This window comes from Meles meles, chromosome 16 (genome assembly GCF_922984935.1).
Source record: "Meles meles chromosome 16, mMelMel3.1 paternal haplotype, whole genome shotgun sequence".
Classification (NCBI taxonomy): domain Eukaryota; kingdom Metazoa; phylum Chordata; class Mammalia; order Carnivora; family Mustelidae; genus Meles; species Meles meles.
The window spans coordinates 31203353-31347531 of record NC_060081.1 but is presented as its reverse complement, the minus strand read 5'-3'; the positions used below and the strand labels follow the sequence as shown (position 1 = coordinate 31347531).

The 144179-nt window shown below is 47.1% G+C and overlaps 1 protein-coding gene and 2 pseudogenes across 1 annotated transcript; 2 read left to right on the top strand and 1 right to left on the bottom strand.

The window, feature by feature from the left end:
- The first annotated feature begins 43865 nt into the window (after positions 1-43865).
- Positions 43866-46203, top strand: LOC123927172 (annotated as a pseudogene).
- Positions 46204-49212: 3009 nt separating this feature from the next.
- Positions 49213-73575, top strand: LOC123926570 (annotated as a pseudogene).
- A 2789-nt stretch (positions 73576-76364) lies between these two features.
- Positions 76365-108324, bottom strand: LOC123926569. Its single transcript, XM_045980527.1, is given in 14 exon segments — positions 76365-77046; positions 77119-77766; positions 77887-82689; positions 82801-82875; positions 83377-84320; positions 84474-85824; positions 86074-89907; positions 90454-90716; positions 90931-91413; positions 92470-94305; positions 94832-94927; positions 95140-95194; positions 95818-95896; positions 108181-108324. Coding segments are annotated over 14 exon segments (15219 nt in total). The 3' UTR covers positions 76365-76438.
- Positions 108325-144179: the final 35855 nt, after the last annotated feature.

Below are 144179 nucleotides of genomic sequence, written 5' to 3'. Positions count from 1 at the left end.
GCAATATTTCCTTTACTGTATGGCTTTTTCCTACTCTCTGTCCCCATGCTGCACCGATGACTTGCACTGCTGTGAAGACAGAAATGGCGCTCCTTCCTTCCTTCCTCTGATAATTTTGAAATGTGTGAGTTTCTGCCCCAGAGTTTCTAGTTTTCTCAAACTGAAGGGGGCTATTTAGTTTGGTTATTTCACAATGGCCTTTACTATTTTCTTATTAACCGGGCAAATATCCAAGGACTCCAACTCCTCACTGGGGTCTTTTGCAAGGTTTCAGTCACAGGGCTGGACAGGAGAGTGACGGGGCTCACAAAGAAGCCAAGCACAAGGAGAGATTTGAAGGCTGGAGTCACCTCTAGCTGTCTGCAAGAAAGCCATAGGGCAAGGTTTGCCTTTTTAGTTTGACCAAGGAGAGAAACAACAGCCATTTTGTAGAGCAGTTGTTCAACCCTTGCTTTTCCACGCACTTTGCTTCAAAACTCTTTAAAAGGGTACTTTAAGGAAGGACATTGGGATGCAGTTGAGGAGAAGAAAATCGGAGGTTTAGAATGAGAGAAAAAGCCTCTTCCTGCACCTAGGACCTCAAAGGAGGGCATTCCATTTTGGCAGATCGAGTGATTGTGAAGAAGACTTGAGCGAGAAGGGAAGTGGGAGGATGACGAAGGGTGTGTGTTCTGTCTGTAAAGACGTGTTCTCCAGAAGAGCTCTGTCTTCTTGCTTTGCCCAAGACCTATGATGTGGGCATCCTGGTGTCTCCTCAAGCCAGACCCCCTCCCTCCTGGGCATGGCTGGGTATTGTACGGCTCGGAGTGATTCATCGTCTGATGGAGCACTTGAGAAGGGACCCCTCCCCCTGCCGGGTCAGAGCGGTGAATTCAGCACCCCATCTACAGCAGCCAGTTTAGGGTGTCGGAAGGGAAAAGCCCTCAGAATTAGTCACAACCTTTAAAGAGTTACTTGCTTGCAGATTTTAAATGCCATATCATTGTTTCCAGGCTCATTTTATGAATATAAAGAGTATTAGTGAGTTTAAGAAGATGAGTTAATTAAGAAATCGTAATTCCCAGAAAGCCTCTTTGACATAATTTAAAATCCCAGGTAAGTGTAATCCATCATTTAAACCTGAAATTGAAGGGGCGACTGGAAAATACTGTGCAACAACACAATATAAGTCATCCCAGCAAGAGGGTCCAGAGGTGTGGAAGGAGAATGAGCAAGGGAGGGACAGACATCTGGGGTACAGCAGGTGGTTAGAGGAGGAGAGTCGCTCTGGCCCAGAGATCTCAGAAACGCACGGCTGCCATCCAGGAGATGTTCACAGACGAGTCCCTCACCCCAGGGCCTTCCAGCGCCGGCAGCGGCCGATGCCCCTGTTTACCATGTAATGAAGCCGCCATTTGGGGGAGTAAAGCAAGGTTAGGTGCCGTCTGTTGGGGTATTGCCAAAGGGGTTGGTCCGTGGCATGGCGTTTTGAATTTCCCAGATCTGGTCCTGTGAGAACTGGTATTAAAATGCACTCATCATAAAACCATCGCTGGACCAATCCTTGAGAGTACGCCCTAAAATGAAGCATGGTTGTGGCCCATTTTGGTTATGTTTGCTGCCCCTTCCTTGTAGAGCCATGCACAGTGAGTCTGAATTATCCTGTCTTGTGCTGGGCCCAGTGAGGTCCACGCCAACCAGAGCGCCATGATCAAGTGTAGACTGTGAACTCTTGAGGTGTTTCCTTGTGTCTTCCATGGCACAGACGGTTTTCCACAGCGCGGCAGCGGCAAGTGGCCACAGCCCTATGAGGTCCCGAGAGGAGGCGTTCGAGAAAACCCCAGGTCCGGCCGTCCCTCCTCCTGAGAGGGAGGGTCCCCCGCTGTGCATTAGTGCCCTTCCTGATCTGGGTGACGAAGGGGAAGCCCCGGGCACGTGCGCTCCATCCAGCAGCTGGTGTTGCCGGTGCCTCCAGGAATCTTCCCACATTTCGCAGGAGGAAACGTTACTGGTGGCGGTGTTGCCCTTGGCTGTGATGCATAGAGAGGTGGGACGGTGTTTGGCACCAAATGCAGCCCATCGCTGGGTCCCGTGGATGTCAGTTGTTGTTTTATTGAATTTTCACTTCAGCTGAGTGAACTCAGGGCAGAAAGAGATGACTCCAGTGACAAAGAAAACAGTCTTAGGGCTTAACCGTGACCCAGTCGGGGAGCTGGGAAATAGCCAAAACGTGGCATTACCGTTGTTTGCTGAACAGCCAGGAGAAGGCTTCCCGCGTGTCCATGTGCACATATTTACTTAACATGAACTCAGGTTGAGGAAGGAGCTCGGATCGTGTGTCCCGGCAGCCTCGGGAACTGGCAGACAAGTACACTGGCAAGTACATCACCTGTACGAAGCTTGCCCCCCACAGTGGAAAGCACCATTGTTGGTTAATTGCTGTGTGCTATTAATAGACGCTGAATAATGGGAAGGGACTTGTGGAGGTCTCGTGAACCCGTCTGCTGGCTACGTTTTCATGACCATGTTTGGTGCAGGACATCTTCAAGGCGCACAGTGGAAGCTTGTGTGGTGCCCAGACCAAGTGTGCAGGGCTCAGGCCCGCCCACCTCCCCCGAGCAGGCTGCGGGATAAGTGTTTCCCAAGGACTAGGGGCGCCTTTTCTGGCCTGGGCTCTAGGGGATGGCGGGGTGCGTACTGAAGCCTGATTGTTTAATCCAAGGGCCTAGGGCTCGTAAAATTGTTTAAAATGCACAGGCTGTCGTGCATGAGGCCCATCGGCTGAGTTGACATTGTGCCGGATTATGGATGACAGCCAGCTCCGTGCCTCGGGTCTGAAGGCCAGTGTGCTCCAGCTTCCCGCGAGAGCGCAGGTTATAACGATCAGACATTAGGAATCAGACCATTTGCTCTGCCTTGGTTGGAAGCCAGATGCAGAAGGTGATGACCCCATACGGCCACCCCTCTGGTCATCTCTGGACTTGACAGTGCTTCCCCCAGACCCCCGGGCCTGGGGGCACCTGGTTAGGAAAGGCAGATGGATTCGCGTGTGAAGGATCCCTGTTCTACAGTTCTGCCTGGCAATCCGGGTTGGACACAGAGGAGGCATCTTAAGTGAAATTTACGCAGTTGTACAGTGAGCCTTTATTTATTTTTTTTAAGGACTCAAAGAATCCTAAATATTTGAAATCAGGCAGCCATGGCCTGATGCTGTCCAGTCTGCGTTCTCTCTGACCCTCACAGATGACCACGTTAGTCACTAAGTAGATGGACCGTGAGGAGTCGACCTCCGCTTTCTGCGGGTGCCCATGTGTGCCGGTTTGTGAGATCGCCTCAGAGGTGGGCGCCCTCGCAGCAGCCGCCCCTGCAGAGTGAGCATTTGTTTGTTTGTCTGGGATGCGTTGTGTTCCCGAGGACTGTTTTCACCTGGCAGGTGTCACGCGGAAGAGTCGGTGATACCTTTCTAGGCCAGAACACGAGATGCTGAAGGCCTGTGAATTAAGGTCAAAGAAACTCCAGGTTAGTCATTGTTGCCAAAAAGAAATTTTCATTCCGATGATATCAAGAGGTTGTCTGGGAGCCAAGAACATAAAAAGAACAATATTTAACTAGAACTCTTAGATAGTTACGTGGGAAAATACACGTGCAGACGTGTGCTTGTGTGTGTGCGTGTGCGTGCGTGTGCGTGTGTGTGCGTGTGCGTGTGTGTGAGATCTTGCAGCAAGAGTTTGTGTAATTATTCCCGTGTCCCTGCGTCCTGCACCCCCATTCCGGCATAAAAACCTTCCACCGTCTGCCATCGGTCAGCATCAGGAGGTTATGGTTGCAGGAGCAGATGACCCCAGACCCTCAGTGCTTGTGACAAGGGGGGCATCTTGCTCACAAATGTGCTGCGGGCGGCCTCCATGTCATCTCTGTTCTGGCATCTTGGCTCAAACTGTTAGTCGCTCTTCTGGTGGCTGTGCCTTTCAAAGATCCCTTTATTTAAGATTTATTTGAGAGAGAGAGAGTGTTTGTGTACGCATGTGCGAGCAGGGGGAGGGGCAGAGACACTCTAGCCGACTCCTTGCTGAGCACAGAGCCCAATGCAGGGCCTGACCTCACAGCCCCGAGATCATGACCTGAGCCGAGACCAAGAGGCAGACACTCAGCTGGACTCAGCCGCCCAGGCGTCCTGTCAAAGGAGTGAATTTTGATGTGTCCTTCCTAGACTTTCTGCTCCAAGAGGGCACGGGCCGTTGCATGTGTCTCACATGGCAGAGTGCCGGTCGCTGCGACAGCAGTCAGTCCCATCAGCTGGAGGAACAGGAGGCTAACCTCTGTAGGGGCACAGCTGCGAGAGGCTCCCTGAAATCCAGACTTAGATGTAAAGGATTTTCCCCATGTGAGGAGTGAAGAGAGCACGCCGCCGGCTTCTGGACAGAGCTGTGGTGGTGTGACAGACCCCAGCGGTCCCGGGACTCCCTGCCAGTTCTCCAAGAGCGGTGGTGCAGGGGGAGGGAGCGCCCAGTGGAGGGAGAGGAGCTCATGCTGGCCTCCCAGCAGCGCTAGGACGGGCCTTGGTTGCTCTGTGTATTTCCATGGTCCTCAGTCTCCGTGAAGGTCCTCGCCCCAAGGCTTCCCTCCCTCCGGGATCGCAGTGAGGGAGAATCCTGTTGATTATGCCCCCAGTTCACACATTTTCCCTGGAACTGCTTTAGCATTGGGAATGGCTTAGCTAGTCTTTCAGGTTTTCCATATTTGTTTGTCTTTCTTCTTCTGTCTACATCCCAAAAAGATTCGAGGTAATTTAGAGTAAAACACGGATGTACATTAAGGTTGCTAAAATGGAAAGAGAGCAGCAACTTGGGGGCATTTCATGTCTGTTCCTTTCTTGTGAATGTCCTCCAGTATTCTTGGGTTTAGCTTTGCCATTTTTTCCCGGTGACAAGGTAGCCAGGGGCCAAACAGCCAACTCATAAAGAAGGAAGTGGTGCTTTTCCCTCTTGCTTATTAATTTATGAAGTTCTATACATTCTGACATTTCTTTTTTTAAAAAATATTTTATTTATTTATTTGACACAGAGAGAGAGAGACATCACAAGTAGAGCAGCAGGCAGAGAGAGAGGAGGAAGCAGGCTCCCCGCGGAGCAGAGAGCCCGATGGGGGGCTCGATCCCAGGACCCTGGGATCATGACCTGAGCCGAAGGCAGCAGCTTAACCCACTGAGCCACCCAGGAGCCCCCATTCTGACATTTCTTAGATTAAGTTTTCATTTTGCCACTTTGGGCTGAATCCTTGTTTCCTGGTGTCCTGTATTTGGCATTAATATTTTTATTTCTTGGTGATCTCTGTAATGCTAACACAAATTCGTAGACACATACTCAGGGTAAGGCTTTCCTGCATCTAGAATTGGTGATATGAGGTCAGGGTCAAAATCAGCAGCACTACAGGAGGGTGAGTCACTGAATCTCGAGGTGAGGGCACACTGCCTTGAAGCAGGCTGGTTTGCCAGTAGAGCTGGGGACCTGCATGAGTCCTGATGCTCCATCCTGTTGGGTGGCAAGTGAGACTGTCTGAGGAGCCTGGGGTAGAGCCCCTCACGTACCGTGACGCTGGGTGCAGAGACGCTCTCTCTGTTGTCTTCAGTCTGGGCTTTGCCTTGGTGAATGTTCAAATTCCCCTAAGACTTAACATTCTCCCGATGAGAAACCTGAGTAGATGTGTACGTGCGTTTTGTGCCAGCCTTCCTTGTCTCCCTTCTTACTGACCTGTCAGAGGACGCCTGCCTCTGTCCGCGGGATGGTTTTCCCCCGGGGAAGCGGACAACGGACAGCATGCCATTCTCTTCTTTCTTCCCTTACCCAGAGTAGCTTTGAAGCCTCCTGATACCACGTAGCACGTATTACTCTGCCGAAACCCAGACCCTCCAGTGTTTACGTGCATTGTTATCCCCGTGATTCCCTAGTCATGTTTCACGGGGGATAAAATGTTTCACTGAACCGTCAGGGTTTGTTTCTACACAGCGGAGTGTAGTGGGAGCTGAGAGAAGCCGGTGTCGATGCAGAAGCCCTACCCGTGGGAGGACCTGGGCGCCGGGTCTGGAACAGCGTCGGGCGTCCTCACTGGGACGCTGCTGCTGATTTATGTGTCTCCTCTGACTGAGAGCCCACTCTGCCCGGTTGACTTTCACCTTTAACTACAATTACAAGAAGAGTTGGAGTCATCCGTACACTTGGGGGTCAAGTGGGGAGCAAGAAAGACGGCGGTCGGGGTGTCCACCATTGGTGTCTCCTGAGGAGGGGGTCCTGCCCTTCACAGTGACTTCTGTGTGTAGCAAAGGCGGGTACCACGGTGGTGAAGAAAGACCCGGGACCCAAAAGGGGAGCTGTGCAAGGTACCTGTTTCCTCGGGGTCACGCTTATGCACGCTCTGCTCTTCCGTCCAGCAAATGTTTATCGAGCCCCTGCTTCGACCCAGTGCTTTCCTGGGCATTTATGCTCATATTCTCTTCTCATGGAGTCACATTCTAGGAGGAGAGGCAAAACCCTCAAGTAAATACATGGGCAAGATGATTTCATGCAGGGGAGCGCGATCCAGAGAGGAAAGCAGGGTGGTGTGATGGGGACTGTTTGCTGCTTTGACTGTGAGCTCAGGACAGGTCCTAGGGGTTGAGGAGGTTGGGTTCAGGCCCTGAGTCTGAGCATTTCTGGCAGAGAGAGCAGCACAGGCAGAGGGACTGAAACGAGGATGCACCAGACGTCCTCAACGGACAAGCAGTCCTCGTGGCTGGGCATGGTGAATCAGAGGAAGGAGGCTGTTTGCAGATAGAGAGGTCCGCAGGAATCTGGGTTCAATTCTTACTGGGAAGGCTTTGGAAGGTCTTAAGCAGGAGCACACCATCGATTGGGATTTCTGAGAACCCCCGTGCTGCCCTCAGAGAATGGGTTATAGGAACAGGAGTGGAGCAGGCTTGCCTGTTCCATCTTGCCCAGGTGGGAGGCCATGGGGAACTGCATCAGGAGAGGATGTAAGTCCCATTCTTTCCGTAGTCAGGTGGCCGGCCAGTCTGTCCCCCTCATCTCCATCACACAGCCCAGACGGTGTCACTCACCAGCTTTTCTTGTTCTCCAAGAGATCAAGAGATTGGCACAGGCAATCAATAAACCATGTACCACATTGGCTCACACTTTTGTTTCCATATCAGGAGTTATGTTTTCCTTATGTTTCATCTCCAGGATCCCACTTAGGTCCTGACCTCACAGTAGAAACCCAGAGCACCCCAACTCTGGCTATTGGAGCCAAGCCAGCCCCAAAACTTCATCCCCTGCACGGCACTGATCCCCTCCCTTGGATGCCCCACTCTTGACCCAGAAGCACGTTCACTGGGCACCTCTCCTGGGTGCCGATGTAGTTTGGGGCTGATGGCTTGCCTGTTTCTAGCAGAACACATGTGATCAGGTGAGCAGCCTCTCTTTCACATGGTTCTAAATATTCTTACTTGGATTTTGCTTAAAGAAAAAAAAAAACAAAACCAAACTATCAACACATTTTTCCCTTTTCATACTTCACCAAAGAGGAAAAAAGGTAGCAGGATAAACTCCCACGATTTTTCCTGTGGTGACTCAGCACAAATATGACAGATCACAGAAGGGATCCTTACAGGCAGCTGTCAGTGTCATCTGAAATGAATTAGAGCTTCCCCCTTCCCTGCAATACCGAGCTCTGAGAGAGACACGGGAGGTTGCTCCCACTGCTCACAGACCTGGAGGTCCACCGCTCAGCTCTGCTGGGGGTCACGGGTGCTTCTAGGGCAAACTGAACCCGGCTTGGGTGTTGGGGAAACATCAGCCCACCTCGCTTTGCTCAGCACAGTCGTGTGTGTTGTGCAAACAGGCTGCATTTTCTTGGTCTCAAACAGGCCGTTGGTCTCTTGGGCGGCAGCTGATTTGGCCGAGCAGGAGTTGGGACCTCGACGTCTGGGGTGTGCAAACGAGGGCGTTCACATTGTAGGATGGCTGGGTTACCAGTAGTCATCCCGTAATTCGAGATAACCCACCACATGACTAAAGAGACATCTGGAAACCCATGCGTGTGCTTACGGAAAACTCTCCTCCGGGTACCGCTGGTCCGTGTTTGTATGATGGCTTCCCTTTGGGCTGTTTTCCCGCCATTGTGGTAAATATTTCTGCATTTGAAGCGAGTGACTCAGGAGAGAGCAGAAAACCTGTTGTTATTGCCAATAATTCTCTTTTGCAAAATGTAGGAAGATTGAATTCTGTCAAGACGCTCTCCAGCTTTAAAACCGAACTTCCAGGGAGAACATCATTTTTGTTCTCTTTCACTTCCTGTGTTTAAATCATCCAGAATCCATTCCCACTTCATGGTGTCCTCTGGCTCAGTCTCTCCAAATGCCTTGGAGACTGGCTGTGTGAGTGGCGTGGATGAGTGTGGGAAGAGGCTTCAGTAGGCACTGAGGACCTGTCATTTCGGAGGTGACTCCCCAGGGTTTAAAATAAGCGATTGTGTGATAGAGAGTAACTGCTCTCATCCCTGGTATGAAAGAAAAAACCAGTTGGACTTTTTAATGTAATTGATATAGGATCTTAAAAACTCCTGTTTTTTTCTTTTACTGTATGTTTTCAAACTGCGTTTTGGGGGAAAGGGCAACAGAGATGCCCCACCTGCTTCCGCCTCCCTGGGACGACTTGGCCCCAGTCCTTTCTTAGCCACCCAGGCCTCGGTGAATGGGGAGGCGGGGAGGAGGGAGGGCCACACCTTATCAGTCTTCCCACCCGGGTTTTTTTTTGTGCTATGTGGGCCCAGCACCCAGGATTATGTGCATGGAAAGTCCCACTCTGATAGTGTGCCCCTCCATGCTCCACATGGACCGAATGTCCAGAACTGGGCTGGGTCCTGGAGGGACAAGCCATTGTCATCACGGATAGGTACAGGGGAGACTGCTGCTCCCACAGACAGCACCCCACCAGCCCCCGACCAGGAGCTATTTGGTAAGAGGCGGGGTTGGTGTTTCCAGGGACGAGGGACGGAACCCACACGCATCCCGTCTGTTCTCGGGGCAGGGCTGCGGCCGGCTCCCACCGCGGGTGGGCTATACTGGTCTACCATGGCAGTTCTCATCCTGAGCGCTGGCTAATGCTTGATATGAATTGAATCACAGGGAAGAAACACCCATTTGAGGTGTGAGCCAGTTGATTTACACAGTAGGTGAGGAGAAATCCCTCTGGGCCGTGTGGAGGTTGAGTGGAGCAGTTTCCTGTGGTGTCCCAGCTCTCCGCTGGCCGTGCCAGGACCCGCGGCGTTGACTGGGGGCTGGGCTGGGGGCCGGCCCAGAGCAGGGTGCAGACACCTCCACTGGGGGCTCGTGCGTAAGTAACTGTGCTCTCCAGAGCCCCATTCCAGGGCAGCCTCTTGTCCCACAGTGAATAGGGAGCCCTGTCTTGGGGAATAACACAATGATCTTCATAACAGCTCCATGGGGAAAGCATTGCAGGTTGGATTGGGCTGTGAGACCTTCCGGGATAAAGCATGTGCTAAAGAGGGGGACCACTCCCTCAGGGCACTTGTAGGGGATGCAGCACGCACAGAGCAGACAGGGCCCTTGCCAGGTCCCGGGGGACATCCCCAGTGCTGGGAGCCGCCCTGACCACCGCCCAGCCCCATTTGGGGACCATGACCTAAGAGAGGAGGGGAGCCTGCCCCGCTGGGAGGAGACCTCTGTCCTGAGACAGCCACACACTGTCCTCTCCCTGTCCACAGTCAGCAGAGCCCTAGCCCAGGCCAGACCACTGCCCTTGGCCTCTGCTGAGCTGCTCCCTTCACGTGGCCTCCAGACAGGCTCTGTCTCGAGCCATGAAACCCGTGGTCCTCATAAGACATGTGAAACTGGGGACCTGCCTATTGCTGTCCTTTATTTTCTGGAAATAAGTATGGAAGAAAACACTGTAGAGACTGGGGAGTGAGTCAGGAGGACAGAGAACATGCTCCATGCCGAGGTGGGCCTGGCACAGGCCATGTTCCCACAAGAGACACCGTGCTTGGACGGGGCTGTGCCTGCCGGCTGGCCCCCATGGCCACTGTGGCGGCGGCTCTGCTGGGGGAGGGGATCCAGGTGCCAATGCAGGTAAGTGTGTCCGCTCCCTCTGTCCATGAGGCAGCCTCACGGCAGGATGGCAGGAACGTGTGTTTCCGACACGGGAGGGGCCGGGCCACACACGGGCGGAGTCCGAGCCCCGGGTGTCCTGTCTGCCCATCGCCACCGTCGCCGTGCCCTGTCCAGCCACACTGCACCGCCTCGGCCTCTGGTCGTCCCCCAGAGCACGGGGCCACATATCCGTGCTGTGGAGTCACACGCAGGTGCTTTAGACTCCGGAGAAGCAGACAGATGCCGAGCAGGGCTGTCAGGAGATTCTGGACATTCTTAGAAATGACATGCCCATTTCATCAAATGCGTGATGAAAATTCCTTTAAAAAGAAATAACCCACAGTTTAAACGAGACCTGAGAAGAGTGTAGATCAGCGCTTTGTGGCCTGAGTCCAGCGACACCTCCCTGGCTGGCGTCAGAGCCCAGGACGTGTCCTTTCAGGGTCTCCCGTCCCGGAATGACAACACGCGGCCCCCCATGGAAGTAAGACATCCCGCACATTCCATGATCCCCTCTCTCTCTCCCACACTGTAAGTCACCATCAGAAGTCCCGTCAAACAAATCCTGAGGGTCCCATCGACCCCCGGCCCCCTTGGCACCTTTCCATGTGTTTGCGTGGATACGTGATCCGAGGTCAATATTTTAGCACAGATGGGATTGATTATACATATATTTTTGCAACTTGCTTTTTAAACCTCCTGTGACTTGGAGCATATGCATTATCAGAACGTACAGGTGCACTCACTTGAGAAAAACCGCATAAGGTCCTCCAGACTGGGTGTTGGGCTAGTTTGTTTAACTCATATCGATGACATGTAGGTTGTTGCCTTTGTCATCCCTTGCTACAACTGATGCCTTTCCACACCCTGCTGAACTCATAAATTGCCTTGGAAAACAGACTTCACTCATTTAAATGCCCCCCGAGACTGTGCTCCTTCTAGGCAGTCTTTCCAGTACTTGCTTTTTTCAGCCCTTTGAATTTCTGACCATCTGGTAATTAGAGCATATTTTTAAAATCTTTACTTCCCTGATAACTAATAATATTGAAAGTGTCGTGTTTTATGTGGGCTATTTGTACCTCTGCATAGATGAATGTATTTTGGGGGGTGGTTTGGCTTTTTTATTGATTCCTAGGAGCTCTTTATATATGCTAGACATTAATTCCTTATTTTCTGCACATGCTACATTCTCTTCCTGGCAGTCTGTAGCCCGAGGCTTTTTTCTGCTCTTCTGAGTTCTTTCGAATAGCTCAGCCAGTAACCTCACACCTTATGAATGTGTGAAATGCTGAGAACAAGAAATGGGGCCTGTTTTCCACTCAGGCACGCGGGTCAGAAGACCCTGGAAACTTCCGCCAACTTCCAAGCACAACATGTCGTGGAGATGACCTTGTTCTCACTGTGTCCTGCTGGGCTGCTGGGGCTGGAAGGAGGCCCCCGGGGCCCTGGCTACATTTTCTTGCTTTCCCACCACTTCAGGGATGGAGCACTGCCTTTCCTTGCCAACGCTGACTCTCTTGGCCCCCCTGCTTCTTAACCTGCCCGAGTGCATCTTGCCCACCGTGGTGCAGGTCCGGACTTTGTCCTGATAGCTCACGGTTTCTGCAGCAGGTGATGTCAGACTTGCTTCCTCCAGCCCTGGAGGCAAAGCTTGGTCAGCAGGGAGGGTCTCACGGTTGTGGATGTAGGTCGGGGCTGCGAAGGCACCCAGGCCTGGACCACGGACTCGCTGGGTCTCTCCAAAGCTGCCATCATTTCCTCCTGCCTTACAACTAATTTGGGCCGCTCTGGTGGCAAGCCAAGTCATCGCAGGTTGCATAAGGCCTGCAGCCCTGGCCTGTACATTCCTTTGTCCACCGTGAACTGACCTTCATGTATGAGAGCCCCACAGACTGGCCTTCGTAGGAAGCCGGGTTTTATTCCTGAGCGGTGAGCATGGACGCCTTTGCAATCAGCCTCGCCTCCTCCTGCTCAGGCTCATTTCTCCATATTTTCTCTCCTCTTCTTTCCTCGCCTTGTTTTCTCTGTGATTTGCCTGCAAGGGGGGAAAATTTGTCCCAGTTCCTTCCTGTGAACAGTGGCCCTGAGCACGGGCCCCTGGGACAGGCCACGGTAGGAACCTCTGAGAAAGAAAAGTGTGTTTGAGCTCAGCTGGTGTGATGAACCTTTGAGGGCAACAGAGAAGAGTGATTATCTCACACCCTCAGCCCCGCCTGCTGTCGAGAGGCTTATTTTCACGCTGGAAGACGTGGTTTTCCGGCTTCACCATGTGGGGAGTGAACTGTTCTCGGCAAGAGCGGTCACTCGGAAGAGCATGCAATGCTGGGTTTCTCCTGGGGTTCATCGTGCCCTCAGGGGCATTTGGCAATGTCTGGGGATAGCCTGGGTGGTCGTGGCTGGGCAGGATGTCGCTAGCAGCAAGCCTGCAGAAGCCAGGGGGGTGGTGAACATCTTTGGAGCCCGGCACAGCCCCCAGCCGAGGCCCCAGTGTCGGCAGGACCTGGGCTGCTCTCCAGGCGGTGCTGGGTGTGGGAGAGCATGCTTTGCGAGAGGACGCCCTGTGCGACTGGGGGTAGGGGGTCACATAGCTGTCCTTCAAGTTCCAGCCTTCCCTCTTCCTAGCACCACCATCCTTCAGAACACATCCTCTCAGAGGAGAAATGGGGGCTTTCTGACCCTCCTGGCCCCAGGCCCCACATGTGACCTGTCACAGGCCCTGGCCTGGACCTTCATTTCTGGCCTGGCTACAAGTGGGGGCCGCCAGCACGGCTGGTCCAGGCCAGCTCGCCACCATGACTTCGTTCCACACTGGCACTGGGCTTTCCTGGCCTCTCTCAACCCATCGCTCCAGTTTGCACACCACACTCCTTGCCTCAGTGAAGCTGGCCGCAGGTGCGCTGGACGTAGGTGAGGACGGGTGTTGGCTGCCAGAACACTTGCTGGCTGCCCACCTCTGGCTCCCGTACCTAAGGGGTTCCTGTTAATTAGGCATCATTGGCCACACTGGGAGCTGCGCGATAACATTTTATAGGCCATTTTCTCATAAAGAAAAGCAAAGCCGATGTAATTCTTGCTGGCTTTGGGGTTTTGGCTTCACACTCAGCACATCTGATGCAGCCACCCTGGGAATCAAAATCCTCCAATCACTGGCCGTATCATGGAGTAACAACGAAAATGCTACATTTTAGTTCTTTGAGCAAAGACCCTCAAATCCTTTAATGTCCAGGCAATAAACATCGAACCATCTTCCCTGAAGGCCTGCAGACCCTGAACTGAGCTCTGAGTCAGGAGATCCCCAGCAAAGGTTTGGAAAGGCTGCAGTGGGGGCGACACTCAGTTCTGCCTTTGCCAACATAAGAAGTGTGCATGTGGATGGAAGCATGCTGTGGTCAGCCCTCCCGGGGGCTGTCCTTGCCCTCGGGGCTCAGGAGGGACTTGAGCAGGACCATGGAGGGGTGTGGTGGCGTGCACCTTGGTCATCGTCTTACAGAGACTTCTGGATCTAAGATAAATGCCAAAAAATGAAGCAGAATTAAACATGCATACAGAATGGGGATGACAGGGCCCACCCTGAGCCCTTGCCCGGGCTTTACTGACACTGGGCCATTGTTCACACTCCAGCCCTCTGGTCTGTTTCAAGAGCAGAAACGTGGAGACTGATGGAGACATGCCCATGGAGAACACTGAGGAATGCCGATAGCTAAGATGATGGAGAAGCCCATAGACGCATACGTGTGCATGTGAGCACACACATGGTCTGCACAAGTGTTTGATGTATCTCTCTGGGCATTATAGGTGTGCGTATGCATCTGTCTGTCTTCCACCTCTGTCTATCCATCCAACCATCCATCCATCCATCCTACCATCCATCTACCCATCTGTCCATCCAACCATCCAGCCAGCCAGCCAACCATCCATCTACCTATCTGTCCATCCAACCATCCAGCCAGCCAGCCAACCATCCATCTATGCATCTGTCCATCCAAGCATCCATCCATCTGACCAACCATCCATCTACACATCTGTCCATCCAACCATCCATCCATCTAGCCAATGATCCATCTACGCATCTGTCCATCCAACCATCCATCTATCCATCCTACCATCCATCTACGCATCTGTCCATCCAACCATCCGTCTATCCATCCTACCATCCATCTACACATCTGTCCATCCAACCATCCAACCAGCCAGCCAACAATCCATCTACGCATCTGTCCATCCAAGCATCCATCCATCCAACCAACCATCCATCTACACATCTGTCCATCCAACCATCCAGCCAACCAACCATCTACATATCTGTCGATCCAACCATCCACCTATCCATCATATTATCCATCTACACATCTGTCCATCTAACTATCCAGCCAGCCAGCCAACCATCCATCCATGAATGTGTCAGTATACACAGACACGCACACAGACACAGACACACAGCAGTCATAAGAACTGAAAAGGAAATTTGGGAAATCCCCTCTGTTCTTCACAGCCCCTAAGGACATTGGCATCTATGGAACAAGATGCCAATGGATTGTTCTGGAAATGATTGGGCTGTCAGGAGAGCATCCTGGTGTTTTAGAAATAAAGAAGCTTATGCACTTGCTACAAGTTTGTTTCCGAAATGGGTATAAATTTTTTTTTCCTCGAATTTTTGTGCTTGAAGAATTTGTCTTTGTTTGCCTAGACACACTGCTGAGGGTTATTGCTGAAATGGTTAAAAAAAAAAAAAAGATAATGAAATGGTAAAAAAAAAAAAAAAAAAAAAAAAAAGCAATGGTATCCATAGAGCATCCGCTGTGTGCCCAGTGGTGAGTGAGGACTTCTGCATGCATTCTCACACTGGGGCCATCACTGTCCCCAGCTGGGGACCCATCGATGTAGAGGGTCTAGCACTTTTCCCAGGGCTCTGCAGGCGGCAGGAGAAACTCCAGCGGGGCCAGCATGGGGCCGCAGGGAGGGGCTGGAGAGAGCGGTGGCCAGGGTCTCCGGCTGCTTCTCTCTCCTTCTGTTGGCCACTTATTCCCAATAATTACCATTTATCCCTATTCCTCGTGAGCCAGGCAGGGGGCCGTACCCAGGAGTTCATGATCGAGGGCACTGGGATGCAAAACAGGGCATTGGTGAACATGGTGAGGGAGGTCAAGGCAGGAATCATTGGAGAAGAAAGAGGTCATCTAGGGAAGGTTTCGGAAGTCAGGGACAAAGATGTTCCTTAGGGCCTGGATGTAGACCAGATATGAGTCTGTGGATCATGAGAGCTTCTACACTTACATGCACGCACACTTGTCTGTTGACAAACAGCCAGAATGATCAAAGGCGTATCAGCCCACCTTGGGAAGATGGCTCTGATCAGTCCAGGCTATGTGCACGTGAACCGATGCTCCCAGCCTGCTGCCCAGGAGAAATGTAGGCCGGCTGCTCCCATCTCGGCAAAGGAGGAGCTGGGGGGATGTCATGGGAGATCTCAGATCCCGGGGAAAGAGGCTCTGCTTGAATGGCTCAGGCTGGAGGCTCTGGGAACATGGGCAGCATCAGATGGTGTCTGAGGGTTTGGGATGGTTCAGGAGGCAGCAACGTTGAGATGGGAAGCTCTGCCTGGAAGCTGGAGGGAGGAGTCGCTTGTCCTGCTGATAAATGAGAGACAGGAGACCTCTGAGCACTTGGGTCTCCATCTGAGTGGAGCATGGGGCTCGCCTGTGCTCTGGAGACCCTTCTAGACCCTTCTAGGTTGTCCCTGCCATGCGTGTGAATGCCTTCCTTTGCCAAGACATGTGCTCACGTCACCTTATGAGTGGGTTGGGGCGGGGAGGAGAGGAAGAAATCATCCCTTAGTTCCCGTGACAATGTGTGTTGGAAAGAGAATTATAAGCCCGGGAAAACAGGCAGATGAGAGAAGCAGCTGGCTCTTTGGTGACAGCGTGCACATCGTGGAGATGTGGGGCCTTCCAGGGGCGGGTGCACATGACCCAATGATCACAGCACGTGAGTCAGACACGCTGCTTGGCCCTTGTCCTTCTAATCAGCACAGCATCTGTCATTCCGAGGAGGAGAACGCTCCCATCATGGTTCGGTTTCGGGTGATGGTGTGTGCAGGAGGCCAGCGCTGGTTGCTCCCACAGAAGGACATCTGCTAAGCAGCAGGTGACCGAGCCAGCACAGCACAGGGCGCAAGGACAGGAGCCAGCATCCAAGATGGGGAAATGGTGCAGGTGCGAGGTCAAGGCACAGGGATTTCCCTCCGTCCTTCTTCCATGGGCTGAGGGACCCAGCACCCAGTGCTCTGGGCCAGCAACTTAGGGCGTAAAGAGGGGACACCATGACGTGTCCCCAGTGGTGCCTGCCCTCAGGAAGTTCATCCCGGCTTCTGGCTGCCCCGCCCAACCCAGGCACCATGCCAGGCGTGGAGGATTCCTGCACGGCCTGGGAGCAGAGCCCCACTTGCCCGGAGGCCACAGTCTGCAGGGTGTAGAGAGGAGACCAGGTGTCAGTGTCTCACCAGCAGTGGTGGCTCCGAGCCCGGTAGGCAGATGTTGGCGAAGCAAGTCAGAGGACTGCTGGGCGTCCTTCAGCCAACAGGGTCCATGGGGTCCTTCCCAGGAGGAGACATCTGGGCTGAGTTCTGAGTGGCAAGAAGGAGCCAGGCAGGGAGAAGGGTGGCTTGCTCCAGAGCACAGACCATGGAGGGCCTGATGGGGACGCGTCTGGGGTGCCAGACACGTGAGCCATGGGAAGGTTTGGGGACGGCACAAGGAAAGCTGCCAGCAGAGAAGGGGATCCTGGCTAGGATGGGGCCGCAGAGGTGGAGGGAAGGGTCCAGCCTGGGTCTGAAGAGTGGAATGCAGGGGCTGAGGTTGGCAGGGTGTCCGGAACAATTCTGGGATCAGGAGGTCATGTTGGCCACAGACACAATCAGCAGCCACACAGGAAGAAGCCACAAAGAACACGCACCGCTAGCCCATCGGCGGACCCCGATGGCCTCGCTCCTCACCTTTCAAACTGTGAGCGGGAGGCTCTAATTACCTCTCGCAACACATGTCCTTTTGGGCACACAGTAGATACGTGGCCCGGGTGAGTGGGTGAGTGGCTGGGGGCTCTGGTGGTCTCATGGGGGGCAGGGCTGGGGGCTCTGGTGGTCTCGTGGGGGCACGGCTGGGGACTTTCATGGTCTTATAGGGGGTACAGGGCTGGGGGCTCTGGTGGTCTCATGGGGGTACAGGGCTGGGTGCTCTGGTGGTCTCATAGAGGGTGAGGCCCCAGTTCCTTCCAACCGCAATACTCTGCCCCTCCCAGGATGAAACACCTGTGCCTCAAGTCTTTCCTGGGGTCCCAGGCAGCCACTGCTCAAGTGGGTCTGACCTGCATCCTTGAACTGACCATTTCCACACCCCGCCACCGGCTCACTCATTCATTATCTCACTTACTCATTCATTCATCAGACAGCTCGCTGAGCGTCTGGTGTTTGCCAAGTGCTGAACTGGGTGATGGGACTGCACCGGCCAATGTGACAGATGTGCCTCTCCCCCGTGGGGTTCCAGTCTCGGAGAAGTGTCGGAGATCCTCCTCTCGCACACACCCGCACACACGTATGCAGAGATAAGATTCTGACAAATGCTGTGAGGAGGTCCTGGGTCCTGGGCCCACAGGCAGTAGATCAGGGGTTTCTGGCCCAGCCGGGGTGGCCACAGAGGGCCTCCTGAGGCCCAGAGAGCTGGGGATGAAGGGCAAGCGGAGCCCGAGGGCAGAGGAGCTCATTATGGGAGCTGGAGGATGGTATGGCTGGGGCTCAGGGCATGGCAGAGCGAGCAGAGGCCCCCATGTGAGTGTCTGTGGGGCGTGGATAAGGGCAGACCTGCAAACCGTGACTTCTGAGTCACCGTGGCTGGCATTTCCCTCTGTCTTCACCATGAGCAACTCCACAGACCAGATACCATCACGAGCAGGGCCTGGGAAGGAAGGGGTTCGGACTGTCCTCCCTCTGCCGGCTTCTGACCAGGACCCTCCACCTCCGAAGAGGCGTGTCACAGGAAGCCACGCGGAAGCTCCCGCAGACCCAGCCTGTGGCAGCAGGGCGTGGTGGCAGGGTCCCCGAGGCTGTTCCCGTCAACTCCGCTGATGCTCCCAAGTGGCCTCCCTGAGGACCCTCCCCCCCCCATCTTGAGGCCCGTGGTGACAGTGGTGCCCCTGGAGCTCCAGGTGCTTCATGGCCTGGTGTCTGGGAAGCTCGTGTGGTGGTGTCCACATCAGGGCAAGGTGCCCCGATGTACCCCCTAAAGGACTTCCCCGGGGGCTTGGGGCCCGCCCTGTCCCCACTTCCCGGCTCGTGTGGTCATCTGTGTGGGGTGCGTGCTATCCATGAACATGGGCACGGACAGAAGAAGTGTTGCTCATTGAAGATCCCAGGATGGAGACTTGGCCTGAGAACGTTGAAGGAGGGAAGCATCTCTGGTTCAGTCCCAGGCCACAGGGAGGCTGTTTCCATAAGAGATAATGAGGAGCAGGGGAGGTCCTGTGACCCCCCCCCAGTGGTTCTCAAGGTGTGGCCTGTGACCACCATCCTTAGCACTGCCTGTTAGAAACTCGGACTCTTGGATGGACCTGCTGAGTCAGGAACGCGTGGGGTGGGGACAAGAAGTGGGGTTTCAACAAGCCCCTCGGAGGATTCTGATGCCCATGAAGGGTGAGGAGCTGCTGCCCGTGATTGACCGTGACCTCATACCGGACCTGCCTCATCCTCGCCCTCCCCCGGGGTGCTCGGTCACTTGTCCTCCAGGGCTGCAGCCCACGCAGATCAGGGGACAGGCTGGCAGCCTTTCTCCTTTGATTTCTTGTGTTCTGTATTTTCATTTTAGTTTTTTTTTCTGAGATAGTTTCTGAACAATGTATGAAATACTAATACAAACACATGTTTTATGAAATAGAAAAATGAGCTCCCAACGTCAAGCTAGAAGCTTTCCTGCCCAGTGGAAGCCCCTGGGGGTCCCGCCCCAGCAGACCCACCTGCCCCTCGGAGGCAGAGTTTTTCATTTCCTGTAATACAGGGTTTTGTTTCACTTGTTGATGGAGCTTTAGAGAAATGGAAAATCATGCACCATGCCCTCTGAACTGGCTTTCTCCCCCGGGTGCTGAGAACCCGCCCAGACTCCAGCTAACCATGTCAACTCCGGAGCCAGATGTTGGGTTCCAGACCCAGCCCTGCCTCCCGGATCTGGAGCAAGTCCACTAAACCTTGCGAGCCTGAGCTTCCTCACCATGAAATGTGCTTTCCTGGTGCGTTTCCAAAGCGCGGGGGCAGTAATGTGCAGCTAGCTGTGGCATGGCTCTTTGCAGAGGTCATGGGACATGTTCACGGTCTGCTCAGAGCTGCGGTGTCTGCCTGGTCCCTTGTGCAGGGGATTCCGATCTGTGAATGTGGCACCATTTGTGCACCTGCTCTGGGTTGACCCTGATTTGTTTCCAGTTTTCTCCTTTTAGGAATGGCACCTCTGTGAACGTGCTCATCCCGTGTTCCTGGTGCCGAGGTGTAAGGCGCTTAGAGCTTCCCAAGTTTCTGGAGCCACATGAAGTTGCTGGTGTGTAGCGTAGGACCGCTCGCTTCACCATTTGTGGAAAACACACTGTGCTCCTTTGAGGGGATTGGGGATGTGGGCATTCCCACCAGCGATGTATGAAAATTCCTGCGGCCTCAAATAGTTTTCAGAGGTTTGAGGCAGGTTTTTAAAAAGGCTTTTACCGTGCCATTGTGATTTTATTTCCATTTCCAACATTCTTAATGAGGTTGAACATCTTTCGTATGTTTGCTTACCATTCTTCTTTTATTTCTGTTGTTAAAGTTTAGTTTAGGTCTTTTACCATTTTCCTGTTATGTTGTCGTTCTCTCACTGAGGTGTAAAAGTTACTTATGAGCTCCTGATACTGATTCTTTCCTACATTTACATGTGGCAGATCTTTTCTCCCAGCTGGCCTCTTGTCCAGCTTTCTTCGTACTGTCTTTGGTGAACACAGGTTCCTAACTGAGTGCTGGGAGGTTACTCATTGTTTTCCATGTGTATTGATTTTTTATGTGTCTCACCTAAGAAATGCTTCCTTAAGCAAAGGTTGCATAAGTCCTCTGCCAGATTTGCTTCTAAAATTCTTCTGCAAGTTCACGGTTAAGCCATTCAATCTTTGGGAACTGATTTTGTAAAGGATGTGGGATAGAAATATAATTTCACTTCATTTATTCTACATAGAAATGAATGGCATCCTTCGGAGGGTTGGGTGAGTATAATACTGTCTACTGATTTCCAATGCTAGTTCTTCACGTAGAAATCTTTTGTGTGTTCAGAAATGTCATCGCTCATGAGACTGCATGTTCCATCCATTCTAGAGTGTTGAAATGCAGTGGACACTTGTAAATTTATCTTGTACCTAGCAATATATTCAGTTTCTACTTTCTAATAAATTGTAGATTCTCTGGGATTCATCCATGTAGATAATCATGTCATCTGTGAGTAACATCATTTTAAATTATTTCTTTGTAGCTGGGATTCTTCTTTCTTGTTAATCATTGTTAAGTAGATATGTTAACAGCAGATAACTGCCTTGTTCCTGATTTTAAAGGCAGTGGCTCTAATGAGTTGTCACTAAGTACAATGTTTGCTGTAGATTTAAAAGATATCCTTTATGAGTTTATGGGGCGCCTGGGTGGCTCAGTGGATTAAGCAGCTGCCTTCGGCTCAGGTCATGATCTCAGGGTCCTGGGATTGAGCCCCGCATCAGGCTCTCTGCTCCGCAGGGAGCCCGCTTCCTCCTCTCTCTCTGCCTGCCTCTCTGTCTACTTGTGATCTCTCTCTCTCTGTCAAATAAATAAATAAAATCTTAAAAAAAAAGATATCCTTTATGAGTTTAGAAAGTTCTGTCATTCTACGTTTGCTGACTTTGCATTGCATTTTTCTTCTTCTGCTAAGACAACCTTATAACGTTTCTCTCCAGTTTGTTCACATTGGAAGTTGCATGAGTAAACAAACTTGCACTCCTGAGTAGATTTTGCTGGGTCATGAGAGACGATCTTTTTATGCCCTGCTGGATTTAATTTACCAGTTTTTATAATTAGTAACTTTTATTTCTTCGGAGGTAAGATCACCTGTGATTTTCCTTCTACTTTTCTGGCTCAATTCTGGCATTAAGTTTACACTCGCTTCATGAAACTATGTGGGAGAGTGGTCCTTCCTTTTCTGCTCTCTGGGAGAAAGTCACAAAATTAAAATCTTGTCTTGACTGAATTTTCTTAAAATCATCCATATCACATATCACATCCATATCACAGGGTAAGCTTCGATTTCTTTCCCTGGATATCCCACTACTTGGGGTGTGATTTCAACACCTCAGTAATGCCCTTCTACCCTGTGACAGGAGCCCCCGTCCCAGTGCAGAAATGGTCTATACTTGTGAGGCATTCACAACATCTAGGATGTGTATGTGGCAAGGCGAGGGCTTCTGACTCAGGAACTACCTGGGGCTCCGTCTTCTGGGATCAGCAGGAGTTCAGCCGCTGGTCCACTCGGACCTGCAACTCACTTACCAGCTGTGAGCAAGTATAGGTTTCAATTTTTTTTTTTTTTGGCCATTTTCAATACTGTTAAACCCTGTTAAAACCTGTAATGATCCAAGAAGATATTCTCATGTACCTTTTTTATTATTTTTTTTTTAATTTTCTTTCAGCATAACAGTATTCATTGTTTTTGCACCACACCCAGTCCTCATGTACCTTATTTGAGCTAAAGTCTCCTTAATTTTTCCTTTCTTTCCAGCAACTCAGGTAAATCCATGATGCTGAGCCCCAGATACCGAGCAATTAGACCCTGGGAACTGCAGTCAGCTCTTAACTGTCCCCTATTTCTCCTTGATTTCTCTCTCTCTTTCTCTTTTCAGTTTGAGGCTTTCTTTAATAACAGGAAAACACGCACACACATCCTTTTTTACCACCTTAACGACATTGAAGTGTACCATTCACGAGCGCTGGGTGTATGCACTGTTGTGTGCTCCACCTTCAGAACGGTTTCATGCTGCGAATGGAGCTCTACCCATGCAACACTCCCTGCTTCTCCCTCCCCGCCCCCAGCCCCCGGAAACCACCATTTCTATGTTCTACGTCTATAAATTTGACTAATCCGATGCCTCGTATAAGTGGAATTGTGTAATATTTGCCTTTTGTGACTGGCTTACTTCACGTAACAGTGTTCTCGAGGTCCGTCCTTTTCTAAAGTGGAAAAATGTTCCATTGTGTGTCTCCACCACATTTTGTTGACCCATTCCTCCATCCATGGAGGCACATTTGGGTTGTCTCTCCCTCTTGGCTCCGGGGAATAACACTGTTCTAAATGTGGGTGTGCAGATATCTCATCCAAGTCCTGCTTTCAGTTCTCTTGGACATAAATGTGGTAGAATTGCTGGGTCACAGAGTAATTTTTTTAACTTTTCAAGGGACCACCATATCATTTTCCCTCTTACTGGTACCGTTTACATTCTGACCAACGGTGCATGGGGCTTCCAATTTCTCCACATCCTCATGACCCCGCTGTCCTTTCCTGGTGTAGCGATAGTAGCTGTCTTGATGGGTACGAGATGACAGCTCACCGTGGTTGTGATTTACATTTCTGTCATGACCAAGAAATCCATCTAGTTTTCTAAGGTGGACCTGATGAGCTCCTGAGAGTTGTGCCTCTGGAAACATGAGGGTCACGGTTGAGGTCAGTAGTGCTGAGTTCGCCTCAACTGCTGCTTAGAGAGGCTATTGGTAAGTACATGTCTGTATGAGGCAAAGTGAATAGGTTTGGTTCTCATCTCCATTCAGAGGAATCACAATGGCCAGCAGAGTGACATATTCTTAGGTAAAATCTCTAGAAGCCAAGATGGTGTAGAAACAAAGAATGGATATTGTTGTTAAATAATTCTTCATGGGTCGCTCACATTTCTACATATCTTTTGTTTTAATGTTCCTCTAATTTTATTTCATTTTTTATTATGTTAGTCACTCTACACTGAATCATCACTTCTTTTTTTAAAGATTTGTTTATTTATTTATTTGTCAGAGAGAGAGAGAGAGAGAAGAGCGAGCATGCACGAGCAGGCAGAGGTGGAGAGAGAAGCAGGCTCCCTGCTGAGCAAGGACCCTGATGTGGGGCTCGATCCCAGGACCCAGGGATCATGACCTGAGCCAAAGACAGTGGCTTAATCAACTGAGCCACCCAGGCATCCCTATATCCTCACTTCTTGATGCAGTGTTCCATGATTCATTGTTTGCATTACAACACCCAGTGCTCCATGCAATCCGTGCCCTCCTTAATATCCACCACCAGACTCACCCATCCTCCCAGCCCCCTCCCCTCCAAAACCCTGTTTGTTTCCCGAGTCCATAGTCTCTCATGGTTCTTCTCCCCATCTGACCCATCCCCCTTTAGTTTTCCCTCCCTTCTCGTAATATCATCCTTGCTATTCCTTATGCTCCACAAATAAGTGAAACCATATGGTAACTGTCTTTCTCTGCTTGACTTATTTCACTCAGCGTGATCCCCTCCAGTTCCATCCATGTTGATGTGAATGGTGGGTATTCATCCTTTCTGATAGACACATAACACTCCATTGTATATATGAACCACATATTCCTTATCCATTCATCTGCTGAAGGGCATCTCAGCTCCTTCCACAGTTTGACTGTTGTGGACATTGTTGATATGAACACTGGGGTGCATGTGGCCCTTCTTTTCACTACATCCATATCTTTCCTGTATACTAACAATGTAACTGTAGAAAGAAAAATTAGGGAATTGACTCCATTTACAATGACACCAAAAAACATAAGATGCCTGGGAATAAACCGAACCAAAGAGGTAAAGGGTATGTACTTGAGGAACTACAGAACACTCATGAAAGAAATTGAAGAAGGCACAAAAAGATGGAAAAGCATCCCATGCTCATGGATCAGAAGAATAAACACTGTTAGGATGTCTGTGCTGCCCAGAGCAATCTATATTCTTTCAATGCATTCTCGATCAAAATACCAATGGCATTTTTCAAGTACTGGAACAAGCAATCCTAAAATTTGTATGGAACCAGAAAAGGCCCTGAGTAGCCAAGGAGATGTTGAATCACCAAAGAAATGTTGAAAAAGAAAAAGCTGGGGGCATCAGGTTGCCTGACCTCAAGTTACTTACAAAGTTGTGATCACCAAGGCAGCATGGTACTGGCACAAAAGCAGACACGTAGATCAATGGAACAGAATAGAGAGCCCAGCTATGGACTTTCAACTCTGTGGTCAATTAATCTTCGACAAAGCAGGAAAAAATATCCAATGGAAAAAAGACAGTCTCTTCAATAAATGGTGCTGGGGAAATTGGACAGCTATGTGTAGAAGAATGAAACTTGGCAATTCTCTTATACCGTACACAGAGATAAACTCTAAATGGATGAAAGACCTCTATGTGAGACAAGAATCCACCAAATCCTAGAGAACATATGGAGTAACCTCTTCAGCATTGGCCACAGTTCCTTCTTTCAAGACATGTCTCCAAAGACAAGGGAAACAAAAGCAAAAATGAACTTTTGGGACTTCATCAAGATCAAACCTTCTGCACAGCAAAAGAGTCAATAAAACAAAGAGGCAACCCATGGAATGGGAGAAGATATTCGCAGATGACACTGCAGATAAAGGGCTATTATCCAAGATCTATAAAGAACTCCTCAAACTCAACACCCAAAAAACAAATAATCAAGTCAAGAAATGGGCAGAAAACATGAACAGATACTTCTCCAAAGAAAACATGCAAATGGCCAACAGACACATGAAAAAATGTTCATCATCATTAGCCATCAGGGAAATTCACATCATAACCACATTGGGATACCACCTTACACCAGTTAGAATGACCAGAATCAACAGGACAGGAAACAACAAGTGTTGGAGAGGCTGTGGAGAGAGGAGAACCCTCCTACACTATTGGTGGGAATGCAAGTTGGTGCAGCCACTTTGGAAAATGATGTGAAGATTCCTCAAAAAGTTAAAAATAGAGCTACAGCAGTTGCACTACTGGGTATTTACCCCAAAGGTTCTCTTTGATTTCTAACCAGGCTGAGAGATGTGAGAAAATGAACCAGGTCATGACAGCTCGAAGACTTTCCTCTGAAGCCTGGGCTAGAGGGGTCATGGCCTCTGCTGGGCACATTATCACTAAGTCTCAGCTTCACAGTCTTTTAAACTTTTAAATCCATGGACCACTTTCCTGCCCCAGGACCTTTGTACACACAGTTTTGCTGTCCAGGACATTGTCCTCTGTTTGCATACCAGTGCCTTCTCAGCGCTTAGCTATGGTAAATGTCAATTCTTCGGACAGACCTGCACTGACTACCTGCTCACAGTTGGTCCCCTGCCTCACCCAGAAGGGTCTCTACTGTGTTTTTCTTATTTCCATCTGAACACTGTCAGTCACTAAGGTTTTTTTCCTTAGTTGTTCCCACTGGAGTGTAGCTCTGCAGTAACGCGACTGACTCACTGGCCTTGCTCACCCTGGCATCCCTCGCCAGTTCTGGCATACAGTAGGTGCTCAGTGAATGCTTTGGAATGACCAAGGAATGTCTCAGCTGCTGAGCATCCTCCTTCAGATCTGCCAGCAGCCCCAGAAGTGTGATGTTCCCACCAGCCCTGGATATGGCTTGTGAGGCCGTGCCTTCTGATCTGTGGCTCTCCTGCTAGACGCTCTTTCCCACCCCTCCAGCCGGCAAGTCCCTTTCCTTCCCGCAAGTCCAGCTGGGTCCCCTGGTGTCCTAAAAGGGAACAGAGTACTGGGATGGAAGTCCTGACATGGTGACATGTCTGCCTGGGGGAGGGCTTAATATCATCCCCCCGCCTCGGGTGAAGGGATAAAGGGATCAGTGGGAACCAGGGCATCCTCACCTCGGGAGCGTTGGGAGCACTCCAGGGAATGTGGGGATGGTGGTCGTCCCTGCCTTTGTTGGGGGCGGTGCCTCTGTCCTCACACACGCTGGCCCCTCATCATGGCAGCGTCCTTCAGCCTGGGCACAGTTTCTTCATCTCTGCGTCCTTTGGGCAGGATTCACAGTTTCTCTGTGGATTGTCTTGAATAATCCTCATCTTGTCTGGGTCCTTGGCAGGGCCCGACATCTCTATGCACCTGCACACATCTTTTAGGAAGCCCCAGAGCCTGGGGAGGTGGTGGGGCTAGCCAGGAAGTGGACAGTCCCTGCCCACAAGTCATTCCCATTGGACAAGAGGCAGATGATGATGGGTCCCATGATGCAGAGGAGCAGAGGGGACCAAGGGTCGCAGAGGACAGCACCCCCTTGACCCAGATGACTGGAAGGGCTTCCTGGCTGAGGTAGGGTTGAAGGTAGGCTGGAAATGGGGAGGCATGAAGGGGCAGGGCTGGGGATGGAAGCAGCATCTGCACCCCACGGGCCCGTGTGTCTGTGAAGATGAGTCCACCAGAGACAGTGATGTTCAGAGCATCAGGGACCCCAAGGCTCCTCGTCAGAGGTGCATTGAGGGCGTGCCACACCCACTTTGGGGAGGAGACTGGTCGGGATCCTGCACGTGGCTTTTCAGAGCCCTCAGGTCAGAACTCAGTCTCCCAGGTCCAGGCAGCATGTCCCTTCCCGCTGGCTGCAAGGCCCCTCGACTTGTCCTGACATTTGGGGAGATGTCAGCCCCTTCTCTCACCTCCGCGAACCCCTGCTATGGTGGTGGTCCCCCTTCAGTAAAGTCTTTCTTGCCATCTTGAACAAGGGTCAGAATAGGTTATTTAACAGAGTCAAGACTGCAAGTAAGTAAGCAAGACAGGAATTTAATGGAGGCTGGAGGGATTGGGAAGCGGTTTTCTAGTGACCGTGGGGCATGAGGGGGGTAAGACCAACGCCAGCAAGCTGCGCTCAGGCAGAACTCAGGTGGGCACGAGACCGGTGTCAGAGATCCGATGAGAAGGCTTCCCCTTGTCCCCAGCGGCCCTGACACTGCAGCGTGGAGGGGACACATTCACTCCGGTGAGATCATCGGAGGGAGCACGGGCTTCGCTGCGGAAATGCTTGTCTCTGCACTTTGCTGTCTTCTCCGTTTGAAGGCTGAACCTCCAAAGAGATGTTACTGAGCTCCTGCATTTAGTTTGCTTCTAGCTGGTCTCTGCAGCAGCGGGGCAGGGGTTCATCCTAAGACGAGGTGCCTGTCTTGGCTTAGAGAGCCCTGAAAGTATCCTACCAGAATGGGGTACAAGGATCTTATTTAGGGGATGATCCCAGGAGACCTGAGGAGAGACAGCAGAGTAAGGAGGAAAACCCAAAAAAAGGGGCATGTTACGGGGTCAAGGCCCTAGGCAACTGGCACTTAGCCCCTTAGGGGCCCCTGTGGGACCATGTAGAATCCAATGCCAGGAAGGAGGAGGTGGGTGTTCTCCCATTACTGACTAGGGTTGATCCTACCATGTATGTGGCCAAGGAGAACTGTGGACACAGGAACTGCCCGTCAAAGTCGCCAGCCACACCCGGGCCCCAGAGCTGTGGACGGGGCCGTGACTGTTCCTGGGAACACCTGCTCCCTCAAGCCCGCCGCGTCCTGACACCTGGGACAGCCATCTGTGGCTGGATGCTAGCTCTGCTCCAGACCCTCCTGGAGCTGAAGCTGCAGTGTAAGAACCCAATGGTGGGACACCGTTTAGTAGTAAGGACACAGAACGATGAGCCAGCCTCAGAGTTCAACCAAGTGAGTGAAGCTGATCGGGGAAAATACAGCAGTGTAGACGGTACGTCCAGCCGTGAAGGGGACATGGCAGAGGGACACAGAACCCTGCCTGACGGGCCCTCCCGGCTCAATCTGGGGACATCTGAGAATCAGAAATAAATGCCACAGGAGTGGACCATAACCTGTGGAATAAAGTAAGCCTGGGGTTGGGGGAGGGGAGCCCCTCACAGCAGCAGGGCGGCCGACGCGGGAGACATGAGCCACGGGCTGGAGACGTGCCACGTGACGAGCTGCGCTGATTCGGCCCAACTCTGTCGGTAGAAGTTAAGGAGCAGTAGAATAGATGGACAGACAGATGGGCTCAAAGTATCTTCCAGACAATTATTCTGGGCCTCTTTTAGACTGTGTGGAAATAATTAGCCCATCGCACTCAACCCAGCAGTTCACGATAAACCAAAATATCCACTTAGCAGGAATTTTTCGTTTTGAAGAGAAGAAAGAACATGAGGAGAAAGTGTGCCGCCCACTCCCCCACATTTGTTTTGTTTCCTGAGAAGGAAAACGGCCAGGGATCATGCCTGCGGAGGGCACCAGAGGACATCCCTCCGCCCCACGCACTTGCCTCGGAGCACAAAGGTGGCGTCCACGGGGACGGTGGAGGTGGCGAGCCCCTCTTCCCTCTGCTTCATTCTCGGTGTGCAGCACTTGGCTCTCCACTCAGTTGTCGGGGTGGCCCATCCCAGACCCTCGTCACTACAGGGCCCTGTCTGTGTCCCAGTGAGCGCTCAGGGCTGCGTGGGGCTTGTAAGCCGCTGTTTGCCACCTGAGAAAGCGAGCTTGCCTTCCTTATTCATCTCAGCCGCTGTCCTACCGAATTCCAATGCCCAGCGCATAGTAGGTGTTTCACCAGCGTTCGTGGAATGAGTATCTGGTGTGATTTGAGGAGCATGTGTGAGTCACATCGCCAGAGTGTCTCTGGGTGTGTGGGTCAGGACTTCTCACGGGGCCAGGACACCCGGAGTGGCGTCTGGAGACATTGTTGTCCCCACAGGTTGGGGATGGATTGCTGTGGGCATCCATGGGGTCCAGGGGTGCTGTTGAACACCCTGCAGGACAGGCTGGCCCCCACGGCAGACGGTGGCCTGCCTCAAAATGTTGGGTGCACCGAGGGTGAGAAACCCCGGTCAGGATCATAAGATCTCAGCTCCTTTTTCTTCCTTTTCATTGTTTCAATTCCCCATGTTCTCTGACCAAATTTTGTAATTAAAAATTACTTATGGAGAGATTTTTAATGAGGACACACTGGGAACAAAGAAGAAGGGGTTCTTGAGAATGGCCTGGTCACAGTTCTCTGTTCCCACCTGCCTAGTTTGGGTCCCTGGGGAAGTTTCTGGGGTCTGTCTGAACCCACAGGCCCTCAGGCCTCAGGGTCCTTGGAAGCTCAGAGAATGTTCTAGAAAACACCGTTGAGATATGCCCACTCTGTGATCTGCCAGGTAAGTGAGGCCGAGAAAGCAGAAATTTACCCAAATGGACAAGACTCAACTTCATCTAGGGCCGAGGGGCTGAGCCGCTATATTGCGCTGTGAGGCCTGGAAGACATCGGCTGGACTGGGCAGGCCTGGGGTACAAGCAGAACACGCCGACGTGACCCTGGCAGTGGACGAGGTCTGGGACAGCCGGTTCTCACCAGAGCCCCGTCACGCACTGCACTGCTGCACTGTATTGGCTAAGGGGCATGGTCCGGGCGGCAGGTGCATCCCCGTCCCTCGGAACGCCGTTCCTGCAGCCTCGGTGCGCGGGCTCCGGGATTGCCTGAGCAGAGGCTCTTGGACTGCAAACAGGCGTGCTTCATACCCAACCGTGTCACTTCCTGGGATGCTCCCCGGTTCTGGCGTATTTGTGATTGGGTAGTAAGACTCTCTCCCTTAGGTGCTATCTGCAGAATGATCCTTAGGTTAAAAAAAATGATAATACTAATGGGAAGCCATATTTCTGCCTTGGCACACTGTCCTCTGCGGACTGTCCCTAATTACCGGCCCCACTCGCAGTTCGACCTGGCTAGGCCGCTTTCCTAAGGCAAGCCCTTGGGTGCACGGCTCCAGCAGCCAGGGAAGCAGCTGCCTTAGGGGAATTTCTTTCTTCTGGACACCTTTCCCACTTCCCGAGCAGAGCAGAAAGGTAATGATGAACAGCTGTAGGGAGACGGCTCTTGGAGACCAGTGCAGGGGCAGCCACCGTGGAAGGAATCAGGGAGCACTGGTGAGGTCACCGCTCCCGGACCTGGGAGATGAGGAAGCTGCTGGCAGAGCTCCTCACGTGCTCTACAGCCGGATGGGGGGTCAGGACCGAGCACGGCTCTGCACTGCGTGGTGGGCTTCTGAAAACTGTGCGTGTACTCTGGGCGGTGGACAGTGGGACTGCTGTCTAAAAGCCGTCCTGTGTTCCCAAGGGCCCCTTCCCCTTGTTTGGTTGGAGCCTGATGCCCACCAGCTGGGCCCAGGGTGCTCCAGCTGGGCCCAGCCTGGCAGCCTCCCTTGGGCCAGCGCGCTCTTCCATCCCAGTATTTTGATCCTGCACGACCTCTGGTCATGAGGACGTCACACTGGGCCTGACTGCCTAACGTGTGTTGTGTACGGACCCCCAAATATTTATTCATATTAACTTCTTCAAACACAAGACTCTTGAAACAGGATCTTCAATTATTGAGAAGAAAAAAAGGAACCTGACTTTTTAAAAAAAAATTAACAGAAAATTCCAAACATACTCACAAGTAGAGGGAGCCACATCCCCAACCCCCAGACCTGTCTCTTACCTTCTCTCCACCAACGTGGGTTCTTGCGCATCTGTCCCCCCAACAGCCTGTCTTCCTTCCTAGGAGGAAGGGACATCACCATGGGAACTGGGGGGGCAGCGTCCCCCTCGCTCCCTCCTGACGTGAAGCACTGAACATCTCCGCCTTGTAAGCGGGATTCTCGATTGCTCTTCTGTTACGCACCTGCTTGCACGTGTGCTGTGGTGTCGGAGAGACTGCTTCTGCCCCCAGGACGCGTGGACAAGGAGGTGGCCTTCCAGGCAGGGACCGAGGGCTCACGGGTGACCCCTGCTGTTCAGGGTGCAGGAGCTGCCGGCACACAGAGCGCCCCCCGAGCCCAGCGGTTGTCCGTGACGGCTCCTCTGGGGGCTTCCATGGATGGCTGCCTTCCAGATGTGAAGGTTTGCTGGGGTCCTCTGCCCTGTGAGGCTGGAAACCTGTCCTCATGACTTAGCTCTTTAGTGAAGAACAGATTTTTGTCCTGATGAATATTTGCGGCTGCTTCAGCCTGAAAGCTCGCGTCTGTCTTACCTGAAGGCCACTTTACAAATGAAAAAACAGGAGGGTTCGGCAGTGTTCCCTCTGCTCACCACAGTGGAATCGATTGCGGGAAATCCCTTTTCCCCCTTTCTTCCTTATTTACAGAGCCATGGACTTACTCAGGACAACTAGTCGGCCCAACAAAAGGCTCATTTCCCAGGCTCCCTTGCAGTTGGCTGTCAGCACACGACTAAGTTCTGACCCAGTGCATTTACATGGGATTATGGGAGGAGCTCCTGGAAAAATTTTCATGCAAACTCTCCCTTCTGCCTCTCCCTCAACCTTCTTCCTCCTCCTTTTTATCTGTGTGGACCATAGAAGTGATGGCTGGAGATCCAGCAGCTCCCTTGGACCAGGAGGAAACCTTGAAAGTAGAAGCCACAGGTACATACAACAGAAGTGGGCTGGGTCAGCATGACCCCCCGGACCACTGTAATCCTTCCAGACTGCCAACCTGGGCTGCGTTACGTGAGCAGATGTCCCTGTGAGTCTGAGGGAGTCTGTGTGAACCTCTGACCCTCAGCCTCATGAAGGTTGTCACCTCACGTGACTTCTGTTCTTCTGGACGTGACGTGTGTTTGGGGTGGGGGTGGATCGGCTTCCGGTTGCTGTCATCAGGGTGATGTCATACTTGGAGCTGAGTGGCCACCTCCCCAGAAGTCAGGACACTCTGGAAAGGGACCACCTTGTTCCCCCACCTCCATATGGGTGCTGTGCCTCCACACACGTGGGAAACGTGTGAGCTGGACTCAGAGAAGGGCAAGGGGTCCCCTTGTACTTCGCTTACTCATGTCCCTCCCTCACGTGTGCCCTTCTCTGAGTCATTCTCCCAGTGGCCGTGGGCTGTGTTCACAGCACACGCTCCCGCGTCTACGTCTTCATCGGCAGCTCATGCTCAGGCTCCCAAGGGCTCACGGGACCCTGTTTCTCTACACATACACACCCCAAGTTGCCTTTATTCCTGAATCCAAAGGGAAAGGGAAAGCACCATCACTGACTTTGGAAAGCTTCCCCCTTTGTCTAAATACGAACACGTTAGTCTGGCAGGATGCGGATGATTGGGAAAAATCTAGAAACTGCCGTGTGCGATTTCCAGCTCATGTGTCTCGACACATTATTCTTAATTAATTATATTTTATTGAAGCAATTAGGTGACTGACAACCCCAGTTAAGTGGTAACAAGAAGACCATGTCTTGTCACATGCTAGTGATCAGATGGTGGGGCTGCACGTGCCTGGGGCTGGCTGGCGCCGTGCGGGTCGCAGGGGGCAGACGGGCTCGCGAAACCTGCAGGCAGGGCCCTGGGCCATGCACCCTGCCACCCGCCACCTGTTTGCACCTGGTGCCCCCCGCCCCCGGCCAAGGGAAAGAGGCTCCTGCACCCTCCCCACATCCTTCTGCTTCTCTTCTCTTTGTTTTAATATCCGGAAACAGTGAGGACAGCTGTTCCAGCTCCAAACCTGGTGCTTCTCCGGGAAGTTGGGTTAATCTATCTAATTTGATACCTTTCACTCTGTTCCACGTGGTCGAGTGCTTTCCGTCAGGGCGTCAGAGAAATTTCATGCTTCCTGCCTATTCTGAAACAGCCTGTGGTGCTCGGAGCGGCCGCACACCTGGATCAGCCCTGGGGCCCCAGGATGTAACTGAGATTGTGACTGCGGGAGGCATGGGCGTCCTTGACGTGGCCCAGACCGAGGGACAGCAGCCACACGGCGATGGGGTTGCGCATGGAAATGGCACTGTGTTCTTCAGTCAGATTTCCCTGACCTCAGTGCTGTTTCTTCGGGGAAATGACGAATGCCTGGGGGTTTCTGGGGTTTGGAGTAGGGTGGCTGTTGTGTTCTTTCGAGGATGAACGTTGTTGAGAAAAACAACCGTTGTTGTTACCGATGTTGTTAATACCCTCATCTTGGCACCTTTCCAGGCTGGTTTTGGTGGTCGGGAGTGGGGTGGTGCTTGAGATCACGCTGAAAGCTCTCAGCCCAGTTGGCTTCTGGCCCTGCCCTCCTGCCTCTCAGCGGCCAACGCCAGGCCCCTTGGCCCGGCCCACCGGCGCCTCCCCATCCCTGTCCCATGAGTTGCCATGTGCTCCCAGAATGCACGTGCCTGGGACACGTTCCAGAAACCACACGTGCCCATGCACGGCTGCTTCACAGCGTGATTATGGCTCCTGATCTAGGAGATGGGCCCGGGGCCCACTTAGGATCTGGGGGACAGGGCACCCTTTGCTCTCGTAAAGATCAAGAACGAGGGAACCGCTCACGGAGTTGCTGTGGGAGGACCACACGTGGCCCAGCCATGGCCCTGGGGCCCACATTCATGCCGTTCAGCTGGTAGGTGTCCTCACGTCTGCAGCAGAGGGGAAAACAAAGCCATGGCGGAGATAGGAATTTAATCCTAGGGTCCCTGCAACAGGTCTTTTCCACGACAAGGATCAAGACGAGGCCCAACAAAAACAAAGGGGCACACTGTTGACCTCTTGTCCCTTGTACTTGTCCCACCCTGGGTCTTCAGCGTATCTCCCAGGTCTCTGTCTGGACAGAAGACCTTGCACTTTGCCTCCAGGGCTTCAAGCTCCCGGGAAGGATTTCAGGATTTCCATACCCCGGGACGCAGTTCCCTTGGCAGGAGGGAGTGCACAGGAGGTGGACTGGTTCTTTTATTCATACGGGTGCTGATCCGGGGACACCCTGTGCCGTGGCTGAAGGGGGGGGCTGCCCTGTTGGGGCAGGTGTCCTGGGGGACTCACACCCTTTGTTCACTGTCAGAAGACAAATGTCATGCGTTAGGAGGAGAGAACATTGACACAGACGGGGTGTTACTGTGTGAGGGCCCATGGCCAGCATGTCTGATCAGAGGGGATCTGAGCGGAGACCGGGCGCCATCCAGGAGCCAGCCCACAGGAGCCAGCGAAGGAACATTCCAGCAGAGGGATGGGAAGGAGCTCTGAAGGCACAGCGTCAGCCCCGGCAGCTGCAAGACACCCCGAGCAGGCAGTTCAAACACCGGCGTGGAGGGAGCCTGGAAGTCCAGACCAACGTGCTAGCCAGTGTGTTTCCTGGTGAGGACCAGTTCTGACCCGTAGCCACCCACCGGGGCCCTGTCCTAGCATGGGACGGGGGATGATGTCTTCCTCTGTTTTTAAGGACACTCATCCCACCACGGAGCCCCAGCCCCGTGACCTCGTCGCACCAAATTACCTCCCATTGCCAGGGCTTCACCAGGGCAAGTGTGGGGGACATGAGCGTTCAGCCCTTAGCCACCAGGCTCAGATCCCCACCTGGTTTGCCAGTAATGCCCTGTTGATTCTGGGACCCCACCCTCTCTGCCTGGTTGCACGTGAGACAGACACAGCCCACACGCTCACTCATAAGGGGGCATCCCTCTAGGCGTCTTTGAGAGCCGGTGAAGACACCCAGAGCACAAGGTGGTTGTCACCAACGACGTCTCCCTCCTTCTAGAAGTTTCTTCCCCTAGTTCCTCACAGGGCTGTTCTGGCCCACCATGTTGGGTGCCACTGGAAAGCCAGCTCCCTCGAGGGGCAATCCGTGTGTGTCCACGTGGTGTGACTATACCTCGCCCCCCATGTGCTCCACCACATGCCTACCTCGCTGTGCAGCCGTGTCCTGCACCTGGTTGCCAGCGACCCACAGAGCAGGGCCCCGGCTGCCCTGGCTTGGCACGGGGGAGATGTGGCACCCCTGAGCCTTCCTCATGGCTCACGAACGGCGGGGAGATGGGGCTCAACCACTTTGACAGCATTCTGCTATCTTTTCACAAAGCTGCACATAAACTTCTTTACAAAGTCTCTCCAGAAGCCCTACCCCCAGATATAGTCCCAGGAGAGAGGAGTGCACAGGTCACAATAAAATAAATGTGCAGGAAAGTTCCTAGAAGCCTTGGGCTTTCTGACCCCAGATCAGAAGCTGTCCAAGGGCTCACACATAGGAAAATGGGTCAAGGGGCCACAGCATATTCCCGCGGGGTATCCCGGCACCATGATGGGGGGAAGGCGTCAGAACAATGTAGATGACCGTCACAGACATTTTGCTGAGACTCCTGGTTTCTTACACACTTTGTGTGTTTTAGGATTATTTTAAAGAGGAAATAGGTTAAGAAGCAGGGCTATCGAGCATATCTTGAGCAGGTAGAAGCTGCTGCGAATGAGCGAAGCGAGTCCCCAGAATCCTTCTAGAGAGATCTGGCACTGGTCCAGCTGCCAGCTTCACTGTGGCCATAAAATGTCATTTAGTTTTTAATATTCCCAGTTTGGAAACTCTGAAGGGGAATCAGTCACCACTCCCAGAGATAAAACATGCAGTGGCTAAGAATACTCAGCATTTCAGAAAACTGATAATCATCATTAATATTCATGGGCTCACGGCACCGCACACCATCCTCGATCAGACCCAATGGTGAGTGTGACTCCACCTCCTTTCCCAGATGAGAACTAGGGAGCTCAGGGAGCGGGAGTGACTTGCTCAAAGGCACACAGCTCAGGGCTCAGTGGGGGATCTAAACCATCTAAGTCCTGGGAACAGCCAGCTGTATCTCAGCAGAGCTTGCTCTATACTGAGACAGACGAGTTGGAGTTGTAGGAAAGCCCAGTGACACTTTAATGCCTTTCCTGTAAGTTATTAGGGAAAAAAAGAATATCTTTTGGCCATCCATCCACCCACCCATCCATCCACCCATCCATCTATCCACTCACCCATCGTTTTATCCATTCATCCTTTTGTCCATGCATCCACCCTTCCATCCATCTATCTGCTCCTCCCCCCATCCACCCATCCATCCATGCATTCATACATCCATCTCTTCATTTACCTACTCATCCATCTGTCCATCTGTCCATTTACCATCCCTCCTTCTTAGTTATTGGGGATTCCGTGACCAATGGAGCCGATGAGGTCCCTGCTTTCATGGATCTGAAGTTCTTCTTCACCATCCTGTGCTGTCATCAAAACGGGGAGCCATGTCATGTCCTCATGAAGACTCCTGCCTCCCCACCTTTGGGCTCTAGTAGTGAGTCTGATTTTCGAGCTGCATTAGTCACGCCCTCATGCAAGGAAAAGCTGCATTTGTAGATGTGAAGACCTCAGCAGAGGCCATGCCTGGATAACTGCCAGCACAGCCTCTCGCCTTCTTTACTCTAGTTTTTAGACAGGCAGTGTTTCCGTGCGGCCAGGCGGCCCAGCTGCAACATGGAGGCTCCGCCGTCAGCTGGGCTACACTGTGTCACCTGCTTCAGAGATGCCACCGCAGCCATGTCTCAGACGTGGCCCATCGCATGCTCTGCAGCCACACTGACAGCCCATTTCATTGAGCTCTGATGCAGAGCAAGCTTGGAGTTCAAACAAATAAAAATAAAAATGAACCCTGAGTGCCAGAAGGGAGGGAGTATGTGCATGTTGGGGGATGTGTGGGGACAGACAGGGGTCCGCACCGTGGGCGGACCAGAGCAGGCAGCCCGCGGGTGTGCATGGATTGGAGAGAAGCGTCAGCGCCCACAGGATGAGGCCATCAGCACACTCCCTCCTCTGCATGGTCGCGCAGGGAGACCAGGCACAGGGTCACGTCTCAGTACGGGACCGTGGGTCCATCTCTTCACCTCTCCGAGCCTCCCACCTCATCTAGAAAGACGGGATGCAGTCTCCCAGCCCTCGGAGCACAGGGGCCTGCCTATGGCCGAGCCTTGCTAGGTCTCTCCTTTCACTCCGCCCAGCAGAGCCGGTGAAGGATGCCTTTTGGCCACTGGTCTAATTCGCCCTTGCCTGCAGACAGCGGCCCTTTCTGTCGTGGGGCGGCCCCGTGTCTGGTTCATTGCGTAGTCCTGCTAGGTAGGTGAATGTCTCTGTCTTCACTCTAGTCTACACTGAGACAAACTGAGGGGAGTCTCAGTGAATGCTGATAGGAAAATCTGGGTCCCCCGGGCCTGACCCAGGATGGCCAGGGCTGGCTCCTGACTGCTCCCCAGAGACAACTGTGCAGTCTGTCCCCAGTGGTGTGGTCAGGAATGGGCACAACACACATCTCTAGTGACAGGCGGGGACTTGAGAGTGACCATAGAAATTCGCAAATGCTGTAGATGAGCCTCCTTCCCAGCGAGCTGGTTTTTGACATTTGCAAGCGCCCCCCTGGCTTGGACTCCTAAAGTCTAGATTCCTTAGCAAAGCATTCGAGGCCCCTCCTGTTTTCCTAACTCAGCTCAAGGTGACTTAAAGAGAAGAAAGAAAGGAGGGCTACAGAGGGGATTGACTGGCTCCCATACCTGGAGCCCCCGTGGTAGGTCATGGTAGAGATGTGCCCAGGTACTCCGACTGTGTCCTCGGACTTGGCTGGCTCCGTCCCCCAGCCTTGTCCGCTCCAACATTGCCCGCAGCATCAGCAAACCCAGGGAAATGGCTTTTCTTCTCTGGGAGCTTTAGCCAGAGCTGTGGGGCTACATCTCATGGCCTTGATCTATCTCTTCTTTTCCCCTTGAACTAATCGATCTGGATGGAATGTTCTGGGTGGCCAGGCCTGCGCCCTGGCTGGGGGCAGAGGCAATCCCGCCAAGTCTCCGGGGCCAGGGCAGAGGGAGGCTTGGGCCTGACTCTAGAGGAAGGGGTGTGCGTGCAGGGCGGGCCAGACCCCGGGTCGACTGCTTTTCTCCCTGCTGTGTATTTCTCATCCGTTCTCCTTTCTGTGCTCCTGGCTGTTTGTCTCTACGTGATGTCTGTGCAGGACGCCCATCTCTGTTGGCTATAATTTTAAACCACCATTCTCAAGTGCCTTCCCCATCCCTCCTTTGCCTCTGAGCCCTCTGCCTCCTTCCCCTGCACCCCCTTGTACATTCCCCCTTCACACACCCCCCCCCACCTTCTGCTGGACGGAAGCAGCTGCAGGTCATGGCAGTGCCCCCTGCCTCCCCCAGCTGCCAGCATGGGCTGTCGTCCTGGGCGAGGGCATAAGTGGGAGAGAGCGCGACACCTGCTCTCTGTGCTCCAAGGCAGAACCTGGACTGGGAGAGAGATGGCCGCTCCTCGCTCTCCTGGCCAGTGACCTGGGTCTGTGTCCTCACCTGTAGGCAGGTGCAGATCCCAGTGCCACGGTGGGGATCGAATGGAGCCTGACACCCCTGCACAGTGGCGGAGCCCAGATCACGCCCGTCACTGCCGCAATGACAGGACTTATGAGAGATCACGGCCTGGCACCTGGTAGGCACCGAGGTGGTCATGATGGCCTGCCTCCCCGCCCCAGCGACTGCCTGCCACGGGTTGTCACCGAGCCCACTCATCGTGAAAGGTGTCTCCTGGTGCCACATCTTTCACGTTCCCAGCAGCTCCTGTGTGCATGGACTCGGGCCAGGGTGACACGGGGCACAGACGGGGCAGCATCAGCAACACACACATATGTCTGTGGTCTGGAGCCTGGAGGTCCGAGGTCATGGCCCGGACAGGTTGGTTTCCCTGAGCCCTCCCTCCTTGGCTTGTAGAGGGTGTCTTCTTCTCCCCAGTCCTCACGTGCTGGTCCCCCTGTGTGTCTCTGCCCCAGTCTCTTCTCGTAAAGACACCTGTCAGACTGGATGAGGCCCACACTTGTGACCTTGTTTTAACTTAATTCTGCTTTTAAAGACCGTCTCTCCAAACACAGTCGCATTCTGAGATCCTGTGTGGCAGGGGGAGAAATCCATCACAGGAAATTGGGAAGACACAGTTGCAGCCTGTAACACTGCCCAGCAGCCTGGTGGGTGCAGACCTGTCACCCAGGGGTGAAGGCCTGTGCTGCTGCGGTGGGCAACCTGGGACGGGGCCCATGCGTTCCCCCAGCCCTTGGTCAGCTCGTCGTGCTGGCTGCTTCGGCGGGGCCGTCTCAGCAGGGGTGGGGGAACCTGTGGATCCCCAGGCAGCTTGGGGTTTGGCAGAGGCCCGTGCTGCTGCTGGCAAGCAGGCTCTCAGGAAAGAGCCTTGTGCCATCCCCCGCAACTGGGGGGCTATGCTCACAGTGCCCGTCACCACGGTCTCCTGCCAGCATGGGAGAAAGGGGTGGAAGGTGCCGTCCGCTCTCAGAATTGGACTTCCAGTTACAGCCATTGTCAGTCGTGCCCTGGTGGGAGGCGAATCTGAAGCCCGTCAAGAAGCCACTTGCTGGGACACTGGGTGGCTCAGTTGGTGAAGCCTCTGCCTTCAGCTCAGGTCATAATCTCAGGGTCCTGGGATCGATTCCCGCATCGGGCTCTCTGCTCATCGGGGAGTCTGCTTCCCCCTCTGCCTGCTGCTCCCCCTGCCTGTGTTCTCTCTCTGACAAATAAATAGGTAAAATCTTAAAAAAAAAAAAAAAAGGAAGAAAGAAAGAAAGAAAGAAAGAAAGAAAGAAAGAAAGAAAGAAAGAAAGAAAGAAAAAAGCCGCTTGCTGTCCTACCGCTGAAGTCAACACAGCTCCTCGGGTCAATCAGGACAAGCACCCAGGTGGCCCCCCCACCCCATTGGTGAAGGTCTCCCTAGGGAGCGGCGATACCCATGTCCCCCTGCGCCCTGGTGCTCAGGTGTCTTTCAGCGACCGGTTCAGGTGGAGATTCCCACCTGGGTCCCTCATGGTGGTTCTGCCAGTACAACCGTAGAGGCTGGCCCTCTGCCAACCAGAGGTCTCAGGACTTCCACCGGGAAGTGGGGGCTGCTCCGTGTGCCCCTGGCAGTGGTTCTCAAGCAGGGTCTCCAGACCAGTGGCCTCGGGATCTCCCCAGGAAATGTTGGAGACTTGTCAGCCCCGTCCCAGACCTGTTGGGCCCAAGTCTCTGGGGCACAAGGATGGGAGGTAGACCTACAGAGCTCACCAGCCCCAGTAGGTGCTGGCCACGGGCACCTTTAAATATTCTGGGAGCCACACTGCAAGTACCGAGAGGGGTGCCTGGGTGGCGCCGTCGGTCGAGCATCTGATTCTAGGTTTGGGACTTAGGTCCTGATCTCATGGGTCATGAGATCGAGCCCCACGTCACCATCTTCTTGAGGATTCTGCCTCTCTGCCCCTGGGCATGCGTGCTCACGCCCTCTCTCAAATAAATAAATCTTTTTCTGAAGAAGTATGAAGAAAAAGCTGAAGTGATTCTTTGAAATGGTAAATATACATGATATAAAATTTACCATCCTAACCATTTTTTTTCCCATTTTATTTATTTTTTTCAGCATAACAGTATTCATTGTTTTTGCACAACACCCAGTGCTCCATGCAAAACGTGCCCTCCCTATTACCCACCACCTGTTCCCCCAACCTCCCACCCCTGACCCTTCAAAACCCTCAGGTTGTTTTTCAGAGTCCATAGTCTCTTATGGTTCGCCTCCCCTCCCCAATGTCCATAGCCCCCTCCCCCTCTCCCTGATATGAGGACATCCTAACCGTTTTTATGTCTGCAGTTCTGCGCCATCAGGAGCATTCAGTGACACAACCGTCCCCTCCGTCCCCCTCCAGCACTCCGTCTTCCCCAAATTGTGTGATGTCCCCATTGAACACTAGTCCCTCCTTCCCTTCCCCCAGCCCCTGACAGCCACCACTCAACTTTCTGTCCCTGTGAATGTGCCGGGTCTAGGTCCATCATATAAGCAGAGGGATGCAGCGTCTGTCCCTTTGTGACCGGCTTACCCCACAGAGCGTAGTGTCCTCAGGGCTTCTGCATGTGGTAGCAGGTGTCTGAATGTCCTTCCTTTATTGAGGCTGAGTCATAGTCTATCCCATGGTTGGACCGCATCTCCTTTACCCATTCCTGGGACGAGGGACACGCGGGTTCTTTCTGTGTCTTGGCTGCGGCAAACACGAGAGTACACACGTCTCTTTGAGTTCCTGTTTTCATTCTTGTGGACAGATGCCGAGAAGTGGGATTGCCAGATCATAGGGTATCTCTATTTTTAAACTTTTGAGGACCCTCCGTACTGTTTTCCATAGTGGCTGCACCAGGGTGCCTCCCCACTCGCAGGGCACTGCATTCCCTCTTTCCAAATCCTCTCCAGCGTTTGCTATGGGTTCTCTTCTTGATGGTGGCCATTCTGCTTGGTGCGAGGTGACATCTCACTGTGGTTTTGATGTGCATTTCCCTGACGATGACATTGAGCATCTTTCCCTCAACCTGTCGGCCAGCTGCGTATCACCCTTAGAAAGACCAAGCCTCACTCATGCCTCTTGATCTGGAGGTGGGAGTGGCAGCAGGCACAAGGTTTGGGGACACACACACACACACACACACACACATACACACACACCATCCAAGGATTTAGCCTGAACTTGGTACTCTGGGCCTAATAGGGGAAGGTCAGGAAGGAAGATGGGAAGGAGGAGAGGGAAAACAGAAACCCAGGGTGGAGGGAAGTCCAGATGAGAAATGATTCTTGGAATCAGTGCAGAAGACCAACATGGAGAAGGCAGAAGGAGGGGGTCTCACCTCCCACTTGCCAGGCTCTGGGGTCTCAATCACGTGTTGAAACCATTTTGTGCCTGGCATGGTCGCACGCTGTGGACACCCTGTCGTGCCTGCATCTTCAGCCACACAAACCCTTCTGTCATGCTAACTCTGCTTCCAGCTGGTGGGGCCTCATCTGAGCCACAGTGATGATTAACCCAGGTACCCTGGCCTCTTTGAACACCACCGCCTCTGAGTACCTCTCCCCGCACCCTTTCCTGACCAGTTGGCCCCCAGCCCTCTGGGCACCCCAGGGAAGCTCCAGGGGTCCCTCTTTGCATGCATGCGGACGTCCCAGCCTCTGCTTTGCCCCATGAAGGGGGAAACCTGAGGTTCATTGCTCTTAACCTTTGGACACAATGACCTCTTCTCTGGAGGGCCTGGAGCTCAGAAGTGCAGAATAATACCCAGTCCCAGGACAATGAGAATCCCTGAGCAGAGTGCTCTGGGACCAGGATGCAACAGGAGGCCAGAGATCAGGGTCCTCAGGGACAGCAGAGGTCAGAGGACCTGAGCCATGGCTTGATCACATGTCCAGAACACAGAGTCCTCCCTGCGCCTCTTGCTCCATTTCACTCTTTCAACTCAGAAGGAAGGTAACAGAAGCTTTGGAGCCCCAGGGGGACACACACTGAACTGAATATTACAGGAAAAAAGTGCCACAGAAATATAAATGCTGCAATGAGAATTAGAAACCAAAGTATCTGCCCTAAATACAACATTAGCCAACATTTATTTACACTGCACAATGCACTTTTCACATACGGTATCACACTGGGTACATTCACACGAAGGAGACCATACTGACACCCTCATTTTGCAGATGGTAAAGCAGAGGCTCAGAGAAGTTAGGTCATTGCTGAAGATCACACAGTTGACAAGAGGGGACTCACACCCAGGTTGTTACTCCAGAACTCATGAAATAGTTTAAGGATTTATGTTTGCTAAACGAATGAAGTAACTAACAGACTGGGGCAAACTCATGACAATCCCTCACTCACACAGTGTCAGAAGATTTATAACGACATTCCCCAACATTCTCTCACTGGATCCTGCCAACAGCCCTATGAGGTTCTGGACGCTCGGATTTTGGGAACCCTGACACTTAGACGACCAATTTCTCCACGCCAGGCAGGAAGAAGAGCTAAAAACATAGGTTGCTACTCTTTAGACTCCCGCCGCTATAACCCAGCCTGCTGTCTTAACCGCTGTACTCCAGCTCTTCCCATGCCCAGACACCTAGGTGACACTCAATAAATTATTTGTTTAATAAATGAAAGAATGAATGAGAGTGAAGAGAATCAGTATCACATTATGAATGGGGAAGAGATTTAAAAGCTGACACAGTCTACAAGTAGGAGATTTTAGAACAATTATCTGGCCACTCTGTCCCCTCCCGCAGCGGAAGTGGGATTCCTCCTCCCAACTTGGCTAATTCCACCCCTGGAGGGAGGGGCCCTCCCAGGTGCCCTAGACCCTTGCACCTGCTCCTCTCCCTATGCACGCAGCAGGCTCCTCGGAAGGAGCCGGGATCAGAGGTAAGAGGGGTCCTTGGAGGAGCCCCGGGAGAATAGGGACGGGGCAGGAGGGGGATGAGTGCAGCGAGAACCCTGGCGGGGCAGGGCAGGGCTGGCCAGCACGTCCAGGTCGGGCTGCGGTGGACTGAGCCGGGGCAGCTCTGCAGAAGGCGGCGGCTAGCTAGCCTGGACAGTCACATCCCACTGCAGGGCCCGGGGAACAGCCGCACTGCCTCTGTACCAGGACTCTTGCCAGCAGCCAGGCAGCGCCTGCACTGCCCCACACTCAGGGACAGACTACGCGGCCCCTCCTAGCTCTGGGCCCCCCCACCCCGCAGCCCCGCGGCCCACTCCCACTCGGCCTCCGCCTGCCCTCTGCCCGCAGCTCTGTCATGCGCTGCCTGCTGCACGGGGCCCGCGCCAGGATGGGGTAGGGGCAGCACCAAGGAGCCGGGTGATGGGCCGCCCTCTGGGCACTGAGCAGCCTGCCGAGGCCTGACCTACCGCGAGGACTCGCGGACGTCGGTGTGGGCAGGGCAGAACATAGCACTGCAGACCCTGGGTGACGCTGGGGCGGGGAAGGCGTGGGGAGACCGGGGGTAGGGGGATCCGGGGCTGCTGTGGGTGGTGGGGAGCCCGGGAGAGCTGCTGCCACCGGTGGGTTCTGGACATTCCTGGATCCCGCCCCCAACAACTCTGGCCACCTCCAGGAGCCCCACCTGGATGTCAGGTGGATGCCCCAGTGCCTCCCAGCAGACTCGGTGGGTTCCATGGCTTCGCTGATGCCCCTCTCCGCATATTTAAGCCCTTAGGTCCTCCTGCTGGTCAGTTGGGACCTGGGCTTTGTGCAAGCAGGTGAGTAAAGGGGTAGTGGGATCAAGCAGAGCTAGTCCGTACATGGGACCTGTTAACCTATTCACTCTGGCACCCAACAGACGGGCCTCCTTCTCCTGTGAATGTGACAGTCACTCACCTCAGAGCCAGCTCGGCCACTGTGTCCTGGGACATCCTAGAAGGCAACATTGTCATTGGCTACTCCATTTCCCAGCAAGTACGAATCACCCTTCTGCTCCCTCAGCCTGTGTCCTTGGAACTCTGAGCCTTCCTTCCGTTACCCCCAGTGGGGACCAAAGCTCCCCTCCCCGTGGTGGGGGAATCTGGGAGCTGGTGTCCCCTGGCTCAAGCTGCCCTTGTCATCCTACTCCGTGGAGTGCTTGGATGTTTGAGTCCTGGGACTGGTGTGAGACCGCCCTCCTGTCCCATCATCTCCCCGCAGCGACAGACTGGCCCTGGGCAGCGTGTGATCCGGGAGGTGAACACCACCACGTGGGCCTGTGCCCTCTGGGGACTGGCTGAAGACAGCGACTACACGATGCAGGTTCGGAGCATCGGCCTTTGGGGAGAGAGCCCCCCAGGGCCTCGGGTGCACTTCCGAACTCTCAAGGGTTCTGACCGGCTACCCTCCAACAGCTCAAGACCAGGTGAGAGGCTCAGCTATCCTCCACTCCCAAAAGCTTTGGATTCTCTGGCTTTTTACCTGCCCTTTATCCTCTTGTTTACTTCCCCCCAAACAAGCCAGTCTAGCTTAGATGAATAAAAGGATGACTTAATTCATCATACTGCCAAGAAACGAAGAATAAGGTTGTCAGGGGACTGGGTATAAACAGGCTGATAATGAATTGTTTGGGAGAAGGGCTTTTAAGCTTCCTTTTCCCCACCGTCTGTTCCTAGCCGCCACAGTCTGTGTGAATACTTGCCCGCAACGGTCCTGCTTTTTTGGTCTCTAACTACCTGTCCACCTTCCTAGAGAGGGGCTCGCAGGGGCAACCCTGCCCCCAGACTCTCCATCCTTACGGGTCTGCATAGAAGAGCTCTGTGGCCACTCCCCATAACCTGGAGTCTATCTCTTTCTTCTCAGGTGACATCACAGTGGAGGGTCTGGATGGACAGCGACCATCGCAGACAGGGGAAGTGGTTATTGTGGTGGTGTTGCTCATGTGGGCCAGTGAGTGAGCAGCTGCACGGGGGACCAAGGATTGGGGGAGTGGGGGCTCAGTGAGGGTGGGAGGTGGTGAAGGCTGTCAGGAAAAAAGGCAAGGAGGGAAATGCAGGGGAGATGCTTAGTTGAGGGTGAGCAGAAGTTTGAGGAGAGGAAGGCTAAGAGGGTGGTGCTCGCATATGAGCACCCGAAATTCAAGGGTTTTCTTCTCAGATTTTCTAGAAACTGTGTGGGTATCTCACTGCCCTTCAAGGCTGTGAGTGGGGAGGTCAAGATCAAGGTGCAGATTGTATTGTTGTGTCTCAGCTGTAATTGGGCTCTTCTGCTGTCAGTATGATATCATCAAGGACAACGACTCCAACAACAACCCCAAGGAGAAGGGGAAGGGGCCAGAACAGAGTCCTCAGGGAAGGCCAGTGGGGACGAGACAGGTGATATGATGTGGGGCCAGTGACGGAGGGAAGGGTGATTTTGCTTCTAGAAGCAGTCAGGGAAAGGGAGAAGGCCAAAGAGGGGCAGGAAGAGAAAGGAAATGGATATTTGGGATGAAGGAGGCTCTTACCTTCCTGACATGAGACTCAAGCCATTTTTTTCAAAACAGAAAAAGTCACCATCCATCAAGACCATTGATGTATGAGTGAAGAAACCGAACTCGAAAACAGATGCACTAACAACCTGGGGATGGGGATAGGGTCAGGGAGAGCCTCAGTTGGTGATCTGCCCAAGACTGAAGGATCCCATAATCTCTTAGAGGGTAATGACACTCCCACAATCTCAGGCCTGGTACCCATCCTCTTTCCACTGTGAGCAGGGCCAGAAGGTAGGTCTCTTAGGGGCTGTGCCCCTGGACCTGGGGAATGGCTATCAGATGGGATATGTCCTTCCATCCCCCAGGTCAAGGGGAGAGACACCTGTTCAACTGTATCCCACTAAGTCCCAGATGGGGCCCCCATCGCACCTGCATCAGGTCTCTCGGCATCCCCAGCTGCCCCCACATCTTGCCTCTGGGTCTCAGAGAGGGGTGTTTCTTGGGGTTCTCTACCTCCCCCAGCAACTCAAAGGAATTGTCTGGGTCTGGGGCAGATGCTGCACTGCACTACTCCTATGTCTTCCACGGAGCCTCAGGTGCTCCCCCTCTCACCTGGTAGCCCCCCTCCCCCAGCTGCTGGTGACCTCACCCCTTGGACATTTTTCCAATAAACGTTCTTAAACAAACTGGAGATGACTGTATGGGACACTGTATAGTATGCTGAAGACACTTCCCCACTGTCTCTCCCCTGACCACAAGAGCCTCTCACACCACCACCAACTCCACAGGAGCACTCTCATTGTTTTAAGGCATTTGTTTTGATTCTATAACCTGGAATGGGTGGGGAGAGGACAGAAATGGGTGTAGAAAACTAGAGCCCTAGTTCCTTTTGCTTTGTTCAGTGAGAAGGGCGGAGAAGGAAAAGAAGGGGCGGGGGGATATAAATTCTCCTGCATCCGTGGAAACGAAGGTTATACCGCATGAGAGGGGCTGGTAACCTTTTTAAGTTCACTGCCCACATTGACACCCAAGCTTTTCACCATTTATTCCTCTGACTCCTCCATCAACCTCAGTTAATTTCCAGAAAAGGACTGAGCGGTGTTTGGGACAAATCAAAGAGCAGCTCCACTAATGGATCCTTCAGTCCACGTGCTCCTACCCTGTGCCTCCTGTACTTAGAGTCTTCCCCGCTCTCACTCTTCCTTTTGTTTCTGTCTGCCTCTGTCTCTGCTGATTCGGTCAAAGTCAATAATAACTGTAAAGTGTAAGTGAGTTTATATTCACTCTCTGCCACTATATCCAGAGGAGGATTATGGAAATAAAACTGAGGGGTTGGAACTCCCCTGTCAAAAGACTTATACTTTGGGCTCTGGGGCTACTTCCTTCCTGTGAAAGTAGAGGCTTTCCTCTACTCTTTCCTAAATTCCAAGGGTGGGGAATGGTGCCAATGAGAGAAATACCTGTTGATGTTTGCAAGCACTATGGGGGAAAGGCTGCAGAACCCAGAATCTGGACATCATATGCTATACTCTCTGGAGAATCAGAGGTCTTCTCAACTTCGGATCTTTCCAGAGGAGGTGTATGAACTCTCCTTTTCTGCATCTCAGTCTCTCTGGCATGTTACAAGAATTTAGGCCAGTAATTCTGAAAGGGACCCCAATCCAAATAGATCAAGAAGTCATTATCCTTTCTACTTAACCTAGCTCCAACCCCAGGTATCACAAGACTTAACTTCATCCTATCAGATAAGCCAAGTTCTCATTTGCCCTCTGCCTTGAACCACAGAAGCACCCAGATCTGGGCAGCAGTCTTTGATCCACTGCTTCCCAGTTCTGAAGTAGTACCTCTCACTGGCCACTGGCACGGAAACATTCACATCTCGGACTCTGGACACCTCGTCTCTTGGGATGGAGGTGGCACGGGGTATAGAAGCATGGCATAGATATAGGGAGCTAGAAGTTCAGAATATAAAGGCTGTTTAAATGCATCAGCTCTGGGTTGAATCCCAGTTGCATCATTTACTGTTAGTTTGTTAAGTGACCCCTCTAATCCTGAGTCTCCTGGGATGTGAAATGGAACTAATAATGCCATCCCCTTCAAAAGGTGTCTTTGAGATTAAATGAGATAATGCATCTACAACCTTTTGCCCAGTACCTGGCAGAGGCATACTGAGTATTCAGTTAGCTATCATGATTAGCCTTGTGATACCCCGTGCAAATCATATAGCCTATTTCGGTTAAAACCGGCCCGCTGCAAAACGTGTGAAAGCAACCGCCCTGCCTTCCTCCAGGGTTGTAAGGATTAAAAGAAGTATTCGGCCACACTTTACTCACAATCACGGTGTGAGAAAGACAGCCATTACCTAGGTAGGACCTGGAGTATGTGGAGGGCTTGTGGGCGTGGCTTGAGCTTGAGTTTGCAAGCAAGGACAGGATTGGTTGAAGAGAGGACTCGAGTCCTCTCGGGGTCCCGCCCTAGACCTCACTGCGCCTGCGCACCTTCTGTTTGCTTCAAGGTGAAGCTAGGTGGGGACCTGGTGAAGAGTGTTCGGCTCTCTTAGCATCTGCGTCAGCGGCAGTCTCTGAGGCTGCGTGGCGGGTTGTCCAGGTAACGACGGGAGTTGTCGCTGACTGGTGGCATCAGAGAGACAGGTGTTCTTCAGGCAGTTGAAGCATCTGAGGACCCTGCTGAGCCCTCAGGTGAGGAGTTGCATGCCTCCTCCTTCCCTCGCCAGCCTTAACGTTCCCAGAGAAGTGGGGGAACTGAAATCTCACCATGCTGAGCGCCTACTGTATGCGGAATCTCTGCTCGGTAGGCAGTGTGCGGTAGTCAAGACGGACCACTAACTTCGGTAGCTTTCATTCTTTTTCATTTGACCTCAGTTGTGTACGAGGCCCCGTGCTGGGCGCACGTGTAAACAACGAACCTAAGTCTGCGCCCGGATAAACAAGCGCTTTAGGTAAAAGCCCCAAAGACAGAGTGCGGAAGACCTCACGTGCGCTCTGTTGATGAAGATCTCAGATTCAGAAAAGGATGGGCACCGGGAGAGGAACCATGCTAAAGGAAGGCTGGGTTTTGGAGCTAGGAGACCAGCATTCAAGTCCTAGTGCCAGCTCCACTTTAAATAAATGGTCCAATCGCGCTGACTTCAAGCCCTCGGCACACAGTCTCTGAGGCCCACCCAACTACTCCATTTGGAAAATGGGAGTAACAATAATAGCAGCCTGAGGGGGTTTGGAGGAAGAGTTAAGGAAAGTCATGTGCCCATAGCCTTATCAAACTAAAAAACCCTGTAGAAACTGATAGACGAGAGAGAACATTCAAAATTCAAAGGATAGACTCATACAAAGCTAATGATAGTATCTGCCATCAGTGAATGTTTCCTATGTAGCAAGACAGCATAATTTCAGGAGTTAGGATTGTGGTTTGTGGAGTCAGACATACGTGGATTTAAATCTTGGTTCCATCCCCTTATAAACTGTGTATGTCAATTTGAGCAAATTACTTAACTTTTCTGAACCTCAGTTTCCCCATCTGTAAAATAGGCATAATCATATCTGTCTCAGCATTATGAAGTAAAAGGACAATGCATATTGAGCATGGATCAAAATGTCTAGTCTATGGTAAGATCTTGTTAAAGGTTGGTTTTTATTATTCTACTCCCTGCCCCCATTTAATCCTCACCACAGTGCTGTGAGGCATGAGGAAGGCTTCACAGCGAATGTGGTATTAGGAGAATAGAGGGAAATTAGAACAAAAGAGAGAAGTGCTCATTGCTCAGGACACTGCCCCCGAAATTGTAATTTAAAAATTCCTTTACCCTAATGGAATAATTGGAAGTGAAAATCCCCTTCAATCTTTCAAAATAAGATGTCATGTTGCAGGGTAGGGCAAACGCCCAGGATTGGCAAAATGATGAGGGAAGATGATGAGCAAGGAAAATGAGGAACCTCAGCCTTTCGAACCTAATTCAATCAAGCGGTGGGGGAGGGTAAAGGTGGTGGTGTGGCTATTTTCTGACTCTGAGGATTTTGATGGAGGGAAGAAAAAAAATAGGCCTTTTAAACCTGGGACTTTGGAGGTAGGTGGGTTAGGAGTGAAAAGTAACAAAGTTTCAAACCAGAGCTCTGGAGCCCAAGTATTAATCACACTATTGGAGCAGAAGCCAAATGTTTTATTTCAAGGAGGGAAGTCCTTAGTTCAGAACCGTTGAGGACCAGGTGGTGGACAGATGTGGAAGAGAATAATTGACTGGGAGATGATCACTTCAAAACTGGACTTCTGAGCAGTGCATAGTTTGGGGGGGGGATTAAAAAAAAAAAACTAAGCTGGTGGCATTTTCATCCTAAATCTCAACTCTGATTGTTTAACTCCCCATTCCAGAACTTTCCCTGTCTTTTTCCTACCAAATAAGCCCAAACTCCTTGGCCAAATTCCAAAGTTTTTTTTTTTGTGCTGGCCTCACTGTTTTTCCTGTCTTCCTTCGTCTGTTCTATTTATAAGATAGTTTAAGCTAAATTAAATTACTGTCTCTTAATGAGATTTGCCTTTGCTCCTATCATTCCTTCTACTTCAGATAACTTCCCCCATTTAACTACATCCAATTCTTCAAACCTTAAAGTTGGGTCATTTAAACATAAAACGATTTCAGACTTCTCCAAACTATCATGGCTTTGTACATGCCTTTCTAATGGGATTTTTTCTGTTTTGCACCATGTTATTAGCCTGGGGGCAGGGACTGTATTTTGCTCTTTGTCTTCCTCTGAGCCCCTGGCTACATGCCTTTCTCAGTAAGGTACTCAAAAAATATTGAATGAGGAGTGCCTGGGTGGCTAAATCATTAAGTGTCTTCAGCAAGGTCATAATCCAGGGTCGTGGGATTGAGCCCCACATTGGGCTCCCTGCTCACTGGGAAGCCTGCTTCTCCCTCTCCCACTCCCCCCGCTTGTGTTCCCTCTCTCGCTGTGTCTCTGTCAAATAAATAAATAAAACCTTTAAAAAATAATATTGAATGAAAAAAATGTATATATTGAATGAATGGCCGAAGACCAGAACCTATTAAAAAAGAAAAACTTATCATACCAAATGAATTTATTTCAGTTGAGCTATGAAGGAGCAAGACCATTGCAGGGGCACATTGGTACAGTTGATACTGTGTGTCACCTCAAAGTGTATTTGCATTATGGGTTTCTAAAGCACCTTGTTCTCCTGGGCCAGGGGTTTTATAGCCTTGGAGACCAGGATGCATCTTTTGTTTTAAGAACTATGATTTGGAGAATTGACCAAAGTCACACTAGAGCTAAAGGAACTAGAAATGCTTTTGTCACTCTAGATGAACACCTGGGATTATTTTTGCCCCCCCTGCCTCTGCAGGATGGAGCTGCAAAGGTGACCTGCATGGCTTGGTCCCAGAACAATGCCAAGTTTGCCGTCTGCACAGTGGACCGAGTGGTGTTGCTATACGATGAACATGGGGAGTGGAGAGAGAAATTCTCCACCAAACCAGCTGAAATGAAGGTGAAGAGAGTACTCTGTGTGTCCTTAATCTGTTCATGGGGTCTTATGAATCTGGAAAACTTCCTAACTAACTTCCCCGGCCATCTGCATAGGAAATGGCCTGCCCCATCTTTTCTCAGGATAAATCCCTCACGCTCCATACAGTCACACAAACACCTTTTCTTCTCTTTTCTCTACCATGGGTACTCATGACTTTTTTTTTCCTTTTCCTTTTTTAACTCTTAATATGGCAGGAAGAGCTATATGGTGAAGGGCATGGCTTTTTCTCCTGATTCCACTAAAATTGCCATAGGACAGACCGACAACATCATCTATGTGTACAAGATTGGAGAAGATTGGTGAGGATAGAGACTGGGAGGTGGGGGTGACCTGGAAAAGAAGGGGAAGGCAGGAAGAAATGTCTCATTGGGGAAAGGGGAGTAGAGAAGATGATGGTCCAGGCTGGGACATGGAGAGCAAAGGCCTTCCCGAGTCTGTTGCTGCTTCCCTATCTGTGCCTGCCTCATGTGTTGTGAGATCCCATCCCTGGTGGGATCAGCCTAAGGACAGCATGAGGACCTGTGATGGGAGCCCTTGGTGACGCAGCATCTTTGTTATTGTTCTAACACTGCTCGGGCTTCATTTTATGCCTCCTTTCAAGGCTCCTATGGAACGGTAGGAAACATTAGGGGGAGCAGGGAACGTACCTGGTCTTTCTTCCCTTCCCCCAGCATCACGTGTGGCACTTTATTTATGAAAGTGTTTTTAATGTGTTTTCCCTCCTTTTATGTGGCAGGGGTGACAAGAAAGTCATCTGTAAGAAATTCATCCAGACGGTAAAGTTCAGACCTGTCTCTGGGAGATTTGGATGAGCAAACATATATCAATATATCTACTTGTAAATGTAACCAGAAGTTGCATTTTTAAAACTTGTCAGTCTGACTTTTCCAACTGAGAGGATGGAGGGTGGCGCTGCGTGGCTGCCCATCCTCCTTGCTTTCCTCCTTGAGCCCTGCTGTGTCCTCTTCTCTGCTGTAGGCGACTGGGGTGGTGGCACGTGTGGGGGGTTCAGTTTGTTATAAATGCGCTGGGCTACATGGACAGGGTTATCCTTTTCATGATTTCCTCCTTACAGAGTGCTGTCACTTGTCTGCAGTGGCCAGCAGAGCACATCATTGTTTTTGGACTGGCTGAAGGGAAGGTAAAGAAGGAAGAGAAACACAAGAGAGGTTGTGGGTGGGGATAATGGTTCTGGAGAGAGAAATATGGTTAAATGTCTCCCTTAGGGTCAAATTATATATTGGGGGAGAAAAAAGAAGGACCAGTTTTTTGTTATTTCTTTTTCTTTCCTTAGGATCTGGGTGGGATTGAAAGGAACCTAACCAGACTTATATCCATTTTCCCATTTTCAGGTTCGTTTAGCAAACACTAAAACTAATAAATCATCTACCATCTATGGGACAGATTCTTACGTGGTATCACTGACAACAGAATGAGTACGGAAGAGCAGTATCCCAAGCTTGGAGACATAGGAAGAAGCGATGGGGATGTCGGGACTGGGAGACTATAATATGGAAGATGGGGAGGAGTGGTAGCAGGGAGCCCAGGTAGGGTAATGTTTGACACAGAAGCGGGATTTCTTGGTGAGACAGAGTAATCTCTTTCTTCCTCTTCCTCTTCCTTTTAATTCACTCACTTTTTTAGTTCCTCTGGGAAAGGAATTCTCTGGTCATGCAGATGGCACCATTGTTAGGTATTTCTTCGATGATGAAGGCCTGGAGAGTCACAGGTATGACTAAAGGATGCCGTGAGATGGGGGTAAAGAAACCCAGGATCCCTCCTAGGGGAGGTTGAACATTAAGATTGAGGTGGTTGAAGGAAACAAAAGCAAAAATGAACTTTTGGGACTTCATCAAGATCAAAAGCTTCTGCACAGCAAAGGAAGCAGTCAACAAAACAAAAAGGCAACCCACGGAATGGGAGAAGATATTTGCAAATGACAGTACAGACAAAAGGTTGATATCCAGGATCTATAAAGAACTTCTCAAACTCAACACACACAAAACAGATAATCATATCAAAAAATGGGCAGAAGTTATGAACAGACACTTCTCCAACGAAGACATACAAATGGCTATCAGACACATGAAAAAATGTTCATCATCACTAGCCATCAGGGAGATTCAAATTAAAACCACATTGCGATACCACCTGACACCAGTTAGAATGGCCAAAATTAGCAAGATAGGAAACAACGTGTGTTGGAGAGGATGTGGAGAAAGGGGAACCCTCTTACACTGTTGGTGGGAATGCAAGTTAGTGCAGCCACTTTGGAGAACAGTGTGGAGATTCCTGAAGAAGTTAAGAATAGAGCTTCCCTATGACCCTGCAATTGCACTGCTGGGTATTTACCCCAAAGATACAGATGTAGTGAAAAGAAGGGCCATCTGTACCCCAATGTTTATTGCAGCAATGGCTACGGTCGCCAAACTGTGGAAAGAACCAAGATGCCCTTCAACGGACGAATGGATAAGGAAGATGTGGTCCATATACACAATGGAGTATTATGCCTCCATCAGAAAGGATGAATACCCAACTTTGTAGCAACATGGACGGGACTGGAAGAAATTATGCTGAGTGAAATAAGTCAAGCAGAGAGAGTCAAGTGTCATAAGGTTTCACTTATTTGTGGAGCATAACAAATAACATGGAGGACATGGGGAGATGGAGAGGAGAGGGAGTTGAGGGAAACTGGAAGGGGAGATGGACCATGAGAGAGTATGGACTCTGAAAAACAACCAGAGGGTTTTGAAGGGGCATGGGGGAGGGGGGGTGGGAGGTTGAGGAACAAGGTGGTGGGTAATAGGGAGGGCACTTACTGCATGGAGCACTGGGTGTGATGCCAAAACAATGAACACTGTTATGCTGTAAATAAACATTAAAAAAAAAAAAGATTGAGGTGGTTGGCAGGGGGCACATTTAGATGCAGCCACAGAGAGAATTTTTATTCAGGAGGCCACAGCTTAATATTTGTGGGCAAAGAGGAATCGAGTGGAAAGGATTCTGAGAGTAAGGGAAAGTGAAAATTATTCTTATCTATGTAAAAAGTGTATTTATATGTATAAATTCATAGGAAAAGTCATTCTCAAGAGAGAAAAGGGAAAGGGTGGGGGATAAAATGAATGTTTATGTTTTACTTTATGTAATTCTCTATTGTCCGACTAACTTACCTTAAGACTTACTTGTAGAGGGGTGCCTGGCTGGCTCAGTTGGTGGATCATGTGACTCTTGATCTCAGGGTTGTGAGTTTGAGTGCCACATTAGGTGTAGAGATTACTTAAATAACTAAAACTTAAAAAAAATAGTAATCCCTTTCTGCCTGGGTGACTTTCTCCAAACCAGGAAAAATCCGGCCTTAGCCTAAAGCACTCTCCCCTGAAACTAGAGAATCTCTTCTTCCCTTTGGACCCCAACCTAAAAATATGACATTAAAGGCAGGAAAGAGAAATTCCTACTTTATTGGAAGCCAAAAGAGATTTAAAAAAAGAATTACTCAGGTAATAATTAAATTTATTTCTTCTGTAAAGAAAGAGCTGTATGCTCCGTGTGGACCTAGCCAGTGTTAGTTAATGTGTAGGATATGTCCCTTTGGGGGCCTTATAGGTATTTACTAAAGAACTCAACATACAAGCCTTTTGAGGTTTCCTCTTGAGGACAATGTCAGACATGTGTGTGCATGTCATACATATGTGTGTAAGAGTATAAAACACAAAGACGGTTTGTGAAGTTCTCCAGATTAGGATGTGTTGGGGTGGGAAAATGTTGGGAGGAAGATTGATACAGGGTATAAATTTTTCCTAGAAAGGAAAAATCCCTGGCTGAGGCTGTCAGAGTCAGAGTGATTGGAACCCTCTACTTCTGTCTTAGGGGAAGTTGGTGAACCACCCCTGCCCACCCTTGGCTTGGGCAACCAATAGCATTGTGGCTGCAGGCTGTGATCAGAGAATTGTAGCCTATGGAAAGGAAGGCCATGTGCTACAGACTTTTGATTACAGCCGTGACCCTCAGGAGCGGGAGTTCACCACCGCTGCTGCAAGCCCTGGGGGCCAGTCTGTTGTGTTGGGAAGTTATGACAGATGGGTCCCTTTCCATGTGCATCTTCTGCCTACTTTCCCTGTGTACACCTTGCTCTAGCCCAGTTATTTTCAATCAGAGTGGGAGAATGGTTGGAAATCAATGTAGGTTGAAAGAGATCCTCAGGTTTTAATTCACTCACTTCCCTTTTCCTGCTCCCACCATCGGTTGGGACTCTGGCAGTTCCACAATACACCAGGATTTTGTGTGTCTGTGCCTCTGCATGGGACTCCATAGTGGAATTCATCTCCACTGTCTTTGTATTACCATTGCCTCTGTTCAGACCACTGGCTCGGTGTTTGTCCCATGATATTACACTTTGGTGTTTATAGTTATCTGGCTAAACTGAAACGCCCTTGAGAAGAGGGCCTATTCATTGTTTTTAAATCTCCAGTGGCCAAATTAGAATCCAGTACATAATATATGCTTAAAGGTTTTGTGAAGGAAGGAAGGAAGGACGGGATGGATGGATGATGGAAGGGTAAATAAAATAAAATAAATAAAGGGCCCCAGTCCCTTCACATCAGCTTTACTAGCCCTGTCCTTTTATCCCCTTCGATGTCATGTGGGTCTCTTCCTTCCTTTTTCTCTGTTTCTTTTTCCTTATTTCTGCCTTGCTAACAGCTCATTTTTCTCACCAGCGATGATCTCCTTTTGTTTTCTCCACTCCTATCGCTCTCACCCCATTTTACTTTTCTCTTGATTGTCCCAACTTCCTTCCTTGGAACCTTTCTGTCCTCTCCTATGAGATTCCCTAGCATGTGTGTTCTCTTTCACTTCCTTTCTTCGCTGATACAGCAAGACTCATTGCCTTCAGTTACCCACCCATTTCCACCCTTTTCTCAGTCTCCATCTCTTCTGAAATCCACCTTCTTAATTTCAGACTTCGGGTACTCAACTAAAGCCCTTGAAGAAGTATCTGGGAAGTGGCAAAGCCCAAGGAGATTGCCAACTTAAATACGGTCACTGCCTTGGCCTGGAAACGGGATGGCTCACGACTCTGTGCGGTGTGTTTTAAGAGTAATCCCTTTCTGCCTGTGTGACTTTCTCCAAACTAGGAAAAATCCAGACTTACCCTAAAGCACTCTCCCTGAAACTAGAGAATCTCCTCTTCCCTTTTGACTCCAACCTAAAAAGATGACATTAAAGGCAGGAAAGAGAAATTCACACTTTATGGGAAGCCAAAAGAGACAAAGAATTCTGTAGGCAGGGCTGATTTCTCTCCTTCATCCCATCACTGTCCTTGAGTCCTGTGAGTGCCACCTCTTTCCACCTGGTACTTCCCCAAACTGCCAGCCCTTTTACTGCCAACTCTTTCCTAGATTCTAGAACTTGGGTTTCAAAGGTGTCTCTAGATATCCTTCCAATGCCTGTGACCTTTTATGTTGTCGCTTTCCCTTCTAGGGCACACTCTGTGGTGGAGTGGAACAGTTTGACTGCTGCCTCTGGAGAAGCATTTACAAGAATCCGTTTGAGTTGACGTATGTGGGACCTCGCCAGGTGAGCAGCTGATAGCCAGTGCACCAAAATCTCCTTCTGGACACTGCCACAGTGTCAAATATAACCCCTGGCAGAGCTGTTCTGGAGAACAGAGTGTATCAGGCAACTCTTTGGCAACTTTCCTGCTGTAGCCCTTCCAGCTTACTGTAAGAAAAGATTTAAACACCAAATTTAAGGGGTACAGAGATCGCCACTTCCATCTTCCTGGTTTAAAACTTTACTACCTGGGGCTCCTGGATGGCTCAGTCTTAAGTGTGGGACTCTTGATTTCAGCTCAGGTCATGACCTCAGGCTTGTGAGATCAAGCACCACATGGGGGCTCCACACTGGGCATGGAGTATGTTTAAGATTCTCTCTTTCCCTCTCCCTCGGCCCCACCCATGTCTCCATCCCTCTCTAAAACAAAACAAAACAGAAAAAGCTTTATTACCTATATGTTGTTAACTAGGGAGTTTAGGATAATGCAGGTGCATAACATTGCTTTAGGGCCTCTGAACTCACCGTGTGTGACATTGCAAGGTAATTTCTTTGTTCTTGAGCCCACTTTTCTGTTTTCCCTACCTCTGTCCCCTTTTCCTTCCATTTATTATTCATTGGTTCCTTCATTCTTTTTCTCTCTTTTTAAAAATTTTGTTCACTTATTTGACAGAGTGTCCACACAGGAGCCAGGGGAAGGCCAGAGGGAGAGGGAGCACTTGGACGTGGGGCTGAATGTGGGGCCTGATCCCAGGATCATGACCTGAACTGAAGGCAGATGTTTAATCAGCTGAGCTACCCAGGTTCCCCCTCTTTTTTTTTAAGATTTTATTTTTAAATAACTCTACACCCAACTTGGGGCTCAAACCCACAACTGAGATCAAGAGTTTCATGCTCCTCTGACTGAGCCAGCCAGGCACCCCTGTTCTTTCATTTTCTGTCCATTCTCTATACATGAGCACTGTTAGGACAGAGAATACAAAGATAATTGTCTGTATTATATTGTTCCTTAATCAGGATCATTTTAGCAAAGAAGTATATGAAATGACAGTATGATCAGTATACACCATGATTAAAGTAATCACAAAGATTTTCACAAGAGGTAGAGGATTGTAAGGAGAGTGATTAGTTTGACCCCGTATGTATTATGTATTAGCATTGAAGGAGATAATCTCTGAAAACATTTTGTAAATAGTAAAGCACTGTGTGAATGTGAGGTGTCATTTTTACCAACAATAGCCTAGGCTAGGTGAGGAAACAAGATATTAGCTTTGTTGAACACTGTGGAGGTGGGCACGGCAGGTTAACCCCTCTTTGGGGTTGAGGGAAGCCTCAGGGGGCTCAGACTTGTACCTTACCAAGGTGATTGTGAAGAACCTGTCATCGGGGACCCAAGTGGTACTCCAGTCACACTATGGCTATGGGATAGAAGAGGTGAAAATCCTCGGAAAGGAACATTAGTTACCTGGTGGCCCACACGTCAGACATGCTGCTGCTGGGGGACCTGAACACTAATCGCTTTAGTGAGGTAGGACCCCCAGGCGGAGGGGCAGGGAATGGAGCATCGTGAGCTGCTACTTCCAGGGAGCCCAGGTCCCTAAGGGGGAAGATCTCTAAGTAAAAGCTCTAAGATGCTGGCGTTGGGGACCTGGTGGACCTGGGAGTGAGACCCTGGAGATTTGGAATCCTGGAATGGGAATTCCCACTGTTGGACAGTGTTTACAGGATCACTCAGAAGCCTAGAAGTCTAGGGCAGAATGTGACACAGCACCCCACTTGTGGAACATCAGGGCCTTCCTAAACTCCTTCTCTCTGCCTCCTACCCCGTCCTTGTCTCAGCGTTGTCTTGGATACTTACCCACACTGTTCTTATGTCCTCTCTCTCTTTGACACGTGGCTTGGCAGGGATCTGGTGGCAATGAGAAGTATTTCTTTGAAATTGAGAATGTGAGTAGAGCTTGATTAACCAACCCTCACCATCTCAGTAAACCTCCTAGCTAAGAGCAGATAAAGGAGGGCGAGATAGGCAGAGGAACAGAATACAGAGAAAAGTGGGAGTCACTTTGCACTGACAAGACATCTCCCTCTACTACTGTTGACCATGCAGACTTCTCCATGCAAACTTCCTGTCACGTGACAGTTCCCTTCATCCCCAGGTGTGCATGATCTTCAATGCTGGAGAGCTAACCCTGGTGGAATATGGGAGTAATGATACCCTGGGTTCTGTACGTACTGAATTCATGAACCCCCACCTCATCAGGTAACCCCACAAGGTTCTCTAAATTTTTGAAACCCCAAAGAAGTCCCTTTTAACCTCTCACTCCTGTATCCTCAAGATTAATCTAAAAACGTCATCCCATATGGTACTTTGGGGCCCTTGCTAAACATCCCGATGACCCAAGTCCATTCTGCCTTACCTCACTCTTCGTGTTTCATGAGCGGCGTCAACGAGAGATGGAAGACTATAAGAAATTGGCTTCTCTTGTTGATGTTAAGACTATTGCTATAGGTAAGACTCTCTCATAATTCTGATAACAAAACAGATGTTTCTAGTATGCTTCCATATCACAGGGGTGTGTAGAGTGGAGAATGCAGGAATCTGAGAGGCACCAGGTTAACGTATGGCCCTGCTCTCACAGAGGATATGGGAAGTGTTCTAATCCACGTATGTGAGTCTGCATCTAGCTGTATAGATACAGATAAACTGTTACGCATATCAGCTTGTCCCTATAATTGTTCATGTTCTTTAGGCATGTATCTTTGGGCTAGGAATTGTGAACTGTAGAGCGGAACCTTTAGTAAATTTATGAATTTTCCTGTTTAGACTTAGGACATAGGATAATGGACTGTTTGAACTGGAAGGGGACTTATTTTCTGTAGAGTTTAACATTGGTAGCCAGTGTTGACAAAATTTATTTGAAATTCACAAGTGTTCACATAAATAAATACATCTTATTTTACATATTAATAATTAACTCTGGGGACACCTGGGTGGCTCAGGCAGTTAAGAGCCTGCCTTCGGCTCAGGTCATGATCCCAGAGTCCTGGGATCAAGTCCCACATAAGGCTTCCTGCTCAGCAGGGAGCCTGCTTGTCCCTCTGACTTCTGCTCTCCCTGCTTGTGCACTCACCCTCTCTGACAAATAAATAAATAAAATCTTTAAAAAAATTAACTGTATCATGAAATGTTTCAAGCATGGAAAAATGTATTTAGAGCAGCACAGTATTCCCTATGATGTATAGAGAATAACATACCCATATAGCCTCGTTAAGAACAAGGTCTAGAGTCAAACCTCCCCACTTCTGCAATTATACCTGGGTGATCTTAGGTCAATTTCTTAACCTTTCTGTATCTCAGTTTCCTCATCCACAAAATGGGGATAAAAATTGTACCTACCTTATATGAAAAGCACTTAGACTAATGTCTGGCACATAATAAGCACTTAATAAATGTTAGCTATTAATAATATTATTACTTGTGTACCCATACCTAGTTCTTTTTTTTAAGGAATTTATTCATTTATTTTTTTTCATTTTATTTATTTTTTCAGTGTAACAGTATTCATTGTTTTTGCACAACACCCAGTGCTCCATGCAAAACATGCCCTCCCCATTACCCACCACCTGTTCCCCCAACCTCCCACCCCGACCCTTCAAAACCCTCAGGTTTTTTTTCAGAGTCCATAGTCTCTTATGGTTCACCTCCCCTTCCAAATTTTTTTTTTTAATAAACATATAATGTATTTTTATCCCCAAGGGTACAGGTCTGTGAATCGCCAGGTTTACACACTTCACAGCACTCACGATAGCACATACCCTCCCCAATGTCCATAGCCCCCTCCCCCTCTCCCAATCCCACCTCCCCCCAGCAACCCCCAGTTTGTTTTGTGAGATTAAGAGTCATTTATGGTTTGTCTCCCTCCCAATCCCATCTTGTTTCATTTATTCTTCTCCTATCTCCCTAACCCCCCATGTTGCTTCTCCATGTCCTCATATCAGGGAGATCATATGATAGTTGTCTTTCTCCTATTGACTTATTTCACTAAGCATGATACGCTCTAGTTCCATCCACGTCGTCGCAAATGGCAAGATTTCATTTCTTTTGATGGCTGCATAGTATTCCATTGTGTATATGTACCACATCTTCTTTATCCATTCATCTGTTGATGGACATCTAGGTTCTTTCCATAGTTTGGCTATTGTAGACATTGCTGCTATAAACATTCGGGTACAGGTGCCCCTTGGGATCACTACGTTTGTATCTTTAGGGTAAATACCCAGTAGTGCAATTGCTGGGTCATAGGGTAGTTCTATTTTCAACATTTTGAGGAACCTCCATGCTATTTTCCAGAGTGGTTGCACCAGCTTGCATTCCCACCAACAGTGGAGGAGGGTTCCCCTTTCTCCACATCCTCGCCAGCATCTGTCATTTCCTGACTTGTTAATTTTAGCCATTCTGACTGGTGTGAGGTGATATCTCATTGTGGTTTTGATTTGTATTTCCCTGATGCTGAGTGACGTGGAGCACTTTTTCATGTGTCTGTTGGCCATCTGGATGTCTTCTTTGCAGAAATGTCTGTTCATGTCCTCTGCCCATTTCTTGATTGGATTGTTTGTTCTTTGGGTGTTGAGTTTGCTAAGTTCCTTTTATAGATTTTGGATACTAGCCCTTTATCTGATATGTCATTTGCAAATATCTTCTCCCATTCTGTCAGTTGTCTTTTGGTTTTGTTAACTGTTTCCTTTGCTGTGCAAAAGCTTTTGATCTTGATGAAATCCCAACAGTTCATTTTTGCCCTTGCTTCCCTTGCCTTTGCCGTTGTTCCTAGGAAGATGTTGCTACGGCTGAGGTCGAAGAGGTTGCTGCCTACATTCTCCTCAAGGATTTTGATGGATTCCTTTCTCACATTGAGGTCCTTCATCCATTTGGAGTCTATTTTCGTGTGTGGTGTAAGGAAGTGGTCCAATTTCATTTTTCTGCATGTGGCTGTCCAATTTTCCCAGCATCATTTATTGAAGAGGCTTTCTTTTTTCCATTGGACATTTAAAGAATTTATTCATTTATTTGTCAGAGATCACAAGTCGGCAGAAAGGCAGGCAGAGAGAGGAGGAAGCAGGCTCCCTACTGAGCAGAGAGCCTGATGTGGGACTCGATCCCAGGACCCTGAGAACATGACCTGAGTCAAAGGCAGAGGCTTTAACACACTGAGCCACCCAGGCGCCCCTTTTTTAAAGATTTCATTTATTTATTTGACACAGAGAGAGAGAGAGATCACAAGTAGGCACAGCGGCAAGCAGAGAAAGAGTGGAAAGCAGGCTCCCTGCCAAGCAGAGAGCCTGATGCTGGGCTTGATTCCAGGACCCTGAGATCATGACCTGAGCTGATTTTTGAGGTCTCATTTAAGAAGTTTCCCTGGGGCACCTGACTGCCTGAGCCAGAGGAGCATGTGACTCTTTTTTTTTTTTTTGAAGATTTTATTTATTTATTTGACAGACAGAGATCACAAGTAGGCAGAGAGGTAGGCGGGGGGGGGGGGGGGCGGGGAAGCAGGCTCCCTGCTGAGCAGAGAGCCCAGTGCGGGGCTCAATCCTAGGACCCTGGGATCATGACCTGAGCTTAAGGCAAAGGCTTAATAAACCACTGAGCCACCCAGGTGCCCCAGCATGTGACTTTTGATCTCAGGATCGTGAGTTTGAGCCCCAAGCTGGGTGTAGAGTTAAATAAATAAATAAATAAATAAATAAATAAATAAATAAAAATTTTAAAAAAGAAGGTTCCTACTCCCTCCTACATTTTAATATTTTTAGATTTTGCTTCTCATCTGGAATTAATTTTTGTGTGTAATGTGGGTGTGGCTCATATTTTACTTTTTCCATGTTTAACCATTTATTGGAAATCCATTCACTGATTCGTAATGTCACCTCTTATAAATCAAGTTTCCAAATACATATGCGGCTGTTCTTAAGATACCTTTACAGTTCATGAGTTTTATGTTTCACATCAGATTGTTGAGTTGTAATGGAAATGATGTAATATGGCGGCCCATGTTCCAGTGGCAGTAATGAGCTGTGAGACTTTGGACAAGTCATCCCACTACACAGGGCTCATCTTCAATAGTGTATAAAATGACAGAGTTCTTCTCTTAACCTTTTTTCATTCGTGACCCCTTTGAGTATCTAATTAAAAGCATAGATCCTGGGATGCCTGGGTGGCTCAGTTGGTTAGGCGACTGCCTTCAGCTCAGGTTGTGATCCTCGAGTCCCACTTTAGGCTCCCTGCCTGGCAGGGAGTCTTCTTCTCCCTCTGACCCTCCCCCCTCTCATGCTCTGTCTCTCTCTCTCCCTCTCAAATAAATAAATAAAATCTTTTTTAAAAAATCATAGATCCTTTCCCAGAAGAAAATACATAAACATATAATTTTGTATATAATTTCAGGGTGTTCACAGAGATGGGGTCCCACAGCTCTAGTATTCTGTGATTCTACTTAAAAATTGAGACATTGAAACATGGCTTTATGAAGTTGGCTTTTAATTAAAGGAAATTTCATTTTTAGGTTGGTCTTCCCAGTTGTAGACATTAGCTGGCATTTGGTCTTGAGCTTGAGCACGGATCAAGGCAGGACATTGCGCATTGGTAACGTATACAAATAAGAGCTGTGAAGGCGCCATGTTCAGGAGACTCCCTGAAAGCATCCTAGCCAGTCCGTAAGTGTGCTCTTATCTTACATTGTCTGCAAAATTCACACCAAACTAAAATACTTATCCTCTGCACTTTCAGCCTGACTTTAATCAGAGGTTCCTTCTGTTTTGTCTGTGTGCCTTCTCCACTGTTTGCCCCTCGGGGCTCTTACATCATTGACACTCAAAGTGCAAGGAACTCCTTGTAGCACATATGTTCATCGAGGTCGTTTCATCCATCAGCTTTCTCTTCATGGTTGTGCTGGAACTGGGGCTCTTCCTTAATGTGCTCAGTGCTGCCTTCCAGAGGATTTCTTGAGTAAAGGATGCCCGTTGCTCTGATCTGTTCTGATCTGCTATGAGACAACTCCAAGATCCCAGAGAGGAATCTCATTTCTTGATGGATCTGGACCTTTTGAGCTAGCTACAGAGTTAAACAAAATCTCTATAATTTTAGTATAAATCTAGTATTGTAAGCATCTTAGCAAAATTATGTCATATTCCTCATACTCTACACTGATGGAACATTCTTAAAGCCCAACATAATAATTAAAGGCAAGACTTTTGCAGGCTGCCTTGTGTCTGTATATGATTATGTGGAATCTGTCTTCTTAACCCTCTCTCTTTTACTTTGTAGTGGATCTGACTGGTGGCTACAACATTGGCACCATCAGCCATGAGAGCCGTGTGGATTGGCTGGAACTTAATGAAACGGGCACAAGCTTCTCTTCAGGGACTGGAAACTTCGTGTAAGAAGGGTTACTAAGGCCTTAGCCATTGAGTAGTCCATAGAGGATGTGATACTACCTGCTGCCAGGGATTGCGGGGGGGCAGGATGGGCTTAATTTCTTGGTGCACTATGCCATCAACATAGCAAAAGGCACAGAAGAATCAACATGGTGTCTGTTATCACAGCCCATCTGTTAACATAGCCCATACCTTAAGAAGATGGTATTGTGATGGCACCAAAGTCAAGAGGGAAATTTGGGAGCTGGTTTCTCTTTTACTGTTCACAAGTCTGTGCCCTCGGGAGACTGCCTCACCCCTGCATGCCTGGCTGAACTTTACCCACACCTGTTGCAGCATTCCTCAGCTACACGTACCCCACAGTGTTAAGGCTGGCTTGACAGTCTCCCCCAAACTCCTTATTGACTCTGATCTCAATATGCTATCACCAAAGAGCTCAATCTTGAGGGCAAAGAGACTCTCTGGTAATTTTTCATTTCATGTTCATTGTGATGGGAAAGCCACATCGCCAATTTCCAGACCATTGAATGTGCATGGTGGCCTTACTTTTGTGATCCAGTCTGGCAACTCTGGCCCAGAGTTAAACTCTAAGAATGAAGGTCTGACCTTCAGCTAACTTAAATTTCTGGTGTAGCTCTGGGCTCACTTGGTCATCTCTTATGGGCCAGAGTCAGGATGTACCAAGTCAGCATAAACGTCGAGCATTGCAGGCTAGTAAGCTTTGAAATCCAGCATCTGCCTGAGGGGTGGGTCAGCTCACCACATTTCGTTAGAGAAATGGTCGATATCAGAAGCCACCCCATAGCCCCTTCTGATTGCGCTGTCCACCTCTTCCTTCCGCAGTTGCATCTGTACGATACTGAAAGCTGCTCTAAGATGATGATCCTCCACTTCTGCTCCTACGTGCACTGGGTCCCAGGAAGTGACGGGCTGGTGGCTCAGAACCGAAACAGCCTGTGTGTGTGGTACAACATTGAGGCACCCGAGAGGGTCACCACATCCTCTATTAGGGTATGTTGGTGCCAGGGGACCTCAGACATAGTGTCCCACTGTTCATTTAGGGCCCGGAGGAAACTCCAAAGTTTATTTGGTTTTCTCTGGCCCACCACCCATCATCTCTGTGATAGAGTCAGCAAGTAAAGCCTAGATCCTTCCCCACAGTGCGCTAGGCTCCAGAACCGTCCTTGTTCAGATTCCTGACATTGTATCCTGTCCTCTCTATTCCAGTGGCCCTGGGAATTCACCAGGTCATAATGAGTTCTCTTAGACTGGAAGAGCCCCCTTAGCGGGGGCAGTTCTGTCAGTTCCTGGGTGAGGATTCTCTGTTGTAAGCTGTTCAGAGCTTCTTTTTTTATCAGACTGAAGATCGGTCACTCTCCTGTCCTGCCAGCATCATGTATATTCCAGTGACCTTCCAGAATCTGGGAGGGAAAACAAGAGAGGCCCTGTGCTAGGTGAGGATGATTGGTGTGGATACAGAGGGAGCATGTGATAGTTCTTTTTGTCTTTTTTCTACATCTCTTCTTTCCTGCTTTTCTTTCCTCATTTTAGACTAATTAAGTTTGGCGCTTGGGGGCTGTTTTGTCCTGTTTTAAACACATTTTTCACATTTTTGCTTTGGAGGTCATACATTTGACTCCTATAGTGGTTACCCTTGGAAGTTTACCATACCCTTAAATTATTCTGAATAGTTTCAGCTTATTTAGCATCTGACCCCTGGCAAATGATACAAGGACCTGAACTTTGATTACCTCCCCTTTGCCATTATTGCCCAGTATTTTTTTATCCCCAAAGTGAGACGTTATTCTTTTCCACAGCTGGAATTTGGTTACATTTACCATCATGGTGCCAGTTTCTCTGCTCACTCTTTTTGCATTGCTGACCTTTGCTCTGGAGTTACCTCCTTGAGAGAAAGTGTTTCGAAGATGAATCCTCAGTTTCTGAAAAGTACCAAAATGGAATTATCTGAAAATGTTTTTATTTGGCGTGTTCTTGAAAGAACAGTTTGACAGTTTTTCTTAGTCTTTTGCAAATAATATCATCCCATCGACTGACCCCCTTAGTTCTGAGAAGTTTATTAACAGCTCCTTGTGTTGTCTTGTTGCTTTTTAAAAAAGATTTTATTTATTTATTTGAGAGAGCAAGGGGAGGGGCAGAAGGAGAAGCAGACTCCCCACTGAGCAGGGAGGGATGGGGGGGGGCACTTAATCCCATAAATCCAGGATTGTGACCAGAGCCTAAGGCAGAGGCTTACCTGACTGAGCCACCCAGGCGTCCCTGTCTTGTTGGTTTTAAAGTCTTCTTTTTTCCAACATTCTGAAGCTTCAGCACATTATGTCTGCATATAAATGTCCTCTTACTTAACCGTGCTTGGTGTGTATGTGCACGCGTGCATGCGCGCGTGTGTGTGTGTGTGTCCCATCTGCGAGGACACCTTGTTCCTCAGCCATGAGCTCTTTAAATGTTGCTGCTTCTCTGGAACTCTCTTTCTCACCCTCAGAACTCTAATTAGGTATGTGTTCCATTTCTTGTCCTGTCTTTGTGCCTCTAGAACCTCTTATTCTTCCTTCCTCCTTCTCGCTCCATGCACATCCTGGATAATTCCTTAAGAAACATCTTGGCAAGGGGTGCCTGGGTGGCTTGGCCCTTAAGTGTCTGCCTTTGGCTCAGGTCATGATCCTGGGGTCCTGGGATTGAGCCCCTGCATGGTGCTCCCTGCTCAGCAGGAAGCCTGCTTCTCCCTCTCGTACTCTCCTACTCCCCTTGCTTGTTTCCCTCTCTCTCTGTCAAATAAATAAATAAATACAATTTTTTAAAAATTATTTAAAAAAAAAGGAAACATCTTGCAAGTCAGAGGTTTACTGTCACCACTGTCTTATCTGCTATTGAAATCACCCACTGAGTTTTCTTACTTTGAATATTGAATTTTTCATACGGTTTCATTTGGTTCTTTCTCTAGTCTGCCTGGTCATTTTTTCTAGTATATTTGCTACTGAAGCGAGCACAACCTGGCCATTTTTTATAGTTTCTTGTCTCTTGCTTAATTTTTCATTCCATCCCTTAGGTCTTTAAACATTTCACAATTCTTTCATATTCCATAACTGGTTTCTTCCATAATTGTTATTTTTAATATTGGAAATCCTTGGAGGTCCAAAAGTGCTGTAGTTATTGTTATTGTTTACTCCTTTATGGTAGTTAACTTCTATTTTGGTAGCTTTATTTTATTGGGGGGCTCACGTTACACTGAATATAATTTTTAGAATCTCAAGGGCCTAACATGGGCATGTTTTCCTCTAGATATGATCAGTGTTTGCTTTTGCAGGAATCAGGCATACTAATGACTTTTGTTCCCTTTCCTGAAGAGAGGATCCCAGATTTCATGACTAACAGAATCTCAGAATCGCCCCCTCATCCTGCTGGAGGACCCCTGGTTTATTCATCCGCTGCTGTGTTTGCCATCAGGGCGACTGTACCCTTTCCACTTGCTCCCCTGTTTTTTCCTGCTCAGGTTTTAGCTTACTGGCTTTTTCCTTTTTTTTTCTTTCCTTTCCTATTCTGTTTTTCTCTTTTTCTTTCTCTTTTTCCCTTCCTTCCTTTTCTTTCCTTCCTTCCCTCCCTACATTTCCTTTTTTTTTCCTCCCTCCCTCCTTCCCTTCCTTCCTCCCCGTGGGAGACTAGGAAGCATGCCTAGTGATTTCTTCAGGTGACCTAAGCAACAAATGTATTCAAAAGTAGGGCCCAGGTTAAAGTTGTATTTTAACAGGACTCAAGCTGGAAGCAGAAGTGATTGTACGCTTTGTCAGTTTACATCCAGGCATTAGTGCGGGCACAGCTCTGAGTGTACAGGAACCTGAGGGCATTAGTGTAGATAAGGGATTCTTACCTGCTTGAAGGAAACTAAACGCTGGGCAAACAAGGGCCACTGTCATTCCCTCAGTGTGTAAGCGCTAGGGTGGGGTAAGGCGGGGTCTGTTCTGCAGTGGAGTCGTGGAGACACTAAACTGGAATTCGGGTGGGGTGGGGGGATTGAAATTTTACAGGGTGATGTGGTAGGTCTGGAGCAGGGCGGGGGGAAGACCGAGGTGATGGTGACCGAAGGTGTGACAACTGTTGCCTGCATGCTGGATGAGGGCCTGATCGAGTTTGGAACAGCCATCGATGACGGCAGCTACACCCGGTGAGGGGCTGGGCTGATATCCCCGGGAGGTGGTGGGAGAGGCTGGGTTCTGAGGCTGGAAGACCTGACTGTTGCCTTCCTTCCTTCTCTCTTCAGGGCCACAGCCTTCTTGGAGACTCTGGAAATGACCCCAGAAACAGAGGCAATGTGGAAAACCTTGAGCAAACTGGCACTCGAGGCAAGGCAGCTCCACGTCGCTGAGAGCTGAGGCAGACCAGAAGTGAGGTGTGGGCAGCTAGGAAGGATGGCCAGAGGCCATTTTCCATGGGGCGGGAGTGTGAGATGCTCCTCCCATGCTAAGGCACCAGTCCCCTGCCATTACAACCAGTAACACCTTTCAGGTAGTTATTCCAAACATTCTTCCATCCCAGTTTATAAGATTTTTATTGCTTTTGCTTCCCCTATGTAGGTACCCCTTCAGAGTTTTAGCACCCATGCCCTCCAGTCCAGGTGTTGATGTGTATTTCCAAATGTGGCATAGGAGTGTAGTTAGTAGGACAGACTTGGGATTTTAGACTCTTTCAAGTTACCTGGCTCCATTTAACAGCTTGTATAACCGTGGGTTAAGTGAACCTTTCCAAACCTTGGTTTCTCAATTTCCTCTCTGTAAATGGGAGTAATGATAGCATTTACCTCCTAGGGTGGTAAAGAAGAATCATAGGGGCGGTGAAGAAAGTAGGAGAATTCTCAGTGCTCAGTAAATGTCAACTGCTGCTGTTTTGCCAGGAGTCCTCTTGGATCCTTCCTTCCCGTGGCCCCACAGCTAGACAGCCAGCTTGTCCTAGGGCCCTGACCCAGCGTCTTCAGGCTGTTGTTGTAGTCATGTGGTATGTGTCAACAGGCAGGTGATCTCTTTGAGAAGATTCGAAACCCAGAGCTGGCCCTGGAGTGCTACTGTAAAGGCAGCGCATTCATGAAAGGTACTGCCCCCTACAGCCCCGCCTTCCCTGTTAGAGTCTTGCCCGAATCATCCCCCTGCACCAATTTTGTGCATCTGTTCTGGTGGATCGGCTCAGTTCTCCATCCCTCCACTTCTCACCTATTTTCTACACCCCATTTCCCTGAGTCCCATCCCTGGAAGTCTTAGCTGAGTGCCCTCTCTGTCCCTGGCAGCGGTGGAGCTGGCTCGGTTGGCATTCCCAGTGGAAGTGGTGAGCCTGGAAGAGACCTGGGGGATCATTTGGTGCAGCAGAAGCAGCTCGATGCAGCCATTAATCACTATATTGAAGCCAGGTAGAGGGGTGCAACTGAGACTGGGTGTGAGGTCCAAGGTGATGGGTCAAGTAAGGGCACCAAGGCTCCAACAGAGATGACACCATGTAGGTTGGAGTAGGCTTGAGGTGTCTCCCTACCTCTACCTGTCTTCCTCTTGCCTCATACACACACGGATGCCTTTCCCAACTCTGCCAGGTGCTCCATTAAGGCAATGGAAGCTGCCCTGGGCTCCCGCCAGTGGAAGAAGGCCATTTATATATTAGATCTACAGGACCAGAACACTGCGTCCAAATACTATCCCCGCGTGGCCCAACACTATGCGTCTCTGCAGGAGTATGAGGTGAGGAAAGTCCCTTGCTGGAGCTGGAGGCAATGCAGTACAGAATGAGAAGAGAACTCAGAACCGGAAGTGGGGGCCACCTCACCAAATCCTTCTTTCTGGGTCCCAGCAGCACCAGCCACCCTGAGCGAGAAGAAAGCAGTTTTCTTCCCTTATTTCATTCCAACATAACACAAACCCCTCTCCCAGATCTATAAAGCGAGTCTCCAGCTCTCTTCTATGGAACTCCATGGGAGTTCCAATGTGGAATTGCCCTGTGTTGCAGAAGTACGAGGTCCTTTTAGGTCCTTTTAAACTGCGTGTTGTATTGTCCCCATTCTGGTCTTGGCTGTTTTTTTGTTTTTGTTTTCAAAACAGTAGAGGGTGTGAGACAAGATAGCCCTCTTTTCTTCCATGTTGGGGACTAAGGGTCCTATCCTCTCCCCACCATCCCAGCTAAGGTTTGCTCTCCCCCTGCAGAGGCTCTAACGCTCTTTCTCTAATGCTCTTGCCCTCGGCCTTTTGTGTCTGCTGTCTCGAGCACAGATTGTGGAGGAGCTCTACATTAAGGGAGACCGAACAAAAGATGCAATAGACATGTACACTCGGGCCAGCCGCTGGGAGCAAGCCCACAAGGTAGAGAGCGGGGCGCAGTTCGTCCGAGGGCTCCACCTCCCTGGGGCTGTCCCTACTTTCCTTGGGCTCTGATGTCCCCTCTTCACTGGCCTCCTTGAAAGCTGAGAAAGAGCACCAAAATAGAAAAGTCTGGAGCGCTTGGATACCTAGCCACAGGGAAAGGCAAGGATGAAGAGGCCCTTGTTCCCAACCTGTAATTCCGAAGCGAGCAGAAGAGTTTGGGAGCTGGGGAGCCCCAATTGCCCCTCCCCAAGCTGTCGTCACAGCGGCAACTTCATTCCCTGCCTGCAGCCAAAACCCGGTGGGTACGGCGGGAGCTCGGGAGTGGGAACACGCGCCCCACCACAGGGCATCTCTGGCCTTTCTGCGTGAGCAGAATATAGTTCTGACTTTGCTCCTTATGGTCTTGGAATTCCCTGGACTGACCAGGAAAGCATCCGTACACAAACCCTTGTGGTTGTTGGGAAGGTTCAGAGTTGCTGGGAACACAGGTCACCCCCAAATCATGCTTCCCTGGCCACTCCGCAGCCCCCCTGCTTCCCTCGGAAGCGCGCCGGAGGCTACTGGGTCTCTGTGTGTCTGCAAAGCTGGCAGTGAAGTGCATGAGGCTGGAAGACGTGTCGGTGCTGTACATCACCCAGGCCCTGGAGATGGAGAAGCAAGGCAAGTACCGGAGGCGGAAGGGTGAGCCACAGCCCTAGAGGAGTCATGCAGGGAGAAGGATGCGCGCTGTCTGCCTAGAAGGCAGTGATGCAGGAATCTAGGTCGAGGAGCCCTGGGGTGTCTCTCCCCTCCCCAGGCACTACATGACAGTGGAAGAGCCTGGTCTTGCCATCCCCATGTTCAAAAAGCACAAGCTGTGTGATGATATGATCCGCCTGGTAGGGAAGCACCGCCCAGATCTCCTCAGTGACACACACCTGCACCTGGGCAAGGTGAGTCCTTCTCAAGCCTCGGCCATCTCTTCCCCGAACAGGCTCCACATCCCCCTCACCCCATCCTGACCCTCCTTTCCCCAGGAGCTGGAGGCTGAAGGCTGACTGCAGGAGGCCGAGTATCACTACCTCGAGGCTTAGGAGTGGAAGGCAACAGTGAACATGTACCGGTCCAATGGGCTCTGGGAGGAAGCCTACCGGGTAAGGAGTCCAAGTCACTCTGGGGATGCGCCTGTCCCTCTTCCCCACTCTCAAGTGATGCATTCTGAACTGGTTGTGGGTCTCTCTGAAAAATGTTCATACTGACAGGCAAAATTTCACATGCGGTAGGAGGGGGTCTGTGAACTACCTGAAGTCCATCCTTGGACCCTGAGCAGGCTAACAGACCCCAAAACTGAGCCCTCTCCCTGTTCTAGTAGAAAGACCGGACCCTTGTCAAAGCTGAAGTCCGATCAGAGGGGAGTAGGGAGCAGCCATGTGGCCCTGTGTGGGAGGATTGCCAAATGGCTTTGCTTCACAGGTAGCCAAGGCTCACGGAGGAGCTAATGCCCACAAACACATGGCCTATCTGTGGGCAAAGAGCCTGGGAGGAGAGTCCGCAGTGAGACTGCTTAATAAGCTCAGACTCCTGGAAGCTGCCGTTGACCATGCCGCTGACAAATCGTGAGGCCCTAAGACTTCTCTCCACTGGCCCCTTTTGAGAAAGAGCCTCTATGTAGACAAGGAAGATTGCTGTATAGCTGAGAAGTGTTTCTGAAAACGGAGGCAGGAGTGAAGAAATCCTTGGAAGAACGTGATGGAGAGGCAAGGAATGAATCAATCGCTCTGCCCTTGCTCCCCAGGGACTCAGAACAGTGTTTAGCTGTTCTAAGAAGATGGAACGTGATCAGCTTTTTTTCCTTCTTTTTCAAAAAGACCTTTTTAAGTAATTACTATACCCAGTGTGGGGCTTGAACTCAACCCGAGATCAAGGGTCACTCATTCTACAGACTGAGCCAGGCAGGTGCCCCAGAGAGAAGAGCTTTTAAAGCTAAGGTGCACTAAGCCAGTAATTGACTTCTGAGTGATGGAAGTGTGCTTCTGTTAAATGCAAAAAGAACTTTTCTTAAGCAAATGTTACAAAGACCAGTAATAATCCTGCATTGAGTCAGATGGCTGAGGGTAGTCTTAATGTTTTAGAGAGACAGTTTTTCTGCTAGTATAGATGTGACTGAGGAGGAAGTGGTGAAGAACCCAGAGCCCTTGCTCCTGAGGCAGAGTAGTTCTGTGAGGCTAACTGCGGTCCCCTGCCTCACGCCCATCCCATTCCCTTATGACCACTAGTCGCAGGAAGCACAGGCTTTTCCAAGTGTCCCCGGACCCACGTCCTCTTTACATGTGTGTGTGCTTCTGTATCACTTCATATGGACTGTCTTCTCAATCTGTCTTTCCCTCCCCCGGTCCTGTCTCTGCCCTTTCTGTTTTCTCCTGCCCTGTTCCTCCTCTTATAAAATGAAAGTACTACTCTGAAAGACAACCTGAGGGTTTTGAAGGGGCGGAGGGCGGGAGGTTGGGAACCAGGTAGAGGGTAATAGAGAGGGCATGTATTGCATGGAGCACTGGGTGTGGTGCTAAAACAATGAGTACTGTTATGCTGAAAATAAATAAAAAAAAAAGAAATGGGAAAAAAAATGAAAGTACTAAGTAGGCAGACCTTACCTACACCTTCCATTTCAGCTCATGGGAATTTGCTTTTGAACTCTCTCGGCTGGACCTCAAGCATAAAACCCCTGAGATTCATGTCCGATATGCTATGTACCTGGAGGATGAGGTATGGATGTGCTCCTTCTCCCTTGCTTTTGACCTTGAACTCCTCCTCTCACGGCTGCCATGATGGCAATCTGCTTCTGATCATGTGTGGCTGCACTTCTGTCCCTACAGGGTAAATCTGAAAAGGCTGAAGCTGAATTCATCAGTGCTGGTAATCCCAAGGAAGCAGCCCTCATGTGAGTTACCCATCAATTCCTTACTCCCGTCCTCCCAACCACAGCCCCAGGACCTGGCATTGCCACCTTCACCTGATCCTGGTACCAATAAATCTTCTACCCCCTGTGACATGGGTGTTTGTCTCCCACTACTGAGGCCTCAGTCCTGTACTGAGCCTCCCCTGTGTCCTCTTCTGGGAGCAGGTTTGTCCATAACCAGGATTGGGAGGCAGCTCAGCGTGTGGCCGAGGCTCACGATCCTGACAGTGTCGCCGAGGTGCTTGTGGGGCAGGTCCGGGGGGCCTTGGAGGAGGACTTTCCAAAAGCAGAAGTGCTGCTGCTTCAGGCCCAGGGACCAGGCCTGGCCCTCAATTATTATAAGGTAGGGCACCGGATTCAGGGCCATGAGGGGGAGGGGGAGAGAGTGTAAGAACCCACAGAGCACTACACTAACCAATACTACTGGGAAAGATCCAGAGAGTTAGCAATGGAGAGGGGGAAGGAGACAAGAAGGAGGAGAGAGGTCCAAGGACCTAGGGATCTGTGGCCCATAGTGTACAGCACCTGTGTGGCAGTGGGAAGGTGTCATGCCGGCCTCTGCCTTCCTGATACCTGGAAATCTGAGCAGGAGGCTGGATTATGGAGTGATGCCCTGTGGGTCTGCAAGGACTATGGCCGGGCCAGCTGGAGGCTCTGCAGGAAGAGTAGGAGCGGGAGGCTACTAAGAAAGGGGCCAGATATGACGCCGGGAGGCAGCAAGTGTCAGCAGGGCTGGAGGGTGGGTCACAAGGTATGCACCGGATAGGCCCCGCTGCCCAGCCTGTTCTGGTCACGTGTACTCTCATCTTAGGGGCATGGAGGGGCTCGTGGACCAAGCTCGCCAGTGGGAGCAGGCTGGGGAGTATAGCCGTGCTGTCAACTGCTACCTCAAGGTGTGGGACTCAGGCAGCAGCAGCCTGGTGGAAAAGTGCTGGATGAAGGTGAGGCAGGCCACACCCTTTTTGGCCATCTACTTCCCAGACTGCTCTCACAGCCAGCATTCCTCCTCAGACATTGCTTTTTCCTCCTGGGCCTCTCATTTTCACTCAGGCAGCAACGTTCCTGCTGAGTGCTTGCTAGATGCTAGAGCCAGAACTTTGAAAACTGTAAAAAGGGATCTAAGGCAGAACCCCTAACAGCCTGAAGTTGGGGGAAGTTGGACCACTGTGGCTCAACTAATTGAGAAGCTCGGTGAAAACTAAAGGATGTGACTTGAAGTGGAGTTCAGAGGAGGGTGAAGTCTCGACTGAGAGGGAGGGAGGCTTAGTGAGGGAGGGGGTAGACCTGGGACCAGAGCTGGAAGGGCAAATCCAGAGGCCAGAACTGGGGCCAGATGGAAGCCAGGAAGAAAGCAGAGGTTCCTCCTCTACATAGAAGCTCCTGAAAAGAAGAATCTAGCCAGTGAAGCCAAGTCAGTAGGTTTCATCAATTCCTAAGCATATATATAATCACATATTATTTTCTTAGAAATTGGGTTGCATGTGAAGTTTTTTTAAAGATTTTATTTATTTATTTGACACAGAGAGAGAGATAACAAGTAGGCAGAGAGGCAGGCAGAGAGAGAGGTGGAAGCAGGCTCCCTGCTGAGAAGAGAGCCCGATGCGGGGCTCGATCCCAGGACCCTGAGATCATGACCCAAACCGAAGGCAGAGGGTTAACGCAGTGAGCCACCCAGGAGCCCCTGAATGTGAAGTTTTAAATGATGTATCTGGGGTACGTGGGTGACTTGGTGGGTAAAGCATCTGACTCTGAATTTTCGGCTCAGCACATGATCTCAGGGTTGTGAGATCAAGTTCTGCATTGGGCTCTGCACTGGTTGCAGAATCTGCCTTAGATTCGCTCTTCTTCTCCCGCTGCCCCTCCCCACTCATGCTGTCTGAAACAAAAAATAACAAAAAATAAGTAAATGATGCATCTTTGATTCCAAGAAATATGGTATTAGGAGTTTGAGCGGGATATGGAGTCGGCGCCGCCGATCCCAGGTCTGAAGGTCTACTTCCACCTGGCAGCTTCCAAGGGGGCTGTGGCCAGAGTGAGTCACGTGACATGACTCCCTCCTCTGAGACCCCACCCCAGGAAGCTGTAGGTGGGGTTTGGAGCCCCAAACCTGGCTTCAGGGCCCCTTCCTCGCATTCCATCCCTTTGCAGGACACCAAATATCCCTTCACCCTCCGTTCCCCACCTCCAGCACACGAGTGGTCTTTCTAGGTGGAGATCAATTATTGCCCCTTTATTTAGAGAAATTACAGACCCATTCCCACCCTCCCTCCCTCCAGGTAGAGAGGCCTTGAAGCTCTTTGACTGCTGAGGGTGCAGGTATCGGAGGCAGTGGCTGAGCAGGAAAGAAGCCAGAAAAGGGGCAGGTCAGTGAAATCTTGAACCAGACAGTAAATAATGGAGATGAATCTCTTCTCATCCTTCAGCTTCAGGCCTCTAAACTTGGCCTGTTTGGGAGTATTTTGTGTGTGGTCCCTAGGAGACATATTTTTTTTGGGGGGGGGGGGTCATTTTAATATTTACAAGAAATAAATCAGCAGAACAAGATTATATCAGATAGGCTGTGTAGAGTAGCTGCGGCTTATAAAACATACCAGTAATTTGTACCTGGTGAGTATAAAGAAAACCAAGGCAGGATTCAGATGTCTTTACAACCAAGGGAGTACACAGGGCATCAACAAATTAGAGGACAAAAAAATTCACATTTTCTACATTGAAAAAAAATTTACAGATCTCACAAATGTCTTTGAAGACAAAGAAAAAGCCAAAAGACAAAGAAAAAGTCCTCTGAAGGTGGGAAAAAAGAAGAAATCTGAAACGGAATTCTAAATGTAAAAAGAGTTTTACTTCACAAGACCAATATTCTTGGCTTCTGTTTCATATATCAACAATCTCCACATTTTGACTATAAAAACTTCTGCTTCTTCATCAAGTACCATGGCAACATTCTAGGAGATGTGTTTTGAGTAGCCCTTGCAATCTTTAGACAGACCATGTCTGAGCCTCTCCCTAGGGGAGCTGTGTTTGAGTCTCTTCTTAACGGGACTGTGATGGGTTCTCGCAGAGGGACTGAGATGGGTTTTGCCACGCCAACTGTACTGGTTCCTTTCAAAGTGGCTCTGTTGGCTCTGCTCAGAAGGACTGTGTCTGTTCCTCTCAGAGAGATTGCGTCCACTTCTTTCAGAGGGACTACAGTGAGTTCTCTCTGAGAAACTGCGACCTCTCCTCTCAGAGGTCCTGTGCTGTCTTCTCTCAAAAGGACTGTGTCCTCTCACCTCTAAGGGACTGTGATGAGTTCTCTGAAAGAGATTGCGACTGCTCCTCTCAAGGGGACTATGACATCTCCTCTCAGAGGGACTGCGACATCTCCTCTCAGAGGGACTCTGATGGCTCCTCTCAGAGGGACTGCGACATCTCCTCTCAGAGGGACTGTGACATCTCCTCTCAGAGGGACTCCGATGGCTCCTCTCTGAGGGACTGTGATGGCTCCTTTCAGAGGGACTTCGATGGCTCCTCTGAGAAGGACTTTGATGGCTCCTCTCAGAGGGACTGTAATGTCTCTTCCAAGGAAGACTCTGATGGCTCCTCTCGGAGGGACTGAGATAACTCTTTAGGGAAGGATTTTGATGGCTCCTCTCAGAGAGACCGTGATGGCTCTTTGGGGAAGGACTTAGGTGGCTCCTCTCAGAGGGACTGTGATATCTCTTCCGAGGAAGACTTTGGTGGCTCCTCTCAGAGGGACTGTAATGGCTCTTCCAAGGAAGACTCTGATGGCTCCTCTCGGAGGGACTGTGATATCTCCTTAGGGAAGGACTTTGATGGCTCCTCTCAGAGGGACTGTGATGGCTCTTTAGAGAAGGACTTTGAAGGCTCCTCTCAGAGAGACCGTGATGGCTCTTTACGGAAAGACTTCAGTAGCTCCTCTCAGAGGGACTGTGATGTCTCTTCCGAGGAAGACTTTGGTGGCTCCTCTCAGAGGGACTGTAATGGCTCTTCTGAAGAAGACTTCGGTGGCTCCTCTCAGAGGGACCGTGATGGCTCTTTACGGAAAGACTTCGGTAGCTCCTCTCAGAGGGACTGTGATGTCTCTTCCGAGGAAGACTTTGGTGGCTCCTCTCAGAGGGACTGTAATGGCTCTTCTGAAGAAGGCTTCGGTGGCTCCTCTCAGAGGGACCGTGATGGCTCTTCCGAGGAAGACTTCGGTGGCTCCTCTTAGAGGGACTGTGATGGCTCATCTGAAGGCAGCTTTGGTGGATCCTCTCAGAAGGACCATGATGTCTCTTTAGAGAAGGACTTCGAAGGCTCCTCTCAGAGAGACCGTGATGGCTCTTTACGGAAAGACTTCGGTAGCTCCTCTCAGAGGGACTGTGATGTCTCTTTAGAGAAGGACTTTGATGGCTCCTCTCAGAGGGTCTGTGATGACTCCTTTCAGAGGAATTACATGGGGTTCTCTCCCTTAAGAAGCTATGGTGGTTTTGCTTCTTGGGTGTGAGTGTCTCTTTAAGGTGACTGTGTGAGGTTCTCTTAAGTGAACCATGTAGATTTCTCCCTCTGACTTGAACTTTGGTTCCTATTTTGGAGCTCTTGGACTCCTGGCTAGAGATTTCACATCTGTAGGAGTTTTTCTTACCTTTGCTGCTATTGTCGTTTTGAAGAATAACCACAGTCTGTCCGACTGAAGTGGTTTTGAAAATAGCACTTCTTTGGGAAACCATGGGCTTGGGTAGTTGGGTATGTTTAAGTTGGAAAGAGCTACCTCTTTTTGGTTGATGAGCTGATCTGAATTGCTGTATTTCTTCCCATAACATCTTCTCCTTCTTAGTGGTGATGTCTGTTGGCTTTAGCTTAGCAACTGACATCCTCTCTCTTTTGATATCTCTCGATGAGGAATAATCTCTGGCTTTTTGTTTTGGATCGTGGTTTTTGCTTGAACACAAATGGTCTGGCCTTGACCTGTCCTCAGGCTTCTGTCCAGCAAAACCCATAATTCTGTGTGCCGTCTGGAATGCTTTCTTTAGACCTTGAAAAAGCAGTGGAATGAATTTGGGTTGGGAGGGTTTCTTAGATTGTCTTTTTGAAGAGGCAGTAGTTGTCTGAGATGCTCCATTCCTCTTCCTTCTTAACTGGGCTGGTAAATCCCGAGGACGACTCCGTATTGTGGTTCTACCATTTGTATAGAACTCTGTGTTTTGTGTCCTGCCTCCCATAGTGATTCTTTTCTTTGGGTATTTTGAACTACGGATCTTTTTGGTTCTCCTTTTAGACCATTTTTCATCCTGATGGCTTTCAGAGTCACTCTCTGGTAGAGAGTGAACTTGAGTAAACTCATAGCGCCCTGGCCCTCCAACTGTCATCTTTCCTGCTAGGGCAGGGATCCTATACTGTCTTTGCCTGATGTGGACTTGTACAGGAGCAGGAGATGGGGAAGATACAGACTGGAAATCCATTGTAGAAGTAGGACTCTTGGAAGCTCGAGTGTAGACTTTAGCTTTCCTTAGTGATGGTGATATAGAACTCCTTGATGTGATGGATCTGTCTCTTCTGTGATGCTTTGGGACTTGGGATCTTTTCCTAGTTCGCATCCTAAAGCCAAGATGCAACCTAATCTCTCCGTGGTCTTTGGGAGTGCTTACAAGGTGGAGCTGTGGGTAGATAAGAAGGTAAGGCCGCAACGTGCCCTGTAATTTATGACAGCAATTAAGTCCTACACATCGGCCACACTGTAGGCGCATAGGGTATTTTAAAACCAGACCTGAAGTTAGAGGTGGAGGTACATGGGGGAGTATTTGACTCCTTAACAGTTTTGCTGCTACTTTTAGCTTCAGATCTTGTAGCAACTGGAACTGTTCTGACAAGTCAGTCTTGGCCTGGGGAAGATAACTTGGCTCGAGACAGTGTTGGGACTCAAAAATCCTTGTCTGTGAACTCTGTGAGTTCTCACTCTCTTCCATTGGAACAGAATCTTTCCTAGTGAAAAGTGTATGGAAGGAAGACTCTAAATTTACTGGGACAGGAGGCTGGCCCTCTGTACACGAAACAGGCACGTGCTGAATGACTTCCTGGGATATATCACTAAGCTTCGAACTTTTCTTTATTTTTGCGCTAGCCCCAGAGTATTGCTGTATTATGGAGGACATGGAGCTACGTGTCCACATCCTTAAGGCTATTCTTTGTTCGTGACCATGATATGAAGTGTGTCTCTGAATGTAGTTTCTGGACACTGAAGTCCGAGAAATAATACTTCGACTCTTCTCTAGCAGACTCTTGGAAAGTTGCATCAGTTCCGCAGGAACCCCAAATAAATTCTGAATAGATTGACAGATATCTGCAGTGGCTCTTCCCGTTAAAGGTGTTTGAGAACAAAGGTTCCTTTCCATAGTGGTGCCCAAGACATTCCCTAACACTAGCATATTGGAGAGATATCTTCTGGGTAGTCGCTGTCTCCAGGAGTGATTCTCCCAGACATTCTGTTGTCTGCTCAAGACAGACCAGTTAAGGCCTCTTTGAGTTCCTGATCCTGACTGGAAGGTCCTAGATGGTGATCTCCAGCTTTGCAGTGGATGTTGGGATAGGCGCTGGAGTGAATTCTCTAGCTTCCCCACCGGCTTCTTATCAGTCCTCTTAGATATGACACCCACTCCTGGGATCTCAAAATGTGGGGTTTCTACAATGTTAGCTGTCTTATCAGAGGGTTGATTGTGAAGAGACAAGGGAAGGGTTGAAGTTTGTATCATAGCAGAGTCTAGAAAGTATTCTTCAGACTGCAAAATATCTGTCCCAAAGTTTTTTATATCCAAGGCCCTTGACACTTCTGGCATCTCCAAATCACAAAGGCTTCCTAATTCAGATGCTTCGGCAGAGCTTGAGATGAGCGAGTTTGAGGAGTTCTGTAGAAATCTAGAGAAATAATTCCCTATTTGTAACTCCTCTGTTGAAATAAAATCCTCAGATGCCCTCTTCTGATATACCTGTACTAGATTCAAATCCTCACATTGCATGATTTGAGGAGGCCCTATATTTATCCCCATTACTTTCCCAGCCTGAAGCCCTTGTTCATGAGTGAACACTGTAGATTCCTGCAAAGTAAATGCTAGCTGTGAGAGTGATTCTGAAGATTTCTCTTCAGTATTTGGCCTCAGAGTTAGTTCTACAGGTTCTTCCATTTCTTGAAGGTGTGGCCTTGGGAAGAAATCCAAACAATCTATTACTTCAGTAGCTGATCCTAAGGAGACTCCTAGTGGTTCTACAATCTGAGGAATTGGTAGTGGTGCTAATTCCTCAGAATTTACAGTTTGAAGTGGTGGCCCTGGGATTAACACAGTCTTTACAATTTGAAACCCTGTGGACTTCGTTATATCCAAAATTTGGTGGCTTGGCTCTGTGGTTAATTCCTTTGATTTTACACTTTGCAACCATAGCCCTGAGGTAGACTCGGAAGGTCTCACATCTTGTACTTTTGGAGTCAGTTTAACGTAGTCTACCATTTGAGAGGTTCCCCCTGGTGTTAATGCTACAGAAGTTACAACCTGAAGTGGTGGCCCAGGAGTCACTTTCCCATATTCAACAAACTTGGGGGGGCTTACTGAGGTTATTCCTATTGGTTGAGCAGCTTGAAGCTGTGTCTTTGTAGATCCTGTGACTTGATCTAGCGGCTTTGGACTAATCCTCATAAACTCTGTAATTTGACCCTGTAGTCCTGGAGCTATCTGTGAATATTTCATACTTTGATTCTGTGACTGTGTCAGCCCCATTGGTCCATCCCCTTGCTGCCATGTCTCAGATGTGAGCTCTACAGATTCTGCATGTCCTGTAACTTGACCTCTTTGCCTTGGGGACAAATCTAAAGAGTCCCCCCTTTGAAGCCATTGCTTAGAGGTTGAAGCCACAGATTCCGGAACTCGATATCTTAGCCTTGGTGTCATCTCTGAAGATTCTGGGACGTGATGTAATGACTTTGTAGTCAGTGCTTCTGATTCTTCCCTTCGCAGTCTTTTCTTGGAGATCACCTCCACAAAGGGAGGATTGGGCCTTGGAGCGCTCTCTGTATATCCAGTGGTTTTACTTATTGGCTTTGGGGTCATGCCAAAGGGAGGATTGGGCCTTGGAGCGCTCTCTGTATATCCAGTGGTTTTACTTATTGGCTTTGGGGTCATGCCAAGGAGTTCCTTCTCTGTTGGCCTTGCCTTGGAGGTCAACCCCATAGTTTCTGTAGTGTGATGCTTGGGCTTTGGTGCCATCTCTTCAGATCCTGTAACTTCCTGCACTGACCTTGTATGTGATTCCCCCAAGTCCTTAACTTGAGGCCATGACTGAGAGAGCAACTCTAGTGTTTCTGGGATTTTCTTTAAGGTTAATTCCAAGGATTCAGAGCCTTGATTCCTTAGCACGTGAGTCAGATCATCAGATTCTGGTACTTGAAGATCTAGCCTTAGAGGCATTCCTGGAGATTCCATGGTTTTACTTGTTGACTTTGGGGTCAACCCCATAGAGTTTTCTACAGTTTCATTGCCTTGATGTGCCAACCTTTCTGTGGTATGATAAACTGGTACTGAAATCAAATTTACAGACTTGGAGACTTGATGCTTTGGTGTTGGGATCACCAAATTCACAGATTTAGGGACTTGAGGCTTTGGTGTTGGGATCATCTCTGCACCTTCTACAAATTGATGCCCTGGCCTAGGGATTATCTCAGAGGAGTCTGTGATTTGATAGCTCCTCTTTGGAGTTAGTTCCTCAGATTTTGTTCTTTGAAGCAGTGACCCCGATAGTAACTCTACAGATTTTATATCTTGTTGCAGAGATGCTGAAGACAATTTCACATGTTTTATACTTTGCAACTTTGCTTCTGGAGGAAACTCCAAAGGTTTCTCACCCTGTCGTTGTGATTCTGGAGACAAATTTGAAAATTTAACACTACTCAACATGGGTCCTGGTATGAACTTCTTAGTTGGCTCTGGTGCCAACACTATTGATTTCATACCGTGCCATCCTGAAGTCAGCTCTTGGCAATTCATACCTTGCTGTTGGGACCCTGGTGTCAACTCTACAGATTTCCCATCTTGAAAACATAGTTCCGGTGCAAAGACCTCAGAATTAACACTTGGGGACCTTAGGCATGATGGAAACCCTGAAGAATTAGCACCTTGAGGCTGTAGCTGTAGGTTTGACTTCAAAGATGTCACATCTTGAGAACATGGCTCTGATTCAAACACCACAGATTTCTGCCCGAGGCAAGAAATCAAATCCTTCGAATTCACATCTTGAGGTTGTGGCCCTGGTTTCAACTCCAGAGATTTCACATCTTGAAAACACAACTTTGGTGCAAACACCACAGATCTCTCACTATGCTGCCTGAGGTGTGAGGGCAGCTCCCCAGAATTCATACCTTGAGGATGTGGCCCTGGATTTAACTCCACAGATTTCACTTTTGTAAAACATGGCTCTAGTGCAAACATCTCACACTTCAAGTCCTGCAGCTTAGAGCCTGAAGCCAGTTTCACAGAATTTCCACCACAAGACACTGGCTCTTTGTTCATCTTCACAGACCTTACATCTTCAAGCAGTGGCTTTGGTAAAAATAACACAGATTTCCTGCCATGCAGTGAAGAGCCTAAAGTGAACACTGGGTGCATAACTTGTTGCTGTGACCCACAGTGGTTCTCCAAAAACTGTATTTCTGGAAACTTTGTCCCTGGAATTAACTCAGAAGCTTTCACACCTTGCAAATGTGGTCCAGCGTTGAACAGAATAGATTTTGTACCTTGATATTCTGACGTAGGATTCAATTCAGAGGGTTTCATGCCTTGCATCTGTGGGTCTGGATTAAACTTTATAGCATTTATGCATTGAAGTTCTGACCCAAAATTCAAATCAGAAGAATTCACGCCTTGCAGCTGTGGGCCACAGTTTAATTCTTGTGATGTTATACCTTGAAACTTTGTGCCTGGACTAAATTCATGTTTCACATTTTGTAAATGTTGCACAGGGTTGAACATAAGAGATTTCATACCTAGAACTTCTGACCCCAGATTCAAATCAAAAGATCCCATACCTTGACATTTAACCCCTGAAGTCAACTCAAAAGATTGTATACCTTGCAAAGGTGGCCCGAGTTCAGACCCCATAGAATTAGCACATTGTAACTTTGGCTCTGGATCCAACTCAAAAGAATTTACACACTTCATCTGTGGCCCAGGGTTGCGTTCCATGGGTGCTACAGCAAGAAACTTTGACCCTGGAATCAATTCGGATTTTAAATCTTGTACATGTGGTTCAGCGCTGAACACCATAGATGTCTCACTTGGATTCTTGGATCCCGGATTCACCTGAGATCCTGTACCTTGACATTTTGTCCCTGGAATCAATTCAAAGTACTGTACGCCTTGCAAAGGTGGCCCAGGTTTGCACCCCATAGAATTTGCACATTGTAATTTTGGCTCTGGATTCAACTTAGAAGAATTTATACACTTCATCTGTGGCTCAGGGTCGCATTCCATAGGTGCTATAGCAAGAAACTTTGACCCTGGAATCAATTCAGATTTCAAATCTTGCGAAGGTGGATCAAGGTTGAACACCATAGTCATCTCCCTTGGGATCTCTGAACTCAACTCAGAAGACTTTGTACCTTGACGTTTTGAAACTGAAGTTAATTCAGAAGGGTTTATACCTTGCAAGGGTGGCTCAGATTTGCATCCAACAGAATTTACACACTGAAGTTTTGGTTTTGAAATAAATGCAGAAGAATTCACATCTTGCAAAGGTGGCCCAGGGCAGAACACCTGGGATTTTATACCTCGAGACTCTGATCCAGAATTCAACTCAGATTTTACCCTGTTCAGTTGTGGTCCAGTACTGAATGGCCTAACATTTATACACTGAAGCTGTGGGGCTAGATTAAATTCAGAGGATTTCCCACCTTGTAATTTAGGCTGATGCTTCGTTTCCAGAAATTGCTCATATGGAAGCTTCCTGTCTGTGCACAACTCGGGTTTTATCTCTTGTAACTGTGGCCCAGGATTGAACTTGAAAGATGACATACCTTGAGGCCTTGATCCCTGGCATAACTCAGAAGATTTAACATCTTGCCACTGTTGCTCAGGATTGGATTCCTTAGATTTCACATCTTGGGGCTTTGTCTCTTTGCACAATTCTGAAGATTTTATATGTTGCAAATGTAGTCCAGGGTTGTATACCACAAATTTCACACTTTGAAGCTCTGGCCATGGTTTCAACTTAAAAGACTTCTCTTCTTGCCGCGACTTCCCAGCATTGAACTCGGAAGATATCACATTGCAAAACTTTGATTCCAAAGCTAACTCAGAGGGTTTTGTGACCTGGAGTTCTAGGTCATGGTTGACCTTTGTGGTGTTCATTATTTGAAGCTTTACAGACTCAGGAGATTTTGCACCTTGCAACTTCGCCCCAGGGCTGAATTTCAGAGATTTCAGGGCTTGAATGTGTGATCCTGGTGTCGACATAGGCAATTTCCTATTTTGTAACTGTGGGACTGACTCAAACCCCAAAGATTTCACATCTTGGGTCTTTGCACCTAGAGTCAATTCAAGAGGTTTCATGTCTTGCCACGTGGGTCTGGTAAGGAGCTCCACATGTTCTCCATTTTGAAGCTTTGTTTTTGGCGTTAACTCAGAAGATGGTACACCTTGTAACTGCAGAACAGGTTTTAACTCAACAGATTTCAAATCTTGGAGTCTGCACTCTAGCATCAAGTCAGATTTCTCACCTTGTCTCTGAGGTCCAGGGTTGAACTCCACAGATTTCACACCTTAAAGCTTCCTCATCTGAATTAAATCAGATTTCCCACCTTGTAGCTTTGGACCGTGGTTGAACTCAGAGGGTTTCCCTTCTTGAAGTTTTGACCCTGGGATCACTTCAGAAGATCTCATACCTTGCAAGTGTGATCTAGAACCAAACCCTGCTGATTTTTTATCTTGAAGCTTTATACCCATGATCAACTCAGAACATTTCACATCTTGTAACTGTGGGCCTGCTTTCACACCTGAAAACTTCCTCTCCAGGATCAAATCAGAAGATTTCTCACCTTGTAACTTTGGATTAGCTTTCAGTTCTGCAGATTTCACACCTGGAAGCTTTTCCCTTGGGATCAGTTGTGAAGATATCACATCCTTCAAGTGTGGTCCAGACTTAAAATTCAGAGATTTTACATCTTGAAGCTTTATACCCATGACCAATCTAGAAGATGCCCCATCTTCCAACTGTGGGCCTGACTTGAAATCCACAGACTTCACTTTTTGAAGCTTTGTCCCCTGTATCAATTCAGAAGATTTCACACGTCTCAGCTGTGGCCCAGGTTTGACATTCACAGACTCCATATCTTGAATCTTTGTTTCTGAAATTGATTTAGAACTTTTCACTCCTTGAAACTGTGGGTCAGGGTTGAACACCAATTGCACATTTTGAAGCTTTGATCCAAGGGTCAGGTCAGAAGATTTCACAACTTGCACCTGGGGACTGGGGCAGCTTTCTTTATGTTTTACATTTTGAAGCTTTGTCTTTGAGGTCCTTTCAGAAGAATTCACATGTTGTAACAATGGCCCAAGGTTGAAATCTGTACATTTGGTACCTTGAATCTTTGTCCCTGTGATCAATGTAGAAAATGTTATACCTTTCAACTGTGAACTTGGATTTAACTCAGTAAATGTCTTATCTTGGGACTTTACCTCAGGTGACAACTTAGAAGGTTTTAGATCATGCCACTGTGACCCAGAGTTGAAATTCTCAGATTTCACACCTTGAAGCTTTGTCTGAAGAGTCAATTCAGATGACTTCATGCTTGTCAAGTGTAGTGGGGAGTTCAATTCTATAGTTGTATTGCTTTGTAATTGTGACCTTTGGCTTAATACGCCAGATTTCACACCAGGAAGCTGTGAATCTTCCATAAGCACCAGAGACTTCACACGTTGAAGCTGTGCTCCTGGGGATGAATGTAAGGGTTTCGCTTCTTGAAGCTTTGATTTTGCAGTCAATTTAGATTTCCCATCATGCATGCAAAGCCTAGATTTCAGTGGCATAAATTTTATATCACAGAGCTTTGACCCTGAAGTCAGCTCACATGATTTCACACTTCTAACCTGTAGACAAGGTGTCAAATCACAGTCCTGAAGCTTATGTTCCTGGAGTGATGCTGAAGATTGCGTATCTTGGAGCTTTGGCCTTGGAGTTAACGCAGATGACTTTCTATCTCTTAACTGTATCAAAGGTTTCAACCCTAGAGACTTGACACCTTGAGACTGTAACCCTATAGACTTCACACCTTGGAAATCAGGTCCTGGTATCCACTGGATACACCTCATTCTTTCCAGCTGTGGCTCTTTTTTGAGCTCAGTAGTTTTTACATCTCGAAGCTGTGGCTCTGAGGTTGATGCCAAAAGCTTCCCTTTGTGCAGCTGTGTTCCTGGGAGCACCCCAGGGATTTTCATGTTCTGCAACTGTGGCCCAAGGTTGAACTCTGTATATGTCGCACCTTGAGTTTTTGACCCTAGAGTCAATTCAGATGACTTCACATCTCTTAACTGTGTCAAAGATCTCAACCCTAGGGATTTAACACCTTGAGACTGTGACCTGAGATTTAACTCTACAGATTTCACAGCTTGGAACTTAGGTCCTGGTATCCACTGAATGCATCTCATACTTTCAAGCAGTGGCTCTTGTTTTAACTCAACGGTTTTTACACAAAGCTGTGGCTCTGAAGCAAACTCTGAGACTTCAATTTGGTGCAATGGTGACCCTGGGGTCAACTTAGGAGACTTTATGCTTTGCAACTGTGGTTCAAGTGGATCAGGCTTGAATTCTTTAGGTTTTAAACCTTGAATATTTGATTCTGGAGTCAAGTCTGATTTCATACTTTTAAACTGTAACTCAAAATTGAGGTCTACTAGTTTTTTACCTTTAAATTTTAGCTCTGGAAGTAACTCCAAAGACAGCTTATCGTCCGACATAGCCCCTCTCTTCACCTGCTCTGAATTCACACATTGCTGCTTTGGTGAGATTACAGATATCGTGCCATCCTGTTCTGGCCCAGAAGTTAAATTCATGAGTGCTGTCTCTTGAAACTGTTGCCTTGGGGCAAAATCCATAGTTTTTACTCCTTGAGACTTTGATCTTCTGGTCACTTTCACAGATTTTACTTCCTGCTTGTTTAGCCTTGGGGTCCAATTTACAGATTGTACACATTGCGGCTCTGAATCTGGAGTTTCCTCTACAGATTTTAAACTTTGATGCTTGAAACACGGGGTACTGTCGACAAATTTACTCTCTTGGATTTGTGGCTCTAAAGTCAGTTCCTTGGGTTTCACACCTTGCAGTTCAGACCCTTGGAGTAATGGCCCTGGTGCAAAAGGCACAGATTTCTCACTTTCAATTTTCAATTCCACAGTTTGCACATCTTGCATTTGTGTTCTTTGGACCAACTCCACAGCTTTGGAGTCTTGAATTCTTGCATGCAGAATCAAGTCAGAAGTTGTACCTTGAAGCTTGGTATCTTTGGTACTTTTCACAGGTTTGACATAGTCTATCCATGGCACTGCAGTTATCTCCATAGATTTCTCACCTTCCAGCTGTGGACTAGGGGTTGGCAAAGTAGATTTCGTACCTTTTGGACCCTGTCCTGTAATTAAGACCACAGATTTCACATCTTTCAGCTCCGAGGTCAACAACTCAGATTTTACACCTTGAAGTTTTGAGTCTGGGGTCAGCTCCATTGGTTTCATACCCCCCACACCTGGCCCTCGGATCAATTCAGAAGATTTTATACCTTGTAACTTTGTTCTTCTAGCCAACTCAGAATAGTTTACACTTGGCAACTGTAACTCAGGAGTCAACCCCATAGATATTGCATCTGGTTTCTCTGGCTGAGAGACAATTCGATAAGAAATGTTACCTTCCAAGTTGGACATTTGGTCCCTCCCTAAATTTTTTACACCTTGAAACTGTGTCTCTGGTACTAGCATATCAGGCTTGACCACTTGCTTTTGAGGTCCTGGGGACAACCCCACAGATCTTACTCCTTGCATCTTTGGGTTTGGGGTCAACTCAAAAAATTTCACATGTTGTAGTTGTGGCCCTGAGTTTAACTCTGAAGTTTTCACACCTTGAGGTTGCGTTCCTGATGTCCGATCACAAAATTTGACATCTTGTAACCATGGCCCTGGGGTAAGCCCCACCTGTTTTATATCTTGAAGCCTTGGAGATGTCTTTGCTAATTTAGAATCTTGAAATGCTAATTCTGGAGTCATCTCCACAGAATTTACACCATTAAACACTGATCCTGGGGTTTGCTCCCCAAATTTGACAGCTTGAAGTTTTGGCCCTGAAGTCAATTCAGAAAATTTGACATCTTGCTGCCTTGGCCCTAGGTGCAGTTCCTGAGACTGCACACCTTGAAACTGTAGTTCTGAGGTCAACTTCATAGACTGCGTGCTGTGAAACTGTGATCCTTCAATAGACGGAAGAGTTTTCATATTTTCACTCAAGAGCCCTTGGCTTAATGGCAAAGGTGATTCTGTTACAAATCCCAAGGATTGTATATCTTGAACCTGTGTTCCCGGTATACATTGCACATGTTTCAAACCTTGATGCTTTGGTTCTAAGGTCAGATCAGAAAATCTGACATCTTGCAAGCGTGGTCCTGAGTTTTGTTCCACAGATTTCATACCTTGAGTTTCTGGTTCTGGAGACAATTGTACGGACATAACACTTTGATGCTTTAGCCCTGGGGTAAAGTCTGACAATTTGATTTTTTGCACTGGGGAACCTGGGGTCAGTGCATCAGATTTCACACTATGATGTGGGGACTCTGAGATGAAATCTACAGGCTTTTCTCCTTGAAAAGGTGGTCCTGGAGGTAAATTTGAAAATCTGACACTTTGCAAATGTGGCCCTGGGATCAATTTCACATCCTGAAGCTGTGCCGCCTTAGTCAATTCCTCTGATATTATATGTTGTAGTATTGGTTCTTGTACCAGCTTCTCAGATTCTACCATTCCAGTAGTAGCTGGCTGTTGGATTAAATTAACATATTCCACGTCTTGTAATTGTGGCTCTGGATGCAGCTGCATAGACTTTACTCCCTGGAACTGTGGCTCTGGGGTCAACTCCGGAACATGTCGTTTTGGTCCTGTGATAAATTGCTTAGATCCCACCACTACTGGGGATGACACAGGGGTTAACTTCACAGATTTCAAATTTTGCATTAGTGGCTCTGATTTCTCATATTGCATTTGTGGTCCCAAAGTCAATTCCAGGGATCCTTTTACTGAATATGGTGGTACTGGCATTGTCTCCTGGATATTTTCAACTTGAGACAATGCCAACCCATAAGGTTCTGTGTTTTCGTATTCTGACCTTAGGGGTACCTCTGAAGGCTCAGTAACTTGAAGGTGTGGCTTTAGAGTCATTCCCGTAGATTCTGTAACTTGACCTGTTGGTTTTGGTGTTAATGCCACTTGGCGCAAAGTCCCAGAAAACAGCTGTGCAGTTTCTGTGTCTTGATGGCCTGGCCCCAGAGTCATCTCTGAAAAATTCTGAAAACATGGCCTGGGCATCATCGCAGGAGTTCCTGTGACTTGCTGTGGGATTAACTTCACAGATTCCTCCTCTTGTGGCCGGGTCTCAGAAGCTAACTTTACAGAGGCTGTGTCTTGATGCCTTGGTCTAGAAGTTGGACCCAAAGATGTCTTTGCTAGTAAATGTGGTTCCACGCTTAGTTTCCTCGATTCAACATGTAAGCGTGTTTCAGGAATCAACCTCTTAGATACTTCCAGTGGTACAGTTAAATCCACAGCTGTATTGCCATGCATTAATGGACCTAGAGCTAACCCGTCAGGTTTTGTACTTTGGGGCTGTGGTTCTGGGGTCAGTGGCACAGATTTCATACCTTGAAATTCAGGTTCTGAGGTCAACTTCTTATAGTTCCTAAATTCTGAATATGGTCCTAGATTCAGGTGAACAAACGTCATACTTTGGGACTCTGGGTTCAACACTTCTGGATTTATTCCTTGCATCTCTGATCCTGGTACTAACGCTGGAGATTCTTGTATTATGTGTTGAGGCATTCGAGTCTCCAGGGCTTTTACGCCTTGGAGCATTGTCTCAAGAGCATCTTGGAACGGCACTGAGTTTGCCTGCATACATTCTGAAGTCTGGTTCAATGGCCCTGGAGTACTTCTTAAAGATGGTTGTGTCGGGCGCCTGGGTGGCTCAGTGGGTTAAGCCGCTGCCTTCAGCTCAGGTCATGATCTCAGGGGCCTGGGATCGAGTCCCGCATCGGGCTCTCTGCTCAGCGGGGAGCCTGCTTCCCTTCCTCTCTCTCTGCCTGCCTCTCTTGTGATTTCTCTCTGTCAAGTAAATAAATAAAAAATTAAAAAAAAAAAAAAAAAAAAAAAAAAAAGATGGTTGTGTCAACTCCATAGATTCTTTCCTGTGGTGACAAGGGTTGGAAGTCAACTCTACTTCTGCTCCTTGATATCCTGGCTCTGTGATCATTCCTGAAGATTCCAAAGCTTGGTGCCATGGGGTTAATCCTTCAGGTTCTGTGGCTTGATGATTTGGCTTGAGGTTCAGCTCTACAGAGTTTACTGCTTGAATGTGTGCCCCTGAGCTTGGCTCCTCATATTTCATACTTTCCACCTGTGTTTCAGGAATCACATTTCTACATTCTGCCATTTGAGGAAATTTCACATCTTTAAGCAATAGTACTGGGGCTGTCTCCTTAGATCTTTCATCTGGTAACCATGGCTTTGAGGCAAACTCCATAGATTTCTTATCTTCCTGTGGTGGTCTTAGGATCAACTCCACAGCTTTTGTATCTGAAAACTTCGGTGGGAGGGCCAAATGAACATATTCCAGACCTTGCAACTGTGAATTGTGGGTCAAATCTAGCGATTTCCTATTTTGCAAGTGTGGTGCCTGGGCTAACTCAGCAGATTTTCCACTTTGTTGTTGTGTTCCTAGGTTCAAATGAATAGATTTCACACCTTGAAGCTGAGACCCTGGGGCTAACTGCACAGAATTCCCACTTTCCAGCTGTGAAATAGGTGCCAACTCATTAGATTTTACAGTCTGCAGTTGAAGTTCTGGGGCCAGTTCTATAGGGCTCACAGTTGGGATCGGCTGTCCATATTTTACCATCTGTGGGACCGAACCTGGAGTTACGTCTATAGATTTTACATTCTGCAATCCTGGGGATAACTTCATAGAATCCACAGTCTTAACTTGTGGCATTGGCTTCACCCCCAGATATTCTGCACCTGGAAGTAGAGATGTAGTGGTCATTACTGCAGATTCTGTGACTTGATGCAGTGGCTCTTGGCTCATTTCCTTAGATGGTGCTCTTTGACCCAGTGATCTTGGGACTGTCCCTAAATGTTCCATTATTTGATGATGTGACTGTTTTGGCTCAGCCAGATTTCTGATTATGGGGTCAGAAGCCAACCCCATAGTTTCCATAATTTGATGGCTTTGCCTTGGACACATCTCTGAAGATTCTAAGATTTGATGCCTTGGGGTCAAACGTGGAGATTCCATGACCTGATGAGGTAGCCCTGGGGTTAATGCTGTAGTTTTTGTGCCTTGAACATATGGTTGTGGAGTCATCTCCACAGAGTCTTGCACTTGAATCCGTGACCCAGGAGTCAACTCCAGAGGTTTCCTGACTTGAGATACTGGCCTTGAGGTCAAATCCTGAGTTTCTACAACTTGTGATTGTGGTGTTATGATCATTCCCATGGGTGACCCCAGTGCTGCTGGGGTTACCTTTAAAGAGTGTATGGATTGATGTGATGGCATTGGAATCATCCCTACTGATTCTGTGATTTTAAGTGGTGGCTTTGGAGGTAAACCCACAGATCCTACAACTCCAGGTGGACCAATAGTAGGAGGACAGCTAGAAGATGTCAAACCGACTGGTTGAGTTGCTCCTGGGGCCAAAGTTGCAATTTCAGACTGTGAATCTCCAGATTCTATAACATGTGGCGGTGCTGGTGGAATTATTCCCATGAAATCCATAGCTTGTAATTGTGCCACTGGAGTAACTTTCGTGTAATCAGTAACTTGATGCGATGGACTGGAGATCATTTCCAGTGATCTTGTATTTTGACATATTGGCCCTGGAGGAATCTTCAATGGTCCTGTGATTTGACTTTCTGGATTTAAGGTTATATTCACTGATTCAGTAACTTTAGGATGTGGCCCAAAAGTCATTTCCACAGTTTCCACAACTGTATATTTTGCCTTTGGATGCATCTTTCCTGATGGTATAACTTTATGGTCCAATGATGTGGCTATTTCCCCTGATTTCATGGCTTGGGATGGTGTTCTTGGGGTTTTTCCCACTGGTTTTATGATATGTGGATGTGATTCATTAATCATCCCCATAGAATCTGTGACTTGAAGCAATGCTGCAGGAGTTACCGTCACATTATCTGTGACTTGATTCACTGGTCTGGAGGTCATCTTTGATTCCATAACTCGATGCTGAGCACTTGGTGTTACCTCCACTGGTTCAGTGACTTGATATGATGGTTTAGTGCTTACACTCACTTTTTTTGTGGTTTCCATTGGTTTCCCAACTTTGGCTGGTGGCTGTGGGAACAAACCTACAGATTCTATCACTTCTGAATGTGATTCTGGGATCATCCCCATCGAATCCATGACTTGAAGTAAAGCTAAAGGAGTTACCTTTATACTATCTGTAACTTGACATGGTAGACTTGGGGTCAATTCCACATTAGTCATGTGAGACTTATGCTGCTGAATCCTTTTTTCCAGACGACCTATGACCCTCTGTTCTATATTAAGTTCTAGGACATGTTTTGGCTCCTTCTGCAGTCCAGTGGTTTTCTCTGGAATTATGTCAGCTCCTAAATTTTTGGGAAGTGGAGTGCCCAATGATGTAACTAAGGGCCTGGATGTAAGGATTTGGGGGCCATCCCCAAGTTGTGACTGCTTACCTGGGATAAGTGACTGTGAAATTTTTGTTTCTGTTCTATTTAATCCAGATTCCACTCCAATATTCACATGGAGCTGAAATGATGGACAGTTTGGGAATTTATTGTAGAGACTTTGTTCAGTGCTTTGATGAATGGGCACAGATACCTGGATTTGAGGTTTCTCTGGTTCAGGAACTCCTCCTTGTGCCTCAATTAAATAATTCAGCATTCCCCATGATTCCCTCACAGGCAGAGGCACTGCTTGTTCCCTCAAAGTATAAACCTTCCAAGCCATATGTCCCTCTAACTCCCACCTAGCTAAAGGAGAAAGCCGGATTGGAGCCCACCCCGAGAATCGTGGTCTTGCCTTGGTGAAAATAAAATCTGGCCCATGATCCAATGTCAAATGACTCTTGCTCTCTCCCCCATTCTTTGTTTTTTCTTGTTGGCGGAGATCTGGGGATTCAAACATAGAGTTGATAAAAGAGTTTTGGGATCTTAAGGGTGAAAGAGCTGCCAAATTCTGTAAAAGTTTTGATTTCCCAAACTCTGAGAGCTGAAAAGGAGGCAGGGGTGTGCCTTTGTTCCTGAACATGGAAGACTGGGTTTTGGATAAAATAGGTAAACTATGGCTCCGGAGTTGCCAGGTTGTTCCTTCAGAAAAGACGGGAAGGTGGGACAGGCAGGAGTTGTTGCATAATGATCCAAAGGAGCTGCTGTCCTTAGTAGAATGTTTTGCCTTCTTACAGCCACAACAGGGTAAAACAGGCTTCTGAGCCACAAGCACAGAGGAGGTGGAGGAAGAAATCACATCCTGTGATTCAGGCAAACATAATTTCTTAAGACTTGATCTAAGAAATAAAGAAAAGTTTCCATTTGCTTTGAGGCTGGAAAAAGTAGGAAAAGGGAAAGGTAACGGCTATTTCAAATGTGAAATATTTTGGCCCGAGGGAGAACAATAACAACAAAAGAGATTGTTTTCCCCAATATCAATTACTTGTGTGAAGAATTCCTCTACCAGGAGGAGAGGACGGTATGGGTCTCCATTCCAATCAGAAATGATCCATGGACTAAAACCTTTGGACCCAGAATTTATCCCCACTGCCAAAACTAAGTAAATAAGCCACCACCTAACAATCTCTCTTTTCCCTCTCTTTTCCCCTCCCTCTTTCCCTCTCTACTACCTCCCTTCTTTGGTCTCTTCCTCCCTCCCTCTTAAAAGTTCTACCACCTTTGGGGCACCTGGCTAGCTCAGCTGGTAGAGCATGCAATTCTTGGTCTCAAGAATTCAACCCCCACATTGTGGGTAGAGTTTACCTAAGACAAAAACAAAAACTTCCACCACCCAACCTCCCCCCAGAAATGACCTTCCCTGACCTTGCACATTCCAGATGTTGGAAGATCTGATGAAGACTTCTGTCCATGGACCAGAGTACATACTCCTGGGCCCATCCTATAGGGAGACCTGAAAAGCTGGACACAAGAGTAGGTCAATGTCACTGAAGTGATATTAAAGTACTAGTAAGGAAACCAATAAGAATAGTGACTTAACTTAGAAAAGGAACAGCTATCATTGTGAGGGAAGTAAAACAGTACTAGGTACCTTTCTCCTAACTCATACAGAGTTTATCAGTAGAGTAAGCTGAAGAGAGGAGGAATAGATAGTGAAGGTCAACTCTACTCACTGTGTCCAAGTAGCTTCCGAGCAGCTCATCCTAAGTTTTTCTTCCCACTGGGAAGCTGGGAACAGAGGTAAAGAAGCTTTTAGCACCCTAATTGTTGATACCACCTCTACCTTGTTCCACCCCGGTGTTTTACAGATAAGACAACAAAGGTGAAATCATGCCTAGGATCATTAAGTTAATTAGTGGTAGAGCTCAGACTTAACCCAAGTCTCAAGTTTTTATATTTTGAACTCTACTCTGCTGCCTTCACCATGTAGTAGATTAAGCTGTTGGAAAGCGCAGGAACAGTCATGCGAGTAGGGAGTTGGAGTAGGGGAATCAAAGTTCATAACACATGTTTTTCCCCCCAACAGAGTCTACCCAGTGCCTATGACAGGGGAAAAAGTTATCGGAACTTCCTGCACCAAACATTAATCTCACCAAATTTCTTTCCTGATGCTTTGAGTTCTACACGAAAGGAAAATTAGGAAAGAGAGCATGGGGAAAAGAAGCATAGGAAGAATTATCAATCTGTTTACATCTCTTTGGAAGTTGCTAAAAAGAATCTAGCATCTTTGGAGATGCTAGAAAGAATAAGCACATTTCTTTCGTTTACATAATCTGTCTCAAATTCCCTCCCTCAAACTGTTATTAAAGTCTGGAGTTTTAAAGCAGACCCACAGTTGATTTGTCATTAGCCTTGAGCTGAAGAATAAAGGATAGGATCTTTCTGACCTGTGAGTTTCTGGATCTTTTTCAATTTACGCTGCTTTGAAGTCTAGAGAGGCACAAAGAGAAAAAAATAAAATCAGAAAATGTTCTAGGTTAGAGAATCAAGAGCACATTTCCTCTCACAGACACAAATATTGATACAGTTGGTGTCCATAACCACAGCACAACTGGCACCCCATTCATGTATTCATAGATCATTTAATGAGTGCTTACTAAGTTCTAGGCATTAGGTTGGGTGCTAGGACTACAAAGATAAATATGACCCCTGTATTCTGGGAATTCACATTAATGGCAAAACAGATGTCTAAACAGCTAAATTATAATACAGTGTGGCAAATATATAACACATAAATAGTATATAAATAAATAGATAACAAAACATAAATATATTAAATTTATTAAAATTTATAGATATATTAATAAATAAATATATAACAGAAATATAAGTGTTACAGAATAAAAGGACAGTGATTAACTGCCTGGGAAAGATGGGGAAAATTACTCAAGAAGTGGCCATTTGTACTGGAGTCTGAAGAATCAACAGAAAGTTTTTGGTGAAAAAAAGAGCCTGCCAGGCAAGTCAAAAGCACCATCACCAAGAAGATTATAAAGTCATGAGTGTCAGGTGCACATTGGCTAAGACAAAAGCTGAAAATATAAGCGGAAGCCAGATTTTGCCAAATGATGGAATTTTTATTTGATCCTTTAGGTCAGGATTTCCCAATCAGTAACGTAATCTCCTAAGTTTTTTGCAAGCTTGTTCCAGGTCACTTTAAAGGCAGAAATTACATTTGTTACCATTTCAAATAAAACAATTTTTATTTCTCCCTTTTGAATCATGACATCAGTCTCAGAGAGTGTATTATAAGAGTCTACATAATATTATTCATAGTATTGCCAAATGTTTTAGCTAAACAGTGTTGAATAAAAGGGTTAAAAGCAAAAATTCTCCCAAGAATGGTGGTTCAACATAAGAAAGTAAATCAATGTGATACACCACATTAATAACACAAAGGGGAAAAAAGATGGACAATTATCTCAACTGGTGGAGAAAAAGGATTGCCAAAATCCAACACCTATTCATGATTTAATAAAAAAAAATAAAGACACTCAACAAACTAGGGATAGAAGGGAATTTCCTCAATATAGTAAGGGGTATTAATGAAAAACCCATAGCTAATATCATTCTCAATAGCGAAAGCCTGAGAGCTTTCCTTTTAAGGTAGTGAACAGACAAGGATGCTCAATTTCACTACTTTTCTTTAACATTGTGCTAGAAACTCCGACCAGAGCAATTAGGTAAGAAAAATAAAAGCCATCTTTTCCTTTGGAAAGGAAAAGTTAAACAATCTCTATCTCTGTTCATAGATGACATAATCTTATTTACAGAAGATCGTAAATAATACACACACATACACACACACACACACACACACACACACACAAAACCCAATTAGAACTAATAAATGAATTTAGCAAAGTTACAGAATGCAGTATCAACACACAAAAATCAGTTGTTTTTTTTTTTTTAGGTTGGTTCCATACTGGGCCCAATGGAGAGCTTGACCTCATGACCCTAAGATCAAGATAAAGATCAATATCAAGACCTAAGCTGAGATCAAGTCTTGGATGCTTAGGGGTACCTAGGTGGTTCAGTTGTCAAGAGTCTGCCTTCTGCTCAGATCATGTTCCCAGAGTCCTGGGATCAAGCCCTGCATCTGGCTCCCTGCTCAGCTGGAAGCCTGCTTCTCCCTCTCCCACTCCCCCTGCTTGTGTTCCCTCTCTCGCTGTATCTCTCTCCGTGTCAAATAAATAAATAAAATATTTTTAAATATAAATAATTTAATTTAATTTTTAAAAAACTGATTGAAAATAGAAACCCTGGCCTCTGCCTTCAGCTCAGGTCATGATCTCAGGATCCTGGGATGGAGGCTGGTATCAGGCTCTCTGCTCGGTGGGGAGCCTGCTTCTCCTCTTTCTCTCCCTCTGCCTGCCTCTCTGCCTACTTGTGATCTGTGTGTCAAATAAATGAATAAAAAAAAATCTTTATAGATTTTATTTTTAAATTTAAAATTAAAATTAAAACGAAATTTAAATTTTAAAAATGTTAGATAAATCCCCTGATATGAGGAAGTGGAGATGCAACATGGGGGGTTAGGGGGATAGGAGAAGAGTAAATGAAACAAGATGGCATTGGGAAGGAAACAGACCATAAGTGACTCTTAATCTCACAAAACAAACTGAGGGCTGCTGGGGGGAGGGGAGGTTGGGAGAGGGGGAGTGGGGTTATGGACATTGGGAAGGGTATGTGCTATGATGAGTGCTGTGAAGTGTGTAAGCCTGGCGATTCACAGACCTGTACCCCTGGGGATAAAAATACATTATATGTTTATAAAAAATAAGAAATAAATAAAAAAATTCTAAAAAATAAAAAAATTAAATAAATCTTTAAAGATTTATTTTATTTATTTGTTTATATTTATTTGAGATAGAGACCATGAGAGAGAGCATGAGAGTGGAGAAGATCAGAGGGAGAAGCAGACTCCCTGTGCAGCTGGGAGCCTGATGCAGGACTTGATCCCAGAACTCCAGGATCATGACCTGAGCCAAAGGCAGTTGCTTCACCAATTGAGCCACCCAGGCACCCTATTTTGAAGTACTGATATAATTCCGAAAATGGCATTTTTTTAAGATTTTATTTTTAAATAATCTCTACACCCAGTGTGGGCCTCAAACTTACTATCCCAAGATCAAGAGTCACATGCTCTACTGACTGAGCCAGGCAGGTGCCCCTAGAAAATGGCATTTAAAATACCAGACGTTGGGGCACCTGGGTGGCTCAGTGGGTTAAAGCCTCTGCCTTTGGCTCAGGTCATGATCCCATGGTCCTGGGATCCAGCCCCACATTAGGCTCTCTGCTCAGTGGGGAGCCTGCTTGCCCCTCTCTCTCTGTCTGCCTCTCTGCCTACTTGTGATCTCTGTCTGCCAAATAAATAAATAAAATCTTTTAAAAAATAAAAATAAAATAAAATACCAGACATTGTGTCCCTCCTAATAATCATCATGACCTTTGAAATTGTCTCCCCTCCCTCCAAAGAAGTAATTCTGATAAGTCTTAGACCCAACTTTCCCATTTAAAGAAATAGAGAAGAAAAATGGAACATATTAAATAACAACATGGGTATTTAATCAGTAGAATCTTGCCTGCAAAACTCTAGAGGACAAATGATCCATTTCTTTAACATATAAATGGAAAGAATAAAAGAAAGATATGGAGGTAGGGAATCTACAAATTATAAGGAAATTAAACACACCAACCAATCTCAATATGTGAACCTTATTTAGATCTTGAGTCAAGCAGACTGTAAAAAATAATTTATATCATTTATGATACATTTGGTATTTGCCCAAACCAAATTCAGTGTTTATTTTCCTATTTTGGTAGTTTTTTTTTTTTTTTACTCTTTATAAAATATTTTTATTTTAATTTTAATAATTTTTTTATTTTTTAATTTATTTATTTTTTCAGCGTAACAGTATTCATTGTTTTTGCACAACACCCAGTGCTCCATGCAAAACGTGCCCTCCCTATTACCCACCACCTGTTCCCCCAACCTCCCACCCCTACATTTGGTATTTGAATACTGATGGATATTTGATGGTACTCAAAGATTATTGTTAAATTTTTAGGCATAGTAATGATACTGTGATTAAGTATTTTCTCTTAAAAGAGTCTTTACCTTTTAGACACACATATTTAATTATGAATGAAATTATGTTACCCGACATTTGCTTCAGAACAATGCAGAGTTGAAGCTGGGTTATGGAATCATGAAGATTCATTATGCACTTTTTAAAAAAAGATTTATTTATTTATTTATTTATTTGACAGACAGAGATCACAAGTAGGCAGAGAGGGAGGAAGGGAAGAAGGCTCCCCGCTGAGCAGAGAGCCCAACTCAGGGCTCTGCTCCATCCCAGGACCCCCTTGGATCATGACCTGAGCAAAGGCAGAGGCTTTAACGCACTGAGCCACCCAGGTGCCCCTTATTATGCACTTCTATGTGCTTTTGATTTGTTTAAAAATTTCCTTAAAATGACAAAAAAAATTATTTACTATAGCTCCAGAAATCCCTCTTTATGGAAAGCTAAATATTATTAAAAGAAATTAAAAAGGCCTAAATAAATGGAAAGACAAACACATTCAAAGATCAGAACACTCATTATTTTTACTACATTAATTATCCTTAAACTGACCTATAAATTCAGTTTCATTCCCATAAAAATCCTGCATATTTTTGTGTGACAATTAACAGGATAATTAAAAAATACAGAAATGCCAATGACCTGGGATGCCTGGGTGGCTGTCAGTTGAGTGTGCAACTCTTGGTTTTGGCTTGGGTTGTGATCCTGCATTGGGCATTGCACTTAGTAGGAAGTCGCTTGAGATTCTCTCTCTCCCTCTCCCTCTGCCCCTCCCCCAGCTCACACATGGGCACGTGGTCTCTCTCTAAAATAAATAAAATAAATCTTTAAAAAAAAGAAAGAAATGCCAATGACCTAGAATAACTAGACAATTTTGAAGAAGATCAAAGTTGTAAGACACGACCAAACTTCAGGACTTACTACAAAGTCTTATTAATAAAGACAGTGAAGTATAAGGACAGACAGACCAAAGTAACAAAATAAAGAGCCCTGAAATTGACCCACACATGTGTACATTTATATGATTTATGACAGGGTCATCAATGCAATTGAAAGAGAAAAAGTGATGGTCTTTTCAGTAAATGGTGCTGGGAGAAACGACTGGAGTTTAGAGTGTGATGGTGAGGTAGTCATGTAAGTATAGTGTCAGATTTAAAATTTTGGTATTTTGTTCATCATAAATTTTCCACATTAATTTTTATTTTTAAATAATATTGTATTAAATATTACCTTGTTTACTAGGCTTTTTGATGCCCCTTAAATTTTGTGCCCAAGGTGAATGACTCTCTCATTTCACCCAGTCCCTGCCTTCCTGGAGGGATTGGATAATTCTATGGGAGGAAAAAAGAACTTTGATCCCTACCTTATACCATACACAAAAAAGTAATTTGAGATGGATCATAGGCCTTAATGTAAATGAAAAAAAGGTGGGGGGGGGCTTCTAGAAGAAACATAGAAGACTATTATCATAGCCTGGGGGCAGGCAAAAATTTCTTACATTGGACATGACAAAAAAAACCCTGAGCATAAAAGCAAAAACTGATACATTGGATTTCATTAAAATTAAGAACTTCTGTTCATTAGCACACCACTGTGAGTGAAAAGATAAGCCACAGTGGGAAGATTGATTTTGAATACCTACATCTGACAAACAATTCATGTCTATAATATGTAAAGAGTTCCTACAAATTAGTAAGTAAAAGATTGGCAATCCAACCGTTAAAAATGGGCCAAAAAATTGAACAGGAAGGTCATAAAAGAGGATTTTCAAATGACCAATTAACATAAGAAGTTTCTCAATATCATTAATAAACATGGAAATGCACATTATAAACCACAACGCAATGCCAAACACACTACCTAGAGTGGCTAAAATTAAAAAGATGGTCAATGTCAAGTGTTCACAAGAATGTGGAGAAACTAGAACTCTCATACTCTACTAATGGAAGTATAAATTGGTATAATTACTTTAGAGAACTGTTTGTTATCATCTACTAAAATTAAACATACATAGCACATGGCCAGGCATATTTCCAATGGAAATAGGGTTCCACATCAACAATGTATCATTTACAATTAACATCTTGAAACTTTATCTTACATTTTATATAGACACTTTATATACATTTTAACTATAAAAAATAACTGACTTTTTGAAATGCAATATGCAAGAAGGAAATTATTTTTTTTATTTTTTAAATTTTAACTCCTGCATAGTTAACATACAGTGTTATGTTCAGTTTCAGGTATGTAATACAGTGCCTCAACAGTTCTATATACTACTTGGAGCTCATCAAGATACTCTTATGGTGCCTGGCTGGCTCAGTTGGTAGAGTGTGCCACTCTTGATCTTGGGATTGTAGGTTTGACCCCCCCTGTTGGGTATAAGGATTACTTAAAAAAAATCTTAAAAAGAATAAAGATAGTATACTCTTAATCTCCTTCACCTATTTCATTCATCCTCCCACCCACCTTCCCGCTGGTAACCATCTGTTTGTTTTCTATAGCTAAGAGTCCGTATTTTGGTTTGTCTTTCTCATTTTTCTCTTTTGTTCATTTGTTTTGTTTCTTAAATGGCGCATATGAGTGAAATCATATGGAATTTGTCTTTCTCTGACTGGCTTATTTTGCTTAGCATTATACTCTCCTGATCCACCTGTGCTGTTGCAAATGGCAAGTTTTCAATCTTTTTTATGACCGAATAATATTCCATTGTATATGTATATCACATCGTCTTTTTCCAATCATCTCCCAATGGATGTATAATCCTATTTTTATAAGGTTCAAATGAGGCAAAAATAATCCATGACTCTAGACATCACAATAGAGATTGCCTCTGGGTGGGAGGAGAACAGACTGGCGAGGACCATGAAGGAACTCTCTAGGATTATGGCAGTATTATAAGCTTGATTGGGGGTGCTAGTTAATAGGTGTATAAATTTATCAAAACTCATCAAACTGTACACTTAAGATCTATGCATTTTGCTGTTTATAATTATGCCTGAATGAAAAGTGTATTTGACAAAAAAGCCTTTTTTTACATATATATGTACTAGGAAATTTTATTAATTATGTAGCAAGGTGACATTGAGGAATTTTCACTATACATCCTTCTGAGAAAGGAACGAATGTTTGCCCTCCCCAAAGAGGGTAGCCAGGCCTTTGTTCTTAAGGACTTAGTTTTCCTAATCCATGGCAAAGAGTTAAGTTTCTCCTGCTGAAAAAATTGCCAAGAACCTTAAAGACACCCCTCATATAAGACTAGACCTGTGGAGTATTTTAAGCTGAATTGTGCCGGAGGCTTAATATTTGGTGTTTCCAGGGTTGAGAAGAACAGGAAGCTGGCTTCCTGATATGGAGACAATGCTGAAGCTGCAATTACACTGAAATAATGAGGCCCTGAGCCTGGTGGGATTCAGGTCCTCCTGGTCCTAGGATCTCAGAGATAGTAGACTGGGAGTCTTGACAAAGGTTTCTGTGACCAAGCTTGGCACACTGGAACTGAGCCACAGATTTTGCCTTCAGATGGCAAAGATGAAAAGCAACAGTTACTCCCATGGTTTGAGGACCTAACCCTCTGGGCACCTGGGTGGGTCAGTTGGTTGAGTGTCTCTTGATTTGGGCTCATGTCCTGATCAAGCCCCACATTGGGCTCCATGCTCAGTGGGAAACCGACTTGAGGTTTCTCTCTCTCTCCCCCCATCACTGCCCCTCCCCCCTGCTTGCGCACACACTCTCTCTAAATAAATAAAAATAAAATCTTCGTTTTTAAAAAAAGTACCTGATCTTCTGCCGTTTGGGATAAACTGCAAAAGCTCCAGAATTCCCATACAATACAAACGTTGGGGGAGGAAAAACTGACCCTGGGCTTTTTAGCCAACCTAGGTGATAGGAGGCTTAAAGCAGATTATACCCGATGTAGACAAGGAACTTTATTTGCCCTTTCTTATACCTAAGTGTTCTGGAACAATTCACTCCTGTTAAAGTCCATTAACTTTCATGCCTCACCTGTTACATGGGGAAAAGTGGGCATTTGTCTTTTCTCTCCCTCTTCAAGATGTTAAAATGAACTTTGCAACTTTAAAAAACATGCTGCTTTAAAATTAAATGATTATATACCTAATGTCACTTATCATGTATTATGAAAAAGAGATAAAGTGATGTATAAATTCCCAAGGGGTTGACAAATTTTGACAATGAAAGTTTTGAGGGTCAAAAACAGGCTGGGAAAGGCCACTGCAGGTGGTGGGATGCTGAGAGATTTTGTTTGTTTTTTCAGCCAATTTTGGCAGAGTGATACAGTCAGCCATGGGAAGCTCTGTGTATGTGGTTTCTCTTCCATAAAGCCAGGGCTACGTTCTATGCTCTAGGCTTGAAAAAGTTTGTAGGAGTCCAGCTAGCATAGCATAAATAAATGAAGTCCTAGTTAAGACAGTAATACCCAAGTGGGATTGCTGTGTTTGAGAGATGTTTCTGAGAAAAAAATAATTGAAAGGAACTTTGTGGCCAAATATATTGATAACTAGATCTACCTCCAAGATCTAGAGTATAAGCTAATGCTGTCCAATAGAATTTTCTATGATGATGGAATTATCCAAGATCTGCTCTGTCCAACGTGATCGCCTCTAGACACATGTGATACTTGAAAAGTCCACAATGCGATTAAGGAATTGAATTTTAAATTTTATGTAATTTTGAGTAATTTAAATTTGAATGGCCCCACGTGGCCAGTGGATACCAGACTGGATAGCACAGGTCTAGACAATTTGAGCAGCAAGGTGAATATCTCCACATAAATTTTACAAGCACTTCAAATGTCATAGTTAATTTTCAGCCTCCTACCACACAACTTCTGTCTAATGTTTCCTATGTTGTTCAAAATGCCATCGTCTTGTCAGTCATCCAGGGTTAAAATTCCAAAGTCATTTATTCATTTCACAAACATCCAGGGAGCGCTTACTAAATGCCAGGCAGGATCCTAGGCATAGGGAATACAAAGATGAATATAGTCCTTGTAGGAAAACAGTGATAATATTTATAATTAACTCTTGTATTTGAGGTCTGATCAGGGAAAATACCAGACTCAGTCCCTTCTCTTTCTGCTTTACTTTTCACATCCAAACTTTTGTCACAATAGCCCCCCGAGGGCAAAGATTTTTGTCCCTTCCATTTACCGCTGTATCCATAGAGCCTAAAGGAGTGCCTTGTACAGGGTGGTGGTGGTGGCTGGTCAACATTTGAGGAATGAATCCATGCCTCTCCTACCATCCTGCTTTAATTCCCTTTCCCTCCTTCCCACTACACCTCGTTCACAGTCTCCAACTGGTTTAGCTACCCAGACAACTGCCACAGACACTTACTGGAGATATTTTAAACCTTCACTTTCAAAGTGTGGTCCTGGGTCAGTAAGGTAACGGTATATAAAATCAATATATAGAAATTCATTGCATTTCTATTTACTTATAACGAAGCCATAGAAAGAGAAATCAAGAAAACGATTCCATTTACAACTTCATCAAAAATAATAAAAGATCTAGAAATAAACTTAACTTAGAAGTAAACAAGGAGGTAGAAGACCTGTACTCAGAAAACTAGAAAAGATTGATTGAAAAAAACCGGAGATGGCACAAGTGGAAAGATAATCCATGCTCCTGGCTTGGAACAACAAATATTGTTAAAATATCCATGCTACCCAAAGCAATCTACAGATTTAATGTGATCCCTTTAAAAAAAATCATCAGCATTTTTCACAGAACTAGAACATTCATAAAATTTGTACAGAACCACAAAAGATCCCAAACTGCCAAAACAATCTTGGGGGAGGTGGCAAACACATCTGGAGGTGTCACAATTCCAGATTTCAAGGTGAACTACTACAAAGCTATCACGATCAAAATAGTGTGGTACTGGCACAAAAACAGACACACAGATCAATGGAACAGAATAGAAAGTTCAGAAATAGACCCATGATTATATGGTCAATTAATCTTTGACAAAGGAGGAAAGAATATGTGATGGGAAAAAGTCTCTTCAACAAATGGTGTTGAGAAAACTGAGTAGCTACATGCAAAGAATGAGATTGGACCATTTTCTTACAACATACACAAAAATAAACTCAAAACGGGTAAAGGACCTGTATGTGAGACATGAAAACATAAAATTCCTGAAAGAGAGCACAGGGCATAAGATCTCTGACATTGGCCGCAGCAACATTTTTCTAGATATGTCTCCTGAGGCAAGGGAAAGAAAAGCAGAAATAAACTATTAGGACTACACCAAAACAAAAAACTTCTGCACAGCACAGGAAGCAATCAACAAAACTAAACAACAACTTACTGAATGGGAGAAGATATTTGCAAATGACATAACCGATAAAGGGTTAGTATCCAAAATACAGAGAGAAATTACACAATTCAACACCCCCGCAACCAAATAACCCAGTTAAAAATGGGCAGAAGAGAGTTGCCTTTGTGGCTCAGTCAGCTAAGTGTCCAACTCTTTATTTCAGCTCAGGTCATGATCTCAGAGTCATGAGATCAAACCCCACGTTGGGCTCCACACTCAGAGCTGAGTCTGCTTGAGATTCTCTCCCTCTCCTTCTGCCCCTCCCCCACACTCATGTTCTCTCTCTCTCTCTAAAATAAATAAGTAAAATCTTTTTAAAATTTTAAAATAGAATTATATTACCCAGTAATTGCATTATTGGGTATTTACCCAGAAACTTTGAAAACACTAATTTAAAAGGATATATGTACCACTATGTATATAGCAGCATTATTTTTTTTAAAGATTTTATTTATTAATTTGAGAGAGAGAGCATGCATGTGTGAGGGGGAGGTACAGAGGGAGAGAGAAAAGCAGGCTCCCCCTGAACAGGGAGCCTGACATGGGGCTTGATCCAGGACCCTGGAATCATAACCTGAGCCAAAGGCAGACACTTAACCAACTAAGCCACCCAGCTCTCCCTGGAGTACCATTATTTACAATAGCCAAATTATGGAAGTACTCCAAGTGTCCATTGATAGATGAATAAATAAAGAATATGTGGTATATGTATACATATGCATATATACATGTATACACACACACAATGGAATATTATTCTGTCACAAAAATGAATGAAACATTGTCATTTGCAACAACATGGGTGGATCTAGAGAGTATAATGCTAGGTGAAATAAGCTAGTCAGAGAAAGACAAATTCCATGTAATTTCACTCACATGTGGAATTTAAGAAACAAAACAAAGGAACAAAGGAAAAGTAAAGAGAGAAACCAAAAGACAGACTCTTAACTACAGAGAACAAACATGGTTACCAGAGGTGGGTGGCGGGGGATGGGTGAAAGGGATTAAGAGTACACTTATCTTGATAAGCACTGAGTGATGTAGAATTGTTGAATTACTATATTGTACACCTGAAACTAATATAACACTGTATGTTAACTATACTGCAATTAAAATTTTAAAACAATAAATAATATAAAAATGTGCTTTCTTAAAAAAAAATGTGACGGGGCACCTGGGTGGCTCAGTGGGTTAAAGTCCCTGCCTTCGGCTCAGGTCATCATCCCAGGGTCCTGGGGTGGAGCCCCACATCGGACTCTGCTCAGCAGGGAACCTCCTTCCCCCTCTCTCTCTGCCTGCCTCTTTGCCTGCTTGTGATCTCTGTCTGTCAAATAAATAAATAAAATCTAAAAAAAAAAAGACCTTTGACATTTTTTAAAAAGATTTACTTATTTATTTGAGAGAGAGAAAGGGCGTGGAGCAGGGGGAGGGGAGGGAGAAAGGAGGAAGGGAGAGAGCCAGACTCCCTGCTGAGCACAAGGCATGATGCAGGGCTTGATCTCACAATCCTGAGATCATGACCTGAGCCTAAATCAAGAGTCACAGACCAACTGAGCCACCCAGACACCCCTTGACATCTTTCAATTGCATATAGAATGAATATGTATATATACGAACTCTTCAGCCTGGCATGGAAAGCCCTCTACAATGTCACCTCTGTCAATTTTCCAGATTTTTCTCACAGTGACCTCCCTTTACTTCTACATTCCAACTACATAGGTGTCCTCTCTTCAAACATATCCAACACTCTTCAGTTTCCCCTGCTTTTCCCCAATCCATTCCTTCCATCTGGAAAGTCTTCCCTACTTTCTTCCATCCACCCTATCCATCTTCAAAGCCCTTCCCTTCTTCTGAAGCACAGTTCAAACCTGAGGTCCCCCAGAGGCATTTTATAGATCCCCCTGCTTCAAAAGACTGCCTCCAACCTCTTCAGCAGTATTTATACTTCTATTAACCCTTATCATTTTCTCTTTCATTATGTATATATCCATCTGTCTCCCCAGGTTTGCCTAGAGCTCCTAGAGGGTGGGGTTGGGGTTTTATTTTTCCTCAATGTCTAGTACGCCACCATATAGAATAGGAGCTCAAGGTTTGTTGAAATAAACTGAAAGGAACAGGATTGAGCATGATTTACACTTATAGGAAGACATCCATAGGCACTCTCTCAACTCCCCTCTTCCCCCACCCAGTTTCTCCCCTGGACCAAGATGTAGGACTTTCCAAGGCTTCAGAGGCAGGGACGGGGAGCGGTGGATTTCCAGGGAAGGTTGCATCACATACCTCTGAGGCTCTCTTGGCTGCCACCTGCTCCCTGCTCTGTCTCCCAGAGAAGAGCAGCCAAAGCCCCCAAACGAGGAAACCAAATAGTAGTAAAAGGCTGACATATGATGGAGGCGGCATGGCCAGCCCCCATATCGGTGCCATTTCTCAGCCTCATGCCCCTCTCAGCCAAATAATATTACCCCTCAAGGTTGTGACTCCATATGACATCACAATGGTCATTGCAAGGTAAACCTGACAGGGCCCAGCCAATGTGCGAGCGGCTTGGGTCTCTTCTCTGAGATGTGTCCATCAGAGGCCCCTTCCTGAGGCTGCCCATGGGCTCTGCCTTCGCAGCCAACGCTCGGGAAGACCTCCTTTACCATCCTACACGGATTGGGTTGGACAAGTTGGCATAGAGAGTATGGAGGCAAGATTTCAAAGGAGCAGCCCCTCCAAAGGGCTTGTCTTGTCCTACAAGCATCTTCTCTGGAACCAGTCACTCCCTAGAGGTCCAGGCATGCTGTCATAAGTTCCCAATCACAAATTAGAATACTGAGACAAGTACATTTAGGAAAGCTAGGCTATCCTAAGTACAGATACTCTCAGGAAATGTGATTATATATGGTTTCCTAATTCCAAAGTTTGACACATTTCTTAGTTGCTATAACATTGAAACAGAGAAGTCACTCGGGGAAATTAAATGATCTTAGAGGATCACTCAACTCCAAAATCCATAGTCTCATTTTCTAGAAGATTTATTATGTCATTACACCCAGAGTTAACTGGATTCTCTATGGTTAATTCACTGTAAACAAATTTTATAAAGAATCAACTTATGCTATACTAAAGATGAATAAAACTGGCCAGAGTATTTTTTTTTCTTATAGTGTTAGGGTCCGTGATCAAAGGAACGAGACTGACACAAAGCGAAAATCAAGCAAAGTTTTATTTCACGTCATGCATCAGGAACCAACCTGCATTAGAAACCAACCTGCATTAGAAACCAAACTGCATTAGAAACAAAACTGACCGGTAGGTGCCCGAGTCTTGCTGGGGACCACCGCCTCCCAGTCGCTGGGGTCCCTCCTGGAGGCTCCCTGCCTCACCCTCACCATACCACAGACCCACTCTGGGCGGTGGACGACGGGGCGGTGCCGCTTGAGGTGGCGCCGCTGCCACTGCTGCTCTGGGCGAGGATGACAAGGACGACAACCCCGATGACACAGACTCTGCTCCCCATGATGCCATTCCAACAAGGCCCACTCCCTGGACGAGGCCACACACCGGACAATGCCTCTTCCGACGATGAAGAGGCCGCTCTGGACGAGGCCGCTCCCTGGAATGACGCCGCTCTGGCAAGGCCGCTCTGGACCAGTCCACTCCAGCCCTGGTCGTGGCTCGGAGCGGCAAGGCCGCTGGCAGCGGGGCCACAGCTGGGGGCGGCGAAGCTGCTGGAGGCAGCGAGGCTGGTCGCCATGGGGCTGCAGCTGGGGGCAGCGAGGCCACTGGCGGCGGGGCCGTGGCTTGGGGCAGCACTGCTCCCGATGACCTGGACGCTATCACTCCTATGACTACCCTAATGGTTCCCAAAGGCTACCCTAACGGCTATTCTAACTGCTATTCTAACTGCCATTCTAACTCCTCCTACTTCTCCAACGGCTATATGAACTCCTCCTACCCCACCCAGCCTCACAGACTAACCTTTATAGAGGTGGTTGAGCCCGGCCCACACACAGGTGGCCAATGAGATTTCAACTCACCACAGTTAATATAGGCACACCCCACTAATTGGATATGGCTATCTGGCCTGGCCCGCCCCTATATCCGGGGTTTACAGTTCCTCTGGCTAATCAAGCCCCTACAGTAGGAATGTTAATTTGGAAGATCAATTCAATTAACTAACTATTGAATAGCAGGCACTGTTTTTGAAAAACACAATTATGGTATGTCACCTTACAGAATTTTCAATCCACTGGGGCAGCCAAAGTAAAATTCTCAGCCCATCATCAAGCAAGTGGTTAAATAACACATGATATGTCCATATTATGAAAGACTTTGCAGTCACTATAAAGATTATAAAGAATGATACTTGATAGGCTGAGCACACCTCACGTGGCAGGTTACTAGCATATGCCAGCCTGGAGTTCTAAGGTTAGGGGTGGAGGTATAGTTTTGGTTCTTAGAACACGTATGTACAATTTGACAAACACTTTTTAAAAAGGATTTTATTTATTTATTTGAGAGAGAGTGAGAGAGAGAGGAGAGAGGAGAGAGGGGGAGGAGCAAAGGGAGAGGGGGAAGCAGACTTGCCACTGAGCAGAGAGCCAGACACAGGGCTTAATCCCAGGACCCCAGGATGGTGACCTGAGCCAAGGCAGACGCTTAAGCAACTGAGCCACCCAGGCACCCCACTTTTTTCTATATGTGTTTAAAGATGTATTCCTTGGGGGTATCTGGATGGCTCAGTGGGTTAAGCCTCTGCCTCCAGCTCAGGTCATGATCTCAGGGTCCTGTGATCGAGCCCCATATTGGGCTCCCTGCTCACTGGGGAGCCTGCTGCCCTTCCTCTTTCTCTGCCTTTCTGCCTACTTGTGATCTCTGTCAAAAAAATAAATAAAATCTTTTTTAAAAAATGTATTCTTTGTGGAGTCAAGATGGTGGGGAAGTAGGAGGAGGCGCCATTTCAACCTGGACCCTAAAGTGAGCTGATTACCTACCAAAGAACTCCAATCACCCATGAAATCAGCCTGAGATCAGAATTATACACGTCTGGATCTCTACAGGAGCAGAAGACACCAGTGGGCAGGTAAAGCAGAGTGGAAACGTCGGACTGATATCAGAAGATAAACAAAAGGGGGAGGGAGCCACCAGAAGTGACCGATTGGAAAGTAATACCCCAATACGAGAGTGCCCTGTGTCTGGGGAACAGCATTAACTTGGAGTCTGGTTGAAAGCCCTCAACAAAGAGCAAAGGATCACGGGGGAAAACTATGGGAATCGGGGGGGTTAGGGACAGGGGCTTAAGTCCCCGGACCCAGGACAGCCTCCCCTGGTGCTGAGCCAGAGAGAGTGTGGCGGAGAAACCAGGTCTTGGTCCCTGAGCCACCAGCGTGCCTGAGCCGCCACTGTGCCCCAGAACGCCTGGGGTCCAGCTCCTGTGAGGGGCTGGGAGCCTCGCCAGAAGGTGTTCCTGAGACGCCCACAATCCACACCCTCCCTGAGAGAGGTGCATGCAGGCATTAGCCTGTCGCTCTTAGACCCGCGCCAAGGGATCAGAGCCTGAGAGGCGAGCGCCCACACCCTCCCCTGGGAGAGGTGCTCACAGGCGCCAGCCTGGAGGTCTCGGACTAGGAAAAACCAGGCACTCCCAGCCCAGGCCAGTGGGAAAAATCTCAGTGTGCGATCGCTGCTTGGAACCTCTCTGGCGGTCTGGAGCTGCCCAGACAGATGCTGCTGCCATGGTTTTGGGTACAAAGATGAGATCCTGCATCCCCAGGGACCATCACTTGGAACCTACTCTGCCAGCAGCTCTGCAGAGCATTCTGAGGCTTCTCTCTGAGAGGGAGGTCGGGGTGCAGTCTGCTCTCCTCTAAACCTCCAAAAACCATCAAAAGCTCTCAAGGTGAGAGAAAACAGATGAACAAACATAAAAACCTCCAGAGAACAAAAGAACCCCCCCCCAAAAAAACGGTTTCCTCAGAGCCCACCCCTTGAGGGGGGCAGGAGGACCTAACTCAGGGAATATCATTGACTGAAAACACACGTGGCAGGCCCCTCCCCCAGAAAACCAACCAGGAAGGAAGAAAAAAAAAAAAAAAGACGACAAGAAGAGAACAACCACCACTACTTCATAAATACAACTTTTATTTTAAACTCTTTACCACTATTCTGGTTCATTTTTTATACATACAGATAATTTTTTAACCTATTTACCATCAGAGTGAGTTGTCCAGTACATCAAATTCCTTAATAACCTTCTAATCTGAACTTTTTGATACATACACCCGTGTTTTTCTTTTGCTTTTCTATTTTTTTAATTTTTTAAAAATTTTAATTGAGTTTAGTCTAGTTTATTCTTTTTTAATTTTTATTTTCTAATATACATATAGAGTTAAAATTCAAGGCAATCCCCTTTCCCCAATCAATGCTATCCCTATAGGCAAACCAATTTTTAATCCCCCTTTAACTTAGGAAAGTTGAGTCCCTTAACAAAGACATCAAGATACATCCAGGAAGAATCAAAATAACCTTTCTCGCCCACACTGAGATTTTATAACCACTCCCCCATCTTTTCCTTCCACCAGTGTTTCTGTGTATTTGTGTTTGTCCTGACAATATACAAATCTTATACTTGGGGTTCTTTTTGACGGGGTTCTTCCTTTTTTTTGCTGATATATATATATATATATATATATATATATATATATATATATATATATTTCCCTCTCATATAATTTTATCAGTCTTTTTGTTTGTCTGTTTTTGTTTGTATACTTCATAAATCTTACCTTGGGCCTCATTTGGGCTGAGCCTTCTCTTTTATCTTCCCTTTTTTTCCCTCCCTCTCTCTCTCTTTTTCTTTTTCTTTTTGTTTTCTTTTTTCTCTTGTTTTGGTGGGGAAAATTGATTGCACAGAAGCGTTCGAGGGTGCACCTTGACTGCATCACAGTCGACACATCCAGCTGCATCTGTTCAGTCAGCTCTCAGCAAAATGACTAGGAGAAGGAATGCCCATCAGAAGAAAAATACAGAGGATGGACCTTCTGCAACAGAGCTAATGGCTATCGACATAGACAATATGTTGCAAAAGGAATTCAGGCTAACAATTTTCCAGGCAATAGCTAGGTTGGAGAAAGCCATGGATGACCAAATGGAATTGATTAGGGCAGAACTGAAAGCCACCAGGGATGATGTTCACAATGTTAGGGCAGAACTCAAATCCACCAGGGATGATGTTCAAAATGCTCTCAATGAATTCCAATTTAATCTAAATTCTATAAAAGCTAGGGTAACTGAGACAGAAGATAGAATTAGTGATCTGGAGGACAAACAGATAGAGAGAAAGGATCAGGAGGAAGCCTGGAACAAACAGCTCAGAAGCCACAAAAACAGAATCAGGGAAATAAATGATGCCATAAAACGTTCCAACATCAGAATTATTGGAAACCCTGAAGGGGAGGAGAAAGAAAGAAGTCTAGAAGATGTAGTGGAACAAGTTGTCTATGAAAATTTTCCCAATCTCACGAATGGAAAGAGTGTTCATGTACTAGAGGCAGAACGTTTTCCCCCTAAAATGATAGATTCTCGAAAGTCCTCGCGACACCTGATAGTTAGAATGAAGAACTATAATTGTAGGCAGACCCTCTTGAAAGCAGCTAGGACAAAGAGGCTCCTTACATACAGAGGAAAGCCCATTAGAATAACGTCAGACCTGTCCACAGAGACCTGGCAAGCCAGGAAGGGCTGGCAAAATATATCAGGGCACTAAATGAGAAGAACATGCAGCCAAGAATACTTTATCCAGCAAGACTGACATTCAAAATGGATGGAGAGATAAAGAATTTCCAAGACCGGCAAGGCCTGAAAGACTATGCAACCACCAAGCCGACACTGCAGGGAATATTAAGGGGCATTCTATAAAAGAGAAAAAAATCCTAAGAACATCATTGAGCAGGAATATAGAGACAATCTACAGACAGAAAGACTTCAAAGGTAACACGATATCAATAAAAACGTATCTGACAATAATCACTCTCAATGCGAATGGCCTAAATGTGCCCATAAAACAACACAGGGTTGCAGATTGGATAAAACGACAGGACCCATCCACATGTTGTCTGCCAGAGACTCATTTTGAACCTAAAGATACACCCAGACTGAAAGTGAAGGGATGGAGAAGCATCTTTCATGCCAATGGGCCTCAAAAGAAGGCCTGGGTAGCCACTCTCATATCAGATAAATTAGATTTTAAAGTAAAGACTGTAGTCAGAGGTACAGAAGGACACTACATAATTCTTAAAGGGACTATCCACCAAGATGATCTAACAATTGTAAATATCTACGCCCCCAATATGGGAGCAGCCAATTACATAAGAAAACTATTAATCAAGATAAAGAGTCATATTGATATGAATACATTAATAGTAGGAGTTCTTAACATGCCTCTCTCAGTAATAGACAGATCATCGAAGCAGAAAATTAATAAAGAGCATTGAATGAAACATTGGACCAGATGGACCTCATAGCTATATACAGAATATTCTACCCTAAAACAACCGAATACTCATTCTTCTCTAGTGCACATGGAACCTTCTCCAGAATAGACCACATAATCAGCCACAAAGCAAGACTCAACTGACACCAAAACACTGAGATTATTCCCTGCATATTCTCAGATCACAATGCTTTGAAACTGGAGCTCAATCACAAGGAAAAGTTTGGAAGGAACTCAAACACCTGGAAGCTAAAGACCACCTTGCTTAAGAATGCTTGGATCAACCAGGAGATCAAAGAAGAACTTAAGCAACTCGTGGAAACCAATGAGAATGAAGACACTCGGTCCAAAACCTATGGGATACAGCAAAGGCGGTTCTAAGGGGGAAATACATAGCCATCCAAGCCTCCCTCAAAAAAACTGAAAAATCCAGATACAGCAGCTGTCTCTACACCATAAAGAACTGGAGAATCAACAACAAATCAAACCAACTCCACCCACAAGAAGGGAAACAATCAAGATTAGAGCAGAGATCAATGAGGTAGAAGCCAGAGATACAGTAGAATGTATCAATGAAACTAGAAGCTGGTTTTTTGAAAGAATCAATAAGATCGATGAACCATTGGTCACACTAATCCAAAAGAAAAGAGAGAAAGCCCAAATTAATAAAGTTATGAATGAAAAGGGAGAGGTCACAACTAACACCAAGGAAATAGAAATAATCATCAGAAATTACCAACAGTTATGTGCCAATAAGCTAAGCAACCTAGATGAACTGGATGCATTCCTGGAAAACTATAAACTCCCAAAATTGAACCAGGAAGAAACTGACCACCTGAATAGACCGATATCTAGTAACGAGATTGAAGCAGCAATCAAAAACCTCCCAAAAAAACAAGAGCCCAGGACCTGACGGATTCCCTGGGAAATTCTACCAAACTTTCAAAGAAGAAATCACACCAACTCTCCTGCAGCTGTTTCAAAAAATTGAAGCAGAAGGAAAACTTCCAGACTCTTTATATGAAGCCAGCATTACCCTGATCCCCAAACCAGGCAAAGACCCTACCAAAAAGGAGAATTTCAGACCAATATCACTGATGAATATGGATGCTAAGATTCTCAACAAGACCCTAGTAAACAGGATCCAGCAGCACATTAAAAAGATTATCCACCATGACCAGGTGGGATTCATCCCTGGGTTACAAGGATGGTTCAACAATTGCAAATCAATCAATGTAACAGAACAAATCAATAAGGGAAGAGAGAAGAACCACATGGTCCTCTCAATTGATGCAGAAAAAGCATTTGACAAAATACAGCATCCGTTCTTGATTAAAACGCTTCAAAGTAAAGGGATAGAGGGAACATTCCTGAACTTCATAAAAAATCCATCTATGAAAGACCCACAGCAAATATCATCCTCAATGGGAAAAAGCTCACAGCCTTCCCATTGAGATCAGGAACACGACAAGGATTCCCACTCTCACCACTCTTGTTCAACACAGTATTAGAAGTCCTAGCAACAGCAGTCAGACAACAAAGAGATATAAAAGGTATCCAATTGGCAAGGAAGAAGTCAAAGTCTCTCTCTTCACAGATGACATGATTCTTTATATGGAAAACCCCAAAGACTCCACCCCCAAACTACTAGAACTCATACAGCATTTCAGTAACGTGGCAGGATACAAAGTCAATGTAAGAAATCAGTGGCTTTCTCATACACTAACAATGAAAATACAGAAAGGGAAAATAGAGAATCGATTCCATTTACTATAGCACCAAGAGCCATAAGATACCTAGGAATAAACCTAACCAAAGAGATAAAGGATCTATACTCGAGGAACTACAGAACACCCATGAAAGAAATTGAAGAGGACACAAAAAGACGGAAGACCATGCCATGGTCTTGGATCGGAATAATAAACATTGTTAAAATGTCTATACTGCCTAGAGCAAAATATACTTTTAATGCCATTCCAATCATAATTCCATCGGTATTTTTCAAAGAGCTGGAGCAAATAATCCTAAAATTTATATGGAATCAGAAGAGATCCCAGTTGCTAATGAAATGTTGAAAAACAAAAACAAAACTGGCAGCATCACGTTACCTGATTTCAAGCTTTACTGCAATGCTGTGATCCCCAAGACAGCGTGGTACTGGCATAAAAACAGACACATAGACCAGTGGAACAGAGTGGAGAGCCCAGATATGGACCCTCAACTCTATGGTCAAATAATCTTTGACAAAACAGGAAAAAATATACAGTGGAAAATAGTCTCTTCAATAAATGGTGCTGGGAAAACTGGACAGCTATATGTAGAAGAATGAAACTCGACCATTCTCTTACACCGTACACAAAGATAAACTCGAAATGGATAAAATACCTCAATGTGAGACAGGAATCCATCAGAATCTAGAGGAGAACATAGGCAGTAACCTCTTCGATATCAGCCACAGTAACTTCTTTCAAGGTATGTCTCCAAAGGCAAAGGAAACAAAAGTGAAAATGAACTTTTGGGACTTCATCAAGATCAAAAGCTTCTGCACAGCAAAGGAAGCAGTCAACAAAACAAAGAGGCAACCCACAGAATGGGAGAAGATATTTGCCAATGACAGTACAGACAAAAGGTTGATATCCAGGATTTATAAAGAACTCCTCAAACTCAACACACACAAAACAGATAATGATATCAAAAAATGGGCAGAAGATATGAACAGACACTTCTCCAATGAAGACATACAAATGGCCATCAGACACATGAAAAAATGTTCATCATCACTAGCCATCAGGGAGATTCAAATTAAAACCACATTGAGATATCACGTTATACCAGTTAGAATGGCCAGAACTAGCAAGACAGGAAACAACGTGTGTTGGAGAGGATGTGGAGAAAGGGGAACCCTCTTACACTGTCGGTGGGAATGCAAGTTGGTGTAGCCACTTTGGAGAACAATGTGGAGATTCGTTAAGAAATTCAAAATAGAGCTTCCTTATGACCCTGCAAATGCACTGCTGGGTATTTACCCCAAAGAGACAGATGTAGTGAAAAGAAGAACCATCTGTACCCCAGTGTTTATAGCAGCAATGGCCATGGTCGCCAAACTGTGGAAAGAACCAAGATGCCCTTCAACGGACGAATGGATAAGGAAGATGTGGTCCATATACACGATGGAGTATTATGCCTCCATCCGAAAAGATGAATACCCAACTTTTGTAGCAACATGGACGGGATTGGAAGAGATTATGCTGAGTGAAATAAGTCAAGCAGAGAAAGTCAAGTATCATATGGTTTCACTTATTTGTGGAGCATAACAATTAAAATGGAGGACATGGGGAGATGGAGAGGAGAAGGGAGTTGAGGGAAATTGGAAGGGGAAATGAACCATGAGAGACTATGGACTCTGAAAAACAACCTGAGGGTTTTGAAGGGGCGGGGGATGGGAGGTTGTGGAACCAGGTGGTGGGTAATAGTGAGGGCACGTACTGCATGGAGCACTGGGTGTGGTGCAAAAACAATGAATACTGTTACGCTGAAAATAAATAAATTAAAAAAAATCATTTTATGGTTCAGTGTCCTATTTTCCTCAGAGAGGCGGATGTCAACCTCGAGCTTATTGCAAGCAGTTGGGGTAAAAGAAATGAGTCTGCACGTTTTATGGGCGCACACGGACTGCAGGAGGCCACGGCGGGGCTTTCCTGAGCCGTGGGGGTCGCCTCCCCAGACAGGCCCTCACCTCGCGGGAGATCGGCGGCCAGCAGTTCGCACCGCTGACGCAACCGCAACCGTGCTCCTGACCACGGCTCTTCCTCCCACTCGAGAGCTTTTCTGACGCTGTTCCTTCTTTGAAACTACTTCCAGCTCCCTACGAGCAATTCTGGCAATAACTGGGTCAGTCTGCTTCTGGGAGAACCACTTCATCCGCGAGTTCCTCGCTGCCTAGACGCGCCTCCTCTGTGCGTTTGGCCAGTAACACGGTCAGGAAGAGAGTCGCACTGGGTGTGCCGGCTACCCCGCTCGCACGCTCGCCCCGACCCCGCGCCGGCTCCCAGCTGCATCCTCGAGCGCAGTAGCCGGACACGGGGGCACCAGGGCTGGCCAGGGGGCATGCTCCGCGCTGGGCCATGCACTGTCAACATGTTCCCACCAGCATGACAGCCGCTGCTCAGGGCTGGCTCCCGGGGGACTCTGTGCAACCCCCGTCTCCCCTCCGAGAAGACAGCCAGCACTTCCAGCGCGCCGAGTAGCCCGCGCTGGCCTCTGGCCTCACTGCTGGGCCGCCAGCAGGTGCCTCGCCACACCTCTTCCCCCCAGGCCTGAGCCTGTGCGGCACCTGGCGCCCCGCTCACAAGGCAGGCCAGCTGCTTGAGCGGCCACCGCACAACTCCCTGTCTCTAACCCAGGAAAGTGAGGCGCGGTATCACCGCTGGCCACTCCCAGCAGCGGAGGCCCATCTGCGGGACTGCCAGCAGATGAGAGAGGGAGGGAGCCGCTGGCCCCCCACGCCCACCCCCGTACTCCCCGCCTCAGGTGGTGCAGCCGCCTCCCTCCGTGTCTGCACGCCCTGAAGAAGCTGCCAGGGCACCTGCTCTTCCAGACCTGCACAGGCTTCATCAGCCCCTGGGCCCTGCCAAGCCGGCACCTCAGCCCTGCTGGGTCCGCATGCCCTCTGCTCTCCTCGCTCACCCCAAACTTGCCTCCACACCAGAGACGAATCTCACCCACACACATCCAGTATGGTCTGTGGCCACCCAGGTCCTTCCAAATGAAATCCCAGCTCCAGGGATGGGGCCTCACGTCGATGGCCTCTCACCCGCCCTCTCCTCTACCGGCTGAGACCCTCTCCCAAACAAGCCCACCTGTCACCCCACCCCCGTGTCACTGCAGGCCCATCACCTAAGTGCCAAACTAGAAAAGAATGGGATAATCCCCACTCCCTCATAGAGTGGTCTGAAAGGTGGAATGACATTAGATACATCATACAACCTTGAAACACGTGGGGCCTGGAGGTGTTAACACCGAGACCCCAGGGCAGCTGGCGACGGCATGACAGGGACAAGTTACACAGCCTCTTGATGCCTCATGTCCCCGACCTGAAGCCAGGGACGGAGAGCAGGACCTACCCCACGGGGTTTTCTATGAGGACAGGGTGGATCAGACCCTTTGCTGAGACTCTGGCTCGCGATGACCAACCAGGAAGCATTAGCTGCCAACATCATCACTGATGTGGAGAACAAAGGCAAAATAAATAAATAAATAAATGTGGATAAAAATAAATTTCCTTAGCACTTATCGCTCGCTGATAAACACCTGAGACAGGTAGAGTATGACATTCCCCCAGAACTCCCAGCTGCCTTCCTGCTGAAGCTTGGTTAGAGGCAGAAAGCAACCTTAGCTTGACAACACCCAGATGTACAGGATCCTGGAAATCTCTGACACATGAACAGCCTTCTGGAAATATCCTTTATCTCTATCTGCCCCCTAACTTGAAAGTATATAATCAGTCACTCCTCATAATCCCAGGGTAACTCTTTCGGCCCATGGGTCCTGCCCCTGTGCTTTAATAAAAACACCTTTTTTTTAACACCAAAAATGTCTCAGGAGTTCTTTCTTGGCTGTCTGCTCAGGAGTTCTTTCTTGGCTGTCTGCTCCTGGCCCGCCTCAATCATCATTAGCACCACCATCATCCCCTGTCCTCTAGGAGAGCCTCCCCGGGCTCCTCGAGATGAGCACTGGGTTAGCACATGGCCACTCTGGGGTCCAGGGGAGTTCCCAAGCACAGCTACTGTACAGAACCAGTAAGCAACCTTGGCTTCTTGTTTTCAGCAATTCCCACACACCAAGACCTGCCCTGTGAATTGGAAACACATGCCGTGGAGCATTCTCTCTCTCCCAGAGAGGAAGGAGACTTGCCTTGTCCCAGACAGTAGCAAAGCCTTTCCGTTCTTGCCACCACCTGCCAGCCCCTGACCCCAGAGTCTATAAGGACCTGTGGGATGGGGAATATCATTCTGACCATTTGTGGACCATGCCATCTGCCATCATCGGGCTCCCAAGCAGCAGCCCGAACCCACTGCCATGGAGACTGATGTTTCTCACTTGCTTTATCTTGAGATCCATCCCTTCCTCTATTCCGGGTCAAGATTTTATCCCGTTCCTGAGGCAGTAAACTTCCTCCGCAAGCAGTTACCCACACCTCTGACTTACACTTAGACAGCGGCTCTTGAACATCGTTGGCCACAGTGCAAACCTGGGTTTCTTCCTCCTAGAAGATCTGTCCGACTGCTGGGCTAGGTGGCACGGTGGGAAGGGGGCCCTCTGGGGCCAACAAAGAATGGGACGTAGGCCCAAGAGCAACTGAAAACATCCCCCACAGCTGATCCTCCCTACAAAATATTCTCGGAGGGTGAGCCAGTGAAAACGTGACATCCTGAGGTCACAGAGCTAGAAGATGGAGGGGGTGACTCTGGGTTTGAACCCAGGCATTTGACCCCAAACAATGGTATAACCACATCCAACTGTAAGCGTCATAGCAAGGTGGCCTCTGCACCTCCAAAGCCCTCGTCAGTCACCTGGAAGGTGAGCACTGTTGACACAGGTCGCTGAGCCCTGAGGCTTGGGGACAGGGAGGGGATAGAAATGTGCATTTCTGCCTTGTTTATTTATTTAGGATTTTAAGTAATCTCTATACCCAACATGGGGCTTTAACTTACAGCCCCAAGATCAAGAGCGGCATGTTCTACCCACTGAGCCAGCCCGGCACCCACAGAATTTTCATTTCTAACAAGCTCCCAGGTACCTGCCTCGGTGCTCTGGTCCACAGGCCTCGGAGAACAGCCGTTCACTCTGCATCTGAACAGGGGATGCTGCTGCATCCCCGATTACTGTAAAAAATCAAGTCAGAGAATTCAAGAAGGAAAATGTGTTTCTTTTTCCTCTGAACACAGCAGGAAATCACTGCATGAAGAATGAACATAAGAAGCCTGAGCCTTTGTTAAAGCTTAAACATATGTTTATGCATGCATATGTTTTGAGTGGATATTTTTAGTTCATAAACAAAATTAGTTTCCCTTTTAATAAACATTACATGTAATTTTTTAAATCAAAGAATGTAGACTATGATTCTTAAAAGTAATCAGCTCTATGAAAAAGTAAATGATGGGCATAATTACCGTCAGTGACACAGGCAGCGTCTGCGTGGTCTGGTCCCCCCTCAGCAGCCAGCGGCTGTCCACTCGGAAGCCGCCCACAATCCCTGCACCACCAGCTCAGACCGGAGCCACAAAGTCCCAGGCCACAGCTTTCTGGGAGCCCTGCTCTTACCATTATTATCCTAATAAGAAATGCTGAGTGGCATCACTAGGAAACCACGTGAACTATCTGTGTAAAAGGACAGCAAACATTTTTCTTTTATTATTGGTATTTCAATTTCTAGATATTTCATTGTAATGAGAGAAATCACAGGCCTGGCTGAAACTTAATCTGGTATTTTGTGGTGCTGTGAGGAATATTTTTCCCTCCTAATCTCTGCTTAAAGCATAAGTAGGAGCACCTCTACCCATTGCCATGAACAAAAAGCACAAAAGTGTTCAGAAAGTGATAACAAAGATAAATAACTCGGCAATAAAATTTCAGCACCAGTGATTTTCCATTTATATTTTCTCACTGGATCATGTAGTCCCAAGCTCTGCGCTTGCGATCTCTGGGCCACATCGTCAGAGTCATTTCATATCTAATGCTTCCCAGGGAGCCCGAGACCAGGGCCCTGATCCACGCGCAGGCGCAGCCGGCGAGTTCCATGGTCGCCACGCGACAGGCCTTACTGGGCCACTTCCTGGTCTTTCTCAGGCAATCAGTCTCGACAGCTTAGAGAGCGTGAATTGGCAGTCAGACTCCTCCAGCAAAGGGGGGCTTCAGGCGTGATTACTGAGGACACTTACCCTTGGAAACGAGTGCTGTGGTTTTCCTACATGAAAGGACAGACGTGGTTTTCAGCCAGCAAGTGTGGGCCTTACTAGCAAGCAATTGCCAAGTGCACTAGGGGACCTCCGGGAATGTTCCAGAGAGAGAAAGGTGGAAGGAGGGAGAGGGAGCAGAAGGGGTTGGCTCCTCAGGTGCCTACAGGAACAGCACTTCTGCTCTGTGGAAAGGACTCCCTCAAACTCAAGTTCTCTATCGTTATATAGTATTGTATATATTAAATATTATTATATTATTTAGAATACTCATCCATCAGTTGATGGACCCTGGGGTGGTTTCTACTTCCAAATAATGCTGCTGTGAACATCCTGTGGGTTAAGATTTGTCGGTCATGGAGAGAAAGGGGTTTGCAGGAAAAGGTACCAAGACAGAAGGGCGGCATGGACTGCCACAGCCTTCAAAAGACCAGCTCCAGGGCAGAAGGAGCCCTGCCAGGCTGAGCGAGGCCTCTGCAAGGAAGCTGTGCTGAGGCTGGCCATCCTTCCGCTGCTGTGCACTGAGCTCTTTGCACCAACGGTCTCAGCTAATCCCCTCCCCAAGCTGTGACCATTTCCTCATTTTACAGATGGGGAAACTGAGGCTTGCCCAAGGTCACAAGCGAGGTCTCAAATCCAAGCTTTTCAGTCTCCAAACACCAGGTTCTCAGTTAGGACACTATCGAGGTCCTGGAGCAAAGCAGGGGCTGAGGGGTACATGCGGACCCCGGCAATGTTTGTCTCTCGCCAACCACCCTCTGCAGACCCACTGCCCAGGAATCCTATCCCCTATGGCCAGAACACCCGATCCCAGCTGCTGAGTCCCTTTTTCCTAAACCCCAGCCGGTTCTTAAAACTGCCTTCCAAGGCAGAGTTTTAATTCTCCCACAAGATAGTCCCCCTGAACCAAATCTCATTCATAAAAGATGAGAAAGACATTTTAACAAAGGCAGCAGCACACGCTCACAAGCTTGCCCCCTCGAACAAGAAGGAGTTTTCTCTCAGAGCAAACTCACCTCCCTCCTTCCCAGCAAGTCCTCGGGTCACCAGCCCAGAAGCGGCCCAAGGGTGAGCTCATACGCGCACGTGTGCCGTCACCTGGCTCTTCCTTGCGGAAGAACACGATCTCTACGGCATATCTAAACCACTCCTTTAATTACTGAACATTGTCTGGGTTTGGAAAGGAAAAAAAAAAAAAAAAAGGCACCTAATTGGAGACTCCCTTTCAGTCTGAAGATGTTCTGGGGAACATGGGAGGAAGTCACTGGAGTGTGACTGACTGTCACCCCGGAGCCGGCTGGTGACAGAAGACGAGTGCCATGCAGCAGAAAGCTGCAGCTACGGGTGGCCCAGTAGGGGCACCGCTTCTGTGGCTCAAGGCAGACTCTGGGCTGGCGCCGATGGAGCTGCTCTGTTTGACTGCGTGGCCACAAAACTGCCGGGTGGAGGGGCCAGCTGCAGGCCCGGACGAAGCGTCCAGCAGGCAATACGGGGGTCCGCTCGGCTCCAGGAGAAGCGATGCCAAGGCCACTGTCTGTCAGCCATACGATCACAGAGGCACCCGGCTCCCACCTGCTCCCAAGTCTGCAAAGCACGTGTCTGCTCCTGTCTTCCCTCCACAGCTTCCTGCTTTCCCTTCAAGATACTCAGGCTTGTGCCCCGCGTCGCGACTCAGCAGACAAGAGGACTCGCGAGGACCACCCCCCCCACCCCCACCCCCTGGCAGCCTAGATCAGGGTCAAGCAGAATGGGGAGGCATGCCTCCTGGCCCCACGTGTCTGCCGGCGGTTTCAAATGCAGGGACAGCGCGGGGCGCCCCAGGCACACCCGGCAGGTGGCCCCCACCCACATCTCCTGTCAGGCCGCTCCTCCCCCGCCACACGAGCCTTGTCATCTGCATTGGCGCGGTGCCTGGCAAAGCGGGGCTCAGGTACCCTCGAGGCAGGGAGAAGAAGGGAAGTCAGGGAGAGGAGGACTTGCACATGCCCACCAGCAAGTCTGAGAATGTGGTAACGCAGCCTGGGCTCCGTGCAGTTCCCATCAGTTGGAAACGGTGTCCCCCGTCCTCCTGCATCCAGACAGCAGCCTACCCCTCCTTCACCATCAGGCCGTGATTTGGGGCTCAGTGTCTACCGTTAAGGAACGGGGTGCCATGGCCGGGATGCAGATGCCCTGTGTAGAGGCTGCTTATAGGCCACCAACTTGAGCAACGGAAGCCTGAGGAAGAAAGAAGGGCCCACGGGGACCCCCAGCCCCCAGGCTGGGTACAGACGGGCGCATTAGGTGACCCACCTCAAAGTACACATAAGCCCGGGCTGACCAATAGGTCACTCACACCAGGACACGGATATCAAAAAGGGGAATTTCCTTATGCTCCCATCCGTCCTTACTCCCCACCTTAACTACAGTCCCACCACCACCGCATGGCCGACAGTCTCTCCCTCCGGCCCTGCCCACTGCTCCCTGGTCACATAGTCAGTATTTCCAGCTCCTCTGTCCCTCCTTGCCGCCTCCTCACACCGCCCATGCCACCGGCCCCCATGCCATCGGCAGACCCCACTCCGTGAAGCGAGTGTGCGGGACCGGGGACAGCCGCCCTCTGATGTCCTCGCAAGACCCTGGACACTCACTCCCTCCGCGGCTTGACTTCGCTGACGGGGGACATTCAGGGAGGTTGTCATTAGGGTGACCAGCTTGTCCCTGTCTGTCCAACTCTCTCCATTTTAGCACCGAAAGTCCCACATCCTGGGAAACCTCCCAGCCTTGGGCAGATGCAAACGGGGGCAGTGGCTCCCCACAGCTGGCTGCCCGATCCTTACAGGACAATCCCACCACACCTTCTCTCCCTCATTGACTGATCACTGTGCAAGCACTCCGTGAGCACCTCCCACGTGCCAGGCCCCACTGCAGTAGTGTGCACAGCTACAAACAAAGTGAAGGCGGCTTCCATGGGAGACAGACAATGAGCAGCTCCAGGAGCCCGTCCTAAACACATGCCACGTGATAACTGTGCTAGAGCCAGAAACAAAATTGAGCGAGGGCAAGAGCACACCGGACCAGGTGACATCCGTGGAGGGACCGTGGAGGGACCACCGATACGCAGGTGTTCCAAGGTCTCAGGTGTCAAGTGGCACCCCAGGGAGTGGGCAGAAGCACAGGGGAGCACATCAGATGACTTGTCTTTTCTAAAGAAGCAGGGTGACCACATCTGATGAGGAGGTTTCCCATTCCTTCCTGGGAAAATCCCCAACACGCCCACCCTAGCGAGTTAGACTGTCCTCAAGCAGGTGTGCAGGCCTATGTCATGAGCGACCCCACCCATGCACCCTAGATACCCAGGACTGTTCCCCCACAATGCGATCAGGGCAGGGCTCTGTCAGCCTGGGCGCAGTGAGGATGATGGGCACCGGGGCCAGCTGTTTGGTATAAATGCCCCTGAACAGAGTGCCCGGGAAAGCAACAGAGGACAGCCACAGGCGGAGCGGAGCATGGTGGGATCACTGAAGAGCTCAAGGCTCACCAAGGGGAAGACACGCGCCAAGGGGAAAACACACTCAGTATTCTGAGCCCTTCCATACAACCCCAAGTGTGCACGGTAATCCCACAATGTACCAACCTGATGTTACAAATCAATTTCTCAAAATGTGCTAACTACGAACTGAGACACAAGAAGAATCCCAAGAGACCCCAGTCACACCATGTAACTTGTAGAACAAGCCCCCGGGGGTGAGCCCCACTAGTCTGACTTCTGAGTTCTTTCCAAAGCACCACACAGACGCAGCCACGCCTTACGCATCTCGTAACTCTCAGCTGGTGAGTGTCAATGGAAGTGATGACGAGGTAAATAATTACATAAACTTCGCAACATAAATAAATCTAAACATATCAGACTTTGCAGACAAACACAGAGCCTCAAACAAGGCTTGCTGCTTGTGCACCATGCTCTGGGGAATGCAGAGGGGTGGTCTCGGCCAGCGACCTCCTGCCACTTTACGGCCTCTCAGATCTCTGTGTTAAACGAGAAACACTCCGCGGCCACAAACAAGTTAACCAGAAGACACACCAGTGTATGTGAACACAGAAGTGCTGTAAGATTAGAGCGCAAACCAGCAGAAAGAGGTGGGCATCTGTTGGTTTACTCCTGGCAGTATTGGCTTTGTGTGTTTTTTATTGGAGGAACTTGTTTCATAGATAATTCAAGAGACCTTACTTGAAACAAAATGTATTTTGCTTATACTTGGAATAAGAAAAGGCAGTAATGTTGGAATGAAATCCAGATTAAAAAATAAGATCAGAGAATAAATGGTATAAAATTTGGCAACTGAAGCATGGCCACCCAAAGGTAGGTGATTCACGAATTGGCTGGAAAGATAGTTCAGCTGATGGTTTTTAACCACCTACTATGTTCTCGGGATATTTTAAATCATTCTCCGTTTTAACTGATGGTTTACATGATATGTTATAATCCACATGAGAAAATATTCATTCTGGGGGAAAGTCCCCAGAGTCGGCATTATAATGGGAGAAAGGACAAGTGTGGTAATTGTTCTGGGGCACCCTGCCACCCACAGTCCCTGAGCAGGACAGCTGCTCAGCTCTCAGCAACCTCTGACGATGTGGGGAAGGGACTTGTGGGGAAGGGACGTGTGCCAGTGCCTGGACAATATGATGTTAATCAAAGTCTCCTAGGAATTGGGACTCCCACAATAGAAACAGTTGCATAGACCCTCCCTTATTCTTACTGCTTTGAGTGTCAGTACGGTGACTGGACCTGTGGCAGCCGTTTTGCTACTGTAAGGAACAAAAAGGCGGAGATGTTCACTCTGATATTGTGGAGCGACGGAACCAATGCTGAGAGCTGACTGTCTCCAGAGTTCTGTCACTTAAGAAAAATAAGCTTATTTAAGCCATAGTGAACAAGCTTCTGTTTCTTTGAGCCAAAAAGATTTTTTTTAACATTTTTATTTATGTATTTGAGAGAGAGAAAGAACACAAGCGGGGGTAGGGAGGGGCAGAGAGAGAAGCAGACTCCCCGCTGAATAGGAAGCCCAGGGCGGGGCTTGATCCCAGGACCCCAGGACCATGACCTGAGCCAAAGGCAGACACTTAACCGACTGAGCCACCCGAGCGCCCCTCAGCCAAAAGTTTTCCTAACTGGTATATCCCTTATGTTATGTGACGGGGATGCAACGGCTACTTAGTCTTCTTGATACTGATAACTAAAGAAATACAAGTTTGCATCTTTAAAGGTAACTATTAATGTCAACACAAAGCAGGACACACATCTTCTAGGAAGAACGATCAAAGACAATATAATTCGTATAGCAAAGAAAATCACAAGGAAGCGTCAATACAGGAAATAGGATGATAAAACAAAGGTCAAATGTATTCTATCCATCATGACAAGAAAGTAAGTGGGTTAAACTTTCTATTAAATGATAACGTATCTCACATCGGCACAAGCGTATTGACACAGCAGCAGGAAGCAATGAGGAAGAGTTAAGGGCGGAAGGACACTCACACAAGCAGTTACAGAGTTAACGAGAGGTACTCCACAAGAGGTTAGACCACAACCAACGCCGCATCACCACCGGGCACATGGATACAGGCGTGGTGGGCATCTGATGAAATAGACACTCACTCCTGACAAAATTCCTCAGTAAAACCAATTCGGAGAAAAATTCGTTGTCATGATAAAAAGTAACTGTCCTCGCGAAATACTACACAGAAAAGTAATACACTTAATCCATCAATGCCTGCCAAAAGGTGAAAATCCCCACCATATTTGTTTCTATCATTGTTCTACCAAAAATAATCAAAAATCTTTAAATGGTCTATTAGAAAAATAAAAAGAAGATTATTATTTTCATGCAAAAAAAAAATGTCTAGCTGGGAAGCAAAAAGGCTACTGAGGTACTGAATGACCTGTTAACAAATCAGCGAGATCCTTTATCCACAATAACAAGCCGGAGACTCTGGGAAGGAGTCCACGTACAAGAGCCACGAAAATATAACATACTTCAGGATAATCTCGACAGGAAATGTACAGGACTTAGTGAAAAATATTATAAAATTTTTGCCAAGGAATAGAAAAGACAATGAAAGAATTGAAAGATACATCACATTCTTGAATGAGAAGGTATGATGTAGTGAAATATCAAACATTTTAAAATTAAGCTATAAATTTAGTGAAATTCCAATTGAAATGCTAACATGAGGCTTTCTGAAGCTTGACAACATGATTCTAAAGTTTATCAGGAAGAACAAATTATAAGATCAGTGCCTAAAAGATAAAAAAGGAGTGAGAGGGAGATGGGAGGGGAGGGAGGGCACAGAGGGAGATAGAAGAGGATGGAGGGGGGTGAAGGAGGACGATGGGGAGGGAGGGGGATGGAGGGCAGATGGAGAGGGATAGAGGGAGATGGGGAGGGATGGAGGGGGAAAGATAAAGAGGGAGGGGAAGATACGGGGTATGGAGGGGGGATGGTGGGGATGGGGGGATAGAGAGAGACGGAGGAGGGATGGAGGGGACTGGAGGCATGGAAGGGGATGGAGGAGAGAGGAGGAAGATGCAGGGGTTGGAGGCAGGTAGAGGATGGAGGGAGATAGAGGGAGAGAAGAAAGGAAAAAGGAGGGAGAAGGGCAATGGCCCATGTTTGGCTTGTCTCAACAAAACATGAACACTGAACTAAAATGGACTGTTACTATCCAAAAACAACTATAGAAATTTAGAAATGAACCCAGGCATACTGTGTGGTAAGAGTGATATTTAAAATCAATAGTACAGAAGTGAACAATTCAATAGATGTGACAACTAGCTGATCATCTGGGATGAAACAACTTCATGACTTGCACTGATATAAATTCCATGTGGATTAATGACCACAGAGTTATAAGGGAAGTAATAACATATAGAAAATACTTGTATTATATATGTATAATATTCTTAAAACAGAAAAAGATCTCTTAGATCAGAAAATGAAAAACACCCAGTAAAAAGTGGCCCAAAGACATAAACACATAATCACAAAAGAAAAGGCAAATGCTCAAATTCATGAGACACGGACTGAATTCAATAACAACATACGGTTTCTCACCTACAAGCTTGGGAAATGTTTTAAGAGCTTTAACGCTTGTTGGCAGTCAAATACAGGTGAAACGGAGAATGTGCAGGCCTGGGGAGTACGAGCGAGTAGCCGCCAGCATGGAGAGCATCTGATGCTCTCAAACTTACAGGAAAATATCCTAAGAAATAATCTTAGATGAAGAAAAAGAAATTAAGAATGAGGTGATATGCCAAAGGTGTGAGAGTTACAATGGTGAATATTGAGAAAAAATTTAAGTGACCAAGAATACAGAACTGTCATCTAACTGATGACCTAATGTGCAGTCACAACAATTTTCAAAGAATATTACTATGAGTACAGTCAAAGATGGCAGAATGGTGCTCTGGGGATCTAGCCTGATGCTCCAGCTGCCCCCAGGGAGGTGAGGAAACAGGCCACAGGCCACAGAGAAAGTGACATCTCAGCCATCAGTACCAGCTCTCAGTAAAGGCAGCAACATCCCCCCCATGAGATGCACAGCATGTAAAAAATGCAGATGTGGGAAGAAGCAAGGAACTTGGGGACCTGCATGTCCTCTGACCACCTGGGTGATTTTACATGATTTCTGGTGCCCCTTGATAGGGACACTCATGTCCAGCTTAGTATAGGCTGCTGCCTCTAACCAAGGATTCCTGGAGCCCGGGGTTTGTCAACAGGGGACCCTGAAGCCCCTGAAATCAGCTATAAAATCACATATTTTCCAAACCCACAGATTTCATCAGATTAAGGGGCTGTCACTCCCAAAGACTCTAGGAGCCATGGAGGTATGGTTATCTCCTTTTTTTTTTTTTTTAATTCCAGTATAACTAACATATTGTTTTATATTAGCTTCAGGTGTACAATATAGTGATTTGAGAATTCTATACTCAGAACTCATCATAATAAGTGTACTCTTACTCCCCATCACCTGTTTAACCCACCTCCCACCCATCTCCCCTCTGGTGACCATCAGTGTGTTCTCTGTAATTAAGAGACTGTTTTTTCTTTCTTTCTTTTTTTTTTTTTTTTTGGTTTTTCTTTCTTTTCTTTATTCATCTGTTTTCTCTCTTAAATTCCACATATAAGTGAAATCATATGGCATTTATCTTTCTCTGATTGACTTATTTCACTTAACATTATACTCCCTAGGTCCATCCCTGTTGTTGCAAATGGCAAGAATTCATTCTTTCTGATGGCTGGATAATACTGTGTGTGTGTGTGTGTGTGTGTGTGTGTGTGTGTGTGTGTAAACACCACATCTGTGTATATATACCACAACTTCTTTATCCATTCATATTTTGATGGACACTTGGGTTGCTTCCATACATGGGTTATTAGAAATAACGCTGAAATAAACATGGGGTGGGCATATATCTTTCCAAGTTAGTGTTTTCATTTTCTTTGGGTAAGTCCCCAGTAGTGCAATTACTGGGTCACATGATAAGTCTATTTTTATTTTTTGAGGAACATCCATATTGTCTTCCACAGTGACTTCACCAGTCTGCATTCCCACCAGCAGTGCAGGAGGGTTCCTTTTTCTCCACATCCTCGCCAACACTTGTTTCTTGTGTTGTTCATTCTAGCCATTCTGACAGGTGTGAGGTGATACTTCATGATGGTTTTGATCTGCATCTCCTCAGTGATGAATGATTCTGAGCCATCTTTTCATGAGTCTGCTGGCCATCTAAATATCTTTTTTGGAGAAATGTCTATTCATGTCTTCTGCCCATTTTAAACTGGATTATTTGGGTTTTGGGGTGTTGAGTTGTATGTGTTCTTTATATATTTTTGATAGTAACCCCTTATCAGATACGTCATTTATAAATACCTCCTCCCATTCACTATGCTGTCTTTTCTTTTTTGCGGAAGTTTTTCATTTTGATGGGCCCGACAGTTTATTTGTGCTTTTGTCTCCCTTGCATTAGGTGACATACCTACCTCTTACTTTGCTGGGTGGTGTTTCATGGAAGCACAGGAGAGAGAGGAAGCCACAGTGTTTCCCAAGGTCTGCCCATGCTCTGGTGCCTTTGTGGGAGGCACAAATGCCTTTCCAGTGTTGCACATCAGCTCTCAGTTCTGGGCACTAACAGGAAGCTCTAGCCTTGCTTCCTCTCATGCTGGGCCCGAGGGAAGAGCCAGGTGCAGGAGTACAGAAGCTGCAGCCAGGTGGGAGAACTCATCCCCCTCCTAAATCACTGGTGTTGGTGCTCTCAGCTTTCGATCCTCACCTGCCAACAACAGCACTCCAAGCACCAGTCACAGGGAGCTGCCAGGACCTGCAGACATGTGAAAGCATCTGGGAAAATATCAAGTAGTCAGTGTGAACAGAGGAGGGGGACTCCCCCAAGGTACATGCCTGGGGTGACTCTATTGGCTGCAGAGTGATGGCTGGACTCCAGTGCCCCACTCCCCCATGTGCAGCGAGCACCCAGTCACAGAGCTTCAGTCCCCTTCCAAGGGTGGGGGCTGCTTGGACAGGATGCGGTGGTAATAATATCTTCATTTGTCTAACATTCCGTACTATTCAAAGTGCATCTGCAGATACTCAGCTCAATTAATCCAATTAATCTTCATGGTCCCAGCTGTAGATAATTAGACAGGTATTAGTATGTTCACCTAAGCAAAGAAAATGAATGGTTGCTTTGCAAAAGAAGAAATACAGGTAACTAATAAATTCAAACTAAAACAAGACACAATTTGTCATTTGTCATATTGGCCAGAATTATTTTAAAAGTTAATGTTTGTTTGGTGTTTTGTAAAGCTTACTGAGTCGCTGTTAAGCACCAGGTGTTGGGAGAGACAGAAAGGACATACAGACCTGGATTAGTCCAACTGAGTCCTTGTCTAAAGCAGAGCTTCTCCACTTCTGCATGACTGACGTTAGGGTTAGGGTTACACTTGGTTTCGGGGGAGCAGCTCCTGAATACAAAGGATGCTCAGCAGCACCCCAGCCTGCACACACCAGATAGTATCCCATCCCCAGCTGAGAGAACCAAAAATGTCTCCTGGGCAGCACAATTGCCCCCAGTTGAAAACCACTGGTCCAGGTTAACAAGAAAACTGGGAAACTCTGTTTAGGAACTGTTGGTGGGAGTAGTGTTTAATTGGAGAGTAATGTGACAATGAGTCTTGACAATGCATCTTGAGCTTCCTCAGATGCCTCACCCCAGCACATGCACTTGTTGTAGGCCGGGGGAACAGCAAGAGAGCTTTGTGTGGCTTGTCTCTGAGTGAAGAAAGCAAGCCTTGCTAGAAATTCTAACCCAAGTCTACACCAACCAGGACATACACAAATTCAACACAGAAAACAAGTGAACTGTACCCATTCACAGATGCAACACAGCAAAATGAAGATTGCCCAAGAAAAAGAGAAAACCGTAATAGCAGTTGAGGGGCAAGTGATTCTTTGAACATCTTCTCCTCAGCCATAAGAAAAGCCCACAGGAAAGGAATGATATCTGTATGGAGCTATAAGGGGAAAAAAATCTAAAATTCTACATTATAATAAACTATTGTGCAAAAGTAAAGACAAAACTAAGACATCTTCAGACAAATAAAGATTGAAAAAAAGTTACCACTCAGAGCATGAAAGAATTCTGAAAAGAAGCTGTTGACCAATAAGAAATAAGTAGCAAAAGCAGACAATCATGTCTTCACACTGTTGGGGGAGGGGGAGAGGCACAGTCCTGAGGTCCAGAGGTCACTGAAGCAAGAGTGCACGTCAAAGCTTATGGTCCGCCATGAAAAGAACTACCCTTGAATGAGGGACTTCCATACCAGCACCAGAAGTACAGGGAATAAAGGAACTTTGATCAGTTATTCAGTCTGTACTCGCAGACGGAAAAGAAGAAAAAAAAATGTCAAGAAAACTGCAATAAATAGAGAGTACAAAATGCCATTATTGAAACTCAGTCTAAATTCATCAATCATCACAGTAAATATAAATGGATAAAATAATACAGTTAAAAAACAGTTTTGAGATAAGACTTATCCACCTACATGCCCTAAGCTGGTGTAATAACATCAGAAAAGATCGATGTGAAAAGTTGGAAAGAAGAAAGATGTCAGAAATTTGGCTGAGCAAACCAAGACTAGGTGGAAAAGGAACCCTGCTGACCGCCTGTTAATGTTGACAAAACCACAGATGGCCTGGCCTGGAAGGAAGACCCAGCATGCTCCAAAACAGGAGAGCACCTCTGAGAAGCCAAAGTGCTAAAATTCCTTGGCAAAGGTGAACTTTTGTTCTTTAAAAAAAATCTTCACTCAAAACTCCAAGCTTGTATGGCTTTGTTGACAAATTGTACCAAATGTTGAAGAATCAAGTAGTTTCAATTTTTTTAAGGTTTTAATTATTTATTTGACAGACAGAGATTACAAGTAGGCAAAGAGGCAGGTGGGTGGGGGGGTTCCCTGCCAAGTAGAGAGCCCGATGTGGGGGTCCATCCCAGGACCCTGGGATCATGACCTGAGCTGAAGGCAGAGACTTTAACCCACTGAGTCACCCAGGCTCCCCTCAAATAGTTTCAATCTTATGCAAACTTTTTCAGGCATTAAAAAAAAGAGGAAATATTCCCCAACTCAGGAGTCTAGCCTGACCTTGATACCAAAAGCCTGACAAAGACAGAACAAGAGAGAAAAATCACAGGATGGCCTCATTCATGAAAGTAGGGAACAAAAATCCTAAACAAAATATAAGCAGCTGGAATGCAGCATTATGTTTAAAAACAAAATGCCCAATTAACTCATAAAAATGTGTTCACAAGTTAGTAATTATTAGTAACCGGAGAGATTTAAGTTAAGCAATGGAATACTGTTACCACATATACCATATTGCTAAATGGAAACAGCCTGCCGATACCCTGCATTGGCAGGAAAATGGAGCAGGAAGAACTGCCATTCACCACTGGTGGAGATATTGACATGGCCACTCAGAAGAAAACAGTTTGGCACTGTCTCCTAAAGCTTAAGTTACACATACTCTATAACCCAGCCCTTCCACTTCTTGGTTGATACTATAGAGCAGGAGTCTTTAAAGTGTGTTCCATAGTCCAACAGTATGAGCAACAGCTAGAAACGTCTTAGAAATGCCAAATTCCTGAGCTTTACTCCAAACTCAATCGATCACCAACTCTAGGTTGTTCCTCAACTCCTTCTCCTCTCCATCTCCCCATGTCCTCCATGTTATTTGTTATGCTCCACAAATAAGAGAAATCATATGATACTTGACTCTCTCTGCTTGACTTATTTCAGTCAGCATAATCTCTTCCAGTCCAGTCCATGTTGCTACAAAAGTTGGGTATTCATCTTTTCTGATGGAGGCATAATACTCCATCATGTATATGGACCTAGGGGTAGGGCCCAGCAGTCTGTGTTGTTACAAACTGTCCAGGTGATTCTGATGTATGTTAAAGCTTAAGAGCTGTGGCCATAGAGAAACAAGAATATATATCCATGAGGATACAAAGACATGGATGCTTTTAACAGCATTGTTTATAACAGCCATACATGGAAAACAAATCTCCATCAATTTCATAATAGATAAATGATGAGTCACGAACACTACATCTGAAACTAATGATGTACTATATGTTGGCTAATTGAGTTTAAATGGAAAAAGAAAAAAGTACGTTATTCAATGGTTAGTTAGGGAGTCGGACTTGAGGTTGTGTAGGTAAAGCACTGAGCACAGAGTCTGGAAGAAGAAAAACAGAAGTATTTAATGATATAATAATGATATGTGATAAGTACATACTTGCCTATTTGTGTGCATATAAAATATATGGGTATTCATAACCCATAAACATATGGTATGTATGATAAATATGTAAAGTAGTAGAGTATTAGAAACATGGATTTTAAAACTTTTTAATCACAAAAGTTACACTGTTAATAAAGAAGATTTAAATTTTTGAAATAAGATGTACAACTAGGAAAGAGGTACATATAAAACCAGTTAGAAATAAACACAGAGAATATTTAGTGTATAGTTTTTGCATATTTTCTCTTTCCTGTACGTTTACTTAAAATTTGGATCTTATTGTACATCATGTTTTGAACCCTTCTTTAACAATGTGCTGTGAATGTTTTCCTCTGTGGTTAAACATTTGTCTTCAAAGTCATGTTTAATGGCTCATTATGTTCTGTGTGGGAGTTTCCGTGGGGCTCTGATGGACTGAGTGATGCCTACAGCTGTAGGGAGAGGGAGAAGGCTTTTGATAGCAGACTGTGCAGAAATTGTCTACACGGAGATGGTGAGAGGAGGCAGGGTGCGGCGAGTTCCCAGCGGCTCCCTCAAGATGCACAGCTGCTGGGGTCTCTCTGTCTTGCCAAAGGGCTGCTCCCGTTCACAGCCCCACATTCCCCTGGCATGCTGTCAGACTGCCCCTGGCTCATGGCTTTTCCAGCAAGGTGTTGTCAGAGTATACATTTTGCTGACCTGACTGTGGGGAACTTATGTCTTATTACTTCATTTGCATTTCCCCTGTGCTCAGAAATGTGAGCATAGTTCTCCTGCTTCCCTTTGTCACCTGCTGCTCTTCCTACTGGCCTGGGTGCATTTTCCTCATTAATTTTTGATTTTTTATGTAGTCCAGATGCTATGTCTTTGTCTGCTGTGTTGCATTCCAAAGACTTTCTCTTTTTTTCTTTTTTTTAGACTACAACTTCTCTGTCATGTAGCTTGCTGTGTCTCATGTCAAAGATTTTGAAGTTAACCTAGTCCCACTTACCCATATTTTCTCTTATGGCTTGTGCTCTGGGCATTTTCTTTAGGAAGTGCATACCTGCTCCCGCTCTGTGGAGAGTGCCTGGCATCATCAGAGCATTGGTGCTGGTAGGCCGCAGTACCTAGCAGCTCTGTGACTCGGAAGAGACTTCTCTCTGGATCCTATTTTCTCCTTTATAAAATGGGGATAATAGTGTTGGCTTTGTTGTTTTTCAGATTTACTGTAATCTCCTTGAAAGCGTTCCCAATGCCTGAAAAATCACACAGGAAATGTTAGGTGATCATTGTCCTAGACGTTCTGCTTTTCCTCTTAACATTCATGTATTAAGTCCACCTGGAATTTAGTTCCGGTGCAGGGTGGACATGAACGTGGCTGGCTTGCAGTGTGTGGCTCCCCACACCAGTAATTGATGGATCCGTCTTTTCACTGGGAGGTTGTCACGCTGCTTCTGTTGCATAGCAGCTTCCCAGATAGCCATCTCTGTGCTATCCCATTCCAAGCAGTTCCAGACTGCATTCTTCTCCAAAGTCATCACGGCCAGTTACCTTTTTTATTTATTCATGTGGATTTCAGGATCCACCTATCAAGCTTCACAAGGACCCAGAGACTAACATGTGGCCACAGGACCTTTTCTCCCAGACACACCACAACTCCCATTAGAACATTTTCCTGGCATTTTGCTTGTTTGTGTGAGAAGTTCTTGATTTTGAAGATGTTCTATTTAGTAACCCTTTCTATGCATCTACCGATACTGAGGCTTTTGGCTAGTTCCTGAAGTTCACCTTTGCCAAGGAATTTTAGCACTTTGGCTTCTCAGAGGTGCTCTCCTGTTTTGGAGCATGCTGGGTCTTCCTTCCAGGCCAGGCCATCTGTGGTTTTGTCAACATTAACAGGCGGTCAGCAGGGTTCCTTTTCCACCTAGTCTTGGTTTGCTCAGCCAAATTTCTGACATCTTTCTTCTTTCCAACTTTTCACATCGATCTTTTCTGATGTTATTACACCAGCTTAGGGCATGTAGGTGGATAAGTCTTATCTCAAAACTGTTTTTTAACTGTATTATTTTATCCATTTATATTTACTGTGATGATTGATGAATTTAGACTGAGTTTCAATAATGGCATTTTGTACTCTCTATTTATTGCAGTTTTCTTGACATTTTTTTTTCTTCTTTTCCGTCTGCGAGTACAGACTGAATAACTGATCAAAGTTCCTTTATTCCCTGTACTTCTGGTGCTGGTATGGAAGTCCCTCATTCAAGGGTAGTTCTTTTCATGGCGGACCATAAGCTTTGACGTGCACTCTTGCTTCAGTGACCTCTGGACCTCAGGACTGTGCCTCTCCCCCTCCCCCAACAGTGTGAAGACATGATTGTCTGCTTTTGCTACTTATTTCTTATTGGTCAACAGCTTCTTTTCAGAATTCTTTCATGCTCTGAGTGGTAACTTTTTTTCAATCTTTATTTGTCTGAAGATGTCTTAGTTTTGTCTTTACTTTTGCACAATAGTTTATTATAATGTAGAATTTTAGATTTTTTTCCCCTTATAGCTCCATACAGATATCATTCCTTTCCTGTGGGCTTTTCTTATGGCTGAGGAGAAGATGTTCAAAGAATCACTTGCCCCTCAACTGCTATTACGGTTTTCTCTTTTTCTTGGGCAATCTTCATTTTGCTGTGTTGCATCTGTGAATGGGTACAGTTCACTTGTTTTCTGTGTTGAATTTGTGTATGTCCTGGTTGGTGTAGACTTGGGTTAGAATTTCTAGCAAGGCTTGCTTTCTTCACTCAGAGACAAGCCACACAAAGCTCTCTTGCTGTTCCCCCGGCCTACAACAAGTGCATGTGCTGGGGTGAGGCATCTGAGGAAGCTCAAGATGCATTGTCAAGACTCATTGTCACATTACTCTCCAATTAAACACTACTCCCACCAACAGTTCCTAAACAGAGTTTCCCAGTTTTCTTGTTAACCTGGACCAGTGGTTTTCAACTGGGGGCAATTGTGCTGCCCAGGAGACATTTTTGGTTCTCTCAGCTGGGGATGGGATACTATCTGGTGTGTGCAGGCTGGGGTGCTGCTGAGCATCCTTTGTATTCAGGAGCTGCTCCCCCGAAACCAAGTGTAACCCTAACCCTAACGTCAGTCATGCAGAAGTGGAGAAGCTCTGCTTTAGACAAGGACTCAGTTGGACTAATCCAGGTCTGTATGTCCTTTCTGTCTCTCCCAACACCTGGTGCTTAACAGCGACTCAGTAAGCTTTACAAAACACCAAACAAACATTAACTTTTAAAATAATTCTGGCCAATATGACAAATGACAAATTGTGTCTTGTTTTAGTTTGAATTTATTAGTTACCTGTATTTCTTCTTTTGCAAAGCAACCATTCATTTTCTTTGCTTAGGTGAACATACTAATACCTGTCTAATTATCTACAGCTGGGACCATGAAGATTAATTGGATTAATTGAGCTGAGTATCTGCAGATGCACTTTGAATAGTACGGAATGTTAGACAAATGAAGATATTATTACCACCGCATCCTGTCCAAGCAGCCCCCACCCTTGGAAGGGGACTGAAGCTCTGTGACTGGGTGCTCGCTGCACATGGGGGAGTGGGGCACTGGAGTCCAGCCATCACTCTGCAGCCAATAGAGTCACCCCAGGCATGTACCTTGGGGGAGTCCCCCTCCTCTGTTCACACTGACTACTTGATATTTTCCCAGATGCTTTCACATGTCTGCAGGTCCTGGCAGCTCCCTGTGACTGGTGCTTGGAGTGCTGTTGTTGGCAGGTGAGGATCGAAAGCTGAGAGCACCAACACCAGTGATTTAGGAGGGGGATGAGTTCTCCCACCTGGCTGCAGCTTCTGTACTCCTGCACCTGGCTCTTCCCTCGGGCCCAGCATGAGAGGAAGCAAGGCTAGAGCTTCCTGTTAGTGCCCAGAACTGAGAGCTGATGTGCAACACTGGAAAGGCATTTGTGCCTCCCACAAAGGCACCAGAGCATGGGCAGACCTTGGGAAACACTGTGGCTTCCTCTCTCTCCTGTGCTTCCATGAAACACCACCCAGCAAAGTAAGAGGTAGGTATGTCACCTAATGCAAGGGAGACAAAAGCACAAATAAACTGTCGGGCCCATCAAAATGAAAAACTTCCGCAAAAAAGAAAAGACAGCATAGTGAATGGGAGGAGGTATTTATAAATGACGTATCTGATAAGGGGTTACTATCAAAAATATATAAAGAACACATACAACTCAACACCCCAAAACCCAAATAATCCAGTTTAAAATGGGCAGAAGACATGAATAGACATTTCTCCAAAAAAGATATTTAGATGGCCAGCAGACTCATGAAAAGATGGCTCAGAATCATTCATCACTGAGGAGATGCAGATCAAAACCATCATGAAGTATCACCTCACACCTGTCAGAATGGCTAGAATGAACAACACAAGAAACAAGTGTTGGCGAGGATGTGGAGAAAAAGGAACCCTCCTGCACTGCTGGTGGGAATGCAGACTGGTGAAGTCACTGTGGAAGACAATATGGATGTTCCTCAAAAAATAAAAATAGACTTATCATGTGACCCAGTAATTGCACTACTGGGGACTTACCCAAAGAAAATGAAAACACTAACTTGGAAAGATATATGCCCACCCCATGTTTATTTCAGCGTTATTTCTAATAACCCATGTATGGAAGCAACCCAAGTGTCCATCAAAATATGAATGGATAAAGAAGTTGTGGTATATATACACAGATGTGGTGTTTACACACACACACACACACACACACACACACACACACACACACACAGTATTATCCAGCCATCAGAAAGAATGAATTCTTGCCATTTGCAACAACAGGGATGGACCTAGGGAGTATAATGTTAAGTGAAATAAGTCAATCAGAGAAAGATAAATGCCATATGATTTCACTTATATGTGGAATTTAAGAGAGAAAACAGATGAATAAAGAAAAGAAAGAAAAACCAAAAAAAAAAAAAAAAAAGAAAGAAAGAAAAAACAGTCTCTTAATTACAGAGAACACACTGATGGTCACCAGAGGGGAGATGGGTGGGAGGTGGGTTAAACAGGTGATGGGGAGTAAGAGTACACTTATTATGATGAGTTCTGAGTATAGAATTCTCAAATCACTATATTGTACACCTGAAGCTAATATAAAACAATATGTTAGTTATACTGGAATTAAAAAAAAAAAAAAAGGAGATAACCATACCTCCATGGCTCCTAGAGTCTTTGGGAGTGACAGCCCCTTAATCTGATGAAATCTGTGGGTTTGGAAAATATGTGATTTTATAGCTGATTTCAGGGGCTTCAGGGTCCCCTGTTGACAAACCCCGGGCTCCAGGAATCCTTGGTTAGAGGCAGCAGCCTATACTAAGCTGGACATGAGTGTCCCTATCAAGGGGCACCAGAAATCATGTAAAATCACCCAGGTGGTCAGAGGACATGCAGGTCCCCAAGTTCCTTGCTTCTTCCCACATCTGCATTTTTTACATGCTGTGCATCTCATGGGGGGGATGTTGCTGCCTTTACTGAGAGCTGGTACTGATGGCTGAGATGTCACTTTCTCTGTGGCCTGTGGCCTGTTTCCTCACCTCCCTGGGGGCAGCTGGAGCATCAGGCTAGATCCCCAGAGCACCATTCTGCCATCTTTGACTGTACTCATAGTAATATTCTTTGAAAATTGTTGTGACTGCACATTAGGTCATCAGTTAGATGACAGTTCTGTATTCTTGGTCACTTAAATTTTTTCTCAATATTCACCATTGTAACTCTCACACCTTTGGCATATCACCTCATTCTTAATTTCTTTTTCTTCATCTAAGATTATTTCTTAGGATATTTTCCTGTAAGTTTGAGAGCATCAGATGCTCTCCATGCTGGCGGCTACTCGCTCGTACTCCCCAGGCCTGCACATTCTCCGTTTCACCTGTATTTGACTGCCAACAAGCGTTAAAGCTCTTAAAACATTTCCCAAGCTTGTAGGTGAGAAACCGTATGTTGTTATTGAATTCAGTCCGTGTCTCATGAATTTGAGCATTTGCCTTTTCTTTTGTGATTATGTGTTTATGTCTTTGGGCCACTTTTTACTGGGTGTTTTTCATTTTCTGATCTAAGAGATCTTTTTCTGTTTTAAGAATATTATACATATATAATACAAGTATTTTCTATATGTTATTACTTCCCTTATAACTCTGTGGTCATTAATCCACATGGAATTTATATCAGTGCAAGTCATGAAGTTGTTTCATCCCAGATGATCAGCTAGTTGTCACATCTATTGAATTGTTCACTTCTGTACTATTGATTTTAAATATCACTCTTACCACACAGTATGCCTGGGTTCATTTCTAAATTTCTATAGTTGTTTTTGGATAGTAACAGTCCATTTTAGTTCAGTGTTCATGTTTTGTTGAGACAAGCCAAACATGGGCCATTGCCCTTCTCCCTCCTTTTTCCTTTCTTCTCTCCCTCTATCTCCCTCCATCCTCTACCTGCCTCCAACCCCTGCATCTTCCTCCTCTCTCCTCCATCCCCTTCCATGCCTCCAGTCCCCTCCATCCCTCCTCCGTCTCTCTCTATCCCCCCATCCCCACCATCCCCCCTCCATACCCCGTATCTTCCCCTCCCTCTTTATCTTTCCCCCTCCATCCCTCCCCATCTCCCTCTATCCCTCTCCATCTGCCCTCCATCCCCCTCCCTCCCCATCGTCCTCCTTCACCCCCCTCCATCCTCTTCTATCTCCCTCTGTGCCCTCCCTCCCCTCCCATCTCCCTCTCACTCCTTTTTTATCTTTTAGGCACTGATCTTATAATTTGTTCTTCCTGATAAACTTTAGAATCATGTTGTCAAGCTTCAGAAAGCCTCATGTTAGCATTTCAATTGGAATTTCACTAAATTTATAGCTTAATTTTAAAATGTTTGATATTTCACTACATCATACCTTCTCATTCAAGAATGTGATGTATCTTTCAATTCTTTCATTGTCTTTTCTATTCCTTGGCAAAAATTTTATAATATTTTTCACTAAGTCCTGTACATTTCCTGTCGAGATTATCCTGAAGTATGTTATATTTTCGTGGCTCTTGTACGTGGACTCCTTCCCAGAGTCTCCGGCTTGTTATTGTGGATAAAGGATCTCGCTGATTTGTTAACAGGTCATTCAGTACCTCAGTAGCCTTTTTGCTTCCCAGCTAGACATTTTTTTTTTGCATGAAAATAATAATCTTCTTTTTATTTTTCTAATAGACCATTTAAAGATTTTTGATTATTTTTGGTAGAACAATGATAGAAACAAATATGGTGGGGATTTTCACCTTTTGGCAGGCATTGATGGATTAAGTGTATTACTTTTCTGTGTAGTATTTCGCGAGGACAGTTACTTTTTATCATGACAACGAATTTTTCTCCGAATTGGTTTTACTGAGGAATTTTGTCAGGAGTGAGTGTCTATTTCATCAGATGCCCACCACGCCTGTATCCATGTGCCCGGTGGTGATGCGGCGTTGGTTGTGGTCTAACCTCTTGTGGAGTACCTCTCGTTAACTCTGTAACTGCTTGTGTGAGTGTCCTTCCGCCCTTAACTCTTCCTCATTGCTTCCTGCTGCTGTGTCAATACGCTTGTGCCGATGTGAGATACGTTATCATTTAATAGAAAGTTTAACCCACTTACTTTCTTGTCATGATGGATAGAATACATTTGACCTTTGTTTTATCATCCTATTTCCTGTATTGACGCTTCCTTGTGATTTTCTTTGCTATACGAATTATATTGTCTTTGATCGTTCTTCCTAGAAGATGTGTGTCCTGCTTTGTGTTGACATTAATAGTTACCTTTAAAGATGCAAACTTGTATTTCTTTAGTTATCAGTATCAAGAAGACTAAGTAGCCGTTGCATCCCCGTCACATAACATAAGGGATATACCAGTTAGGAAAACTTTTGGCTGAGGGGCGCTCGGGTGGCTCAGTCGGTTAAGTGTCTGCCTTTGGCTCAGGTCATGGTCCTGGGGTCCTGGGATCAAGCCCCGCCCTGGGCTTCCTATTCAGCGGGGAGTCTGCTTCTCTCTCTGCCCCTCCCTACCCCCGCTTGTGTTCTTTCTCTCTCTCAAATACATAAATAAAAATGTTAAAAAAAATCTTTTTGGCTCAAAGAAACAGAAGCTTGTTCACTATGGCTTAAATAAGCTTATTTTTCTTAAGTGACAGAACTCTGGAGACAGTCAGCTCTCAGCATTGGTTCCGTCGCTCCACAATATCAGAGTGAACATCTCCGCCTTTTTGTTCCTTACAGTAGCAAAACGGCTGCCACAGGTCCAGTCACCGTACTGACACTCAAAGCAGTAAGAATAAGGGAGGGTCTATGCAACTGTTTCTATTGTGGGAGTCCCAATTCCTAGGAGACTTTGATTAACATCATATTGTCCAGGCACTGGCACACGTCCCTTCCCCACAAGTCCCTTCCCCACATCGTCAGAGGTTGCTGAGAGCTGAGCAGCTGTCCTGCTCAGGGACTGTGGGTGGCAGGGTGCCCCAGAACAATTACCACACTTGTCCTTTCTCCCATTATAATGCCGACTCTGGGGACTTTCCCCCAGAATGAATATTTTCTCATGTGGATTATAACATATCATGTAAACCATCAGTTAAAACGGAGAATGATTTAAAATATCCCGAGAACATAGTAGGTGGTTAAAAACCATCAGCTGAACTATCTTTCCAGCCAATTCGTGAATCACCTACCTTTGGGTGGCCATGCTTCAGTTGCCAAATTTTATACCATTTATTCTCTGATCTTATTTTTTAATCTGGATTTCATTCCAACATTACTGCCTTTTCTTATTCCAAGTATAAGCAAAATACATTTTGTTTCAAGTAAGGTCTCTTGAATTATCTATGAAACAAGTTCCTCCAATAAAAAACACACAAAGCCAATACTGCCAGGAGTAAACCAACAGATGCCCACCTCTTTCTGCTGGTTTGCGCTCTAATCTTACAGCACTTCTGTGTTCACATACAC